Source organism: Micropterus salmoides, unplaced genomic scaffold, assembly GCF_014851395.1.
Source record: "Micropterus salmoides isolate LMB-PRFRI ecotype aquatic unplaced genomic scaffold, ASM1485139v1 Ms_hic_scaffold_20, whole genome shotgun sequence".
NCBI lineage: Eukaryota > Metazoa > Chordata > Actinopteri > Centrarchiformes > Centrarchidae > Micropterus > Micropterus salmoides.
The window spans coordinates 19,467,975-19,586,396 of record NW_024041151.1 but is presented as its reverse complement, the minus strand read 5'-3'; the positions used below and the strand labels follow the sequence as shown (position 1 = coordinate 19,586,396).

At 40.4% G+C, this 118,422-nt stretch overlaps 4 protein-coding genes across 12 annotated transcripts; 1 reads left to right on the top strand and 3 right to left on the bottom strand.

Annotated features, from left to right (window-relative positions):
* Positions 1–11,501: 11,501 nt before the first annotated feature.
* LOC119914570 (RIMS-binding protein 2-like) lies at positions 11,502–77,662 on the bottom strand. 8 transcript variants are annotated; one of them, XM_038733945.1, is made up of 25 exons: positions 77,546–77,661; positions 77,165–77,250; positions 76,626–76,655; positions 74,951–75,094; positions 66,084–66,230; positions 40,836–40,925; positions 39,262–39,384; positions 35,130–35,234; positions 33,869–33,913; positions 29,560–29,761; positions 27,960–28,117; positions 27,658–27,737; positions 27,416–27,525; positions 24,782–25,600; positions 23,228–23,379; positions 18,582–19,352; positions 17,899–18,054; positions 17,456–17,602; positions 16,400–16,502; positions 15,822–15,950; positions 14,170–14,339; positions 13,503–13,671; positions 13,237–13,337; positions 13,003–13,074; positions 11,502–12,458 (listed from the first exon to the last, which is right to left on the bottom strand). In XM_038733945.1, exons 4-25 carry the CDS (start codon positions 75,086–75,088, stop codon positions 12,264–12,266), a joined length of 4,182 nt encoding a protein of 1,393 aa, XP_038589873.1. In that variant the 5' UTR covers positions 75,089–75,094; positions 76,626–76,655; positions 77,165–77,250; positions 77,546–77,661; the 3' UTR covers positions 11,502–12,263. The 8 variants fall into 8 exon arrangements, with proteins under 8 accessions (XP_038589873.1, XP_038589877.1, XP_038589875.1 ...); XM_038733949.1 differs by lacking the exon at positions 17,456–17,602 and having other exon boundaries at positions 77,546–77,662; XM_038733947.1 differs by lacking the exon at positions 33,869–33,913 and having other exon boundaries at positions 77,546–77,662.
* An 802-nt stretch (positions 77,663–78,464) lies between these two features.
* On the bottom strand, positions 78,465–84,901 carry noc4l (nucleolar complex associated 4 homolog). The gene is made up of 15 exons (XM_038734361.1): positions 84,732–84,901; positions 84,467–84,587; positions 84,069–84,175; positions 82,919–83,026; positions 82,556–82,705; positions 82,330–82,432; positions 82,163–82,197; positions 82,014–82,064; positions 81,752–81,863; positions 81,584–81,644; positions 81,306–81,416; positions 79,502–79,665; positions 79,276–79,358; positions 79,015–79,128; positions 78,465–78,859 (listed from the first exon to the last, which is right to left on the bottom strand). The coding sequence occupies exons 1-15, from the start codon at positions 84,882–84,884 to the stop codon at positions 78,740–78,742; spliced, it is 1,593 nt and encodes a 530-aa protein (XP_038590289.1). The 5' UTR covers positions 84,885–84,901; the 3' UTR covers positions 78,465–78,739.
* Positions 84,902–86,438: 1,537 nt separating this feature from the next.
* Positions 86,439–89,074, bottom strand: pus1 (pseudouridine synthase 1). 2 transcript variants are annotated; one of them, XM_038732992.1, is made up of 6 exons: positions 88,609–89,074; positions 88,261–88,487; positions 87,981–88,118; positions 87,605–87,707; positions 86,759–87,459; positions 86,439–86,648 (listed from the first exon to the last, which is right to left on the bottom strand). In XM_038732992.1, exons 2-6 carry the CDS (start codon positions 88,462–88,464, stop codon positions 86,616–86,618), a joined length of 1,179 nt encoding a protein of 392 aa, XP_038588920.1. In that variant the 5' UTR covers positions 88,465–88,487; positions 88,609–89,074; the 3' UTR covers positions 86,439–86,615. The 2 variants fall into 2 exon arrangements, with proteins under 2 accessions (XP_038588920.1, XP_038588919.1); XM_038732991.1 differs by having other exon boundaries at positions 88,711–89,074.
* A 4,134-nt stretch (positions 89,075–93,208) lies between these two features.
* atp2a2b (ATPase sarcoplasmic/endoplasmic reticulum Ca2+ transporting 2b) lies at positions 93,209–117,959 on the top strand. Its single transcript, XM_038732990.1, has 23 exons — positions 93,209–93,843; positions 94,118–94,135; positions 94,248–94,330; positions 96,495–96,599; positions 99,226–99,364; positions 107,739–107,819; positions 108,610–108,695; positions 109,001–109,156; positions 109,279–109,420; positions 109,679–109,845; positions 112,490–112,578; positions 112,799–112,901; positions 113,047–113,178; positions 113,317–113,436; positions 113,723–113,941; positions 114,065–114,188; positions 114,348–114,559; positions 114,775–114,995; positions 115,104–115,306; positions 115,473–115,558; positions 115,660–115,793; positions 116,021–116,138; positions 116,285–117,959. The coding sequence occupies exons 1-23, from the start codon at positions 93,726–93,728 to the stop codon at positions 116,555–116,557; spliced, it is 3,129 nt and encodes a 1,042-aa protein (XP_038588918.1). The 5' UTR covers positions 93,209–93,725; the 3' UTR covers positions 116,558–117,959.
* The last annotated feature ends 463 nt before the right edge of the window (positions 117,960–118,422 follow it).

The window sequence follows — 118,422 nt, the reverse complement described above, 5'->3', positions numbered from 1 at the left end:
TCAGGGCACATTTAATTTCTTAATACTCTGGGTAATTATATTTTTTTCTCTTTTTATGGGCATCACTTCGTCTGCCTTGACCTAACATCCCATACGCTCATTATAATGAGGTACGCTGAGCATCAGTGTGAGTTGAAAGCCTGAACTGAAATTGCATGGTATCTTGCATGATGTGCCCTACCACCAGGGAGACTATGATATGAGCAGGTTTATGGTTAAGAGCAAGCCGTGGGGGGGGTTATGCAGTTTAAGCACTGTGGCATCCATCCACTAAGACATCAGACTAAGTGCTGACATCAGATTTACGTTAAAGAACACCTAGTGGGTTTAATGAGCTTGGTCAGACAAGCCTTCACTTCTCCACTCTCCATCCCCTTAAATACCTGTTCTCGGAAACAAATGTGCTTCGCAGGCAGAATATGTCTTCCAACTGAACCCACTGTGCTCAGTGCCTCACTGCCTGTTTTATTACAAGGTGGCATCAGAGCCAAGGTGACAGAATTTTGCATGTAGGCATCATTGGAGAGTAAACATTTCCCTCCCCATAGCATAGTCTTAATAAAATAAATAAGTCCATTAGGGAGACATTTAGGAATCTCTAAATGCCAATAAAAGTTTGAGGAACTAATGAAGTCTATATTATGTCGGGAGAGGAGCTTGGTTTTACTGTACACATAGTGTTTACAGTGCAGGGCTAGCAAATGCATTGCATTTTGAAGCCAATGAGCTTTAATTTGAGCAGTTCGTCTGTGTTTTTGGCTGGATGTGGTTATTAAAGCAGACAGTGGCAGAGGCGACCAACTATTGAGTCTGGGAAAGTCTCCAGATCTCAGTTGTCGTTCCAGACATGCAACCTGGTGCTGGTGCTATTAGAGATGACAGAGAGGTGGTCTGATGCACCATGTGTGACTATACTGGATATAAAGCCACTGCCTGGTGGCTCAAAGTTTTTTGGAGGTCATTTGATGTGGAGCAACATAGGTCAAGACCTAAATCCCTGTGGATTTGTTAATTTCAGGAAGCGGTTGAAACATATGATTAGCAGGAGAAATTACCTTAGTGACAACTGATCAAGGCCTAAGCTTTGTCAGGAATTCAGGGAATAGACCATTGACTCTTGTTAGCTACACTAGCTACATGACTCCAGGGATGGCAATGTCAGCCTGTCGGCCTGATATCTCAACAACTATTGGATGGATTGCGCTGAAATCTGGCGCAGATGTTCATGTTCCCCTCAGGATGAATTGTAATCACTATGGTAATCCCTTTACTATTCATGTAGCGCCATCATCAGGTCAAAATTTCAATTTGTCTAATGTTTTGGTTTATGACCAAATACCAGAAGAGCTAATGCCATTCCTATCCTCTGCTTTGTGTTTAGTACTACTAATTAGCATATTTCAGCATGCCAACAAACTAAACTAAGATGGTGAACATCTTAAAACCAGCTAAACATCAGCATGTTAGCATTTTAATTGTGAGCATGTTAGCATGCTCACGTTAGCAATTAGCTCAAAGCACCACTGTGCCTAAGTACAACCTCACAGAGCCGCTAGCATGGCTGTAGACTCTCAGTCTTGCTGGATCTGCTGCTGCACTAAGCCAATCTGTTACAAATTGAAAATTGATCTGAAATACAATAAAATTTAATGTCTGTTTAGAAGTAGTGTGCCAAACCGCCACTCTTGCTTCCCCAAAACTATCACCCTATTTATTTACATGTGTTCACTCTGTTACTGACTAGCTCAGTAATGGATATTTGACAGTAATAGTAGTTGACAGTAATAATCCTTTCACTTTCATCAACCTTCAAATAATCATTAACTCAGCTCAGTTGCACCCTTTTGATGCTGCATCCGATTGGCCGGGGGAGGGCGCAGCACAATTCAAATAAAAAAAGAAAAAGCAGTCAAAGGATACCAAAGACAATTGGAGCCATAAGCATTTATAAAGCCCTCAGAATGGAAATCATTGCAAACAGCCTCTGTATTCTCTACTCTGATCTCCAGGGTGTGCTGGAGTCCAGTCTCTGAGCGTGAAACGGCTGTTACACCTGTGTAATAACACTTAGCCATCCAGCCTGCCAGGGGGCAGCCAGCCAGCCAGTCTTAACACTCATGGTGCTAGAGCTCTGAAGGCTCTTGAGTCAAGTTCTGCCCTGTGGATATCTCCTACTCCAAGCAGTCTCAGCGAAAGATGAATCACCAAGATAAAGCCTGTGCCCTCGCTTGTTCCCTTTTGCTGACGTCAGCCATTCTTCTGCCCATGGCAAATGAATGCTCTTCTCAGAGCACGGCTGCCATAAACATCACTTTTCCACCCCTGCGGGATGCCTCGAATGAGTTACCAACCAGGTGGTATGTCCTACCAGTGACAGCCTGCCCTCAGAGCGCTGTGATGGACAGGTGAGAGGCTTGCCTCAAATCTCCTGCTGGGAAACACATTAATGTTAAAGTGGATGGATGGACTCATAGGTGAGCTATTCACTGCGATTTTGCTTTTTTGTTTATATCACCTGAGGTGAAAAAAGCTATTATGTAAAACTTACTTTACACAGCTCCAGGTCATATCACAGTATCAGGTCATGTTATATAGCTAATGTTTCCATAAACATTTGTATAGGTACAACTATTATGAATATGTCTTGTAATATTCATTTTAAGCATGTAAAGAAATCATTTCTATTTTATGTATGCAAGACTGGATTAACAAAGCAAAGCAGGCAGCTGCCCTGAGGCCCCAGAGCCTCAGGGAGCTGCAGGATCATTGTGTGGCAATTAGTTTGTGGTAATTTGATTGACTGCAAATTAATTTGGTAATCATTTATGTCTAACAGAGATAAAAATGTACTTTATTGTATTTATTAAGTCCAAATTTTATTGTTTTACTTGTTGATTTTATTTATTTAATGATTTTGTTTTTATCTCATTGAGCAGCCTAAGCTATTTTTATTTACCGGAGTTCCCTGTGGTAATTAAGTCACTGCTCATCGCCCTTAATGTACCTGCCGAGTTTCTGTAGACCAGAGCGCTGCTTTGCATTGAGGAGGGTAAATTGTGTGGTGAAATGGATCTATTTTTTTTATATGATCTAAATTGTAACCTTTAATGCATATTGTTTACTGTTAATATTATCATGTTAATTGTGAATTGTAAAAGCTCTCAGTTAGTGATTTTCTAACATAGTGTCCATGTATATACTGTAATATCAGAACTATGCAGCATTGTTGTGTTGCTTGAGACATTGAGGTAAAAGTGCTCACAGTGCTGCTTTGCACAGATAATGGTCCAGATGTGCAGTGACCAACCTGGAGATGATATATGTGTACTGTGTGTTTTGCTGTCTTCCTGCAGAGAGTGGAATAAATGGTGGGAAATGATTCTTTCCCATCTGTGCCCAACTAACATCTGTGTTACATTATGCAACACTAAAGCAGTGAATCTTAAAATTTTGGTAATTAAATTAATTTGTGTTCAGTCATGTTACCACACAATTAACCTGGGAACAGGATGGTAAGTCAGCATGGCAGCACTGATTGGTATGTGGTATCTGGGAAAGATACAGTGTAATGAAGGTCATGCCATGGGTGCTGTGTACATTAAGGTTAATGGTAAGAGAATACATAAACAATACACACAGAGTGAAAGAAAAGCAGGGGAAATAGGAGCCTAAAGGTAATTTTTGCCTCAGGGCCCTCAAGCTGATTAATTGGTCCCTCACTGCATGCATAGAAGGATATAAAGTGTAACATATATTATGAAAGCATTATATGCAGATCAACCTATAGTACACAGCCCATAATAAACCTCTTTGCCACAAATCTACATGAACTTAGTAAAGTTTTAAAAACTGTTCAAGCCCAGAGACTTCAAAAGAAACCTCCAACTTACCACATGACAAAAGGGCTCTCGGTATATTAACGTCAAATTAAAGTATTTTACCTGGAACATCCCTGCTGTGATTTTAGGGCAAGAGGGTCAAATGGACGTTGAGTGTTTAACTGGCACGCTGAGGTTTTGTGAAATATTCAGAAAGGCCAGCAGAAGATGGATGACTCCTTATGCCCCCCTCCCTTCTGGTGGCGTGTGGCAGGCAGGACGAAAGCGAGTGATAGAGAGGTTACAACTGGCAAGAATTTTAAACATCCACTGGCCCTCGGGAAGTCCAGAGACTTACAGCTCAATATAGATCTGCTGGATTGCGAGGGAAAATAAGGGCAAGAGTGAGAAGAAGAGAAGGCGAGAGGAGGGGGTGAATGGGGGGGGGGGGGGGGGGGGGGGGAGTATAGGGCAAATATATTAGAAGCAACAAAACAAAGATTAAGTGATTTACAAATTCAATCTGCTTTCTTTCTAACCTCCCTGAAAAGAGAATTGGTGTTCCAGCATAGCCCCACTCACACACTGCAGTATTTTCAGTCTTTGAGGTTCTTGAATCAACATTAAAATTAATTATATAGTAGGCTAAAAACAAATATGCAAGTGGAAAAGGGTAGAAAAGGGGAAGAGGAGAACTGGGAGTAGTCGTCTGAGGGGCTTTTTCTCGAGTTCAGCTCTATGGATGAAATGTGTGTTTGTGTACTTACGGTAACTGTGTTGACATCAGCAAAATGTTTAATCAGACAACTGAATACTTTGATGAGTCACCTTATGTATATAACTGCAGTGTTCACGATCACAGGCTTTCACCAACCCAACTGAAAAGCACTGCTGCCCTCCTGAGGATTGTGGTGTAACAGCAATAGGTCTGGCAATTGCGTGCGCGCACACACACACACACACACACACACACACAAACACACACACCAATATGTGACTGATATTTTGAGAAAATAATTGTAGATAATAAAATGAAATAAATGGTAACATATGATTTGATCATTGTTTGCTTTAACATTTTTTATTTTAAAAATAATGGTGAAATGGAGACATAGTACAGTAGGAAAGGGGAGAGAAGCGGTGCCACAAAAAAATATACAAACTTTACTTCTCTTTTATGTACTTGCGTGTAGTGAGAGAAATTGCAATAACAGTAAGGCAATTCTATTTAAGCAGTTAATAAAGGTATCATCCAGGCATTTTTGTTGGATCTCAGACTGTGAGACTCTTTGACTCACTCATTGCAGCTCACCAACATTTCAGGATCCTTCTAGTCAGAAAGAGTTGCAAGTCATGGATGAGAGTCAACATCTGTTATACTTCAGATCTCATTTACAAGCACTTCGGTTATTTCTCGTTGTCATTGCGTTAAGGCCATGTCTGTCCAACGCCTTGTTAATTGGAAAAGTGATTTTTACAGACAGCCAGTCTTGTCATTTATAAACTGCCAACTAGGCTTGTGTTAAATCGGCAGTGTCACCACCCCTTCAGTCACCGATGTGATGACAGGCAAGATATGATTTGTTGTGATGTTCCTGGGCTGAATGACCACTAGACTGCTGGCAGAAAGAATATTACATTTGGATAAACATGTAATTCAGTTGGTAGTATAAGAAACTTTGCATAAATCAGTGTATTAAATTATATAATTTGTCATGTCCTGGTGAAAACTGTCACTGTCATCCTGTTATTGTCTTTGGTTAATGAGCGTGAGGTGTCAGAGAATTTTGTAAAGCTGATTTAGGGATTTTCTCTCCAAACAACCACTTGTTGCAGCTGATTACAGCCTGGGGTCATGATTAAATCAGACAAACATGGGATGGGCCATTAAGCAAACAATGACATAGCAAGCAGTTGTTTACCTTACCCAGCATTACAGAGTGCACAGCATGCTGTAATTGCCGGATCCGCAGAGAAACCTCTGGAATACATTTGACAGCATCCATTAGGATACAGTCTGTATTGACAAGACTTTTACTTACAGCAAGATTAACTTACTGTATAGTAGTACTTTTTATATATTACTTTGCAGATGGCTGTGAGTAGCTTTGTTTGGTGTTGCCATGAAGACAAGTCTTGGTGATGGTGTTTCATAAAAATACAATCCCAGTTTATATCACTACAATGTGATCATCAGAAGATGTATCTACTTGTTGAATTTCAGCCTCATACATCACTCTTATGTCAGCTGCTACACATCTAACCTACACACATTTCAGTGCATTTTTTAAAATATCATGTCTCATTAATTTGTGTGACACTGTGATAATAAAATTCCAGGTATAAGTAAGGTCCATCAGGCCAGGATATGAAAATGTGATCGGAAATTTCGTACAGCCAGACTTCAAACCATTTTTCATGAATGAATTATATGCCTGAAATGTTATCATGATAATAATATACTGTCTTGATCCATTTGAGGAATCTTAATCTCTTCAGAGAGGATAAGATACCAAAGAGATACCAAACTAAGAACACTGATTCATTAACTTATGTGTATGTCATAGGGTCAGAGTCACAAAAGGTTGAATATTTCTGCTGTACTAAGTACAAAAGGTCCAAATATGATTTGCTCCCTTCCGTGAAAACAATTAACTTACACAAATGAATTTAAACAATGATTTTCTAAAAAATATCAAATTTAATTTGGTTATAAAAGTTGTATTTTTTCACATGCACACCCACACAAAATGAATCACCATAAATACTGTCCACTGATTTCTCTTTTGTCTTTTTTTCTCCTTTTTTTTAAACTTTGATTCACAAAGCAAGCACATACGGTGGACTGATACATCTGATTTCAAAGGACACTATGGAGAATGCTCGCAGTCTTTTACAGAGAGAGGAAGTCTCGGTGCACTAACAAAAAGGCTGCCGTAAAATCAAGTATAGAAACATTTATAAATTATCTACAAATGGATCAAAGTACAAAAGAGCTACAGCGTTTAGAGACATTACACCCATTCACAAGTGAATGATTTGGTATTGGGACACCATATTACAGTATTTCAACTTTGTGACAGAATGAATAAGAAACTATACATGACAGCTTTGGAACAAAAATAATCAGATGTGAACCTATAACCAGCCCAAACTTTTCTTACATTCCATTTTGGCAAACCCTCTCTCTTGTCATTGCATTTAATCAATAATATTAATAATGAGGAGAGAAACCCTGTTTTACACAATAAAACTTTCATCTGGCTCATCTTTCAAGTGCAACGTGACATAACAGACAACTAGAGATAAATAGGATAGAATGGATATTAAAAACTAAACAGAGAGAGAATAGAAATTTTTAAATAATTAAAGCTATGAGACATACTATCCCTCCGGTTAGTAAATGAGTTCTTGTGCACTTTAAGTCACCTCCACAGCACACAAAGTGTCGGTACAGTAATGCAGCCCCTTCCTCACAGTAATTCGAGTTAATATTTGCTCTCAAGAATGAAATTCTAACTCATTATTCGTATAATCCTGTATAATTAACATACACAATGACTGTCTCCTGAAAGCCAAAAATGTAAGCAGCACAGGGGTCTGAGATAAATACATTTGAATTGTGTGCTGTGACTATATGTGATCAGTCAGATGGGAGGTTAGAGGTCAAAAACATAAGAGAAAACAAGCAATTTTGATTGGGTATTTGGGGGGGTGGGTGCATTTTTTGCATTTCCTTTTAGAATTTGATTAGCTCTCCAAGCTACAGGTTTTCCAATTTACCTGAATGTTAAAACCACCAAAAACCTTTCCAAGGATTGACTAGGATGCGTGAATGTTGCTGAATGCTGAATGCATGCTGCATGTAACAATACTTTTTAATGGAGTAAATTTAATGGATTAAATTGAAATTGAATATTGTGGGGGGGGGAAGACATTCAAACAAGTAAAAACGAATTACATTTTGAAAAATTCAGAGTGAAATGCTGACTTTCAATTTCACTGATCACATATCACGTATCAGATTCAGTTGTATTTTCTCACAAGATGCAACCTAATCTGTCATTTGCAGCTTTCACAATGACAATGAATGCAAAACTGATTTAATAGACAATTAAATTAATTAGTCAATGTGGCAGTAGTTCCTACTGATCTGATTATAATTTCTGTTACAAATCTTTTAGAGGCATTATGTATATAGATGTATTCGTCGTTGAAGACTTGATTAAATATATTAAACATTCAGTGAGTCAACAAACTAAATTGACCAACAAACGAATATTGGCATTACTGATTCTCCAGACTCAAGCTTTCAGTGTGTCTGCTTATTTCATAAATTGTTCAATTATCCAAGATCATAGGAATACAGTTAAACATGTTCTGTGCCAGATTTCCTTATAAATGTATACCATTTGTGTGACATGTTAACTTTTTATGATATAGTCCTTATAAGTAAGTACAAGTCATGTAGAGCGTAAATGTAACCAGATCCAAAACGTTTAAGTTAAATAGGTCAGTATTTAAGGTGGCCTTCTATATCAACATGAGACAACAAAACAGTGCACAGGCAATGGAGGTAGCAGCACATCACTAGATCACAGGACCAATAACTACATGGCCTCTCATTCAGAAAAAAAACAAAAACATAAGAGAACAAGAAACATGAAAGGTGCAAAACATGAATGCATCACATACTGCTTTACATACATACACACACACTCTCTCTCTCTCTCTCTCTCACACACACACACACAGGCACACTAAACATGTCTTTACCAATCATCAGACAGAACACACAGCTTTGTGCAATAGGCAGACAGACAGAAAAGGTTCGTCTTGAACTAGGCGTTTCATGACAGTTTGACAGCGAGGGCAACAAACATTTCTGCTCTTATTTAATTTTTTTTTTAAAAGACAAAGCACCCGACATAAAACAAAAAGAACTGGTGTAAATCAACCTTGTGATCAAACGAGGAATGTCACGCTCATATCATTTTCATAAAGGCCACTGAGACAGCTATGCTCGCCCGGTGTTTCTGACGTTAATGCCCTGTTGCCAGTCTACTATTCTCACTGAAAACTCTTTGCTGAATCACAGGTATAAGTGGAAATATTTCTTTTCTTGCAAAATATGCTACCACATCTCTATGATATTGCACTGAATAAAGCCTTTTGAGTTAGCAGCCAGCATTACTTCACAGAATGCCTCGATAACAGTGTAGTTTATTTAGGTTTTTCTTGGAGGAGTATGGTCTGTATTTCCTTGTAGAGACATCAATATGCCACAAAAATGGATGGGGTCTTTTTGTTGAGAAAAAAAGGCTGTTAGAAATGTAGACGTCAACAGATGCTTTGTTTTCACAGCTACCCTGCTTGAAATAAATATATAGTTCCTTTGATTAATGATAAAAAAAGAGAAAAATACATGTCATGAAAATCCTAGTTATTTTGTTTTGTTTTTTTAAGTCATCTGTTGATTTAAAATACATCACAGTTATGTTTTTGTTTCTGCAGGTGACCTCTGTCTTGGTTTTGGCACTGCACTGTACATAATTTAGCTGACTTGTATTCATCACCAAACATGAATTATTGTATCACTGGTTATATTCAAATAGGCTCACGCAGTCCAGGAGATAAAGCTCACATCCTCTCTGTCATGTGTTGTTGGATCAGAGTTGATATGGGTGCAATATACAGGAGCCAGCATGTGTATGTACATGTATTTATTTCACTGGGGAGAGTCTCTTCAGCAGCTTCTTCCCCTTGGAAAGTAGTCCTTTCTTCTTCTTGTTGGCCAGATCTTGGGAGTCCCGGGGGTCCCGTGGGAGGCGAGGGCCCCTTGTAGGACTGAGGGGTCTCATGGTGCCCGGGAGGAGGGGCCGAACAATCGGGGATGGTGCTCGGACAGGTGTGGCGTCGTTGTCAACCGTGTCTGTGTTTTCTGTGGTAACCTGAGGAGAGAAGCGGTGGGGAGGTGTGGAGGCATGGGGCGGCGTATTACAAATGAAGCAACACTTCCGCACTGCAGACTAGGCCTCTGTCTGTCTGTCTGTCTGTGTTCTGCATTAAACTCCACTAGCTGCTTTTAATGCAGAAGCCAGTGTGATGAAAGTTTTCAAACCGCACTGCTTGTTTTGTGCCAAAAAAAGAGTACAAGAGTTCTCATGTATCTAAACTCTTTACATAATAACCTGCCTTTTATCTAAATCTCAGTGGGCTGAGGTGCATTCACTGACACATAAATGAACAAATTACATTCAAATTTGATAATTAGTAGGAAATTATTTATAATTTATTTATTTATTTCAATTACATTTATGGAAGGTTAGCTAGGAAATACTTTTTCTTTTTGCTAAATGGCAAATGGCAGTCTAGCACAATGTGTGTTTTGATGCAGATCTGGATTCAGATGCAGATTTTAAAAAAGCTGAATATTTTCCACAAAGTAAGAAGAAGAAATAGCATTATGCAGCCATGGCAACAATTTACATTTTCTCTATTAATAATGTATGTTCTTTTTTCTTTCAGTTTCTAGGTATTTATGTTTTTATTATCTACCTCAGAGTGTCCTTATATCATTTGTTTTGTTATCTGTGATTTGGCCGCTGTAACCACTGCTATAAATGTGTTAACAATGCAAATTAAAGTGCAAAGTTTAAACTGAGATCTGCTTTTGGTGTGAACCATAACAATCCAGGGCTTAGAGTATTCAAAATTACTAACTACCTAATAATATTCACACTGAATAGAACTTAAATATTCTCTTAATACTGTATTCAAATGGCCAAATCTATCACCTGCGCTCCTGTTAATCCCTATTACAAAGACAGTACATTTTTGGTATGTTTTCACACACACTCACACACATTGCACATGTGTAGAAGAAACACTTAGGAGAAAGCCATCAAATGTTGAGCACGACATCAGCACACCACACAGCCGGAGAGGTCCACCATCAGTTAGGCCATGAGGGAACATACAGTACAGTCATATACAGTACAACACCCAGGGACACAACTGTAGATACCAGGCTTCTCATCTAATGCAGCAGCTGGATACACAGTTCTGCATTTGTCCACTTTCAGTAAGATTATAGTTTGTATTTTGATATAATGAAATGTCCAATTTCCAGTGTCTAGATTTCTCAGACTCCAAATCGGTCCAAAATGTTTATTGTGTGTTTTATGATGTATCATGATCGCCAATGGGTGAAAAAAATAATGCTATTCAGTATTGTGAGGCAAATACTATAAAAATTTTTACAATTTGAAATAATTATTGTGTACATTTGAAACTGTACCTAATATTTTGGTAACACTCAAACCAAATTTTCCTGATCTGATATGTCACCGTGAACAAAAGCATTACAAAAACACTTGGCAAGTGCTTCCATAATGCAAAGTGTCATTTAGAAGCCTTTGCTGTGACCACAAGCTGTGTGCATTAGAGCCGCAAGTTTGGTATCTCAAGTTGCCAACTTACTGTACAAGGCAGACAGAGCCATTTATGGTGTGAAATGAACAATCTTCTTCTGTTTGTTTGTTTTGTTTTGCCAAGCGGGTGAGGAAAAACAAAAAAGAAATCAGATGTGGCAGCACTGTCGCTAAAACCCACACAACTATGAAAACAACAACAACAACAACAACAACGTCAACAACACCACCAACACACATGAACACAGAGTGCAAAAAAAGAATTGTTTTAATATCCAATTTTTTTCTTTTATTGTTCCATTGTAACAACACAATATGGATGTATCAGTGCTGCGATTAGTTTTGTCTCTCGAGCTCAGAGCAAACATGGCATATCCACTGTCAACAGGGCTGAAAAATAGATTTGATGTGTGTGCAATATACATAAAGGAACAACGCCTCTTTAAGGAAATACAGCAGTCAGGCCAAGAAAGTTATTATAAAATGTATCAAGTTTGAAAAAGGCATGCTTTTCTCTCTTTTTCATCTTTATAGTTTTCTTCTCAAATAATTTATTTCAGTGTCATTGGGTAGCAATTGTTATGTGTTAATAAAGCACTTTCTTCTTATTATCATTATACACAATAACCACAATTTGATTTTGTGTTTCAGTGCAAAGAGGTACCAAATTATCTTGTGTAAGGAATGAGTTCAGCCTTTTTCAAGTCCTCCTTAACCAGTGCTACATGCATAAATCACGCGCAGAGCTCCCACAGTCTATCCTCTCTCTGTCCGTGTCAGGCTTTGCTTCTTCCTTTCTCTGAGACTCAGGAAGGTGTTAACACTGGACTTTTGTCCCCTTTTCCAAAGGGTGAGAAGGAGGGAGGAGGGAGGTTGGGGGTTGTTAGTTTGTAAAGAGTCACCACTGTCACCACATGGACAAACACACACAATGAACAGCACACAGACGGCAAGTGGAGGAAGCGAGAGACGGAAATCAAGAGAGAGGACGGAGGATGGATGAACACAGGGCCTAGCGCTGAGAGCGGCGATGATGATGTACCCGTTTGCCCTCTGAGATGGAGGCGGCAGAGTTGGCAGGGGGCCGGGTTGCAGACTCTTCCTGGGGGTAGTGGGACGGAATATCGGTCAGATACACCTCCACATCATCAGGCACTTCTTCCAGGAAGTTAGAGGGAACCAGGCCACGGTGGCCGTTGATCTCACCCTGTGGATGGAAATGAGGAGAGGAAAGATTTCTGTCAGAGCCACAAGTGGCTGAAAATGATGTACTGTATTTGACAGTGTATGCAACATGTCATGCATATGCACTGTTTAGGCTCTAATTTCTGATGATCCCCTCAGGGCTATAACGGATCATTTAATTTATCTCTTTGTTCTCCAAAATCAGAGTTTAGACAGCAAAATTTACTGCCACTCCCTAGACCTTTTTGTCTGTTTCAAAATTATTAATTTGCAGACTCACCATCTTCTGATTTGTTAAATTAAAGTTTGTTTGACACCATGGCCCTGCCTGTAATCAATCAATGTGCAAACATCTGGACACATTGCTGTTAATCCCCAGGAAAGGCCTGTAAAGGATTAGTTTCACATTTTGGGAAATATGCTTATTGACTCAGTTGCTGAGAGTTTAATGAGAGGATTGATATCACTCTCATGTAAGTGTGTGAAATATGAAGCAAACAGCAGCAGGTTAGCTTAGCTTTACATAAAGGCTGGCTAGCCTGGCTCTGCCAAAAGGAAACACTCACATAATAGAATCCGTCTTCATCAATATCTCCAAAGACAGCCATAATGTCACCAGCACAGAAGGTCAGCTCAGCCTATTAAGAGATAAAGACACAGAAAGGGATATACAAGGAAGTCCACTATGACTTAATCTGTTGTGCCCTTATTTGTTTATGTGGTTATCCTCTGATACAGCTCTTCCTTGAATCTCTAAGTATGTGTGTGCTCAGCAAGGGCTCCTCAGCAGTCAGGGATACCTCCACATCAACATTAGGGGAGCTCTCTCTGGGGTCATAGTCGTACAGAGCCACCATCCTCCTCGAGGCCTGATCTCGACGGAGACCTCTTCTGTTCTGCTCTGGAAGCAATAATAGATGGCATTTTAACAGAAAGTATTTCATCTTGTGTTTTTATCCACTTTTTCAAACTTTTCAACCCCACTGACTCTAAAGGACTTCCATAACTGTGTGTTCAGCCCACACATCTTTACTTGTGCATGAGAGAGAGTATGCTTGCATAGTACCTATTCTGTCCACAGGGGTGCTGAGCGGCAGGAAGCCCTGCTTGATGAGCTGGTCCAATGTCTCCTCGTCCTCCGCTCGTATTTCTGACACCATATTACAGGGTATCAGCCCCATCCTGCCCCTCACTTCTCCTCTGTAAAACCCATCTGTATCTTTATCGCCATACACCTGTTAAGACAAGAGACTGATGTTTAGAGCTTCTGCTTTAAAACATGTGCTATACCTCATTTACAGTGAACGGAGGTCCCTTCAGAAAAATTTCTGAAGATGACTGCAGGACTATCGTGCCAGTGAGTTACATGTTTTTCAGATATGCTGTAGATTAAGTAGCTAGATGTTCAGTGGCATATGCAATTTTATTTTCCTCTTCCTATTTTAAAGGTAAATTCCAAAACAATTTATGCAAAGTTATATCATTGTTTATGACTAAAGTGAATATCACACAGCCCTGCTTCAATCTGAGAGGGCTGTATGAGAATTGTTAGTATAGAATGAATACATACTTTCTGTAGTTACTGCAACTAATGGTCTGTTGATGGAATGCAGCAACTAGTACCTTATAGTTTGGAATTGGATTTACCTTACAGACAAAATAAATGCACAGAGGAAGACAGAATAATCAGGAATGCAGTACATCAGTTTCTGATCTTAATTGTAAACTCCCACCCTAATGATCTGCCCCTCTTTGAAGGGCAGCTCCTCATCAGCTGCATCTGGGTTGGGGGACATGGACAGAGGATCATAGTCAAAGAGGGCCACAAAGATGCGGAAGGACTCCTCTGGCTCTGACTCATCATAGTACGTGGGAGAGCGGCGATCCCGATCCCTGTAGCCATCTTGAACACAGTGAAGGCAAAAAAAAAAAAAGTACATCATCCTGTGTTACTAAATAGAAACAACAAATGAATGTGATGCAACACACTTTGGAGGAGACTTCTGTTTCTTTGCAGAAATGTTTCAAATTTGCAAACGTCAGTTTTATTTTTGACTTGAAGAGAAAATCTTGAAATGCATTTGGTGACAAAACTTGCTGCAAAAAACATTTACAACTACTATGATAAGCAAGTTCATATATTCACAAAGTGATGCACCTTCGCCATGCATCAATCACAGGAAATCAGTGAGGGGATTGTTTTATGCAAGTCTTATTGATTTGATCAGGAAGTTTTGCGTGACAGATTTGATTTTCTTGTTTAGTCATATTTGTACCTGTCAGCACACAGGAAGAAATCTGTGGTCAGTCAACTATTTAAACCATTTACTGTAGCACACACACTCATGCACCCACAGACACACACTTGCGCACATATTTTTACATTTTGTTTTGTTTTTACATTTGAATATACAGTGAGACAAATGGGGAGCAAGACAAACCATTGTGCAAAATACAGCTTGTGATTCGTGGATGTGACACAACACCAGAAAGACACAAGACTCTGACATGCACGCTATGAAAAGTAAATTAAAAAAATGCACCTAAAGATAAAGATACACCTCCAACTCTATTTTCACTTCATATAAAAACAAAAGTGAAAGGTATAAAGCAAAAATCTAAAACTTCCCACAAATTGCCAACCCTTGTAGCAGCAAGAGGTCCAAAGCAGAGATGGCAGAGTTGTTGTGGAAGCCTGTCATTTATTTCAATCTGGCATTGCAATATTTGGAAAATGCACCAGCTAGCAAAGTGTGATACTGCTGGGCCAAAGCTTTATTTTGGTGCTTGAAAATACAAGCATGATGTGAAATGCATTGCTCCCAGGTGAGCATATGCCGACCTACAGAGGGTTTACTGTATCGACGTGGTACCAGGAAGGGAAAAAAAGGAACAACTGCATTTCCAACAGCTGATATTTCAAACTCCAATATAGAAAGAAACTCAAACGTCTAAAGAAAACAACAAAGCAGTGAATGTGTAGTCATTCTTTAATGTCTACCACTAATATTTCTTCAAAATCTCATGCATGACTGCTCTCATTATGTGTAGTAGTGTGGTTGCACCACGAAGGGAACGGGGTTAGCAGGCATCTGGAGTTCAGTGCAGTGAGTGAGGCATTCTCTGTGCAGTCAATCAATCATTTATCATCTGCAACTGTGGAAACGTTCATCCTGGACCCCAGGTATGGCTTGCCAGAGGGTCCACCATTTCAGTGCAGTGCGGTCATGCTGTTCAACTGTAAGCATAATAATAGCTATTATTATTTCAGACAGAAAAACAGGCACTTGCAAGTGTCCACAGCTACGTCGTGCCATTTGCCAGTTGCTGGTGGCAATGTTGTTGCCATGCTGTGGTGGTAAAAAACAGGACTGCAGGCACATACCATGGGGAGACCTGGTGCCGCCCATGTGCCTGCGGGATGACCACGTCCTGTGCCGAGCTACTCTGCCATAGTAAACATCCTCGTTGATTGGGGAGAGGTTTCCCTCACTGTTATTCTCAGAGGTTACCTCTACAGGAAACACCAGTTAGAGGGTGATGGGGTTACAATGCAAAGCTCAACATTCCCCTCCCAAAAAGTCAACTAAAGATGTGTGGTGCCACCTAAAGCTTCTTATTGCTTAGACAAAAGGTAATCCCAAATACACACAGGAAAGGAACTATGATAAAACCGTCATGCTTGTCAGATTCTTTATCAGAGTAGACTAACGCATCAATGGGTAGTGCATCTGTGCGCAGCAGTTTAAGAAAACTGTCAGCTTGTTGCATCATAATAATCTATACAAGATCAAACTTGTGTTCCAAGTAGTGAAGAGCATGAGCATGATTCATAGACACAGAGGTGATCTGGAGACACAGAGAAGCTCATGAAGGTTCTACCAGGGCAACAAACACTACTGTTCCACATAAAAACATCAAAATTATCCCTTCCATTCTCTCTAGCCCCCTGCCTATACTGACCAATGGAGGGGACCATTAGAGGTCGTCTCTGAGGCTGGGAGCCGCCATGATGAATTCTTCTCCCGGTCTCACGGTCATGACGGCCTCCAGCCGGAGTGTTCGTCTGAAACGCACATAAACACAGAAGACATTCACAAACATTAAACATTCTTGCTCACAGACACGCGGACATAGTCACAAACAATATGTGAAACAAAGCACATCGACATACTCGTACAAATTGTATGTAAACAAAATCATGCAGCACTCACAGGCAGGCACACTGAAACACAAACGCATAGACACACACTCAAACACACACAAGCCCACGGGAAATTTTAACATTCCAAATTAAGTAAATACTGATAATACACTACTGAATTCAAATGTTTTTAAAAAGAAATGTGTTGTCTCCCTTCACGCCACTAAACTGTTCAAACCAAGCCTCCACCTGTGCGTCTCTCCAAGTTGCTCAACACATTCAAACCCGGTTTCTTTCTCTGTTTCTCTCCATGGTGCCGAAACATTAAAGGTGCTTTCAGACAGCAGGGGGGTGCCGCTGTGGCTGCAGCCTGGCGACATCAATGTTCTGTATTTTGAATCTGCAACGTGGCTCCAGGCTTTCTTCGATCCTACTGATAGCCTGTACCATACGCGTATCCTGCTGCTATCCACCTAGCATAATCTCAACCCATCTAAATAGAGAGGATTGCATCTTAAAATGGTTAGCAATATGATATAATAACTTATATCACAAACACTTATTCACACTGGATTGTGAAGATGTTGCTCCAGTACCGTTTCGCTTCACTGATATGTTGAAATGCTGCCTGAAAGCTTCAAAGCCCAGTCTTTCTCTCTCTGTTTCTCTCCATGGTGCTGAAACCCAGTTTATTTTCTCTTTATTTTTCTATAAATTTGAACTAAACTCAGCACACACACACTAACAACACATATCAAATGCAAGTCAAGGCAGCAGTCTCAATTGAAGTATCTGTGCCTGTGCAGTTCACAAAATAATAATAAATTTGGGTGGTTATGACTCTTGGGTTTTAGAATAAGTGCAAAGAACTGCACCTTGGGTGTGTTGTGCGAGTTGCGTCGGCGTCCCTCTTCCAGCTGCATCTCAGAGTACAGCTCCTCCTCATCCTCTTCCATGATGTCAGACAGGTCAGAGCCCCGGCTGCTTTCGCTGTGATAATCTTCATTGTGACTATAGTGAGGCTTTTGGCAGTCACACACACAAACACAAACACACAGACGCAATTGTTTAAGTCCACATACATACATACACACACGTACATGCACACACCAAACACACATGGATGGGCGAACACACGCACATGAACACAGCACAGAGACACGGGCAAAGGAGTGTATGCATGCAACCACTCAGACATGCGTGCGCGCACACACGCGTCCAAACATACACACACGTAAGAGGCTTTGTATTTAAAAACACATTGGGGCTGGTGTTCAAAAGAAGGGAAAAGATCCATGACTCTTCACGTTGTTCTTACCGGCCTCCCCAGCTCAGAGCCTCTGAGGAACTCATCAACGGAGGGTCCTCTCCGTCGGCCGTGCACAAAGCCTTCTTCATCTTCCTCTTCCTCATCAGAGTGATGCTGGGGAAATGAATGACCCTGCTCTCCGTATCTGCCCTGCCTCCTGTCCCCCTGAAAACATGCATGATAAGTGAGGATTGTGAGGAACAGGGGGAGGACAGCGGCATTTCATTATTGTATTGTATTTGATGAGAACTTGATCTTTATAGTTTTTATTAATTCAACAAAGCATTCTGCTCTGTCCTTGTCATCTAAGGAAGGGTTAAAATCAAGGGCAACTGGACTTGGTTGAAGATACACTGCGACACCACTTCTCCCCCACTCAGGTGAAGATGCCAACAATGGTCATTCAGACTTGGCCTCGACCAAAAGGACTGTCGTTACAACAGCCAGGAACACTAACGAACCAGCAGTATTGATCATCTTGACAACAACCCCACAGAGATTAAATAGCTGAGTTTCTCTACCATATCTGAAGAAGTCTCTCGGATGAGGGACAAAATGCCTTAAAGTCCAGTTTCGCTTGATTTTAACCTCCCTTGGATAACTATGACCTGGATAACTGAGAACCTTCACAGACATACTAAAAGTCATAAGAATCTAAATATCGTTTTTTACATTTTACATTTTCATCAGACCTTGCCACTTTCTGCTGCCACCCTCTGCGCTGCTTCTCGGGCGATAGCTTTGGCCACAGTGTCCGGGATAAGCGTGCCCCGTGGCTGCGGAAGAATCCTCTGGGGGGATGGGGAGCGCGGATTGGGAGGGGGCGGGGCCTCAAGGGTGTGGCCTTGCGTTGGCACAGGAGGCTGGGAAGAGGGAGAGCGTGTGGGGTCCCAGCCAGGCTGGCCAGGTGGAATAGCTCCCCCGTGGTGGGTCGCGTGCTCTTTGGCATCCAGGTCTCTGGCACATACTGGTCTCTGAGGTATAGGGTGGTGTTGGGGATGGGGTAGCAGAGGCAGTTGGTGCTGGGGCCTGGGACCTTGGTGGGGCGGGTGAGGCTGAAGATGTAGGGGCTGGGGTTGAGGATGTGGGGGTCGAAGCATGGGTTGCGTGGGTCCACCTGGATGGGGAAGTCTGGGATGGGGTTGAGGGTGTGGAGGATGTGGTTGTCCAAGTGCCTGGGGTGGAGGAGGAAGTTGGGGTGTGGCATGAGGCAGGTGAGGGGATTGGAGGTGGGGTTGAGGATGAGGGTGTGGAGGGGGGCCTGCGTGGGGGTGCATTGGTGGTGGCAGGGGAAGCGCAGGTAGAGGCACGAGCAGGTTGTTTGGAATGACGGCGACTTGGGAGTCCTGGGATTCTCCCTGTACTGACAGCGTCCTTACGATGACTTCCCTGGCCTCCAGGCACTGAATCCTTGTCAGCTCAACAGTAACGTAGTCTGCCATTGGGTACAACACCTCAGCAATCTGGATTTACAAAGACAAAATAAAGTGTTAACATCAACAGAAGCTTCATAATCATTTTTAACACCTGGAAACATCAGTATCATAATCAATACATCAGAGGTGAAAACATGATCACACCCCTTTAGGATGCATCCAATTTTAATGAAATGTCTAGAGACCTAATACTCTTTCCTCTTGTGCCACCCTCAGGACAATGTTTCAGCCCCACTACTTGTAAGACTCCAACACTAACATGTTCTTGAAAATGGTTAGTAGTAGTAGTAGTTGTCTTTGTTCTCAGTAACCAACACACATTTTTCATTGTTGTGCCAGTTTGTGAAGGATATATTAAGGCAAATGTTGGTTGTTTGTCTATGTGTGGCTCTGTGATGGATTGGCAACCTGTCCAGGGTGTACCCCGCCTTTCGCCTGATGTCAGCTGGGATAGGCTCCAGCCCCCCGCGACCCTGCATGCAGGATAAGCGGTTGACGATGGATGGATGGATGGATGGATGGATGGATATTAAGGCAGAAAACATTGTGCTATCAAACTTTCAGAATAGTGTGTTGATTTACTTTGGCAGTCACCAGAGGGAGTGAGAGACCTCTCTAAGACATTCACAGGACCCAGATTGAGAGTCTTGCACTGAACATGAATCACAAGTAGGTGGCACTGCTGCGTGCACTGAGGGCACTGATGACATAATGCTAACTCAACAACAGAGGCTATTACAGTCCCATCTGTGATGTATGTTATCATGTTTCAGCTGGATTCGATATGATTAAACAACTCACACAGTGTTTTACATACGTTATTTGTGTACTACATGTACACATGTGCAAACATGGAACCCATATGCTTGTGAATTATCAAAAAATTTTTCCCAAGGTAACATAATACTGTACAAAGTCAATTTAAAGTCTAATCATAACTGATGCCTTCAACCCAAGATACCTTTTCGCAGAGTGAGCTAGTGAGTGCACCCTTCACATTTGTGTAAATATTTGATTATATCTTTTCATGTGACAACACTGAAGAAATGACATTTCACTACAATGTAAAGTAGTGAGTGTACAGCTTGTATAACAGTGTAAATTTGCTGTCCCCTCAAATAACACATCACACAGTCATTAATGTCTAAAACGCAGTGTGAAAATGTCCAAATTGGGCCCAAAGTGTCAATATTTTGTATGGCTTTTGTATGTATGTACCATTATTTTCCAGCACTGCCTAAACTCTCTTGGGCATGGAATTCACCAGAGCTTCACAGTTTGCCACTGGAGTCCTCTTCCACTCATCATGGTGCTGATGGATTCTGTAGACCTAATGCTCCTCCACCTTCCGTTTGAGGATGCCCCACAGATGCTCAATAGGGTTTAGGCCTGGAGACACGATTGGCCAGTCCACCACCACCCTCAGCTTCTTTAGCAAGGCAGTGGTTGTCTTGGAGGTGTGTTTGGGGTCTTATCATGTTGGAATACTGCCCTGCGGCCCAGTCTCCAAAAGGGAGGAGCTCATGCTCTGCTATGTCTCAGTCCATATTGGCATTCATGGTTCCCCAGTGCCAGCAGCACTCATGCAGCCCCAGACCATGACACTTCCACCACCATGCTTGACTGTAGACACACTTGTCTTTGTACACCTCACCTAGTTTATCTTGGTCTCATCAGACCACAGGACATGGTTCCAGTAATCCATGTCTTTAGCTTGCTTGTCTTTAGCAAACTGTTCGCGGCCGTTCTTGTGCATCATATTTAGAAGAGGCTTCCTTCTGGGATGACAGCCATGCAGACCAATTTGATGCAGTGTGCGGCGTATGGTCTGAGCACTGACAGGGTGACCCCCACCCCTTCAACCTCTGCAGCAATGCTGGCAGCACTCACTATTTGCCAAAGACAACCTCTGGATATGACGCTGAGCACGTGCACTCAACTTCTTTGGTCAACCATGGTGGGGACTGTTTTGAGAGGAACCTGTCCTGTTGAACCGCTGTATGGTCTTGGCCACCGTGCTGCAGCTCAGTTTCAGGGTCTTGGCAATCTTCTTATAGCCTAGGCCATCTTTATGCAGAGCAGCCATTCTTTTTTTCAGATCCTCAGAGAGTTCAGAGGCTATTACAGTCCCATCTGTGATGTATGTTATCATGTTTCAGCTGGATTCGATATGATTAAACAACTCACACAGTGTTTTACATACGTTATTTGTGTACTACATGTACACATGTGCAAACATGGAACCCATATGCTTGTGAATTATCAAAAAATTTTTCCCAAGGTAACATAATACTGTACAAAGTCAATTTAAAGTCTAATCATAACTGATGCCTTCAACCCAAGATACCTTTTCGCAGAGTGAGCTAGTGAGTGCACCCTTCACATTTGTGTAAATATTTGATTATATCTTTTCATGTGACAACACTGAAGAAATGACATTTCACTACAATGTAAAGTAGTGAGTGTACAGCTTGTATAACAGTGTAAATTTGCTGTCCCCTCAAAATAACACATCACACAGTCATTAATGTCTAAAACGCAGTGTGAAAATGTCCAAATTGGGCCCAAAGTGTCAATATTTTGTATGGCTTTTGTATGTATGTACCATTATTTTCCAGCACTGCCTAAACTCTCTTGGGCATGGAATTCACCAGAGCTTCACAGTTTGCCACTGGAGTCCTCTTCCACTCATCATGGTGCTGATGGATTCTGTAGACCTAATGCTCCTCCACCTTCCGTTTGAGGATGCCCCACAGATGCTCAATAGGGTTTAGGCCTGGAGACACGATTGGCCAGTCCACCACCACCCTCAGCTTCTTTAGCAAGGCAGTGGTTGTCTTGGAGGTGTGTTTGGGGTCTTATCATGTTGGAATACTGCCCTGCGGCCCAGTCTCCAAAAGGGAGGAGCTCATGCTCTGCTATGTCTCAGTCCATATTGGCATTCATGGTTCCCCAGTGCCAGCAGCACTCATGCAGCCCCAGACCATGACACTTCCACCACCATGCTTGACTGTAGACACACTTGTCTTTGTACACCTCACCTAGTTTATCTTGGTCTCATCAGACCACAGGACATGGTTCCAGTAATCCATGTCTTTAGCTTGCTTGTCTTTAGCAAACTGTTCGCGGCCGTTCTTGTGCATCATATTTAGAAGAGGCTTCCTTCTGGGATGACAGCCATGCAGACCAATTTGATGCAGTGTGCGGCGTATGGTCTGAGCACTGACAGGGTGACCCCCACCCCTTCAACCTCTGCAGCAATGCTGGCAGCACTCACTATTTGCCAAAGACAACCTCTGGATATGACGCTGAGCACGTGCACTCAACTTCTTTGGTCAACCATGGTGGGGACTGTTTTGAGAGGAACCTGTCCTGTTGAACCGCTGTATGGTCTTGGCCACCGTGCTGCAGCTCAGTTTCAGGGTCTTGGCAATCTTCTTATAGCCTAGGCCATCTTTATGCAGAGCAGCCATTCTTTTTTTCAGATCCTCAGAGAGTTCTGTGGCATGAGGTGCCATGTTGAACTTCCAGTGACCAGTATGAGGGAGTGTGAGAGCGATAACACCAAATTTAACACACCTACTCCCCATTCACACCTGACACGCTAGGGAAAATGGCTAATTGGGCTCAATTTGGACATTTTCACTTATGGGCGTACTCACTTTTGTTGCCGGTGGTTTAGACATTAATGGCTGTGTGATGTGTTATTTTGAGGGGGCAGCAAATTTACACTGTTATACAACCTTACACTCACTACTTTACATTGTAGCAAAGTGTAACAAATTTCTTCAGTGTTGTCACATGAAAAGATATAATCAAATATTTACAAAAATGTGAGGGGTGTACTCACTTTTGTGAGATGCTGTAGTGTTGGTCAGTAATATTAACTCTTGCTAACTCACCCTCTGTCCTTTAGTGCAGACTGCGTAGCCAACAACGTTTGCCCCATTAGATGTGCCCGTGGGAGAGAGGACAGGGGGCTTCCAGCGGACCTGTAGGATTCCTGGAGCCTGCCCACAGTGCACCTGTACATCTTGGGGAGGCTGGGGAGGGCCTGGAGGGTAAAAGAACAAGTAAAAGGAAAACATTTTTTTTTAAATGTATATATTAATTAATATTTTGAACTATTTTAAAATCACTAATATATAAACAAGAGGAAAGGGTGGGAAGCATTCCTCAAATGCACAAAATGGCACACACACAACCATGCACGGAAATGCTAACATACAAGGGAGGGGGTGAAGTGGTGGGAGGATTCAGGAAACAACTCGGTTAATTCATAATTTGCCCTGCATATCTAAATTTGGGAAAGAATTACATAACACCTTATTTAGACTTTGTAGAGATATACAGTTCATGGGGATATTTGTGACATTGCTAGTGGGGGACATTAAGAAGTAGTTTTGTGCTGTGTTTATAAAATGGAATTTAATAAGTTAATAAGCTGCTACACTAACATTGTCTAATATAAGATACTTCAAATAAACTGAGTTGAAAAATTTAATCCTCTTAATGTAGCAGTATTTTTTCAAAATATTTTCAGAACTATATGTTCAGATTGCACTCCTCTGGTCTGGTACTACCATACCCCTGTACTACTATTTATGAAAGAAGAAAAAAAATGAAGGAACATAAAACATAAAACAATGTGCGCTTCTGTGCCTCTTGGGAGAAGCACAGTTGTCTCTGCATGCAGGACACAATCCAGAGAGTCTGACCACAGCCCATTCTTTGTCTTCCGCTCTCCTTGATCAATAGATAAAACATGCACAACCGCATTCAAACAGAAGCAAATGCACACTCATACAAAATGGTGATTTCAGTGGAGTGGCACTGCTTTATATAGCACTGGTTACTAAAGGCTAGACTATAGGCTGAGGAAATGACTCATCAGAATAATTAAGGATCATATCTTGTGATGCGTGGCTGTTCTCTAATTAGTGATGTGCTCAGTGCAGTAAGCAAACTTGGGCAAAATTGCATTTGAATTTGGTTTTAAAAACTGTGTGTTTAAATTTCAAACTATATGTGAATGACAACATTGTTTGTTGATAGAAAATGTTTTTTAATCTCTGAACCATAAAAAATGCCATTTTGCCCAGATCCCTTAATTGATTGCTTATCTTGAACAATATACCATACTCTGTCTCAGTTTCATGACTATAACCCTCTTCCAAATGTATCATAGTACTAATGTCATCTCTGCCCATTGGTTTTGAACAGAAGTAAATCATTTAGCGCCAAGATACAGAATATGAGAAACCCAGCCCAGGACTGATGTTTCATTCTGACCTGTTCTGCAATATGGTGTTGGACCTAGACAAAATACAATACACAACAGTGGCATGGTAAGGCATTGTACTGTACTCTTCTACAGCACAGTACAGTAACCTAAAAATTGATATAGCATTATTATTGATACAGTATCTCTATGTATAGAAATGAGCTCTGCTGACCTGCAGCCTGAGTGCAGAACTCCACACCAGCGTCTTTCCGCTCTCTCTGCTCCAGCGGCAGTTGCCATGGCACCTGGTGCGGCTGTGCCACCACCGTCACTTTGTACACTGTCAGGGGCTTCAAGTTGAGGAACCGTAGTCTATACCTTCCTGGCTTTACCACTGCATGCTCTACCCCGTCCAAGAACACGGTGTGGCCATAGTTACTGTTGCTAGGCAACCAGGAGAGTTCAGCAGTGTCACGCTGGATGTCATCCACCCGCAGACCACACGGTGCCACCACCACGTTGGCTCCCACCAGCACGGTGCAGCGCAGCTCATCTGACAGGCCCCGGTCCGTGACACTCTGGACCGACACACGATGAACGCAGCCGTCCAGGTCCAGCTTCTCCAGCAAACACTTCGTCCGCCCACCGTACACTATGCTGGCACGAAGCTCCCCGTCTACTAACACATTATAGCCAGAGATGCTCCCCCAGCCCAAAGGCACTAGTGGAGGCTCCCAGGCCACAATGACACTCCGTGCCAGCTGCTTGATCAAAGAGATCTTTCTGGGATAAGGCACAACATCTTCAGCCAGGTCCTCAAGGTCCAGAGGCCCCCCTGTCCCATTGCTACAGGGAACCAAGGCGTTAGCTGATCCCAGGAGGCCATCCTGGGAGGCACCTCCATCCACTGCCATCAAGGCCAGGGGTGCATGGTCCAGTGTGCCCAGGTCTTCCCCTCCATCCCCACACTGAATTGCTAGTTTTTCCTTATCCTGGACAAATTCCACAAAGTTGGAAGGAACAAGTCCTCGTTGGCCATCCAGCAGCTCCCCTGTGACACAGAAAGAAGTAGAAATGCAGGTGTAGAAGATAATAAATTTGTGTATCCTTCTTCGTATTTATGTTGACGAACAAAAAGCCTAATGCCAACTACCTAAAAATACTACCCTTAAGCAACTGTCTCTACAGGAAATCACAACAGTCCCTTTGTGATGCCTCCTGCAAATGTTAAAATTAGGCTTCACTAATGGCTCCTTCCAAGACAACAAAAGGAAAGCTGTAACTTGAATACACATAATCATCAGTAAGAGCTATTTTCCTTGTGGGGTGGGAATGAGTCAGTGAGTGAGAGAGGGGAGATATGTAAACGTATGTTCTATTCCCTATGATGCAAGATGAACCACAGGTTCTCTGATGCTGTCTTTTAAACTCTCTCCATTAAACACAGAACTGGGAAAACACCCCTTTTCAACATTTCAAAGAACTTGAACTTTAGATCACTGCTTTTGAACTTTTCGAGGAACACCCCTGAGTATGCAGATGCTGCGGTCAATGCAGAAAAAAACCCAATATAGAGTTGCACAATGTGTTTTTTTTTCCCAAAGGGAAGAAGTTTGTCCCGTCCTTCAATCCCTTTTTCCACAGGGGCCTTGGAGACCATAAGACCATATGTGTATTTCTGCGTATTTGTGTGTGGGTGAGTGTGCGTGTTGTTTGTGTGTGCTGATGATTAAGCTGAGCCCTGCTGGATTAGTCATCAAGCTAAAAGGGACCAAGGTCCCATCTTGACAACAGCTTGGTCTGAGGCCCAAGTCTCCCTCCTGCATGGTAAATACAAGGCTCCTCCACGATGTCATGCAATCTCACCGCCCACAGCTAATGAATCACTGCAGCTGAGTACTACTGTGTCTGTAGCAGGCTGTCTGCAGGATTGCTAGCTAGGGGGATTAGGATTGCCTCTGATGGAGAAGGCTTCATAATTCTGAAGAGATTAGACAGCGAGTCACTCCAATCACCAGTAAGAAAAAAGTGTACAGGATTTCTTCTTATGCTTACATGCAGGTGTAGCCAAAATAATGTAATCCCCTAGTGGACAAAACTTTAAAGTAACTAATACTGATACAAAGGTGGGCAACTTTAATATTTGAGCTTTCAAACCGACATTTGACAATCTGAAGATCGATCAATCAAAAACTAACATCAAATGACCGCAAAATGATCTGATATCTCAAAGGGAACATTCTTGAAAACCATGGCCAAATACAGACACACTTCACTGACAAAGAATAGGTGAGTTCACAAGGTGAAAATAACCAGCAGGGATATGACAGACATACTGCAACTTTCATGCAACCCAACAAAAGCCACCTTTGTAGCAGTGTTTACAATGAAGATTGAGTCTGTCTCACACATACAGTACAAAGTCACCAAAATTTACTGAAAAGTGACTTGGAAGGGAACAATATATGTCATGGACAGCTTGTAATAAATGTCATTGTGCATATACAACAATTTACATATACCCAATATACAATACTGTCCTATAATAGTCAATGCTTTAAAAAACACGGTCATTTTAGACTGTTGAAGGGATTTAAATGGCACATAGAATACTGTACATAGAGCAAAGCCACTGGGGCATGATTGTGCGCTGACAAACACTTCTTGGCATTTTGTCTCATTGTGAGATAATTAATACGCAATGATGCACACGCTTGTTGTGCTTGTCAAGCATTCTCTGCTACAGCAGCAGACAGGCACTCAGGCAAAATCATAGACCTAGAAAAGCAAAAACGGACACCTACTGCTGTACTGTAATATTTGATGTTTTGACTGCAATATTGAAATAGCGTCTTTTACTTCTCACCTTCATAGAAGCCATCATCGTCCATGTTTCCATAGACGTACAGATACTTTCCAGCCACAAGGGGTAGTTCTGCTTCAGGATGCTCGTTCGGTCCATCATAAGGGTTGTAACTGAAAGGAGAAATGTTCACTTTTTTAGTTTTCCTTTTTCATTCATTTGTAAATCAAGGTGCTCTTAGTTGGTAAACTTAAAAAGATTATGTCCAATAAAATCAACAGATTACTGTCGCTGGTGTTATTCACCTGTAACGGGCAGTGCAAAGGCGGACCTGGCCTGTGTAGCGAGGCTTGGACCTGGGTGATGGGCTGACCTCATCCTCCATCTACATAACCAGAGATAAATGTCATTCACGTTTACATGTACTATTCATAATTAAGATTCAACCCAAGAGTAAGCAAAGTACACCATTAAGTTTGAATATATAACTATATAGGTCAACCTAACCAGGGTAATGTGGAGAACGGAGAAAACTTAAGGCTGTCTTAAAGACATGATAAGTTATCCATGCATTAATGTGATTGAATTTAGTGATGTGGAGACCCACCTCTAACAGGGTCAGCTTTCGAGGGCTGCTGGGGCGGTCCGTTTTCACGGGGCTGAATTTGACAGACAGCAGTTCTGGTCTTTCTCTGTCTCCAGTCTGTGGTATGCAGGGCAAGAACTGGGAGATCAGAAGCGGCGTGTTTGCCGCGCTCTCATCGCCTGGGAGACATTGATTTCCATAGCAAATAAAGAGCAACTGTCATTCTTCTGCACCCATTTGCTGCTCATTGCACAGCTATTGATCTCCTGTTGAAGCGAGTGTACAGCAAACACTCTTCATGGCAAAGGCTATTCCACCCCCATCAACACCTCACATCTGCAATGCATTCGTCCTTAAATACCACTCAGGTCCTCTGGGGAAAAAACACACTTGAAAGAAAATGCAGGAAATACAAAACAGAAAACTGCAGTCTAAGAGTGCGAACAACTGAATTCCTTAAGGAAATTAAAGTAAGTCAACAACATGGATCCACTGTATCAGTGGGTTCTTGTGGTTCGTGAGTGAGTAATATTATGCATTAGCACAAAAGCATCAGTGAGTCTGTTTCAAGTGAAGAGAAAGATAAAACAGGATTGCCAGCGCTTCAAAGACCTCTGGTCTGTGCCAGACTGTATAAATCTACATCGCTGTATCTGCTGGCTCTGCAGGTTGCACTATGTGTGAATACTAATGTTTTAAACAACAGTCATGTCATACATCAGGCCTGTGATCAATTAGGGTAGATATTGATCACGAATAAGCAGTATTGCCATTAACGATGTCCAGCTCTGGTCAGGAGTGAGCTGGTCCAGCTATAATGTGAGTTGTCTGGGGATTATCTCACTCTGGCTCTGGTTTCATTCTGATCATAAGCCTTTTGATCACATGTAATTTGGTGGATGCTTTTATCTGGACTGTCTAGAGCGTTAAGATTGGGTGGACCCCACTGGCAGTGGGACGTTTAACACCCTTAGCCTTAGTAACATTATCTCACTATACTGATTTTGCATTGCACTCCTATAATAGCCTCTGTGCGTCTATAGTCAGACGCACAGATGCACAGTTTAAAAAAAATGAAAGGTCAAGATTAATGCAGCAGAACCAGAGATATCACCTTTTTTATTTTTCCACAAGTTCTTTTTTCTTGCGTACACCTGGTAATATAAGTATTAACCAAAATGCAACTCAACAGTTTGGTCAGATATTTGGGAGTGCAATGTTAGTAGTGCCTAATGTAGCCTCAAGCTGCTAGCTTCAAGAAGAGATAAGTAGCGGCTACAGTCCTGATGTTCAAATCAGATTTTCTGCAGCTCCCTCTGGAGCTACAACTTTTTTTTACATATACAATAGTTCTCCCCAAGACCTGTGAACAGATGATGTGATGTGATGTGCAATCTATTGAGTCCCCTCTAAAGCACACAGTGCCACACTCAGCATTGAGTAAAGATATAAAATCATCAATCATAGATATAAACCATCAGAAACACCGATACTGCTAATAATAACAATAATCATGATCATACATTGTAAAATATAAATAAAAAATTAAAATATATATAAAATATAACCACATATTTTTTTCAACTACTCAAAACTGTTTGAGCTGAGACCACTGACCCACCTGCCTCAGGATGGGCTTCAAATCCAATGGTGACTTGTGAGAGTTCCTTCTCTGTTGAGACGGGGATCTGGGATAAGGATGTGGGATTAATTTTAAGGTCCACAGTATCTGATTGCAAATGGAAATTCAGCAGCTCTTTGGACCGCTGGTGGTAGTGTTCACTCTGTGACCTGCATTTCTGCTCCAGGTCACAAACCTTGACCTTTGACAGAAAACAAAGAGAACAGAAGTGAAGAGTGAAACATGAGAGGAAATATAGTGTAACACACAAAGCATGGAGTGTGCTTTATCACAAGTAATGTTCAGATAAGAATTCCCTGAAGAATAGCGAATAATGTATCTATTAATGCTGATGAAATAAAGAACCAATTAGTAAAGAGCCCTTTTTGAGCCTATGGCAGCATGTTATAGTGAAATCACTTCAGTCTAATCAAAGCATATGGAGGTATAGTCAACTGCACTGCTGCAGCTGCTGATACATAACACTGCTAAACTCTGATAAAAGCCTGAGTGCTGCAAAAGAGGATTAGAAAACTTGCAGTATAGACATTAAGATGTCATATCATAGATATCATTTCAGAGGAAGTCAAGGAAGATGGATGCGGTGCACAGTGAGTATAGTAGTACTCAATCTCATTCAGTACAATATGGGTTCTTTCCACTAAAGCCTTTGAAAGCTTTAGTGATTCACACATGCAACTGAAAGGAGAAGCTAATCAGGGAGGAAAATAAATACCTGAAACATTCTGTCCTTATTGTTCTGTTCAGACAAAAAGGAGGGAAACAGAAAAAAGTAAAGAAAGAAGAAAAATGTAAAGAAAAAACATACTGAAGAACAAAACACTAAATGCCATTATAACTGATACAAAGAAGGGAAAGAAGAATGTAAAACAATCATATATTTATCAGTGCAGATAAATATGCAAAAGCAACACAAACTGAAAGTAAAAGGATGTAAAAAAGAAAGACATATGTTTGTCAAACTAAAACAACACAAAATGATTGAGGAGTGTGGTTTCACAGGAAACAGAATGCAGAGGATTTTTTGTTTGAACCTGTTTTAAAGTGTGTGTTTGCCCATTAGTGTAGAGCAGGGGTTGGCATATAAGTCTGATTTGATCCGCATTCATAAACCTTTTCCCTAAGGAAATTCAGGGGAATCCAATCACACGTTTACTGACGGCTTTTTCAGAGGTGTGTCAAGCAGGCCAGATCTCTTTTGAATGTCATTCAGAACTTTTCAAAGTAAAAGCTCTCAATAAACTCAACATGAGGCATTGCTGCAAAAAAACATTCGTGTTTAAGAGACAATACAATAATTCAGTGAATTTGCAAGAAGAGAAGTAATTCCTTGACAGTGGAGTTTCCATTTCTCCGACTAAACTCTTGACGTTTGTCTGAGCCAAACTCAGACTGCTTGCTCAGTAAAATCGTATTAAAGTGCTTCAGATGGATAATAACATGACCTCACTTGAACTACACTCAAAGGAGTCTGCACCCTCTTTCGTGACAAAAGGATTTAGAGTGAAATGAGAAAATAATTTTGAGTAGATGAGCCAGTGACAAGCATCTTAAAGACTGTGATGAAACACAGCAGGTCAGTGATTTGATCATAGTGAAATTTATTCAAGGTCAGCCTGGATGCAGGATTAATGGGCCATGCGAGTCTGCAAGTATTGTGATAAAAAAGTTTGGAGTAATTTTTTACACAACAACAGAATAGAAAACCTACAGGAAGGGAAAGGGAGAGGAAAGAACACATCTGCAAACACAGAAGCTGAGCTTGTGTTTGTTTTAAACTCTCATGGATGAGACACAAACTGATGCGGAGTATTAAATAATCTACACGGTATTACAACAATGACTTCTGGGCAGGAAAAGGCCAGCGTACTGTACAATTATTTATGCCACACCACCTGTATCAGGGCAGAAGGCACTGGCAGGCACTTGATGATGTTCCTACAATATACATCTCATAAATACATTCAGAAAAAAAGAAGTTTCTTTTGGAACTTGCATTAAAAGAGGATCTAGAAACATGACAGAAGCCAGGTGTTGAAGGTTTAAGTCTCTGAGTTTTTCCAACAGGTTCTGGACACAGTCAGGTTAAGGAGTGCCTCGTGTTGCTTAACAGAAAAACACCTACACACACTTTGTCCACCCACCCAGGGGTTTGTGTTTGTTTCCAGTGTGAAACAAAAAGTCAACATTGATTGTTTTTAGTTATGGTATGTAAGTTACGTGACTTAACTTACGTAAGTTAAGTAACCTCGTTATTTTAACCCAAACCATGATCTAAACATAAACAAGTAGTTTAGTAAACAAGTAGTTAGTAATTACGCCGTTTTACAACGTTAACCAAGTGCCGTTAACTATGTTAACTACTAGTTTTGTTGACTTGACATGACAGAAGGCCAGTAAGGGTGGTGTCTTCTCTTTTAAAACTAACAATACAAGAGCAAAACACAGAAGCTGAGCTGTGTATTTATTTGCTCGCACGTAAATCCCTCCACCTTCTGATGGGAACATAGGTGGAGACAGGAGCCCGGAGAAAATTGGAATCCATAGCAGTGCTTTCCTGGTAATGGGAGGCAGGCGCAGCCAGACCGGATCCTGCTTAGCTAGCTGGCTAAGAGCGAGAACGCCGGCCATTTCATCTGGTGGAGCGAAGTCTTGGGCCGGGGGAACAAGCAGATGACAGTGGGCGGAAGCCCTCTGGATGATGGCAAGGAGCTCTCTCACGAGACTGCAAGGGAAGTGGCGGCGGACAGCTGGATGGAGACATCTCCGGAGAGAGTCCCCTCAAGGCTGGAGTCACCCCCATGGAGGCCAGCGTCCACTGAAGGTTGGGGGAGAGACCCGTGGATGGAGAGAGTGGAGTCATCCGACTCCTGCTCATCCGGCAACGGCATGCCCATGGCTTCAAAAATGTGGGGGAGATTCAGAAAGAGTGGACTGCTGCTGGAGTCAGTGCTTCAAGAACCACCACGCACAGACGTATGCAAGACATGGGTTTCAGCTGTCGCATTCCTTGTGTCAAGCCACTCTTGAACAAGTCTGTCTGAATCTAGCTTCTAAAGAGTAACATGGATGACAAAGCGATCGACTACGTGGTCAGTTATAACATCACCAGACTATCGCGAAATAAATGTTTGCTTTAGGAGTGAAACTAAATGCTCGTCTTGTGTAGACATTCTCAATTGAGTGCAATGAATAATACTAAGTTCAATAACACATAACGTAAGCCTATAAAGTATAAGTGCTAGCTTCTTCTACACAAACCTCGTTAATAAATCAATACTAAAACGAAAGATTAAACAATCCACATGGTATATTTTTGATTCACTTTGATGAAGTCGAAGGTCCGCCTTCACCGCTGAATGCACGCGCGCTCCTGCGGCAGGGGGAAACACTTTCTGTCGGGGATAACTACCTTGGCACGACACCTGTCTTGATCTGCCTCTGAGATGGGAACTTTGAAGTAACAGAGCCTGAACATGTCTGAGTGAAAAGCCACAGCCTGCATGCTGGTGTTCCTGCAGTTATTGCAGTATTTCTGTATGAAAATGGTTTTGTTTCAGATTATGCTCACTCGTGAGTTCAAGCGAGCACGCGTACGAGCACACGCCTGGTAGCAATCTTAAAACCGCACCGATAGTGGCCGCTGGAAACTCCATAATACCCCTTTAAGCAAGTTGTTAGTGCTAATGTTTTAGCTGTAAGCTGTAAGGTAAGCTAGTTCATGGCTACAAGATTTTGGGTTAGTTATAACTGATAATAAGTTGGGTTGTATTGTAATAATATTCAATGTATTGTAATAATATTCCAATATAGTTTGATTTCGCCCCCGGGTAGGTTACAACTAACCGACACTATGGGGTGAATTGTAATGTTTTTCTCCTTGTTTTTGAGACTAAACATGCATTTTCTGTCTGTGTTGCAGAAATGACAGTTACACCATTTAATAGCAGCCACATGTAAGTAGTTTTTATCACATTTTGAACACACTGGCCTCAAAGGAAAGGAAGTAAATCTGTTTGACTAATAAATTATATTTTGTGTGTGTTAGCGGACATTTGATATTTTCTTCTAAAAGTGGTAATTTAAACATTTAACTTTTAACTACATAAAAATTTTGTGTTTTATAAGGTTGACATTGTAGGACCCCTTATTCCACAAATGGCTAATACTATATGAAACATCCTGGATGCTTTCTTTGTTATATTTCATCTGCTTAAAAACGGATTTAAACTATATTTAAGAAAGTAACACTGATGTAAAAGATCTGTGTTTGTTCATGTTACTATACCTCTAACAGACGTACTGCTTCCTCATGCTCTTGGTCAGCTTGAACCTGAGTTTGCAGAGAGCACACAGAAACACACAATGACAGCTGACACTGTAATCACAGTCCACGAGGTAGAATAGACAGCACACAGTTGACATATAACACCCTGACAGTAGCTCTCTGGTTGATCACAGCACTGGTACTTGAAGAGATGCCTTCTCCTGATGGCATTGCGCTGATAAACAGTAACAGATATTATTTTGGGGTATATTAGTATTTAAGTGGTGGCTTGGTAGCAGAAGTAAAGTTTTCAACATTCAAAAACTCTTTGTAACTATACAAATTACTTATGACTCTCCCTGACTCTCCCTGTTAATGACTGATTGTTTCTGTTTGAACAAACAGCAATGCAAATACCGGACAATAAGCAGATACATACAAACAACCGACAGGAAAAACCTCACAGTCGCTATTCAGCTCTTTTATGATCAAATCAAAGCCTGAGTGGTCGAATCCAGTAGGTATTTTAGGAATACTTACACATCAGTCATTAGAATAAGAAGTTCCTGAATGGGCTGTTTGTTTTCATCATTTGTATATTGTGTAAACAATTAGCAGTAAATTATGCTGCAGCAAAGAAACCGAAATTGAAATGTTTAAAAACTATATATTTGTTAATTTAACAATTAAAAATGTAGGTAATTGAGTGTGTGTAAGACACAAGCATTGATTTGAGCAACAAATTTGGGACAGACAAAGGTAAGACAGATCATTTAACATCTGACATTTGAAAAGCCTCAGAAGTATCAAAAGCACTTCTAATTTAAATCCATGTGTTGTGATATTGGAATTTTCATATGTGAAGCTATTTGAAGAATATATCCCAATCTTAAAAAGGTACCTGACAGAATGCAACATCTAGAAAAAAAGTCATGTCTGCACACTGAAAGATGTTCACAAGGTGTATAAATTTATCAACAACTAGAAAGGCAGCATTTTTAGCAGAGGGCTCTTCATCACACTATCAAACAATATGAAAGGTGCTGCAAGCTGAAACTGCATTTCTACTAAAATCTTCAGATTTTTGGACCTTTGTATTTTCTGATACTGTAGCAGCAATTCAGTGACAGTGATTCAGCACAAACTGGCTAATGACACATCAATTGCTGAACAAGAAGCTTCAGTTTTTCACTGCTACAATGACCCAGGAGGGTTATGTCAAAAGTATACAAATTAAGAAATACTAATTTTCTATTTTATGCCTTTATCTATGTGGCCATACCTTTTGCAGTAGATTGATCTCCTTCTGTTTGGTGTGAAGGGCCACCAAGGCTTGCTCATGCTCTATCTGCAGCTGACGCTTCAGCTCTACAGCCTCATGCATATGCTGGGGAGAAACACAGAGAGGGAGAGAACATGGTTACCTTGAAGGATTCAAGTTACTTAGGAATAATACAACAATCTTTCTCTCTTGATGGTGACAGATTAAATATAGCTAGACCTTGAAAGCCTGCACAATTATAAAAATATTGCTGTTGCTATCCCAGCACTGAAAGGATAGTGTTTTCTGCAGTGGGCTGGCTAGCACCAGGGCAAGGAGCCTTTGAGGAAACTGAACCTAATCCACCTGACTGGCAATCAGCTGCAGGCAACTGTGCATTCTGAAAAACAAATACACACATTTTGTATTTGGGGGGGAAATGCTGGTTATTTGTTTTCTTGCAGAGGAGATGAGAAGATCTAAGTCTCATGTCTATACACTAAGTATGAAACTACTGCAAGCAGCATGCTAACCTAGCTTGGCATAACAATTGGAAAAAGGGGGAAACAGCGAGTTTGGAAGGTAAAAAAAATTCTGCCTAACAGCACCTCTCATGCTCACTAGTCATCACATTATATCTTTTTTAATCCGTGGAAAAAAGTCAACAGGTCAACATGTGGATTTACAGGTGGTTAGTTTGTTTATATTTCCTTATATTCCCTAAGGAGCATAAGCCATTGACAAAAGCCTTCCACCCTCACTGGTCTTATGCCTTTCAAACCAGTTGCTGCCATGACAGCCCCTGAGCCTTATTTGCTTGTTCTGTTCTTCTTCTCCAGTTGGTTCTAGGAATTTTTCTTCTGTTTAGACTCTCAGCAGGCGTCAAAGGCAGTGGTTGATGAATATCTGTAGTTTGTTATATGTTGGTGGTAATTTTCCATGTTTCGGGCAGAATGGACGTGACGTCTGAATTAAAAATTTTCAGTTTGATTTTAAGTGCTACGTTTTTTGTTTTCCAGATATTATTCATCATGTTGAATGCTGTTCTGGCCTTTCCATCTCCCTTGGTTCCTCTGTCCACAGCAATTATGCTCCCAAGCTATATAAAGCTGTCTGCCAATTCTAGTTGGTTATGATCTATGATTATTGGTACATTGTTCTTGTTATTGATTCTTATGACTTTTGTTTTTGATGTGTTGCTCTTGAGCGCAGTGTAGCAGCAGTTTTTTCTAGTTTTGTTTTTCCTGCATCTGTTGGTGATGTGTAGCACAGGGTGATGTGCCTGACTATTTCTTGGTTCTCGGGAGCAGTGACTTTCTAGAGTTTGTTGTTAACATTTAAGATTAAACAAACAATCAATAACCTGTTAAGTAGTTACCTTCGGACAGAGCCAGTAAAGATGTTGCCTGCGTTTCCTATCTGTCGTCTGCAAGCTGTAGCCCCACATTTAAAGTACAGACATCAAAGCAAATTAACCTATTTCCCAAAATGTCAAACTATTCCTTAAAGTCAAATTTTGAATTCTCAAGCACTCAATTGTTGAGTTCAATGTGTAAGTAAAGTAAGCACAGCATTCTTTTCATATAATTTGTATTGTATCTATCAGATGCAACCCACTGTATACTCCGAACTGACTCAGACAAAGCTGTCACACATGGTCACCCACCGTGATCCCAAATCTACCCTTTCTTAAATTAGCCGAGTCACGACTATATAGAATCTATCCACTGAGTTACGACCAGCTGCCACATCTTGCAGAAACAGAGTTAAGGCCATAAGATGGTACTGCAGGCTTAAGAAGAAAAGACAGCTTAGAAAGCCCTGACATTCATCATTTTCTCCCTGTGTTCTCTCTCCCTTGAAAAAAAGAAAAGCCTCTTTACCTCCCGGAGTGGCTTCGAGGTGTCCTGAGCAGGCAGCCACTGCTTTGCATAATCAGGGAGAAGCTCTAAGCTGCAGAGGACTGGGCTGGCTGGGAGGCTGTCACTGGAGCCTTAGTGAAAACAAATTTTTCTATATTTTCATACTTCATTTTTTCCTTGGAGATTGAGGGAAGGCTTCATGAACTCACACATTTTCAGCAAACACCCTGTGATGTCATGCCAACAACCTGCCTTACACAAGCATTAGATTACTGCCAACCTTTCTTCACAATGTGACGAACAAGGTCGTGTGTTTGGTACACAACCCTGTAAAGACAGATCTTTCAGGCAGGTGATGTTTACTGCCTAGCATAACTGTAGACTTGTATCAGACTTAAAAACTTAAAAGGAACTACACCCATTTTACACAAACTTTTATTAACATCCATAAGTCGTGGAGAGTACTACTGCATATGTGTAAAAAGTTGTATAAAGCCTTATGTGGCTCCAGATGGATCTGTGCAAAATTTGTCACTTGAGTCAACATCAGTTGGGGTTGAACACAAAAAGTTTGAAAATGAAAAAATTCCATTGGTGTGGGGTTAGGAAGTAGAGAGCTTACCAGACCACTGCACTCTCTGCTTGAGGCTAGCGGCTCAAGGCTACATTAGCCGGTACTAGCACTGTTTAGTTAGATTGATTGTCCTTTTCTGTGATCATTTTAAGAGGCCACTTAATCTAAGAGCCATTATACTTACGTCTTGCATATTGCCCTTCTTGTGTGATAGAAAGGCCAGAATAAGACGTGGTCCTGCTGACTCATGTCTATCCCCCACATAAATGTGACAATAAACCTTTTTTGTTCCAAGATTATATAACTTTAAAACTGAGATTGACAGTGTTGTATCTCATTAGTGTTGACTTTTAAACACTTCTAAAATCAAGTACGTCTTTTTTTTGTTTTTTCATGTTGTGTTTCCTCCATCTCTTCTTTCTCCACCCACAACACCCTGTGTAATTTTCTCTAAAATAGTCTCTTTGTTTTCATGATCAATACACAATGAGAAAGTGACAAACCTTTCTTTGCTGTATTAGGGAGTGGGTCAGTTTTTCTCAGATGGGTACATTTCTCTCTCAAATATCCTGACAAACAGACAATCGATAGCAGATGCAGGGAGGCGAGGATTTGTAATGAGAGTGCCTCTCACTGTGCAGTGAGACTGTGTCTGATTACTATTGGCAGACCATAACACGATGAAAAAAGAGCCTCTACATGAAACCAATGACACCTCACCTCATGAGTTGCGTCACTTTCATTCTGAAGTTTTCTTAGAAAACAAACACATGGGAGATGGGAATATCTCCAAAAGAGGCAGCAAAAATCGGGCCTGAATCTCCAAATCTGACGAATGGTGTGATTCAAACAGAACCAGTGTAGTGAACGAGCCAAGGGATGAATGAGTGAATATGGGGATGCTGGAGAAATGTAGTAGCAAGAACGGAGGATAAAGAGTTTGGACTTGAATCTTAGAGACAAAAACATGTTAGGTTCTCCAGTCAGTGCCTTTTGACCAGACACTGATAAACATCTGGAGTTGGTCCCCGGGCACTGCACAGCGGCTGCCCACAACTCCCTTGAGGGATGGGTTAAATGCAGAGAATGAATTTCGCAACATCTTTTTCTTATTGTTATTGCTCAATGGTCTTCTCCACAAAAGCACATGAGAGACAAGGAATAAACTATTCCAGCTGTGTAGTCTCAATCGCTGAACTACATTCTGATTTATTTTTATAATCAAATCCATAACTTCAGATAATACAGTCTCCCTATCTGTTGGTAGATAAAGGAAATTTGTTCTTTGGGTGGATATATATAAAATGGTGAATTGAAATCCTTTGACGTGAAATCTTTTGATGAAGTAGTCCAAAAGTTTAGTTTCTTTCAGGTAAAACTGAAGCACTTCTCCCTCAATACTCAAAATTGCTTTCTGAAATTATTAAGTTATCTATGGCCACATGGTCTTGTTTACTCCACACTCTTCAATCAATTCAAAATTGTAATTTAGTGAGTAAGCAGGGCCAGGATTTGCCAAAACGTTGTTAGTTATCAAATTATTATAGTGTGTACAATTGGACAAAATTAAAACTTCATCAAACTTGGAATTATAATATGAATCATGGAGGGAGGAGACATCAGAAATGTTCCTAACCTTCCCTCAACATCAAAGGAAAACTAAAGAGATTTCTGTATTTAAGGGTACATAGGATGACAGCAAAGAGGACAGTCTCACCTTTAGAACCTGTTCCAGGTTCTCCACTTTGCCTTGGAGTTGGTTCCTCTGCTGCTGGGCCACGTCTCTCTCCTGGCTCACTACAGCAAAGGTCTGTCTCAGCTGGTCATAGTCTGATTGCACCTACATGAACAGTACAGAGTCCAGATGCAAGGGACGGAAGGGGGAAGGACAAGAAAAAGATCTAATTGGAGATTAAGAGGATTATCAACAACATGGATGTAAAACGCCATGAAAACGACAGCAGAGACACAGGCAAGCAGAAAAACACAACAAAGAGAGAGAACACACTTTAATTTCTTCTGTTTTACTTGGAGAGTTTCAAGATGTATCCATTATTCTGTTTTTTTAAAGAGGAAAACAAGCATGCAATTTTAATGAGGTTTGTTCTCGCAGTAGACCTACCTACTTTTTACATTTATGAATAGAGGCTGGGCTTTTTTTTGGCTGGAGGGTTGATTGGGAGTTCACAGTCTGAAGAGAAATTAATCAGCACATTTCCATTTAGCCTTGATGAGACAGAGCTGCTGACTTGAGCGTTTTGCCTCTCATTTCTTCATCAGTGAGAGGCCTGTAGCTAAGCTGGTTCCTCTTAAGGTGGCCTCACAGGATCGAGCCATACACCAATCATCTTATTAATTAACATAACAGATGAGTGCACGATAGATAAGCTCGCTTATGCAAAGAGCACAAAACTAGACTTCTGCAAAGGGAATGAGTTAATTCATCTTGTGGAATTCATGTTTGGAGCTGGAGTCAGAGGCTTTAATACCATTTGAGCTTATATCATGTGGGACACGCAGTTTTCAAGCGGACTATAATAACAATAGCAATACATTTTATTTAAAGAGCACTTATCTAGATACTCAAAGATCTTTCCCCCTTCATTCTCTCTCTATGCACACTCCACTACATGTTGCCTGTGTCTTTGCTACGATTGCCCTTACAAGCCAGTCCCACTTGTTCATGCCGTATATCTGGCGGGACTGGACACACTTTTGCCCCACTTCCTTTTCAACTCTGTGCCCACCTTGTCGGTGCACAGATGGCATCTTTTTGTGTGGCGCAGTGGAGCAAAAGCTCCGAGCTGAGTCTCTGGACATGTGTCAAAACTTCCCCCTCTGTGAAAGTCACTATTTGTGCCACTATTACAGACTGTCTCTGTCTGAGTCTCTGTGCGTATTTATGCATGTATGTGTGAAGTGGGAGTGCCTGTAAAGACACAAGTGTAGGAAAGGAAATGTAGCAATGATGTGTGTATAAGATGGTAGAAATGACATTAATACCACATATAAAATTGTGTGCGTGAAGGCGCAATATAAAGAACACGAAGAGCCAACACGTGATAACAAATGTGATGATGATAACAAGGTTGCAGATGTATTGATCTGTGCAGATTGCAACACATGACTTATGTTACAGCCAATTACAGGACATTCTGCAAGTGACATGTAGCACCTATATCACCAGTAGTTTTTTTCCCCATTGATCATGGCCTGGTTGCCCATTGATCATCATTGTGCTTGTGTTTCCTTGCAATGCACACTTATACACCGCATATGTGACTGCCATACCTGGTCATACTTGGATGCCTTTAGGTGGTGGTTGATTAGCTCAAGGTTCAGACGATTTTTCTCCTGCAAGGCAGCATGGAGCTTTGCTTTCTGAAGAATAAAAAACAGGAAAGAAAAGAGAGTTTAGTGTGTTTTTACATCATGATACATTATCTTCTTCATTGCAAAGACTTTGAGGCCTGACTGCATCATGTATGCAAGCCGCACAGCATAACTCCATCTTAAAACTATTATATAAGCGACAGATGAAAGATCCCTCCCTCCGTCTGTATGCATCGGTGTGTGTTGGGCTTAGCTTTTCTCTAAGATGCTGTCTGGAGGACAAAACCCACAGCTGCATACTGTCACCCTCCATTTGGAATGTGCTGTTAGAAATGGACGGGGAGAGCTGAAAAAGAGGGGGGCAAGGGTAGAAAGGGGCAAGGAGCAAGAGGGACTGAGGGTTAGAGGAATGAAGCTGGAATGGACATATGGTGGGAAAGAGGAATAGAAAGTGGTAAGGGAGAAATATTTGGGAAAAACAAAAACAAAACAGGAGATGAAAGGATGCAATAAGGGAGTCAAAGGCTGAATGTGTCAGTCAAATGCTAAATAAGTAAATTACTGCATTATGTCAGTCAAACCAATTGAGCTCAAGATTAAGTAGCACGCCACATAAAAACGATTGAAAAGAGGTGTGCAGTTCCAGCCTGCACTCTCCACTACCTAGATTCACATTCAGAAGTTGTCGTGCCGCTGGTGCTGCAGGTACTCAAGCATTACATAATTACGCCAGACTCAAACTAGGGCAGTGCTCTCCTCCTATCACAGCTCTGAGCATTCAAGAGTGATTTCACTGCGACTGGTCATATCCTGGCACGTAATACCACTTCATGCTAGTGCACTGAGCCCATACTGTTGATTGTCAATATTGGCATCCTGACTATAATAAGTAATATAATAAGTAATGTGGATAAGTAATTTAGAATAACAGAATCTTCTCTATCCAGCTTTGTCTTTAAACAAAAAGCAACAGCAGTCCATCACAGCTTTTGTTTTACATGGTACGTCCAGCAGGATTAAATGCTCCAGTAGGGGGTTTGTTTCAACATGTCATTGATCTAAAAATATTACACCCACATTGGATTTATAGCATCCCAAAGAGGACTTAATTTAATTACTTTGTACATATTTATACATTTTAATCTAAACTGGTGAAAATATAGATTCCTGAGTGATTCTAGCTCCATAAAGGACATCTGTCTTGAGTTGTTTTTATTCTAAATGGATGGGCGTCACCATGTAAAAGGTGTGATACACCATATATTCATGCAATATGCTCTTTTGAGCCTGATTGCTATGATATACTCAAGTAAAAGAGGAGTTCAAGCCTTGTATGCCAGCTTCTGCACAAGAAAAGATTGTGCCGCTCAGAGGTTTATGATCAAATTTATCAGAACAAATTGAGGAACTCAATAAACCCCAGCCAAGAGGAGAAGAGGAAAAAACAGACAAAGCGAGGGGCCTGCCAGGTTCATCCATCTCTTTGTGTGCAGGCAGAGAGGCTGTCGGAACAAGACACAATCAAACCACGACACAGATAGAGAACAGACAAGGACAGGAAGACACAGAGACTGGTGACTGAGTTCACTTGCTGCTCTTATTGTGTAACACTGTCGCCACAGCACATCACTGCAGACTCCGGAGCAGTTGCTACTGTACTGAGCCACACCTAGCTACAGTAGCAGCCAGAAATGATCTTGTTCTTCTGCCTTTGACTGGTAATAATGGAGACGTGGGACGTCATTAGGTGCCAGCTGCAGTTGTCCTCTACGCTGACACCCCAGGGCATGGCCTTGTAGTTGACGCCATGTTGGAGGAGCGCTGGGGGTTGGAAGGGATGTAAAGATAACTGGAAAGCAGGATTGTGTTGAATCTTTAGGGAGGGAAGAATGACCTTTTAAGCGTTTCTTTTTATGGGCCTCGGGAATGATGTCTGTTTCTCCACTTCCTCCCACTTCTAGTGAATCACACATTCACAGCTCTGCTTAACACTCCATAACATCTTGTAAACACAGTGCTATACTGCAAAACCAAAGGGACACACACACAAACACACATTTCTGTGCCAAATAAAACCTTCAATATGCAAAAATAAACAGAGAAATCTGGTTTGAATATATAAAATATAATTAGGCTTTCTATTAAGGAAAAACAACTTCTCAGGGGATTAACAGCAGAACATATGTGCAGATCCATGTTTGAGAGAAAGTGTGGCGTCTATGTGTGAATCTGCGCACACACACACAAAGATTCACTGTCCCTTCCATCACCACCATGATTATCATTCTCTCCCCAAACCCACTAATTTAGCTGCTGGCCCTAAATCAACTCAGCTCACTGTGGCCAGCCTCTCACTGAGCTTCTAAGCATACAACAGGCAGAACATTTCTTCAACAAAAAACACTTTACACTTCAGTTTTTGTATGAATTAAACAAACAAGATATAACACGTTAACACAGTGAGTAGGCTGGTAGGCTGATTTTGTTACCTTTGGACAGGCTAGCTGTTTTGTTTCCAAAGGGCATATATATATATATATATATATATATAGGGAGTGGTATCAGTCTTCTCATCCAACTCTCAGAAAGAAAGCAAATAAGCTGATTTCCCAAAATGTTGAACTAAGGACGAATGCAGTGATGTACCATGTAGCTATAAGTAGAAAACTTAAGCAGCCTACATCATGCATGGGCTGAATCTTATCTTTGCAGTTTTACCTTTGGTGTCTCTAGAACCATGTGTTGTGGTAGATGTAATGTAGTGTAAACTTAAAGACAATGCCGGATTGCATTGTTTGTTTACTATGTGTGTCGTCCTGCCAAGTCTTTCAGTTTTGGGTTTAGCAGTCATCTTTACATTTGCAAAAATGTATTTTTAATTAACATTAGGTCTTTTTAAGCATCTTATAAAGATGAGAGAAAAAAGGGGTAAAGATTAGCACTTGGCCTTACTGTAACGGCTCATGTACCAAGTTGCCTTTGAGAGCAAACACCGGGCAAGTAAAGCAAAGCTCCTAATGAGATGCTGATGCCTCAACAAATCTTGATTGGAGTCTACGTTCTGTTGACAAAGCTGAACAGAGCTGTTCTCCAAACAATAGGCAACAACAGCACCTGCTCACGAGCACGACAAGGTTGTATGCAAAGTCTGCGCAGAAGCTTTTGTTTTTCATGAAGACAAGTCAAAATTGGAATGAATTATAACTTTAAAACAAAGCTTTCACAGCTTCTGTTTTTTTCATTTTTTTTTATAGCCGCTGGAGTGCTTGAAACGTTTTGGGTGGAGCACGACTGTAGTTACAACAATCTTTAGCATTTATTTCGAACCATAACATTATTGTGTTCAGGCCATGTTTACAGGAAGGAGCAGAGTCATACCATGAATAACACAATTATGGCATATTAGATTGAGGCAAGGCTTTTGGTTATTGTAATATTATGTGTCACTGCATCAGCAAGTTTGCGAAAAACTGCAGCGTTGTGTTTTCTGCCACATGAACTTATTTACTCCAATCCAAACCAGACCAGGAAATTACTCTGAGTTGGCCAACAAGATGTCGGTCCATAAAAAGTTTACTTTCGCAGGTATTTCCCACTGGGTCCTGATTAGCTGATTTTGAGGAGTTGATCAGAAAGTTATTGAAAATTATTTTGTTTCATGTCTGTTCTTGGATCTATTGACATTTATTCATACAGATCCAAACTGGGATAAATATGAATGAGAAGAATCTTGAAATAATTCCCTCTCTTCATTGCAAAGCACACCATAGCTTTAAATCAAATGTAAATTTATTTCTGCCCAGCATAGCTGTATTTAGCAGTAAAGGTTTCAAATCTTGAACATAATGTCTGTTACAGTGATGCAGTCTTCAAATGTATTGAAGGAATTGTTAATGCTTTTAATTGTGGGTGTGCCACTTTAGAATAAAACAGCCATTAAGGGGAAAAAATTGCAACATTCAAATCTTTCTTCACAAAATAAGACAGAAAGGATCTTGGATTTGCTTAATTTAAAATTACATGTTTTGGATCATACTGGTAATTTTAAATATTGCAATATAGTATTTGAGTAGGAATAAGCCAGTATCTACTACAGTTATAATGGAGAATAGATGAAGGATGAAGTCATGGGCGCAGAGATTTCTACGATGGCTACTGCTGACTCTAAATGGGATTCTTGCAGGTAGAGGATTGCTACTGTTCCCCCTCAACTCCCAGGATTTTCATTAATCAGACGTCATGGCAGAAACACTTTGTTCCACTTTGAACACAGTGGAAAAGACACTGAATGCTGTCTCCAGTGGACCAGTAAAGTAACACACAAACAGAGATGTACCATGTGTCCATTAAATTCAATAAGTGAAGATATGGCCTGTAGAATATATAGAAATAAACACATAATCAGTCCAGTAACATGCTGAAGCAGTTTTGCTGCATCATACAATATAATAGTTGTTTCCAACAACATCCCCATGTGAAAGTTAAACTGGAGTTCATGTCTAAAGTTTGGAGAAGAGGTCGTATTAGACAAATTTCCTTTCTATACAAATACAGTATTCTCACCTCATTCTCAACCCAAAGATAAAGCATAATCTCCTCTCTATGTTCCTTTGTAAGTACAGCACACATTGGTTGTTTAAACTGATCCTCAAACAAAAGATTTCACACCACTGTATCAGATTATTTCAATCTTATGGAAATTTGCTATCCACTCAACTTTGTGCTGAGTGGTTTAATAATAATGTGTGTGTGTGTGTGTGTGTGTGTGTGTGTGTGTGTGTGTGCCAACAACTGTATGTCGACCTGTGTCATAGATTGTTTTATGTGGTTGGAGAATGGTCAAATGGAATCAGAGCCATGACTGTTGTCCCACCAATAACAGCTGCTGCAACATCAGATGTCTGATCTGCACAGTCTAATGTCTGGAGCAGTAAGGACCATGGACCGCTCTTCTACTGGGGCCCTCTCAACTACTGTGGATCAGGACTAATGCTGTGAAGACTGAATTAAGGACTATAGAATCTGCCTTCACAGTCTATGAATGACCTTTAAAAAACAGCACTGGTGATTTTGCATGTCATCTATATACATATTAAGTAATAAGTAATAAGTATACTTACATACATAATTTAGGAGTATGAATCATAGATGTAAAAACATTTTTGTTTCTTTTCCAAATGGATTAGTTTTTTCACACAAATCTTTTAGTGTGAAAAAAAGCTGTAAAAACTTTACTTTACAGCACTGCCAACCATTTTCTAAAGCATACCATAAGATGTTCGATAAGTGATCTCCTAGCTTCTATGCATGAAAATTAAAAGGTACCCTGTGGAGATTTTGACCACTAGTAGCGCTATGGAGCAATCTTTTGACGAGTGAATCCCCATTTTGTTTGTATGCACAAGGATGCACAAGTAATTTGGCGACATGGTACACAGCCATGCCACCACTTTCACACTATTTTGCTGGAAATAATCACAAAATCAGCTATACAAATGTCTTATGAGGAAAGAATGCATAGTCCTCAAGGATTCATATGACGCATTTTAGTGAAAACAGGGCATCTAAACTTGCAGAGACTTTGCAGAGGGTTGTTGTTTGTGTTCTGTTACATTATCACGTGGTAATGCAATTTTGAGCAAAACTCATGTCAGCTGACTCAAGGAACATTTTCAAAATAATTGTAGTACCATGTAGCTGTAGTATCACATTGCACAGGTATATGTTCGCAGTGATGGATCACCCACCTCAAGCATATTTTAAGACTTTACCACGCTGAAATAAAAGGAAAAAAGTGACTGACTCAAGTGGAAAATGGTAGACAGTATAAAGTATAAAAAAAAATGTTAATGGACTAACATATAAAACCACCACTACGATAACCAGTTAAAAATACAGTGTATCGAAAACAGGACACACTTTCAAGGTTGAAGTTACCTTTACGGCAGTTGTACACTGGCACTGTACATCCCCACTTAAGTAATTGGTTATGATAATGAGGGGCATTTTGGAGATTTATTATGTAGCATTAGCAAGGTCTTGACTGCAGCATAAAAGATGATATTTAACACAGAGATTGTCCTCTGAAGGGCTTAGTAGGTTTATGTCTATTCACAAGACAATTTTCTACTAATCTTCAGCCAAACATCAGCTTTTGGTAGACTTTTGCAACGCTCAAGAGCATTTTGAGATAAATCGGGTTATACTGCTGTTTATACTGTGCATTACCTCTGGTTTACAACATGTGCATGACACCTGAACAACTACTTTGCATGCACAAACAGTAGTTTCCTTTAACCTTTAAGTCATGTGTGCCATTTTATTAGGAAAATCCATCTTTCACATTTGGACACAACCTTTTGCATTACTCACCCTTCTCAGGGTGACTGTAACCATAATGTCATCGATAGATAATTCATCAACATACTATCAAATATTCCCCTTTGACATTCCTCTAACCTGTCACTAATGTGTCTCTACAGGTGACTCATTCATAAAACATAAATGTGTGGCTAATCTACTTTTCATGGTAGCATGTGTGTGTTTGTGTGTGTGTTTGTGTGTGTGTGTGTGGGGGGGGGGGGGGGGGGGGGGGGGGGGTGCACACATGGGTTCATGTATATGTGTGTGAGTAAACACACATTTGTCACAGCCACAAGACCTACAAGGCCTTTTCAAACAAGTTTAAACTGTAGACGCAGATGGCAGTGGGTGATGCCGTTCTAGTGAAGAATGGGTTGGAGTATGTGTGTGTCTGTGCATGTATGAATGAGTTGCATAACTAGCATCTCCAGGCATACATTTGCCTTAAGCTGTTGAGCATCCACTGCATTCCAGACCTCTCATCTGAATCCTAAGGATTCAAAATCCCTAAAAATCCTTCATGTGGCAGGAATTAATACGCATGTAAACACACAGACAATCTCTCTCTATCAAGTTAGAAGTGTAAGTTCTGACGATGTGTAATACCCTAATAATTTGAGGGAACTCCCTGTTGTTAGTGGATATGTAAATAAAGGTTTTGAAAGAAGTCTGAATATGAAATGTGACTCACTCCTGCAGATTTAATAATGTGGATCAACTGGAGCTTGAATGGAAACCCAGCCTACATAGTCACAGATGTTTAATATTAACAATGTGTAATGCCCAAAAGACTCTACATCAGGTCAATGTGGCAGTGAAGATTTTATGCATATACAGAATCTTCTTACAGGGAAGGAATCACTGCACAGAAGAGTCTTTTGTGCTGAGTGAAAGCACATACTCAAGAAGTGTTCATAGACTCAAATCTGTGCACATGTAAAGAGTCTTTGCTCACCTCTTCTCTTGAGCAGAAATCAAACAGTGTTTTGTTTAAACACCCTTGTTTCTCTACATCCTGTCTTGAGTGTTTTAGTGTGTGTTGCAGTGTGTGCGTGCATGCAAACTTGCACACTGCCTGCCTCATACAGAGCAGGAGACAATCCAGAGTTTTTATGGAGAAGAGAAGACAGAGGAGAGGCAGGGAGAGGCCGGCGCTACCGTCAGGAGAGATTAACTTCTCCTCCACGTAACACATCTCTTCATTCACCTCACTCTCCGACCTCCTCTGTCGCTTCTCCTGTTACTCATCTGAGTTCTGCTTAGTTTCTGCATTGTTTGTGCTTGTGTATGTGTTCTATACATATCTACAGTGTTTGCATTTGAGTCTTCACAGAAGGTCAGGGACGCATGTGACCATACAGTAACAATGCAGAGCAGATTTGATGTCAAACAACTCAACAGTTTTAGGCCCACATCTGAGGCAAGTTACCAAGTAGCTTTGGTTTTCATTTTCTCAAGCAGGCCTGTTTCAAAATTTGTAACATGCAAGCTGCAATTTGCAATATGAGCTAATTTGCTCTCCCATTCATTTAGACACTTTTTACTAATCAAAACACACAGTGACCAATGTATGAGCACGTGAGAGCCCTGTAGGACTCAAAAATGTGTCTGCAATTTGCATGCGACAACCATCCATCCATTTGTGAACCGTGATGCAGCCACCATTTGCGATCAGCATATAAGCAGTGCTCGCAAATCACTTTTGTGAAATGTGCCCCTGTATTACAGTGTGCTTTAGTTTTATGCCTTTATTAGATGTCAATAGCGGAGAGATGACAGGAAATGAGGGAGAGAGAGAGATGCAACTAAGTTCTGCTGTATCTGTTTCCTTTCATTGTACAATGTACACCTTTGAACTGTTTTCTGCCACTTCACACACCAAACAGGAAACTGATTAATCCTAACAAAAAAAAAATCATCAGATTGAACAATAATAAATAAATAAAAAGAAAAGGAACTCATGTGTCTCCTTTGTGCCACTCTAATGTTTTGAAAATGTAGCAAAATGGTGAGTGCCATAGCACACTTTTATTCATGTAAGGCACATTTTTCAAAGTGCATTTGAGGGAAACATGTTTTTAGCAGTAGCATTACTCTAGTTCACCAATGTATTCTGTTTCTTTCCAAGTCATATCCTGATTAGTTGGTTTGTAGAAGTGTGTCATAGCAGCTGTTACATCGTTGGATTTTGATCTTAAATTTTGACGCAGCTGGTCATATTGGTGGACTAACTGTGCATTCAGACCAAAAGCGAAGCAAGGGTTTAGAGCGACGTAACTTTTGGATAAATAAACACCCGTAGTTGGACTGGATAGTGGCTTTGACAACTATGCCATTTACCCGCGAGAAGAGCTCAGAGTTAACTGCTTTTATAAAATTTTATTAAAAATTTTAACTTTAACTTTTGGGATTAAAATGTTAATTTATCTTCACTCTCAGCAAGCTGCCTTGTGTTTCTGGTTACACTGTTGTTGTTAGCGCTCTGTGAAACTACTACTTCATATTTTGTATAAAACCGGACAAAACTGGACAAAAGAAAAGAAAGCTAGGAAGTAAACTACCTGGTGAGTTCAGAAAATATGTGTCTGTTACTTGATTCCAACCAATTATTTTACTTTACTGTAAACAACTTAGCATAGCATAGCCCTGACTGATCCGAACTCCATTCAGAATTTATTATAATTATTTTGAAAGTCCGTTGCTCACTGGCTCTGAATGCACATAGAGTCAAACCATGGGTTACAGGAGGGGTGGGATGTTGATCAGCAGTGGAGGGAGGCTTCGGCAGACTACGCTGGATGAAGTGTGTGGGAGAAGTAGATAAACAAAAGCAAGACAAGCGATCAAATGCAATAGCGAAGTGGATAGCTAAACACTGCATGCTGATTAGTATTGGAGAAGATGTCGGTATAAGGAACGTTGTCAAAATCACAACGTAGTCACTTAGCCCCACGGGGTCGCTTCCTGTCGCTCCGGTGATCAGACAGGAGACAAGCGGTCCACAAGTAAACAGCTGTCGCTCTATGGATAGTAACCATGGCAAAGGCTCCTGTGACTTAAACAGCCTATTTAACTTAAGTTAAAATTATACATAACTTTACCCGATAGGTCTTCATCTAGTTTTGTGGGGATGCTCTGCCATGCGAATTCCCTCCTGTTGATGTCCTGATAACTATTTAGTAAACAGCGATAGATTTTGGAAACTCACAAATAGCGAGGATCCTACTCTTTTCCAATGATTTGTGCTGCACGTCGCGTACAGAAAGTTCAAGACAATTCAAATCCCTGGATATAGTTGCTTTTAACTACGTGTTGCGTACGCAAGATGGCTGCCATGCGAATCCTGCATTCCTTTGGAGCGTAGGTCGTGCACATCCCCAGGAATTGGATGAAATTCAGCACATGAACGTGGGGCCAGTATGTCGATCTGACCAGCAGGTCAGCAGCAATCTACTGTTCCACACACCAGCCCAGGTGGTGGCGGTATGCAATTGATTTGCCAACCACCATTAAATGCAAATGAAGAAGAGGGGCAGCAACAGACTTAAAAAAAGGAGATTTATGGCGGGATGTTTACAATAAAACTCCTGGAACTAGTCCGCAATTACCGAGATCGTTATGATCACAACCTGCTCAAGTGTCACTGTGTTTCAGTTGTTTACGATGTGCAGATTCTGAAGTTGTCAAGGAAGATAATCTGGTGTCAGCGAGGGATGATCCGGTCCTGGTCTGCCCCCTAGTGGATTTAGATTTAATCCTCCAGGTACACGCAAAGTACGCAGGCAAGTATGTCACAACAAAGTTTGTTCTTCTTTTGTGACTTTGTAACTTCTGTCTGGGAGAGACCAAACTCTCACTATGTAAAGGGACCTTTAATGTTGAGAGCAGTATCCTACAGTTAACAAAAGAATTGACATTTGAGGCACACTTGGATGCCAGATGTGAACTGCAATGTATCCCGACTGGATCTAATCTAATCCAAAAGTGGTCTGAACAGAGCCAGGGAGAAAGGGAGAGCGCATGTGAACATATTAACTTTGACTATTTACTTTATGTGATATGTAGCAGTGCTCCAGGTGTACTGTATAAGGAGGGGCCTCCAGGGAAAACACTGGCTTCTCTTGAGAATACGCATACCCCAGAGGGAATATTAGGCCATGGGAGTGTGCATATTGAAGTGTGTATGTATGTGCTGTATGTACATACTGTGGGAGCAGGCAGCGAGAGTGAAATAGGACTCCCATGACGTGGGCAGCAAAGCTTCCAGTCACATTGATGACATAACACGTTTGATGTGAACAGGACCTATTGTTCCCTCAGGCCACACAGAGAATATCAGAGGGCTGGAAAATAAGTTCTGAGGAAGATCAGTGTAATGCTAATGAGCAGCCCAAGAGCTGGTTAGGGATTACATGTGCTTCGATGGTCCTTCATGCTCACATAATGCTTGGATGGAACCGTAATGCTCAGAATACACAAGTGCACACGCACACACACATACACATGTATGTACAAGCCTGCATATAAATGCTCAAACACAAACAGAACCATAAAACTCTCTCACACACAAATGACACCCAGGCCAGAGATGCACACACACACTTCCCCACACACACCTTTCTATATGTGCACACACAATACCCACAAATACACGCTCACATGACCCCAATCTGCAGCAAAACATACTGCAAAAGTGCTAAATAATTTACATCTGACCCCATTGCACAGTTGCTAAAATGTACAGTACACTAGAAATACACTGACAGAGCTTTAGCGGAGGTTTCCTCACCACTGGTTTCTACGGGGGTTTACAATCTAAAACTATACATAAAAAAATCAGTCTGAAATAGCACAGCATAATATAGCATAATAGTATAATGAGTACAAATAGCATAATAAACTGTATATGTATATTCCATTGCAAAAAAGGACACATAAGGACAAAGGTACTTCTGCAATGGTATACAGTGCAAAATGTTCATTTTATACTCATCAGCAGATGCTTCACAATGCTGCAGACCATCGTCTAACAAAGACAAAGCTCTAGGAGAATGTTATGCTAGTGTTGGCCTCTTTTCTAGTTTAGAATTCATTATAATATTTTTAGCTTTTACCTATCTGGCACTAGACATTAAAGTCCCCGAGTACATTTGACGTAAAGTTTCTCAGGTCACCTAACCAGTGGAGGTTCCCAGAGCGCTTTTTTTTAAAATGACGATCGAGCATTTGATAAACTTTGAAATTATTTCCACTCGTGAAATTACAGTAGATCATGAATCTAAGTTATATTCTTCATACCGGATGTATTGCACTTTTGTTGATGTTATTTCTGTTCGATTAAATCTGTTTTGTTGCATTTCTTTCTTGTTAATATCCTGCAGGTTTGATATTTTGCACACTTTTATTGTCAAGCACTTTATAGCATTTGGTTTGAAAAGTACTATAGAAATAAATCATTGTTTGCTTATTGTTTGCATACTGACGTCTACATTAGCAGTGCACAAGCTACCAAATGGTTCCTCTTGCGAGCAGAGCAACACTACAGCTGCAATGCAATATGTACAAAAAGAACTGGGACTGCTAACACGACTACAGTGCCTTGCGAAAGTATTCGGCCCCCTTGAACTTTTCGACCTTTTGCCACATTTCAGGCTTCAAACATAAAGATATAAAACTGTAATTTTTTTGTGAAGAATCAACAACAAGTGGGACACAATTATCAAGTGGAACGAAATTTATTGGATATTTCAAACTTTTTTAACAAATAAAAAACTGAAAAATTGGGCGTGCAAAATTATTCAGCCCCTTTACTTTCAGTGCAGCAAACTCTCTCCAGAAGTTCAGTGAGGATCTCTGAATGATCCAATGTTGACCTAAATGACTAATGATGATAAATAGAATCCACCTGTGTGAAATCAAGTCTCCGTATAAATGCACCTGCTCTGCGATAGTCTCAGAGGTCCGTTTAAAGCGCAGAGAGCATCATGAAGAACAAGGAACACACCAGGCAGGTCCGAGATACTGTTGTGGAGAAGTTTAAAGCCGGATTTGGATACAAAAAGATTTCCCAAGCTTTAAACATCCCAAGGAGCACTGTGCAAGCGATAATATTGAAATGGAAGGAGTATCAGACCACTGCAAATCTACGAAGACCCGGCCGTCCCTCTAAACTTTCAGCTCATACAAGGAGAAGACTGATCAGAGATGCAGCCAAGAGGCCCATGATCACTCTGGATGAACTGCAGAGATCTACAGCTGAGGTGGGAGACTCAACAATCAGTCGTATACTGCACAAATCTGGCCTTTATGGAAGAGTGGCAAGAAGAAAGCCATTTCTTTAAGATATCCATAAAAAGTCTTGTTTAAAGTTTGCCATAAGCCACCTGGGAGACACACCAAACATGTAGAAGAAGGTGCTCTGGTCAGATGAAACCAAAATCGAACTTTTTGGCAACAATGCAAAACGTTATGTTTGGCGTAAAGGCAACACAGCTCATCACCCTGAACACACCATCCCCACTGTCAAACATGGTGGTGGCAGCATCATGGTTTGGGCCTGCTTTTCTTCAGCAGGGACAGGGAAGATGGTTAAAATTGATGGGAAGATGGATGGAGCCAAATACAGGACCATTCTGGAAGAAAACCTGATGGAGTCTGCAAAAGACCTGAGACTGGGACGGAGATTTGTCTTCCAACAAGACAATGATCCAAAACATAAAGCAAAATCTACACTGGAATGGTTCACAAATATACATATCCAGGTGTTAGAATGGCCAAGTCAAAGTCCAGACCTGAATCCAAGCGAGAATCTGTGGAAAGAACTGAAAACTGCTGTTCACAAACGCTCTCTATCCAACCTCACTGAGCTCGAGCTGTTTTGCGAGGAGGAATGGGCAAAAATTTCAGTCTCTCGATGTGCAAAACTGATAGAGACGTACCCCAAGCGACTTACAGCTGTAATCGCAGCAAAAGGTGGCGCTACAAAGTATTAACTTAAGGGGGCTGAATAATTTTGCACGCCCAATTTTTCAGTTTTTTATTTGTTAAAGTTTGAAATATCCAATAAATTTCGTTCCACTTCATGATTGTGTCCCACTTGTTGTTGGTTCTTCACAAAAAATTACAGTTTTATATCTTTATGTTTGAAGCCTGAAATGTGGCAAAAGGTCAAAGTTCAAGGGGGCCGAATACTTTCGCATGGCACTGTACATCGCTAACCTTTGAACAAAAAACGCTAAGCACCAGTTTAATCTCTCATAGACGTCTGTCTTGTCAAGCACCCAGATGTCTGGAGAATGTCCTATCAAAAAAATTTGGATAATAAGACCTTGGAATTTAAAAATACTAACGTACGCAGAAGAAACAGTCCATCTGGTTCACATCATCTGGGTTCAAAAAAAGGTCAAGATCAATTTGTATCTACTATTCGGTAACCTGTTTGTGTGCTTGCATTTCTGTTCAGGATTCAATTATATTCATATGGAGAAATCCATAATGGCTTCTGTAACACTACACAGATGATGCATGTGACTGAGTTTTAGGTCTCAAGTGAGCAGGATTCAGTGGCACAGAGCAATAGGTGACAGTTACAAGAGCACAGGTGTCATGTCATGTCATCTGTATCCAAACAGGCTGTTCTGTCTGACACTGTATACGCATCTCTCCCTCCATCCTCTCTCCCTCCGTCCCCCCCATCTAGTTGCCCTTGGCATTCGGTCCACCAAACACTTTTCTCGTATGTTTAATCATTCAACCCCTTCCAGACCATTGGGGCACGAAAGAAAGAGAAGAGAGAAGAATGGACGGGGCTGAGTGAAGGAAAATGCAGAGAAAGACAGAGGCACAAGACAGGTGCAATTTAGGTAAGAGAAGGTGATTAAGAAGTTATTTAGAGGAACAGAAACTGAGAGAAAATGTGATCAGAAGGAAAGGAGAGAAAGGGGAAACAGAGGGAAAATGCAACCTAAAAAAAATTACAGGCAACAGTGGGAGACAATTAGTGCTGTGGAATTAACAGGCCTTTTATCAGCATGATCCTTCGCTAAAGGGCTCACCTAGCCTGGCAGTGTCATGGTGGAATTATGTTCTGCTACACTATCCTGCATGTATGCCAAAACTATAAACATCGTATTACTTGGTTGAGGGTCAAAGAGGATTTTGGGAATGTCATCCAGAGGATTCTGTGTGCTTGTCCTCAGCTGATACTTATTAAAGTTGTAAGTGTGGATGGCAACTGAAGAAGAAATACATGCAGTGAAGCAGGACAGTCCGGAAAGATATCTAAAACTACATTTGTTTTAAATACATTAAATAAAATCACATAAGAGGTGAATCGGTACTTAAATACCCTTCTGCGCCCATTAATTCATGAGATAATGAGAATAATTTGGAAAGGAACAAGTACATCATCTGCATGACAAGAGAAATTAAGTGTAACTCATATCCTTTTTTATTGAACTGTATTTAGATTTAGATTTCATTAGACATCCATTTACTGCTAAAATTGCCTCTCTTCCTCCTCTTACTTTGCTTCTTTGCCCCACCCTCCTCTTTTTGCTTTTTCCCTCTGCAGTGCTCTGTGTGTTTCCTTTAATATAACTTCTGTGTATCTTGAAAAGCTGCCAGGAAATGTGCGGAGGAAATGTTCCTTCATTGTTTCCCTCTTTGCTTCCCCCGCTGGCTAAATGGCATCAACACTTATGGCGTGTATGCTAGCAATCAATACGGCACTCACTCATAGTCAGGCATGTGTTCGCATTCAGAGCTACCCAGGTTGCTTGTTCACAAACACACACACACACACACACAGGCGCAACGCAACAGAGGTGGGGGTGAGGGGAGGGGACGATGGGGTTGCTATAGAAACTGTTCTCTTTCAGGTATGGAGTGTCAGGATGATAAAAAAGTAACGATGAAGTATCACACCCAACATATCTGATGCCCTTTGAATTGTCTGAATGTAAGCCTGCGTACAAATACTGCAAACAAAAGCTGTTTAATTTATTTACTATTTACTACCTGCAGGATGAATGAACATTTAGTATATGAAACAAGCACAGTGAGTGTGCCCATTAGGCAACAAAATAGTGTACAAATCCCAAAAACATAATACCCCCATATACAATACACAGCATAGAATTGGCTCTATGTGATGTGAATGAGTAATAGAGCTTAAGAGTATAGTAAGCACGCATGGGAAGCTCTGTTAATAATACAGTGGAAATGTGGGGGAGTGTGTATAAAAGCATGTAATCCAGAGTAAATGTGTAAATGACTGATGTCTGTGTGCATGTAATGTACACAAACTGATGCCAATGTACAACTCAGTCTACACATGTTAGTACATGTTCTAGTACTGTTCAGGGATTATTGCAGTGCCTGTATGTCCTGAGGAACATTTTGATTAGTCAAGAAGGCTGTCTTTTTGGCTACCACAGTCACTGATAACTCAGGAGAGGAGCAAGGAAATCAGCCATGAGACTGAAAACACAAGTTTCATTCCCCCTATCTTCTTTCCTCCCTCTCTCTTTCTTACCCTCTGGCATCCAACTGAACGTCAGCTGGCACAGCCCTCCAGTCTGCCGCATGGAGATGAAGAAGTGGAAGAAGAAATGGGAGAATGGTGCAAGAGGAGCGCCATTAAGGGCATATATCACATTTTCCCCATCAATTCTACTACCTGATTTTTATTTCTTCATGTGGTACAAAGTAAAGAGAGAGACAAAAGAGGGTAGACAGAGAGAGACTAAGAAAATTCCACCGTTCATACAAAGCAAAATGAGACTTAAGCAGTTGGTTTCTTCTCTGTTTCTGTTCTCTCTATTTTTTCGTTAGTCTGTCACCCACACACACACCGCCATATATCCAATGGTGTAGGCATATGAACCATGTATATTCTAACCCACACACACACACACTTGAATAGTAGCATGTATAGTAACCATAGAGTGATAGTAACACACCCCCATCCATCAGAGAAATGAAAGCAATTGCTGAGTGGCTGGCAGTGTGGGGATAGCTTTGATTTCTCTCTTGTTTCAACAACTGACCTATAAATAAAGTTGATAAAACCAACTTCCCTTCTACTCATCAAGGTGAGTCATTAAGAGGACTCTGTGAATTTCACACATGCTCTGTGCACAAAACGTAAGTTTTCTTACCATGAAAGGATTACAGTGAGACATCACAAGAAAGTTCTTCTTAAGTTTTCTTTTGTTGCAAGTATTTCAACTTATTTGTGACCAAAACTTCAGAATAACCTTGCCCAGTTGTTTAAGTTGTTTAACCGTAGGCAAACGTTTTACTTGCTAATACCTTATCCAAATCTTTGTCACCAAAATTAATGTTCACTGATACCAGTATTCAACTCAAGTGTTTAAAGCTTTGCAGCTCGAAACACCTTGCCAACACACAAGTGTTGCCTCCCATGAAAAGACCTGTACACATAGGAAGTGGTATGTTTCACATTTACAGAAGCAGCAACAGTATGTTTTTGGAACAAATATAAAGACACGGCAATTATTATGAACAGAATCAAATTAGATTTGAATAATTCCTAAAGTCCCTCACTGATATAAATTGGGTATGACAAAATATTAGAAACAGCTCTTAGCGTATCGCAATACAATTCAGCACCTTGGGCACTCCAGATGAAAATTAGCCTTATGGCTAAATCTGGCATATTTACATTGATGCCGCGCTGAAATGTTCATTAAAGTGCAGTGTCCCTGTCAAATAAAAACATTTTTTTAAAAACTTCCATGTTTTAACACAATTTCATCAAAAACTGAACGTGAAGGTAGGAAGGAAGGTCGGTTGTATTAGTTTGAGCTACTGTAGCTGTGCCTAATAAAGTGTGAGTGTATAGTGTATACACCTTGTCAATTACACACACATATAGCAAGAGACTTCACCTCGTGGGGATAAATAACTGGTGGAGAGCAAGCGTCATCAGCCATGAGTGGGTTAATATTCATCACCAACACCTGGCAACCCCTCAGCAGGCAGGAACCAGGAAAGGCTCAGGTTACCGAAGCCGATAACACACACACACACACAAACAATCAATTTGTTTGACAAAGCACCACACATCTTTCTCTCTCCCAGTGTGTTTAAGTGATCGTGTGTCTACATATCATAATGCTTGCATGTGCATATATACTATGGAAAGATTATATTCATGATTTGACAGCAGTCAGAAGACTGTGCCCTTCTAAATCCATGCACACACACACTTCCATGCACATAACCTTTCTAAGTCATAAACACACCATTCGACCCATACACCGTAACCCCACCCACCACCCCACACCGCTCACACCGCTCACACCGCTCACACCCACACATCTCCAAACAGGTGGCTCTGCTACAGTCAAGAAACAGAGAAGGTGGATGTTGCTTTTTTCTCATTAAGAGTCCCAGAAGAGACTAAATACAAATCCTCCGCTTCTTTCCACCTCTCTGTAGACGTCTGTCTCCTCCTGCAGCATATGCATAGACAGGTTTTCCCCAGCTGCTTGGCTATGCTAACCCTGTGCACTATATATAGGACTGAACAGAGCTAAATCAAACCCAAACACACTCGGGCCAATGATGCAGAGACAGAGATATACAGCAGCAGTAAAGAGGAAGCAGAGTGGTGATAAAGGATAAGTATTTACCGTGTGTGTTGGCTTAGCACAAGAGCATCTTGACTGAGGTGTCGCTTACTCCTTCCTCCTTGCTCTGATCTCCTCCCTTCTTCCCTGCTCTCTCTGGGTGGGGAATTGTCAAACGGCTGCAGCAGCAGCAGCATCAGTAGCAGCTCCGGGGCCTGCGTGTCTCTCTCTCCCTCTCTCTTCCTGTCTTTCCTCCGCCCCCTCTCCACACACTCTCTCTATCCTATTCTCCCTCTCCTCTCACTCTCTCCCCACCCCCAAAGACCCTCCTCCTTAACACCCTTCCTCCATCATTTTCTCCTTTTCTCTTCCGCGCTCTCCCTCTGCTCAATTTCCCCCTTTCTCTCTTGCACCGTACGCGTGTGCAGCAAGCTGCGGAAATCCACTCTGTTGAATTAATCAGCCAGCTCCACTGCTACAACCATCAGCTACATCAGAAGCTCCTGTTAGGAGAAGAGGCATCATTGGCAATAGGAAGCAGACATATTGGAGTCTGGGATACGAATAAGGATGGTTTATTGGAAAGCTGCCCTGTACAACCACTGTCTGGACCTTCCTGCCTGTCTGCCAAATTGACTGAAATGACAGCAGCATGCACGATCCAGGTTGCTGCCTGATAGACCCTCCTTCCTCTCCTCTCCTCTGCTCTGCAATTCATGTCTTAAGCTATGACACTAATTGAACAGGGTCTTGATTGATGCCACTTTCCCTTTTTTTTACTAATATACACACATCCAATGATGTTGATAGTATTAATAAGTAGGTAGTTTTAGCTGGTAAATGTTGTATTAATCACTGTGAAAAGGCCTGCCAAAGCCACATTTGTATAATGTATATCATGTTTGTGTGTTGCTGTTTATTTTTACAGTGTATTTGGGTTCTCACAACTCCTTTGAAGTGGCCCTTTCATTTACTTTAAAATGATGAAATAAGCTATATGTCTGCAGTTGGAGTATGATGTTGTTTGCTTGCAAATTTAATACACTTTATAATTTATGGATGGTGAGCTGTGGAGTGACATGTAAATTAAATCTATTCTATTCCATGTTGGCACATATAAACATTTTAGCATTGCAGTAGTCAATATCAAATGTGATGAGTAAACAATTTTGTTCTATTATGGAAAACTTTTGCAGCAGAGGTGACAAATTAAGATACTTCTATTTTACTCCAGCTGAATATAATTAAAGTGCTCTGTAAACAAGTGATTTCAGCATAGAACAAAGAAGAGGCAATGGTTGGTGTTGTTCAGAACACGTTGTAATTAATTGTAGGATGCAGAAAATGTACAATTCCAATTTTGCTCCGACAATAGATTACAAACATACAGTTGGATAGCAGAACAGTAAAGGTTGGGTTAGGGGTGTAGCGAAAGCAGCAGCAGTTTACCCATATGTTTGTGAAAATTTGCACACAAATAGTTTTGTGTGCCATGTAAAAACACAACAAGACTGTAGCCATGCTAGCAGCTCTATGAGACAATACTTATACTTAATACACAACGTTGCTTTGAGCTAAATGCTAACACCAACATGCTAACACCAACATGCTAACAATGACAATACTAATATGCTGATATTTAGCAGTAAATGTTTACCATCTTCACCATTTTAGTCTAGCATTATAGCATGCTTCATTTGCTAATTAGCACTAAATACAAAGTACAGCTGCGGCTGATGGGAACGGCATTAGTTTATCAGGTATTTGGTCATATGAGTATAAGTAGTATTGGATACATTGAAATTTTGCCCCAAGGGAATCATGAATGTCTGTACCCAATTTCATGGTAAACTGAGATATTTCATTCAAAGCTAGAAATGTGAACCTCATGGTGGCACTGGATGAAAAGTCAGTAGGATTCATCTTCTGGGGACCATGAATGGCTGTACAAAATTGAATGGTAATCCATCTGATTGTTGGGAGTTATTTCAGTCTGGAACAAACTGGTCGGCCAACTAACAGATCGACATTGCCATCTGTAAAGCCATGAAATAACTAATACAAATCTATTGTAACCAGATCCAAAGTGGACGCAGTCTTCTTCAACATTACAAACATTTTACAACCACCTATCAAGAGAATATGGGGTTTTATAGCATCATTTCTGTAATTTATTATTATAGAACCCATGCTTTTATTAAAGAGCTTATATGTAAACTTGTTTATTCTGTTTATTCTTCTGAATTCTCTATGCATGAAATGTGAATCCCCATGTGACCAACAATTCCATTTTCTGTCTGTTCCAACTCTAATCCTCACAGTTTCACAGCTTTTATCCTTCAACTACAACACAGAACACACTTGCTATCACACTGCCTACACTGCTTTGTCACAATGAGTAATTATATCATATTGATATCAGTTTATGTGGGGGCTCATGCGTTTCCATGTGTGAGTGTGGGTATAACACAGTTAGCCCCTAAAACAATTTAATCCAGTTAAAGGGATTTTCAATTAATCCAGGAGGGCCCTACATTTTGACAGTGCTATATTTTTAGCACAATTCCCTTCTGATGCAACAGAATTTATTTCCCCCTCCACTTTTAAGGCTAATACGATTCAGTGCTCCCTCCAAATAGACTGCAATTTTTTTTAGGACACTATGGTCGGTGTATGCTCTGAAATTAAGACAATGCTGGACTTTTATGTAACTATCTGTCTCTGTATCTCTCATATGAGCACAATTCTGCCATTATTCACATTTTTTTAATGCTATTTCTATAGCCGGCTCCAATGAAGCAGCCGTTGCCTAGGAAGCAGCCCTGTGAGCTACATCATTAATAGTGGTGATGTTGATTACAAGCAATGATTAACCTACGAAGATATACACTGTAATTTACTTAATAAGGTTATGATGAGTAGTTCTTTGTTTAGAACTGAAACTTAAGTGTATAGTGGTAGATGTGAGAATACTCTCCATGAAACACAATTTGTATTGGGAAAACAGGGCTTTCAGGATAAATGACGTAGCACTAGATCAGACTGTAGCAACTTCTGATTGTGATTGCATGTTTGAATGTTTCCTAAATAAATCAATCAGATCACAAGGAAAACTTAAATGACACTGGTGTGATCACATATGTTCCACCCACTACCAGGAAGAAAATATAACTCATTTCAAAATTTGTGTCTGAAAAGAACTCTCAAAAAATTTGATTACAGGCTGCCATGGCCGTCCCTGATATCCATCAAATCTGCTTAAATTACTGCAGGCTTGAAGCTGCACAGTCCAGACCAGTGGCCTCAGGCAACCTGCCTGGGTGTGGGCACTAAGGAGGTTAGGACAGGAAGTCAGAAGGGGGAGAAAAGCATGATGGAAGAGGACAAGAGAGGACAAATGTATAGGCCGAGTGGAGAGACACATTTACAATTTGTGGTCTAATAATTGCAAGGACATTGAGTTGTGCCTTCTTCATTATGTTATATTTCTCTAGACACTGTGAACAAAGCAGGTGAAAATCTTTAGCTGGGCAACAGACCAGCACATTAAAGATAATGATTTGGTGCATTATGCCTTTATTTGACAGTGACAGCTGAACAGAGACAGGAAAGGCGCAGGAGAGAGCAGGGATGATATGTAGCAAAGGGCCTGGGTTGGCTGTGTTGATAGAACTGTTACACAGAAATGTAAAAGTAACTTATTTTGAGAAGATCCTATGTGGTTTTCACAATCTGATTCACTAGAATGTTCTCATGAATATCTATAATGGATAAAATGTCCAAATATTTTGGAGGAAGATTAGCTTGTTTCCCTCAAGATCATAATTTGTACATTTTAAAATGTTTTCATTGTTCAAATCAGAGAGTACTGTACTTTCTTCTAAAGTACAAGCAGACAAGCTACCTAGGCTACCAAAAATTAGCCTACTGACATCTTTGGCTCTGTCTCTCTCTTGATCACGTAACCCTCACCCTGCAGGTCGTAGCAGCCTGTCGAGTCTTCCCTCATGGGAATAGAGATACATACAGGTTGGATAAGAAATCTACAAAGCATGACCTATTTGTTTCACAGCTTTGTTATACACAGTGAAGTGATGCAGCAAGAAAAAAATGAATATGTTTTCCTCTTTTCTGACCATTTCTTAGGGTAATGCTTACTATGCTTTGTTTTAGCTCTCAGTAGGTTTACTTAAGTAACAAGCCAAGCAACTGAATGGGAAATGGACTGGGGGAAAGAGGATAATGTAGTTATATAGAGACAACTTGAGCCATTGGAAAGAACACTATCTGAGATGAACTCAATTAGGAAAAGAATAGAAACTTCAGCCTAAACACAGCCAGTCTAATATCAGCTCTTCAAACATCTTTGTGAGTCTAAACAATGTACATTTTCTGAATATCCTGTGAGTGTTGTTAGTATTATTCCAGCTGATTTGTGTTACATTACACAGGACTACTTTTAACTCTGGCTTGTCTGTGCATCTTTGATTAGACGTTAAAATCGAAATTACTGGGTCAGCTGAGACAACACGGTTATTAGGGATTATTGATCAGACATTGTTCCTCTTCTCACTGGGAAAGCCCATATCATCACAAGGACTATCATCTGAGTGGGCCTGCTGCTAGCGGTACACGATCGTTGCCATAGTGTTGGTGTCCAGGGAGACAGCTGTGGCCTTTTAGCAGCACCCACACAGCATACAGAAGGTCATTCCTCACCTAAGGTACCTTTCTCCGACTGCCCATCACAGATTGTTTCCAGGCAACCAGGATGAAGCTTTTTGTTTTGTTTTTCCTAGGAAGCAGTCCACCTTCTCAGTATTTTTCTTGCCATTTAGGTAGTAAAATAACAAATATATTTAAAGAACAGATGGAGCTACAAGAATCTAGCTGAAGTGCCCCATGAAATTAATTCTCAACAATACAACAAGGATTAAATGCAACAGCGCTAAGTGGTGAATTTGGGGCATTTAGCTACACCCTTATCTAACCAAACAACAGGGAATAAAGTGAAAAAGCAGGCCACAGCTCCCATTATCTGGGTGTGGTCACTCTTTCCCCAAAGATGCCGATCCATAGAGCTGCCCTTAGTCTAGCCCTTCAACTTGCCTCTCAACTCAACACTATTGCTCTGTAGCAAAATGAGAACGCAAACTGTTTCACCAAAATAAGGTGGTAATTCAAGGGAGAGTCGGCATCTAAAAAAACACATTGGATTTGAATGAAATACTCAACTGTACCGTCTGTTCTAGGATGAGCATATCCAGCAGATGCGGCACAACAGCATTCATTTGGTGTCAAATTGATCCTGTTTCGTAGCACATCGAGTTAAGGGGAGCAGCAAAGTGATATTTGTGTGTGATATGTGATCAATGGTTAAACAAAAATATTAATTATAGTCGCTCTCAAAATACTGTGTGATTTTGTAAAGCTCTTTCTTTTCTTGTTTATTTTAATATATAAATATGTGATTTGTTTTACAATGACAACTGATTCATTATGCAGTAATAGCACAGAACAGAGTTAACATTCAAGAGCCTTGAAAGCCATGAAAGGGGTTTTGTTGGTGAAGCCATCCATTTAAACGATAACTAACTTACTGGCTAATCAGCCATCTGGTGTGTATGCGTGTGTGTTTTGTACCAGCATATCTCTTAATCTTATATCTTCAATCTAATGAGTGTTGTCTACTACAAGGAATCATTTGACCATCAGTCTCATAAAAAAATAAATAGAAAGAAAATTAATTTAGCATTAAAGTCAAAAGTGATACTCTGCCATCTTTTCTATTCTTTCAATATCCTCAGCAAGTGTAAGCCCATAGTATGTCTGCATGAGCAAATATGCAAGAGTGAACCTGTTCTCATGACTGAGCTTCTTTTAGTCTAACTGATCCATAGCTGAGTCTGTTTTTGCATGAATGACCATGATGCAGTCTGTGGCCATGTAGCTGTCAGCAGTGACAGAAAAAGACTGCCAGGCACGCAGCTGGACTACCTCCAACAGTATCTAACCGTACATTTAAAAAACACACATTAACACACGCACATAATTACATAACATTACTGAGTTAAGTTGCTGACTACTGCATGTTAGCAATGATGACAGATAACAGGGCAGGGTTTGTACCAAGGTTTTGGCTGTGAAGACAGACAAAAAATCTCCCACCGGGCAGGATGTCATAAATTCTACTATACAAAAATAAAAAACAGTGTTATGATGTCCAGATAAAAGAGGGGTGAATGGTACAAAGTTAACATTGTGTTGTGTTAAAAGTGATTCCTCAGTTCATATAGTAAAATGAGAGAGCCCAGTGGTTCCTGGGAAACTTAAAAAAATTATGGTTCTTGTCGGTGGGAGAAGGAGTGATGGCAGAGAGTATGGTTAATTCTTCATTTACATCTGGTTTTCAAATGTGGAGGCAACAAATGGGAGACTGCAGCAAATAATTTTGGTATCGGTACAAATCAAATATGAACTAATGTATGTTTCAATACCACACCAATGAGGAGAAGGTGACAATGATCTCAATCACCAAATGAGTGACAAACAATCTACACTGACCTGAAACATTGTCAATAAAAAAATATTTGTCAATGCAGACTGTAGCATGTGGATTATGCTACACTAAATTCAAGCCATTGAGGCTCGTAACACAAGCAGCCATTATGCTCTGTCAGTTCCCCTCTGACAGTCTGTCCACACTCCTGCAAATGGGCGTGTTGCCAAGACAACAGCTCACACACCTTGCCATCCGAGACCACCTGGGGGAAACCTCCAAAAGACAAATTCACTAAATACACAAATGCATGCATGAACGTACAGTGTAAACAGAAATATACATGGCAATGCACACAGACACACACTCCCATGCGCAATACACTCAAAACCACCTCCTTATCTGTTTTACACCACATTACACATGCGCTCATGTCTGCATAACCAAGACCAAACACAGGGAGTATATGTGCACATGCGTGACACCCCACTATGCACAGCTGTGTCCTGAATAAAGGCTGCAACAGGGACTAGAGTATACTACACTCACTGACACTCTCTTCATACACAAAGAAACACAATAATAACATCTTAAAAGTTTCAGTAAATATGTATATTTTGCTCATTTGCAGGCAAAAGAAAAGCTGTTATCTCAAATAATAAGTGTGTGAACAGTGCAAAGTGGTTGAGAAAGACAAAGATTATGTGCGTGTCTGTGTGAAAAAAAAAGAAGGAGTTGAAAGTTTACCAGTTTTCTGTAGTGCTGTTTCTCTTGGCGTAGTGTAGCTACTTCAAGCTTCAGAGCTCGGTTTCTTTCCTCCAGCAATCGAAGTAAGTGGCTTACATTGCAGACTGAGAGTCCAGTACCTTGCTGGGATGAAACTTCATATCTTGACTGCAAAGAATAAATAAAGAAAAATAAACAATATTAGACATTTCTGTTATTTTTACAATCATTATTAGTGGTAGTAGTTGTCATACTACATGTAAAATCTAACAAGACTAACAAAATTAAATATACAGTAACAAGGCAAAGAATCTACCGCCATGCTAACAGCAATGTGAGGCTGTACTTGGCACAGTGGAGCTTGTTAGCATGCTAACATTTGCCAGTTAGCATTAGTACAGTGTACAAAGTACAGCTAAATGTTATTAGTTGTGTAAGTATTTGTGTAAATAAATGTGTGTACCAAATTTCACGGCAATTGTGACCCTCATGGAATAAATTATAGGATCACTGAAGTCATTAGGATACAATATGCGGGAACCATGAATGTCTGGGCAATCTGTCAAGTGGATGTAGTGATATTTCACTGGACAAATGAAACATTTGACCCATTGGTGGCACTACAGAAAAAGTCAGAGGATCACCAAAATTAGGATTCATCATCTGGGCACCATGGTTAATGGTACCAAATGAATTACCAATAGATGTAGTTATGACCGAATGACCAATAGACAGACCGATTAGGTGGTATGAAGTAAATACGTATGGAGGAAACCGATTAATATAACTTGTGAAAAAAAGGACATAGAGCTGCTGTCAATCTTGCTTACAGTGACGTACTCAGGCTTTAGTTTCATCCCATGGGGTCAGTCAGAGAAAAAGGATTACCAAGCCTGAAAATGAAGCTGCTACTGCAACAGGTTTTGAGCTTCAGCAGGATTTGCCAGTCAATGTTTTTCTCCTTAGAAATGTTCTTGATGGGATTGAACTCTCCATGGAAATACACTGCATATCTGTAATAGCCAGGCTGGAAGCTCCTCATGAGGTCTGTGAATAGTTTCTTGTATTGCTCAGTTAGTTTTCCTTCATGCCAGACATCGATGTGATGGCACTTTTTTGAGTTCACAGTTTTCTTGTTTTGGAATAGAACTGCTCTGCTGTCAATCTTGCACTTTTCAAAATTTCCAATCACTTGTGGTCCACCAGGGTGGTTGTAGATGATAGAGAAATGGAGCAGCTGTTTGGCTGAGGTAAGCAGACGTGGATATAAACTCTGCCTGTGACTCCTGAACTTAAACACCCTCCAAGGATGTGAGGATGCCCTTTGTTCTGTTTTGTGGCAGAGGAAATAACTCTTCCCTATAAGTTAATCAGAAAATGGATTTTGTGCTCTCCTTCAGTCTATCCATTTTGAGTAATACAAATGTATGAAATGGGAACATTTTGTAGAGCAACAATCTGAAATCCCAAATGGGGTGTAGTCTTCCCATTTGCGTCCTGAAAAAGCACACTTAGCCAGCCCAGCAACTCCAATATTACTTCAGCTATAAAAGGAAAACATTACCACCCTATTCAAAAGAAACCTGTGCTACATTAACCTGAAGCCTGTTCACCTGTCTCTTTTCGCCCCTTCTATCTCTGCTCTTTCTCCAAAATCGAAATTACCTTTTTCCATGTAGAGGAAAATTAAGGAAGAGGTGAAACTGTCAGCCCATTGTTTTCTTCTAGTACTTTTCCCTTGAAGTAACCCAACCAACAGATGGTTCTAATATCAGTTTATATTATTCTAATATATCAATTAGCATGTTACTAGAGCATTTGTTTTCTTGTCAGGCACACAAAAGAACACACACACACTTACACAACAACCAGATCCCCTGACTGCAAGCCAGATTATCATCCTCCACAAAACAAATACTAAAACAAAGTTGCAGGCAATATGTCCGTTTACACCGACAGCCAAAGACACCAAAGCCAGTATGATGGACCTGCCAAGCAGACAGAATGACAGCCAGATCCACCTGCTACTACAGCAGACCTGCCAAGCAGACAAGCCTACAGATAGACCCACCAGTGTAATATGGTGGACTTTCCAAGAACAGACAGAGAGATAGATAGACCTGCCAACCAGTACTGTGGGTTTTCCAAACAGACAGACAGACTAACACACATTCAGTCAGCCTTTTTAGAGTGAGATGTTAGAAAATATGGACAGCCGTGTGAGAACTGATTTATGAGTCATTTAGACTAGAAACCCACTGGTGCACAGTTTTAATGTGCACTCACAACATCAATAACAGGCAATTAACCTGTGGTTAGAACAGAGAAGGTAAAATATCAGATGACAACTTCTGAACATTTCACATTTTTCAAATCTTTCAGACACTTTTAATTCCATACAAAATAAGAAAATGATAAAAATAAAAAACTAAGCTGGTTGGACAACGCTTATCAATGCCAGGTTGAGACATCTAATTGAGACATGATAAGTTCAGTCCCCGAATCAGTCAGCCATGTTGACAACAGAGGCTGTGACTGCAGGGCCCAATTGCGCAGTCCATCGTTGTGCTGAGGGAGCTGCCAAAGTTGCTCTGACAGGAGCTGCGTCAGAGTTGGTAATCATGATGCACTTATTCACTGTGGTGCCAGAAGAAATACTGACAACATCTCACCCTAAATGTGAGCCAGGAGGGGAGGAATTAAAAAGGGACACAGTGAAAGGTGCAGGGAGGCATTCTGGGCCATGCATCTACTCCCAAAGGCGTGTAGTCTCACACACATTAGGAATATCAGCCTTTTAATTCAGTGTGGATTAGCAAATGGTCCAGTGCATCACATCACAAGTATTGGGATGTCAGTTTGCATTCAGTCATTGTGGGATGTAAAACAATTTGTTTTCCATCAGCTTTGGTCAGAAGGTCCGCATCATCACACCACTGTGGAGGATACTGTATGAATAAGCAGATAGTGAATGTGTGGTAGGGTGGTAGGTTGAGAGTGGAACCAAGTATTCATTAGTTGATTAAAAAAATATGCACACTAGGCAGTCTCAGAAAGAATGAGAGAGAGAAGACCGCGCAGCAGTCACCTTGAGACTCTTATCATCAAACACACAATTTTTTCCCCTGTGTATGCTTTTAACATTAGGTTTTTCTCTCCCTTTAGGTATTGATCACAGTCAGACTAGCACACATAAACAAAAAATTATTTCCAAGTGCCTGTATACATCTGTTAAAATATCTTTTTAAGTTGCTCTTTACTGTGCACTTTATTAAAAATTGCTTGTTTCCTCTTTATTTATTTTTATTTTATTGTCTGGGACAACATTTAGGAGGTATCAACCAGGCTCTTATAGAAACTGACTTCCATATCCTACTAGTGTTTGCAAATTAAGCCATACGAAAAATGTCTGAGGGAACTTCCACACAACAGCATATGCTCAAGCTGTCCTACTTAGCGATTTGGGCATACAACGATAATGGAAGTTTAACCACGTGCTGCTCAATTAACCTATTGACAGAAATAGCCAGGCAAATACTGGTGAAGGTGATGTTATCCCAGGCTCATTTAATGATCTATTCAGTGTCTTTACCTTAGCTCACTTTGCTAGGTTGATATTGTGATTTGTGTTACAATGTAAGATGTATGTTTTAACCACTTCAGATGCTATTAAATGCTTATATCATTTTGTTCTACTTCCAAAGAGAGAAATTACTTTTTGTGTTTACCAACCACGATAAAATGGTCAAAGGTAGCAGCAAAAGGTAGTTCGTGTGTAGCTTAAAGGCATGTCAACAAAGCAGAAAGGTCAAAAGGGGTCCTTAACTACTATGATGGCTTTCACAAAGCCATCTGAGACTCACGTGCATCTACTTCAGAAGAAGGAACACAGGGCAGCACACTGTACAAGCTGGGATGTGAGGTTCATGGACGCATTTCTGGTGAAATACTATAAAGACACTTTTCCACGCCAAATTATTTATTTCTATGAAACAAACATCATCTGTGGAAACATATTTCCTAATAACAGGGGGGGACAAAATATACAGGGAACTTCATTTCTGTATATTGTCTGACCTGCACAACACTGTTGACAACACCAGTGATGGGTACACTGTGAATGGATTATCCATTTAAAACTGAGGAACAACTGGGGGCTCGGGTAACTGTTTATTAATCAAAGCAGATAATGTGAGTGGCTATTAGGATGTCACAGCATATAATTATGTAATAGGGCCTTTTGCTAGTTTATGCTGTGCACACAGTTAGGCCCTCCTCCACTTTTGCAGTAATTAATAGCTATCGATTTTAATTCATCATGATGCCAAGAAATGCCATGTGTGCATTCATTCCATGGTTCGCTTTATAAAACCATTATTTTCTAGGATTTTTATGGCATGTCTGCTTTGTTGGCTGACTTATGATGGAGGTACACAGTAGAAAGGATTAGGAAAGCAGCATGTGGTGGTTGGATTTGAACCAAGGGCATTGTGGTTAAGTGGCATGTGCTCAGCCAACCAAACCACCAGGGCACGCGATAATCTTGCTTTGAATGGGAGTGATTTAAATACGTAGTCATATCGCCATCTGGTGTGTGAGTGAATTTCTTACATTAGGTCTGCCTGATGCAGTCAGCCGTGATTGTACAGCTATTGACCTACTATTAAACAGATTTTCCAAATACAGAAAATCAGTCTTTTCAAGCCTATCGCAACTCGTGTGTCCAACTCAAGTGTTGTTATGAATGTGTTTGACTTGGAGTAGGATTCAGACAGACTGCTATAAAACTAGGGCTCAGGAGAGAAATATTTAAAATATCTGATAATCTTGGCAGCAACAGCAACATTCATTTGTGCATTATTAGTGTGTTTTGAGATTAAGAAAATCAAAAGTATCAAACAATCTAAATAAAGAAAAAAGGGGGACTGGGACAGCAGTGTGTACAGACATGGATGTTTTTGCTGATACAGATAATGTCAATGTCCCTACCTTAAAGGCAGTAACCCCTTTGTCCCAAAAGGACTCTCTTCCCTTCCGTCACATCACAAGCTGGCAGTGAAGGTGGAAGCGACACGTCCGTGTGTGCGCACGTGTGCCGGTGTGTGCAGTTAGCAATAAGCGTTTCCAATCTCCAGCTTTAATAGCTACCCCAGTCTCTACGCCACTGTAACAGGCTGGTTGTCTCACCCTATCAGTGAAAGCAAAAGCAGCTACAGTGGCTTGGCACTCAAACACACACACACACACACACACACACACACTCCCTCTGTCCCACCCCTGAATCTGTAAACGCTTCCTCTTGCGCTCTCTGCTCCTTCCTACGGTCGTGTTTTAAACCCCACCCCCAACCCACCCCTTTCACTCTGTGTCTCGCTCGTCTGTATCATACGCAGACGTGTGCACGCCCTGCTCAACTGACCAAAAACGTCACTCATGCTAACAAATACAAAACAGACATGCGTGGCAGCTTTCATCTAAATGGACTGTGTCGTAGTGATGTATAAATCATTACATCCCAGATGAGCATTTGTTTCCTCTGAACACATTTCCCGAGCAGAGCAGATCACGGTCCAGCATCCCCATCTCCTCTGTGTACCGTACCTTCTAACAGGCAGAAGATAATGATTTTGCTGACAGAAGCAATGATCCCTGCATCACTCCATCCCACATATAGTAATTCCATGGTATTACTACTCCTCTAGCATCAAATCAAATCTGTCATGTTCCTGGACAGACCGTGGACACAACCATTGCTCTCAACCACACCTTTGCTCTCTTCACCTCTTCTAAATCCCTGATCAGGGGACTCAAAATTAAATCAGTGTGGTGGTTTTCATTGAGGTCACATCACCAGCAGGCACTCGACATATTCTGTCAATAGCTGTGCTCTTTTTAACACTGGGACGGAGGCACAGGACAGAGGAGAGGACAGAAAGAAAGAGACACTGAGTGTGCGTGAGTGAGAAGAGAAAGCAGAACGTACACTCTGTTCCACTCTGTTGCCTAGCAACACTCACTCACTGCCTGTTTCCATCCTTGCTGTAGATGCATTACTCTGTGCATTGGATTTCAGGAATGACACAAAGCCCTGTGAGACCACGGTTCAGGACCAGATGGAAACTGGCTTGGTCAGAAATATACAATGACCCCTTCAAATATGCAAATAGCTGAAGGCATTGTGTCCTTTAACAAGCTGCTACCTTTGGGACACGTCATCGCCTGCCCTCTTTCTCTACCTGGTGGATATTTAACCCTGAAATGTGTTTTCACAAGTATGCTGTTCTCTTCTGGACAAGTTTGTAAAAGTAATGGCAGAAAACTCCAAACATTTGAGATGGGGTTATTGAGTTGACCTGTCATCAATCACCTGGTGACAAATGATGACACACTGTTTTCCAAGAGGCTAACAAATAAGATTTTGTAATAGAAACACAAATTGGGGCTGTGTTGTTAAATATGTGTATATTACAAAATAGAAAATTAGCCAACAGCATTTGATATTTGATTCAAGCCCTGAGTGTTCTCTTTGACCCATGGTAGTGCTTCTGTTTTTGTGTTTTCATCCCCATAAAGAGTCATAAAAGTCAAGGATATAAAGCTTATTACAATATGTCATTGCCTTTTATAAAAGAGGAGTGTTGGACACCGAATCTGAATCAGGCAATGGCATGCCAGTTGCTATCAGAGCTCCCAAAATCATAACAGCAGACAGGTGTGCATTTTCTTAGGGTCGAGATCTCTTGTTAAGGTAAGAGATTATTGAAAACAACGGATTTGTGGTCAAAAACACAAAACTCTCTACCTTACAAATGTTAAGACTCGAGGAGCTGGAAAGAGATTAAACAACATTCAGAAACAACTGTGCTAGAGCGCAAAAATGAATGTCGAGATCACATCATAATTTTGTTGCACATACAGTGGGTACGGAAAGTATTCAGACCCCTTTAAATTTTTCACTCTTTGTTTCATTGCAGCCATTTTCCAAAAATCAAAAAAGTTCATTTTATTTCTCAGTAATGTACACTCAGCACCCCATCTTGACAGAAAAAAAACAGAAATGTAGAAATTTTTGCAAATTTATTAAAAAAGAAAAACTGAAATATCACATGGTCATAAGTATTCAGACCCTTTGCTCAGTATTTAGTAGAAGCACCCTTTTGATCTAATACAGCCATGAGTCGTTTTGGGAAAGATGCAACAAGTTTTTCACATCTGGATTTGGGTATCCTCTGCCATTCCTCCTTGCAGATCCTCTCCAGTTCTGTCAGGTTGGATGGTGAACGTTGGTGGACAGCCATTTTCAGGTCTCTCCAGAGATGCTCAATTGGGTTTAAGTCAGGGCTCTGGCTGGGCCATTCAAGAACAGCCACGGAGTTGTTGTGAAGCCACTCCTTCGTTATTTTAGCGGTGTGCTTAGGGTCATTGTCTTGTTGGAAGGTAAACCTTCGGCCCAGTCTGAGGTCCAGAGCACTCTGGAAAAGGTTTTCGTCCAGGATATCCCTGTACTTGGCCGCATTCATCTTTCCCTCGATTGCAACCAGTTGTCCTGTCCCTGCAGCTGAAAAACACCCCCACAGCATGATGCTGCCACCACCATGCTTCACTGTTGAGACTGTATTGGACAGGTGATGAGCAGTGCCTGGTTTTCTCCACACATACCGCTTAGAATTAAGGCCAAAAAGTTCTATCTTGGTCTCATCAGACCAGAGGATCTTATTTATCACCATCTTGGAGTCCTTCAGGTGTTTTTTATCAAACTCCATGCGGGCTTTCATGTGTCTTGCACTGAGGAGAGGCTTCCGTCGGGCCACTCTGCCATAAAGCCCCGACTGGTGGATTGCTGCAGTGATGGTTGACTTACTACAACTTTCTCCCATCTCCCGACTGCATCTCTGGAGCTCAGCCACAGTGACCTTTGGGTTCTTCTTTACCTCTCTCACCAAGGCTCTTCTCCCCCGATAGCTCAGTTTGGCAGGACGGCCAGCTCTAGGAATTGTTCTGGTCGTCTCAAACGTCTTCCATTTGAGGATTATGGAGGCCACTGTGCTCTTAGGAACCTTAAGTGCAGCAGAAATTTTTTTGTAACCTTGGCCAGATCTGTGCCTTGCCACAATTCTGTCTCTGAGCTCTTCAGGCAGTTCCTTTGACCTCATGATTCTCATTTGCTCTGACATGCACTGTGAGCTGTAAGGTCTTATATAGACAGGTGTGTGGCTTTCCTAATCAAGTCCAATCAGTATAATCAAACACACCTGGACTCAAATGAAGGTGTAGAACCATCTCAAGGATGATCAGAAGAAATAGACAGCACCTGAGTTAAATATGAGTGTCACGGCAAAGGGTCTGAATACTTATGACCATGTGATATTTCAGTTTTTATTTTTTAATAAATTTGCTAAAATTTCTACATTTCTGTTTTTTTCTGTCAAGATGGGGTGCTGAGTGTACATTACTGAGAAATAAAATGAACTTTTTTGATTTTTGGAAAATGGCTGCTATGAAACAAAGAGTGAAAAATTTAAAGGGGTCTGAATACTTTCCGTACCCACTGTAGTCATGGTTGGGACAAATCTGTTTGGAAAGTTTTATTAATTTAAAATTATTATTATTAAAAAAGGCATCCATCACAATAAATAGCAATTATTTCTATGTTGTGAAGAATGTATTGGAGAAGGTGGCTGACAAACAGCAACTCCATCATCATGACTCTAAAAACAACGTTCTAAGTATAGTCCATAAATGTGGTGCTTTATCCTCAGATTTCCTCCCCTCAAAGGGACTAACAAGAGAGGAAATCAGGTTGGTAACAGGATAATTATAGCACTAGTTTTATCGTAGCTGTAGTAGTAGTAATAGTAACAGGCCTACAGTATGTGGTACCACAGTACCTTGCCCTTGGTGTGCAGGTGGTGATGGTGTATGTTTCTGGCAGCGATCATGGCCAGCTGTCTCTGGATCCACTGTAACTCCATTTGAGACTGTCTCAACAGCTCCTCCACATGAGCACTGGATGTGTGATCCCGCATTATCACCTGCAAAACCCACACAACCAGAGATTACACACTCTGAAGCCACACTGCAAACCTCACCCTTCTCACGCCTCCATATAAGCATATGATTACTGAACCACACACACACACACAAATACACACACACAAAACTAAAACATAAAACTGAATGTGTGATTATTAAATGTGCTGTAAGCATATGTTCATACAAAGTACCTTGGAATTTTGACAGGTAACCAGATGCATTTGCTCAAGTGCTGTACTTGAGAATGCTGAGGTACCATGAGTGTTTCTAGTTAAGATGTATACTTTAGTTTCACTAAATTTCAATTTTGAAAAACTACTGTATTTCTTCATGTACATTCTAGAATAAAATGCTTTTGAAAACTGAATTACATTGTTCTGTTTTTGTTACTCAAGTCCAGATTCTAGCCAGTATAGCTGGACAATTAACCTGAAGTTTACATAAATAGCTTTCCAAGTATTTCTTACTTTACATTTAGCACATCTACACTGCTTCATTTTACCATGCATATTTCAATATTTCAATGTAATCGTCCTTTTTTTCTGACTATCTTGTGCATTTTTATTTTGGTAGGCTGCCACCCAAAACAATATATAGTACATCCACCAGCAAAAAAAAAACCCTTGCAACTCTATGTGATCTACTCCATCATTTAGTAGATCACATAGATGTGTATGATGTTTTATTTTACATTACCACCACACATTTCCCCCATACTAAACTGACCTAAAACAGATCCATTGTAATGTAGCAAACTGCACAAAACTTAAAAGCATATAGAAGAATACATGGCATACTGCATGTACATAGCACTAACAAATCTAACAAAGAGTTTCTTGGCACTTACTGTACAATTCCTTCATCGTCTTTCAATAACATCTCATAACTTGCTTGTTACTGCATGAGTACATAGTGGTACATAATCAATCCCTTACAGCAAACATTTCGAATTTAACACTGCTGCCCTGTGCATCAGTTCGTCTACATGTATTTGTAGGTGCTGACTGGTATGATTGATATATACATGTGTGTGCCCATGTGCATGTGTATGAGTGTGTTCGGTGAGAGAGGGAGAGCTCCACTCACTTACATAAGAGCGGATTACTGTATCACAGCAACACAATGACGGGGTGAGCATGGAAAAAAACATTAGCTTTTATCAGTCAGCGCTAAATCCCCATCTATGTCGTCCTGTTTTGTACCTTTACGCAAACACAAAGACACAGGAATACTGTATTCACAGTTACTACTATACAGTGACAAATAGAGGGTTAAGAAGGTTAATGCTGCTTGTATGTCAGGAGATTTGACTTATCCGACTCTACTGCTGCATCATAATAAATACTCAAACAGCTGATTTCACTCATCTGCTTTCAATAATTAATGGACAAACAAGTAATACCAGTGATTTGTTTTCATACTTTTCTCAGAGGTAATAGAGAGAAAAAAACTGTAGAATTAGCTCCCTCTTCCCCTGTCTCTCTTAGAGACTCAGCCAAATGCTCAAACAGATTCTTCGCACTGACTCACCTTGGACAGCTTCTATTTCCTTGCAGGGGACTGGAGGAGGAGGACAGACACAACAAATACAACAACACACAAAGCTCAGGAGTCATGTAGATTTATGCAGAAATGTCCCATCCTGCCAAGACAGCTATGAATCTGCAGTGCCAAGTATCTCTAACAGATTTACCAAAGAGAGCTGTGCCTACGTCATTATCCAGGCCCAAATTGGGGTTGCTGAGCTAGTCCCAAAAATATCAAAAATAAATTTCAAAATATTTTTTTTTACAAAAGTTGCTGCAAATGGTTTGGATGTCTTGCTCCAACCTCTGTTCAAATATTTTAATGCATGCACTTTGTCTGCAGTGGAAGAGTTTCAGCAACCAGAATAACTTTGTCAAACTGCAGTTTGAATAATCTTAAAATAAAAAGGATATGTTGCACCTGAAAAACAGCATAACTTAAATGTTCATAAAATTCCTTAACATGCATAGGCTCCAGTGCAATATTTTTCAGTTAAATACTGTATATATTGGCATGAATAACTTTGCAATATTATTACCCACCCAAGTAATGCTGTTCTGTTTCTCTCGTCCTCTTCTCTGTGATCTTCTGGTTTGCTGGCTTCTCACCTTCCCGGCTTTGGAAGAGTCTGGGGAAAAAAAATTATATGAACACTCTAAAACGTAAAAGCAAACACTGCAGGGATGCTGTATATCTGCATTGCATGGCTTCAGAAGTCTTTCAGTCCTTTACAGCGTGTCCTTCTCTAAGTATGTTTCAGCAGCCTGATATGACTTGCTCTTTTCAAACAGAAGTCAGTTATGATTCAGAATTTTCTCTCACGGCATTCTTGTACCCAAGGCTGCATGCTGTGTGACCATATGGCACACTTAACAAGAGGATGAAATAGAGATGGAAAAGAACATTTAAGGCCAACCTCTCACCTGTTATCACAATATGGGGTGGAGAAATGGCCTCATCGTGGTGCAACTGTAAGCAATGTTCCAATCTTGTAATGTTAGCATGACCCCGAAGCTAACGTCTATAGTTTGATTTGAGTCAAAACTTAAGAGCCCCTCCCCACACATTCTTGGTCCATATCCACGCAGGTGTTTTCACTTTGCCTGATAAACTCCTGTCATTACTTAGTGGGAGTGTTCACACTGTAACGTTACTTGAACTCTCCAGAATCTCCTGTAGATGTAGTGGCACCTGTTAGGGCAGAGCAACTTATCCTTTTTATTAGCATGGAGTTTGCTGAGGTCATAGGATGCAATGAACCCATACACTGTATATAAAAATCAATCTGTAGAAACTTGTGAAAGCATCTTTCTGGTAGTGCAGGGCTGCATTACACATTTTGCAGCGACTTCAGGACAGAACTGCAACAACACACCGACAGACATACACCGCCCTAACATACTAGTGGCGCCTTACAAAGGTGCTAGGCTAGCATGTAAGCGAAAGATTGCCTATTTGCACATTAAACTTAAAAATGATGGAGCCATGTTTATGGCCACCTGATAACACAGACATCCAATACGGATTCTGTTTACTGTCATCATCGACTGCTTAGAAAATAAAATGTTGCTTATACTGGGTTTGGCATAGCATTTTAGCTGAAAACGGCTGCTGTGGCAGTGAGACTGAAAATCAACAAAGTGCCATAAAATTCTCTAAAACAGGCTGAGCACCACAGAGCTGCAAAGTTTGATAGTAAGTTTCTGTCATTCACAGACCATTATGGTTATACAGCATTCAAACTTGGGAGTATAGCCTTCAGCCTCAAACTAATATAAAAAAAATCTTATTCATTTGTAACGGTTAAAAATGTGGCTGATAGAAACAGACTTATTCACAATGTGCTTTTGAAAAAGGTTTTATTGATGTACAATAGTCACACATCAAAGACATCATGGAGAAAAAACATAATAATACAGCTCCAGATAAAATGCATTCTTGTTGTTGCTGCTGCTGCTGTAGCTGGTCTCAAAGAGGCTTTTATATTATTTTTCCAGTAGAGAAATAGTCCACACATAACGTTCAGGCCAAACTGCTATAAACATTCACCTTGACGGATGAACTGGTCCCAGAAACTTATACCACATTGTGAACAAAATTCCTTGTTTTTATTTGTTTTAATTCAGACAGAAGTGCTGACTTAACACTTCTCCCCCTCCTTTTAGTAACTGTGTTGCAGTTTCAAACTCCAGTGGGATGCTCTTTATCTGAGACTGCTTCAGGTCTCTCTCCATCAGCTGGGGATAAGAACATGGAACACAGTATTTGCATTATTAGAGTTAGTGTCTATTTAGTCTCTATGCACTAATAAGACAACACTGTTTAATTGTTATCCAAATGATTAAACACTACAGAAACTGATGAAGAAACCAGTAAAGTCTGGAAGTGTCACCTCATATGTTGTAATCTCCAGCAACTCGCTGATGTCATCCTCTTGTTCTGACAGAGGTGTGTTGATCAGCATAGCAGCTTTGGCCACATCTGGATGGTAATGCTTCTGCAGTGTCTGCAGGAAAGGATTAGGAAAGAATTTAAAATGAACTTGACTTCATCTCTTTTCTAATCAACATGACAAAAGCCTTGGTTCCTCAGTTGTAGTCAGTGCCATGGGTGACTAATTTGTGAATCCAAAACCATCACATCATGTACACACCTTAATCTCCCACAAGCTGCTCTCTAAGGCACGGCACTGAGCAGGATCCTCTTCATCCAATAGATAAGGATCTTCCAAAGGCTCTGTCATCATGAATAGAAACACACATCTACATAAAGATAGTACATCACAGTAAAATTCTTACAAAATGTCTCGATATATTAAGCGATGAAATTACGAACGTTTAGAAATTCTAGCCATAAACAGAAGAGTGACTGACACTCACCATCTTCTGTACTGGGCTTGTGAATAAGGACTCTGCAGGATGGGTGGCGACGGATCAGGTTGTAGATGAAGGGCAGCACTATGAGGAGGGCTGTGGGCGGTGCTGTGAGAGCCAAACGAGCCAGGCGTTTGGCAAACGCAGCCACTAGGTAGACTGGCAAATGACTGGAGGGAAGCACAAACACGTATACGGCATATATGTTACTAACATGTATATGCTTTTTGAGTTTTTATGGTCATTACCTTGAATAGTGGGAAGCAAATCATTAGGTTATTTAACAATTTAATGATCCCAGATATAGACAGTTTGAATCACAGAAACACATTTTCCCCGAGAAACTATTGCTGCAGTATCACTTGACCTCCATTTAGATCAGTTAGGCTGGTCAGTGGCCAGCAATCAAAAGGTGTTGTTACACTGGGACATTTAGCTGTCTATTTGTAACTCAGGTCCCCGTTTCAGAAAACAGGTTCAACAAACTCTGAGTGTAAACCTGAACTCTGGATTGACGAACTCTGAGCTGTCAAACTCAGAGTTTCCGGTTTCAGAACAGGTGTTTAAAATTAGTTCAGTCAACTCTGAGTATGTTGAACCTGCTGGAAGCGTGTGCATGGGGATGAAAAAAAGCCATCATCAATGGAGCTTTGATACTACGATTCCCCATGGCAACGGGTAAATAAAGACAGAGCCTCCATTTTAATCGGGTGGAGCAAGAAATATGAATGTGTGCCAACGCGGACCATGATTGGCTCTAAAACGCGAGTGAAGGAAGGATCGATACGTTAACAATATTACATTTTATACAGCGTTGGTCATTCATTATTTACCAGACTGGAATTTCCTTAATGAATGATAAAGTGCTGGGATTCTCCTACAGCCTGTTATTCATTTTAAATAGCTACAGGCCTGTTTATTCAGCTGTAACCTGACGGGACTAAATGCCGGTGGCAATAACTGAAGATGAAAATGTTAATCGAACAGATTAGACATAGTTTAGGCTACTCATGGACCTGTGATTGTAAAGTGACAGTCCGACTCAGTAGGCCTATGCCTATTAATGTTTTTTTTGCAGTGTGTCTAAATGTGTCTAGGATCAAACTGACTGTGAAGTTTTAGACATCTATGTTACATAAATAAAATCTTGCTTATTTCGTATTTTATGAAATGCTGTCAAAACACATTCAGACTATCAGCAGATAATGAAAAACTCACTTTTAAACTACATTTATTTCTTTCAGCTGCACCACAGTCATCCTCACTCAGAAATATTCACATCATATCTAGTTGATAACTACGAGAAGAATGTTCAATCTGTGCGACCACATTATGAAAGGTTACTATACTATACTACTATAACCTATTTAACCGTGATTTCAATGTTTCTAAAAACGCAATTGCGTTCATATATGTGCTTTGATATCAACAGTCTGAATGAGGAAATGTCAGTCAGCCGCTTCAGGCTCCGCAGGAGGGGAGGAGTCAGAAAGAAACTCAGCGTTAGTTGAAGTAAACCTCCTCTCGTGCAGGTTAGATTCACAGCGTAAGTTGCCGGGGTTACGGACCTAGAGTTTATCTGATCTCGCTCTCTGAAACCGAAAACCCAGAATTTCCCTCATCTCGGGTTCAACTTACTCAGAGTTTTCACTAAACCCGCTTTCTGAAACAGGGCCCAGGTACTGCAGGTCAACTACAAACAGTATTAACTACAACTGTACACCTATCTAGTACTCCAAGAGGACAGATACAGACAACTTTTACTGGATAAACTGAGGGTTCACATTTAGTGAAGCCCAAATGATCTTACCTGGAACTAAGGAATAGGTTAGCTAGGTGGAAAAAGCGTGCTCTGTACTTCACGTGGAAAACCGAAGGCTCCAGCAGATTATACAACTTCTTGTAGAAATCAGGGTAATCTCTGCAAAAACACACAGACAACATACATATTTATGCAATTAAAATATATTTTTCAGTCAATGTTGTCCTTTATAGATCACTTTGTGTTCACATTTCTTCTACATATTACTGTAATTAATGTGAAAATTAAAAGTGGGCAAATTAACTTCTTTTTCATATAATACTCACAAGTTATGTTGATGTATGAGGACAAAAAGGCCATTGAGGGCCAGCAGGCTGATAGCGCCACCTGTTCAGCAAAACCATAACAAAATTCTGCACCATGATCACCAGCATCACCCATAAAGAAACAATACATCCCAGAGACCAGATGTGAAATTAGCACTGTAAACTTACCAACTTCATAGGCAGCAGTCAAGAAGTCAATCATCAGCGTGGGTTTACTCATGTGGGGCAAAATGGAGTCATGGAGGATCACCAAGATCTTTTTATACATGTTGCTTGGTAACTACAACAAAGGGATAAGAAATGAATGAGACAATGCGTAGCCTTGGCAGCACAGTGTCATGGTCGTGTACAGAGAAAACATTCTGACTATAGAAAATGGTTTAATGTAAAAAGTAAAATAAAACAATAAACAACAAGATTTTTAAATTACCTTATGCTTGAGAAAGCCCAGCCACATCCTCTCAAAGACACGCTTGTGTTCCTGTAGTGAGGTACAACATTTAAAATCGTATTCAGAAAGCAAGTTATGTTAGGTTGCAAGCAGAAATGTGAATTTCTAATTCAAAATATTTCACATACGTTCAGTTTAGCGGCTTTCCAATCCTCATGCTTGGCTGGAGAAAAATACATCATTTTAATGACAGAAAATAGCCGTTTCTCCCCACACAGAAACAGTTCAGCATCATTGCACAGAAGAAACTAAGACTACAGCATTATATCATTGTCAAAAAAAACACAGGTCTCACCTTCTTGTTTGACCATAAAGTTGGTGAGCTCAGACTCCTGGCTTGGCACACTGATGTTGGACATGAGGGTGAACACATTGCTCTGATATACAGGCACTACTGCCTGAGAGGAACACAAGAGAAAAACAAGTAATTTTTACTTTTAAAAAAAAATGTATCTAAATTGTGACAATGAAACAAGCACAGCTACAGCAGATGAAATAAGCACTACACAGATTTCTCTTACCCCTTTGTTTTTGTCCATGACTTTGCCCACATTCTCACGGATAGAGCTTATGACATAATAGCGCACATCCTCCATTTCAAGGAACTCCTGGAATCTGGAGATCAGCAGGGAGTTGTCTGAAGTTTTGGACAGCAGTCTGTCCACCACTGCCTGACCATGAAACAATAACAGAAATATCAGAAGACGCCTGTGCCACTAATGACAAAAAGGTTAATGTTTTTGGAAGACATCAAAAAAACAGCCTTATTTCTTGTCTTGGCTAATGACACGGGTAAACTACTGAAGTCACACAAAAGAACAGATTATGGATATTATTTTATTAATTATACCACTGATAGCCAGACTGCATGACAAAAATCCTACCTGGATAAGTTCTCTTGGGAAGCTGTAGTGTTCACTCCAGTCCAAATCCTCAAGGGGATGCTGTCCTTCTTCTGCAGCAAACTTCATCAGGCAGCATAGAGCACTCTCCTGTATTCAGACAGTAATATATAATAATAAAAAAGCACAACGGTTAACTTTTCAGAAAGATAGCAACTATATGTTGATTGGTGGACCTGAGCGAGTATGCCATGACACTACACATCTACACAATAAAAGCAAATAATCCACCACATACACATACATACTTGCAGCAATAATAAACCAGCTTACAGACAAGAGTTCATTTAACAAGGCCAAAGACAACAAAGTGTTATTATCAAAGAGCGTGTTGCCTCCAGGATAATAACAGTGTACCTAATCATGCTTGCCATTCATTTGTGCAAAAAAAGTGAAAAATGCCCATGCCAAGTACTTCCTGCACATGTCACCTCACCATATACCCACTTTGATATACTGTAAACTTCAATTACTAGCCCGGGCTTTTACTTGATCGATCACTGAACACACCCCACCTCCGTTTGGAGCAGGCATTTATTTGGGGCAGGCCTTTTCCACAAAGCTCTTGCTCAGCAAAGATGGGATATAGGCTCCTATTATATTGTTTAATTTAACTAGTATGAATATTACTTGTTAAAAAAATTGTTTTTTGTTTACCATAGTAGTTAGCGACTCAGTAAAATGAATTGAATGATTCAATTGTGGAGAGTCTTACGATACACACATAGTAAGATCAGCTAGATTTTGTCCATATTCACAAAACTTTAAACATTTATATTTGTATGTGTGATCTAAACAGCTCAAGCGAGCAACGTGGTGGGCTTTAAGAGGCGTTACACATCCAGAGAAGTGAAAACCAGACCAAGACCTGTGTTTATCTGTCAAAACGTGTAGCCACACCAGGCCAGTAAAAGGCAGACAGGCATCTAATTGGGATATGGCTTTCAACTGATGTTTTGCTTCACTGCATGTCTGGATATGTCCATCTGTGTGACCGTTCTAAACTTGTAACTAAAGAAATTAACAAAAAAACATGACTTCATTGTACCTGTTCAAACTAATTTTTTCATTAAGAGCAGCATGTTATTTTGTCGTGTGAGTGAGTGAGTGAGAGAGATTTCAGTCAACTTACCTTGACTCCGTGTAGTTCGTGGTCGAGGTGCTCGAGCAGCATCTCCACACAGCTGTTGTAACGGTGGCGCATGAAGACGCGGTACTTCTCCTCAGCGCTACACCCACCTGGACCACAACAGATACAGAAAACGATGACCTGATTTGCAACCCTAGATCCTTTGTAACCCTGTCAATGTGTGATGTAACGTTACAGCTAAGTCCTCTATGAATGTTATTTAATCATGATGGAAATGTAAAAGATTTCAGAAAGTTGTACCTTCATTAGCATTTTTCATTTGTTACATCATACTTATGAGCTGTAACGTTAGGTACAGCAGTAGCGTTACTGGTGTTAAATCTTTTAACATCCACCTCATAGCTTGGGTTAATAATAATAACGTCAACGTTAATACTCACCACTCAACGCCTCCTCTTCTCCGGGCAGTTTTCCGATAAACAGCTCTTTCCTCTCCAACAGCGTGCAGAACAATTTGCTGCACGCACTAACAGCATTAACAACATCCTTCTCTTTTTCAGACTGCAAAACGGACAGGGAGAGTACTGCTTTAGTAACCCATAGAAGCTGACAAACTACTCGGTGACAATGAAGTTAGCTAGCCAGCATGGATTTAGTCGGGGTGCTCAAAGAAATGTGTTTAACGTTGTAGTTGCTTATATTTACCTGAAGGAACTCCAGGATGTCAAAAACGTCGTTGGCATGTTTTCGACTCTCAAGTATACTCTCGACTTTGCTATTTAGGTCAATTTTACCTGTTTTTTTACTTTGTTCTGGTGTTTTTGCCGAACTCACGTTGCGTTTTTTGGCCGGCGCCATGATTACTGAGTGGTGCTCCGTTCACGTGACGCGAACAATACGGAACGGAACAAAAATAGAAGGCGCACATCCTACAAATGTTATTTTGAATTCCAACTCGTAATTTAGAGTAGACTGTATTAATATTGCTGGATATGGATGTAAATAACATATATACTTTTCATTTGTTTTGTCTTTCATTGCAGTGGAAGTGCGGCAATCATAGTTGTGTGGTGGGAGTTCTACTAAATCCAAAGGTCTATGAATGCAACAAAAGTCCAAAACATTTTGTTGTTACGCCTCCTAGTGACTGGAGGTGAACTTTTAGCTAAGTTTTACCTTTTACTGTATAGTTTCCACCCAGAACCTCCGAGCTGAGTTCTGTCAACACATTACTTTCTAATCAAAAAATGAATTTAAATTAATCGATAACTCTATGATATAATAAAATACATTATATCTAATGCAAAGCCAATCTTCACTCATCATTTTCTTTTTTTCCCCTCATTCCTGTGCCGTGCAATTATAATTATACAATATACATTTTTATTATTTGCTCTACACTATACTGCTGAATATATTTTCGTCCTGTGAAATCATTTATTTATTTCCACAACATGCAACTACATCCAAAAGCGACCTGTGAAATGTTCATACCAATCGCCTACAGTATGTATGGTGGGTGGTGATGGCGCATACATAAAATGCTTGCCTTTGGTGTGGGAGACCTGTTCGATTCCCACTGTGAGACATCCACCATTGTGTCCCTGAGCAAGACACTTAACCCCTAGTTGCTCCAGAGGCGTGTGACTGCAATTGTAAGTCGCTTTGGATAAAAGCGTCAGCTAAACAAGTAAGTGTAAGTATGTATAAACTTTATTTTTCTATTATATATAGCATTTTACCCCATTCTCTTTATGTAATTTAATGTATTGTATCTGCAGCTGCTGCAATCCAATCTTTTTCTTTCCAATTTTAAAAGTCTGTTATCTGTAGCCCTGACATAAAAGCTATAGTGTCCTGTTTTAATACTGAATCAGCACGATCCAAGGTTTGTAGGGATGATTTTACTAAAATCAACATAATTTTCAACAGAAGGCATAAACAGGCGATACAAATCTGAAGACATAATAGCGTAGGAACATTTTGCTCTTTCATGTACATCTCAAACAAAAAATACTAACCTGAGTGTTACGGCTGAATTTTGAAATGCATTCTAGCAGGGGAGCTGGACAGTGGATTTTGTCCCCATTCTGTTAAAGTGGAGTTATGGTAAGGACTTCACTCACTTCACAGCCATTACAGACAGGAGGAATGATTACAGCAACCAATCACTCTTTCAATGTACATATGGGTAGGTGAGTACTGTACTAAGATACATGTATAAGAAAAAAAAATCCACACCTGTCCTTAAGGCTCAGTTTACAAGACAAAAAGCTTAACAGCTTACAGGTAACTACCAGCACTAATCTGGTTGAGACACGGGTTGGCAGAGGTCATCCACATTTGTTAAAGGGTGAAATTAACATTAGGACACAATTAGGGTACAATAAAAAAATAACACAGAGGCTTTTATTATTGTTGTTGTTTGTTTAATAACATTTGTATAAGAGAAGCAGAATCAAATCCCACAAAAACAAGAAAATCTTGGAAGTTATTCTAAAAAAAAAAAAAAAAAAAAAACTAATTCCCTATTAAAGAGACAAGATGTTCTGGTAAGAAAATGTCTCTTATTTCAGCAGGCAGGGTGACCTAATCGGAGTCATTTCTTACATCTGCATTGTCCTGTGGGAAAAGGAGGGTGACAATGAATAAGAATACGTCAAAATGGATATTTAATGTCAAATGTCAGGGGTTTCGATGCATGCTGTTTCACCATTATGACTTCCAGATACCTGTTTCTGGTCCTTATCGTCTCGGGTGTCAGCTGCTGTGGCTTCGAAGTCATGGATAGGAAGCGTAGACATCCAGCTGACCATGGAGCCCTCCTGACACTCTGTCTCGACAATGGTGGGGTAGATGTGAGCCTCTTTAAAAGCCTTGATCGCCTCCTCCTCCTGGTCCCATTCTAGCCGCTCATGTAGCCCGTCCCCTCCGAATCGTTTGTTGTAGCGATCAAAGTGAACCCTTTCCAGCACCAGCCCCAGTCCTGGAGCTTTGGGCACGTCCACCTTCTCCTGTCCCCAGCTCCGCTCCATCACTTCCTCCTTCGCATAGCCCTTTACCACCGCAATCACCAGGCCGATCATCTTGCGGATTTGGTGCAACATAAAGCTCTGGCCTCGCACGGTGATCACTGCAAATTCAGTATTGCTGCAGATAAAAGGCTCTCCACAAGACATCTCTGTGATGTAGCGGCGGGCACTGGGGTCATTTGGAGCCTTCTGAGAGGTGAAGTTGTGGAAGTTATGTGTGCCTTTGTAGAGCGCAAACAGATGGTTTACCTTCTGAAGTGTCTCTGGTGAAAGGCGAAAGGCTGCTATATTCCCGGTATCATAGTCTTTTGGAGATAAGGCCACTGTCGGAAGCATATAGGAGTATGTACGAGCATCACAGTTGTTTTTGGAATTGAAACCCTGGGTTACCCGTTTCAGACCTGTCGGAGCAGAAGGCTGTGATCAATAAAACTGGATCATAAGAAGGAGTTAGTGCTTCTATCCTTTATCATCGCAACATCCTGGACTTGCTGTTCAAAATGTAATACAGCAAATGCTAAACAATATCAAGGACAAATGTCTCACCGAGCACTCTGATCTGCGGTGGCAGATGCTCATTGATTTTTTCAATTATGTCTTCAATCAACCGCAGCTTTAGAGACACCACTTGACCAGCTGCAGACACACCCTAAACAAATTCAAATAGACAAAGACCAACACAGTTTGTCATAATGACATAAAAGTAATTTTGATATATGCTAACTTATTATGCAGCTTATGATGGTTTGTTAAAATACGATAACAACATCCATTACTTTACCCTTGTTTACACATGAAATTGAAAACATACAAACCGTTAGCCGGCAGAATAGAGTGGATATTTGATTCTTCTTCAAAACTTCCTTGTTGGCTTAGGGCTGAGAGATAAATTCCTGTTGTGCTGACTGCACACAGCCCATACCTTATCTGTTCTGGCACATCTTTGGAAAGACATCTTCTTCATGTCTTCACCATGGTTTTCGGGAATGCAGCCAGATTTAATGAGCGCAGTGACCAGGTCATCTTCAATGGTCCTAAACTGAGCGGTTCCGGGATTTCTCTGAAACACAAAACATTTCAATTTAGCAAGACGTTAAAATATATATATATATATATATATATATTTTTTTTTTTTTTTTTTTTAAATCAATGAAAATAAAGTGCTTAGAGCTGAAAAAGGGAAACCAGCTACAGTAGCCTACCTGCATGCCATAGTATCCTTTTCCAGAGTATGCCAAAAGGAGGACCACTTTCTTTTTGGGATACTTCTTTTCATCTTCAGTGGCTTCCCCCTCTGTTTTTATTCTTTTTGTAACCTGCACCCCCTCAGCAGAGTCTTCATTTTCCTCATTGGCTCTTTTCAGCAGCTTGACTGTCTGCTCATCTCTGGATCCTTCACTCATCATGCAACAGAACTTAGAAAGGCCACCTGTGGAGATAATACGAATACTGCGTGATGATGCCCTAATATGCTCCCACCTCTGTGTTACACGGACATTTAGTAGTGCGTTATGTTATGTCCTTTAAACTTAGATATGAACATGACTTACTACTTAAATACAGTTTTCACACATTTAAAATAAGGTCTTGCGAACAGAACAGGAACAGACTCGTTCACACACAGTCACACAGTCTTTATCAGGGTGGCTTACGGTTTCTCCCTGACGTCAGTCTGTGGTTAAATAAGGCACTCAACAGTGGTCGGATTTTAGACATGTCACGCTAAGCCATCATGAGAAAATCCTGTAGCTAAAAGATGCAAAACCAGCTGAACTAACGTTAACGTTATGGAAGCTAACGCGGAGCAGAACAGGGGTTTCTGATTAAACGTTAACTAACTTAAAACGAATCCGTTGACGAAATCAACAATCTCCTAAAAGCGTAGGCCAGCCTTTAAACACAAAATCTGAATGACTATCTTCACGAATATTTATAAATAAAGTACAAACTGCAGCTATATCTAACAGTCCTGTAGTAGATGCAGCAACACACACACATGGCCAATGTCAACTTTGACCCCTCAAATAAATATCGCGAGACTCTTCTTGTTCCCTTTTCCGCATACGTCATAGGTGGAAATTAATTAAATTTACCCTCTCCGTGGAGAAAATGCAAAAATGTAATGACCCTCTTTGATTTCAGTGTTGCCACTGTATATTTTATTTTAAACCTTATGCTTTACGTGGGAATTTTACATGTTGTCCAAACCTTTCAACTTTTTTATTTGATCGTTTATCAAATTTAAGCAAATGATTATTCTTAATCTATTTTGCACGTGTTTAAAGACTGGCCTTCGCGGCCACTATTGTAATCTTTCAACCAACAAATTAATTCAGGATCTCAGCATACAAGCCAACTCTCAGTTTAGCATGTAACATTCAGTGGAACACGATTTTACAGTCAATTTAGACACCCACATGTAGTAATACTTTTGTCCACTTGAGGGCAGCAAAATCACACAAATGGAGAAGTCATCCAGTTTGTTTGGAATATATGTTTTTACAAACGGCACCAAGGTGTATTTTAGGTTGTGGTTTTTAATCTTATCTGGCTCTCATAGACAATCCGTTATTTTTACTCTGAGAAAACTGTAGACAGAATGAGATTTTTGCTCAGGTAGACTTCAAAGGCTATCAGTGAAAGATCAGGGCAAAACATCAACTGAGCTTTCATTGCTCTGTATAATTTTCTGACATTTACTACAGTTTATCATGCAATATGCTAATGTTCATCACCTTGTATAGACTGGTTATGCTTGTGTCTAGAAGTTTACAAAGACTTCCCGCACCTTCACTCAATTCACCATTTTCCAGACTTCACCTGAACTCTTCATTCAATTTAAGCAAACAGACAGGATGATAAATATGTTTATTTTTGTATAAACCAAAGACCTGATGCACAGCATTAACCTTTCTCCTTAATATTTAGTCCATATAAAGCAGTCATTTCTTTATTGATTCACAGTTGCCACTCAGCGTAATGTGGTGACTCATGTAACTGTTGAGCATGCCGGTTAGCGCTTAAGTCAAATTATAGTGGCAAAGAGGTTCAGCACTTCTGAAGCAGAGAGGTATTTATGAATTTCTCAAGGACACCACTACCAATGAGGGACACGGGTTGCCAAGAGGCCAAACCTTTAAACTTCTCATCCTGGGATGGCCTTAGAATGCATACTTGCACTTTTTTTCATAGCACCTTATAAGGTGTTCAACTAGTTTTCTGCTGAAAACCCAATGCCAAACATAGACATGCTATGGGAAAAGGGCCCCCAGTTGTCACAATCCCACATCACACCCGACATGTGCACGTTTTTCCAACAAATGCTGATCTTACTAAACACTTGTGACTGTAAATATGAAAGAGTGATTCTTCAAGACTGGTTTTGCTGGGTGAAACAGCTCAGAGTACCACCATCACCACATGTAAACCGATTGCATTCTTAGCAATTAATTGGATTTAAATAAAATAAATTCTTTAGGTCAGCAGGATAGTATCCTCAAACACTTGTTTTACCCACACACCGGCCTTTCTGTGTGAAATTGTGCATTTTCTCACTGTTTGTCCCCTGGGCATCCATACCCCACATGCACTGGCTCTATTGTAAATGTATGCTGTCCCACAATATGACCTAAAATGACCCCAAGTTCAAATGACAAAGAAGCCTCGAAAGTGGTGGATTCTCCCGTTTCCAAAGAGAGTGTGACCTGGCCTCCCAGTGAGCCACTACACAAGCTGTCAAAACAGACCTAACCCTTTCTTCAAAGCTCACACTCACCTGCACTCCCACATAGTGTGAGCTGGCCACAGTCAAAGAATAACTGCATTTAGGCTTGACAGCACCACATGATTTATTTAACTGTTAAATTTAACCATATAGTGATACTCCAACCAAATATGATAGAGACTGCCTCAGTGAGATGCATTAGTGAAAACTTCCATCCTTCTGTTTTTTGAGACATGTTCCCTTTTTAGAATTTTGTGTGAAATGAGAATGACTGTTAAATGTTTTATTCAGCTTAAGATTATGAATTAACACTTTGATCTTGTCTTTGCACACAATAGTTTAATTTTGAAAGTTCATCATGCTGCAGTGAAAACATAAGCGACCCTGACCTTGCCTCTATCTTGGTTGATTACTAGATTATATTTGTAAATTTCAGGTTTGGAAAACAAATCATAATGATGTTCTGCATTTGTATTTGTTGTCATTATCTTTTTTTAATAACAGGATCATTTATTTCCACATTTAGCCTGTTTCTTGTTAATGAAACACAACAACTGACATTACTGTAGTCACATAAAACCAATTAGGAATTGTCCTTTAACTCATAAATATTCATTTTATAGCAAGTTTATTGTACATATATACATATTACATTTTACCATTAAATGGCAATGCAGTGGTGCCATTAAAAATGGCACCACTTCTTCCCAGGAAGAAGGTCGTGGGTTCAAACCCCAGTTTCCCCATCCTTTCTGTGTGGAGTTTGCATGTTCTCCTTGTATCCACGTGGGTTCTCCCCAGGTGCTCCAGCTTTCTCCCACCATCCAAAGACATGCAGGCTAGGTTAATTGGTGTCTCTGGTAATGCTCATAAACAAATGCTTGGAAAAAGATAAAATCTTATTTGGTATATATTTAAACTAATGTTAGAACAATCTCTGACAGCCTGGCTCTTATCTCAAGCTGTTGTGTGTCTGAACAGTTGCAAATGAAGGCTATTCCAACTGTCCCCAAATGCACAGATTAAGTCTTTCCTTGTCATTGAGCAGGTGTCTGATTGCGGCAGCTCACAGCAATCACAGTGTCTGAATATAACTTTCAGATAGACAGCAGATACTGTAGGCTGCAAAAGACAGAAACTATCTCACACAGGAGCTATCTCATTTTCTTAAGGATTTATATTTTAACTGCATAAGGATAACATATTTCTGTCTGCTTTCTGTAGTCTTAGACATGTTACTGCCCAATTTGACTGTGTGGCATCATTTCAAAGACACCTTTCAGGACTTTTACGGATAAATTCTTCCTATGATAAAAAGGCCAAAGAGCAAATGATAAGGCCTGTGTTATATCACGGACACTGTTGTTCTTTAGACTGAGAGTGGGATTATTCTCTTACAACTCCAATAACACTGACAGATATAAGATAAAATAACCATAACTAACTAATAATATATCTATTATCCATAACCAAGTAGCATTCCTTGGGAGGAAAGTAGGAATTCATTAACATCTAATCTTGTGTCCACATTTACCTGCAACTTTCACTCAAAATAGAACAGAAGATAAAAGAATGTTTTACAGTAGTGAACAAAGTATAAATCAATTAGTGGAACGGTGAAGAAATAAGAAACATGCTTCTATGAAAAGGATATTTTAGAAGAGATGAGAACTGCAAACTAGTCATTACTTGTGATGACTTGTGGAGAAATGTAATAATGTAAGATTAGTCTGTTACTGAGCACATAAACTAGATATGGTATTGATTTTATTACTGTAACAAAAATGGAATTTGACCATTTTGCTTTGTTGAAATCATTTCTTATAGTGCTCAAAAGAACATTAAGTACATTTACTGTACATTTACATTTACAAGCAGGCCTAACAGTTTCATCTCTACATTATTAGCAAGTGTCAGTGTAGCAAAGTTCTCTAAATCAGTCCAAAATGGCTTGGACAAATACAGTGAAAAAATACAAGCTTTCCTTTATAAGTAAAAACCACAACAGCAGTCAACATACATAGCCTACATTTCAAATCTTTAAAGTGCATTCTTCACAGGATGATATACAGAGCTGGCTACCAGAAGCGGAGAGACTCTGCTTCCAGTGCAACAGAGACCAGGTAGAGATTGAGCTACACTTTCCCACCTCATGTCCTAAATATAAAACCTTACGAGATAAACACTTCCCAAACATTTTGCATATATATCCTGAATTCAAATTTAATTTAAATCAGACACACAGAAACTCCCCTACTTACTGGGAGAAATGCCAGAATGCCAAATCATTGGAGATGTATCTCCTCATGCCACAAACTGAGAACAACCAGTGGAAAGTCGGTCGTAGGATTTCCGGTGTCTCCAACCAATGAGCTGATTCCACATGCGGACACTGAACACTGCATTCGACACACGCGAGAACTGCAGCGGACCAACGCGATTGGTGCCGACGAGGATACTGGTGATTCCGCAACACGCACGGAGAACGGGAGAGAAAAGAGCACTTAAGCACATGTTTAAATTATTTGTCTGAACGGAGTTGTTCAGGAATTCGCTGTTTTAAAAGAAGGGGGAGATACTGAAACGCGAAACTGAGACTACGGTGTTGATATGAGTAATTCGTTCGTGGTCTCACAGGAACGCTAGCGGAGCACAGCCGGCGAATTCAAGCGGAGTCAAAGGAGCCCAACAGTTAGCTAGCTGTAGCCTGTATTAGCTGGCGGTTAGCTCAGGAGACGCTAAGTTGTCCACTCTTCGCCAGATACCTGCCCGCTACGCTGTCTTGTACTATAGCCAATTAACCGGTACAGGTCGCCCCGCTCTAATATTTTAAAGTATTTTTTTTAAGTGCCGAGGTGACGTCAAACGGGGAGAGAGCCGTGACAGGTTTGAGGTTGGGACCAACAGGGCGAAACAAGCGGCGTCCTCAAGTGGCCGTTCACCATGGACAACGCACACACAAAGACGGTTGAAGAAGTTTACAGCTTTTTTAACGTGAATGAAAGCACGGGCCTGAGTTTAGAGCAAGTGAAGAAACAACGGGAACGATATGGACCAAACGGTAAGAAGCTGGTTAGTTTATCCTCTTTTTCGTGTGTATTAACTTATCGCTCCCGGTTTGTAACGGCTGCATGCCGAACATAAAGGAAGGTTGTTGACGTCACCATCTGTATGTTGAAATACTGGATCACTTCTGTGAAACATGCGCTGTGTATCTCTAATTTTACTTCACTAATGCTACCAGCAGTATTCTATTATTTTGTACAAGTGCTGACATTTAACTAACTGCTTGTCCATCTCTCTTTTGTCTGCGGTCTCAATGGGATGACCTGCAGAATTGCCAGCTGAGGAGGGTGAGTGGACCAATCCCTATAGTGCACGGAGTCACTTGCATATGTTATCATGTTTTCAGTGAAAGGGGAAAAATTAGCTTTCATTTTTTAAATTTTAACTTTTTTTTCCTAGGTAAATCTCTTTGGGAACTAGTGGTTGAACAGTTTGAAGATTTGCTTGTGAGGATCCTTTTGCTTGCTGCCTGCATATCCTTTGTAAGTATAACTCACATGTTTTGTTAACTATACATGTGGTTTGTTCAGTGTTCATTCAGCCAGTGTGGACCAGATAGAGCTGTCTTAGTAAAATAAATGAAATTTCTCACATTTGACTTGGACACTTGTGTACAGTCAAGTGTTATGCCTCCTTTACAATGTCATCAAGATTAGTGGTAGTTAAAGTCTTCAAGCAGGTTGTGACACTCGTAAAGATTGGGTATTTTAGCAGTGAGAGGGTAATTCAGGCTGTGATCTTAACTACAAGAGCATGCTTTGTTTTCTCTGAGAGAATATCCAGTGTTTAGGGAGAATTAATATAGTCTATAGTATAATATATAACATGGTGTTCTGTAAGTTGAACTATGTTCATCTCCACCACCATCTTTCTTAAACCCAATCAGTCACAAGTTTAGTGTTTTGTTTTTTTTCTTTGCTCAGCACAGCTCTGTCATTCTACGTAAGTAAGTGTATATAGTTCCTTTCTGATTGATTCAGTGCAGATCACAGCTTAGCAAGAATGCTGTTCAAGTGAAGATGAAGGACGCCCAGAATCTGTCTGGTGACACAACCCAGATGACCATTTTTTGTTTCCCGATTCTGTCTTAAGGTACATACAGGCATTTGCTCCTGAAGGAAGTCATAAGTTATTGCAGCCTTTTTGAGCCTGTTGTTTCAGGGAGATGTTGTCTGGTGTCAAAAAGAAACACTGATATTTGATGTTAGTCTGGGAACAGACAGTAATGTCACTTGATGATAATTTTGAATGTTGTTGAAATTAACAGTATGCTTTGAGTTGAACTGTTAAACAGTGGAAGTGAAAGGCACTTGAAAGGTCCCTGTGTCTCTGATGATATTGTCTTAGTGTGAACATGCCACTGCACTGTAGCGATGCCTAAAACACATTGATGTCCAGTAGGAATGTTCTTTAAACGAACAGACATAACTTGTGCTTGTGTTCTTGTTACCACTGAGTGGCAATTCCCAGTGTAGTTTAGTGACACAGTGTTATTATCCTGTGGCACTACTTCTACTAGGATTGGCTGTAGGCCTACTGGATGAGAATATTGTCCGTCACCAAGGCAAGGCGATGACAGCCAGCTATGGATACAAGGCTAATAAACCACCGCCTCTAGTACACAGCTCGCTCTCAATCACACAAGCACATGCAGACACATTTATTTCAGCATAAAATTTAGATTACAAAGTTGTATACAAACATTTATACAACTAATTTTCTGATGAACTGAAAGGTGCATCATTGTTTGAAAGACACTTAAAATTGAAACTTACATCTGATGCTTAAACAGATTGAAATAGATGATTGGGGGGATGTTGGCATTTTGTTTGACACACTTAAGTCCTTGCACAGATTCTAAAGGAGGAAAAAGTAGTTACTACACTCCCAGTCTCCCTGTCATGACTTTCTAACACACGTGGCCCAGTTTCTGCAGTACTGGCAGAAACTGGCTTTATATTTATAATGAATAATTAATTGTTGTTAGATTGTTAGATACTTATAGAGGTACTGCACACTTAAATGTGATTTTTGAACTAAATTATACATTACTATATTGTGATGAAACATTTACAAAACTCATTTACATTATATATGAGATGCATCATTCACAGGAGTTGATGCTGGCTTTTGCTAACCCTCTACTTAGTATTTTGATATATAGTATTTGACAGCAATGAACCACAGGACTGCATTCATACCCTTGATGATTATCCCATGATAAACAACAGGGCTACTGCAACATACTGACACCTCCCACAGATACACATACACAGGAGAACCTCTCAGCTTCTCTGAGCTGCTAGCTCAGGTACCACACAGAAACTTTTTTCAGGGCCACTAATGTGCTTCTAGTGAGGTTCAAAGCTCCAGCGGACTCTGTGTTTTGAGCACTGAATCTGACAGCACTCCACGTGGCTGGTTATTGTTGACAACTAGCTCCATATGGCTGCTATGCTGATGGGGGGGTTAGTCTGTCACACTTTCGCTCACTCTGGTCCGTGTCTCCTTACCTTCCGTGTAACACACTATGTGCCACTGCACCACTCCCCCTACAGTGGTTGTCCTGTGCAGTTAATCCTATAACGTCAATGGTCACAGTATCTGTAATTACTGTTCATTTCTTTTTCTCTGTTTTGTGTGTAGGTCCTGGCCTGGTTTGAAGAGGGAGAAGAAACCGTTACGGCCTTTGTGGAGCCTTTTGTTATCCTACTTATTCTCATAGCAAATGCCATTGTAGGAGTCTGGCAGGTAAACACATCACATTTACATTAACTACAAGTATAGAATATTAAAATGTATTATTAAAAGCAAGGGTTTATGTACTGTTATGACTAAATGGATATAAATGGGGTTTTTTTGCCAGTTTAAAATGATCACCTAACAGTGGATAGTTCAATGAGCTGCTGTTAGAAAGTAACTTTGGAGGTTTTGTCCAAATGTGCTAAATAAGTGTGATGGCAGGTGGTGTACCTTTAATGCTGGAAAGATGAGGAACAGTGGAATTTTGCTACCTGACTCTGCCCTGCCAGTTGTTCCTCATAGCAAACATATGTTATGATATTGGGTGAATAGTTGGGGCATAAAACTGAAGGTTCAAACAACAAATTGAACTGAAAAACGTGATCAAAAAAAAGAAAATATGCATCTCTGCAGCGTGCTTGGAATGTACAAGCATCGAGTCTTTCTGAAGAAGGAAACTAATGCCATGAAAGGAAACATGGAATGAAAAAGCTTATAATAAAATTTTTATTATGAAAGAACAAGAAAGTCAAGGATACAGCACACATTCTATTGGTCCTTAAGGGTAAACACGCACCAATCTGATACACTTCTTCTTGTGTAAGTCACTCCAGAAACCTGCTCCACTTCTTCGTTACTTGCTATATATTGGTCCTCATTCATTAACCCATCTTTTCAGGGAAACTCTAGCTCTTGCCCTTTGACTGTGCAGGGCAACAGTTAGTCTAAAGGAGTAAAATGAGAAAAAAAAGCAGTTTTAATTGCGCTTGTGAGGAGCTATTAATCTGCCTTTGTGTTTATATGTGCCTGCTGAGTCTTTGCTTTCCCCCAGGATTTACTGTGTCGGTTCCTTTTGAAAAGCAGTATTGATTTGTCAACATACACCTTAATTATAGACAGGAAGCAAAGGCAGCAATGGTCGTAGAAGGAGGCACTCGTCTGGACACAGAAAAATTAATTATCTTTTTTTTCCCACTGGCAGCCTTTCTAAAAGGAAAAACGGCATTCCTTGAAGTCAGAAATGATGGATAGGTAAACTGACACTCCTGTTAGATAACTTTTAAGAAAGACCTTGCATGTAAACAGATTTATAAATATCTGAAGGAGAAGTAGGGGAACCCCTGAATCATAGTGTGTGGTTAATATCTACAGAGTAGAGAACCCCCCCTGAAGCCAGTGGTGAAGATCAGTAGCTGTAGGTCTTGAAAACTCCTATTTCTCTTACTCTTGTCACAGATCCAAAGTGTGTTGCTTGTGCAAATGTAAATAACTCATTTGAAGAACAATACCCATTAAGGTCTTTTCAGATGGGGGATAGGGTTTGGCGATCTTTTCTATATTCATATCGTCTAATCATGGCTACTTAGCTAGGCTCCTTCATGCTTACTTGCTAACTTATTTGAATGTGGGTCTCTTGACATTGACAGTGTTGTTAAGAAAATAGATAGACTAACTTCTTAGTTTACTTGAATGCTTTAGTTTTTCTATAAACACAGAGCTCCGTTTCCATTTGTGAAAGAAAGAGAGAGCAAGTGGAGGTGCTGAGCGAATCTATGCGCTGCGGGCAGCTCCGCAATGAATTATGATTTTACACCTATCTAATAGTATATGTGGCGATCAGCGTTGATATTGAGGCGTGTCATGTCGCCACAAATAAATCAATGAATGGGGAAACAGATGGGGTGCAGATTCTAGAGACTTTTTTGTCATCTTAGTTCTGATAGTGAGTTAGTTAAAATCGCCGAGCCAATCGGAACGAGCCTAAGGGGGGAGCTACACTTTGCTCCACATGTGAACAGAAAGGCAGATAAGCGCTCCGCAAGTAAACGCTAGGCTCTCTGTGAGTAGTAACCATGGCAACAGATTCTGTGCGCTAGACTACTCAATCTCTGCCGGTACAACTGTATTTTCTTTATAGGTTATAGGAAAAAAATCTTTTTTAGAAATAATTGAAAGAGTCTATAACTTTATAACTACTAACTTTCAAATTAGTTCAGTTAGTATGTTTACAAGTGAGTTTTGTAACGCGCACCACAGTCAGTGTACTCGGATTGCTCCGTCTTGCCATGTCTTGTTAAGAGCTGCCTGCCAGCCAGCCAGGCTGGGCGCTGCCACTAAACTGTCCAATCTGGGAACAATCATTCAGACAAGGTAAAGTCAGCACTAACAGAAAAGTGCAAGTGAAGAATGATAAGGAAGGAACTGAGCAGGCAAGAAGGGAACATTTGGGGAAACTGAAGTAAGAATGTCATTGTAGTCACAGTGGCAGTCATTTTTTTTTTTATAGAAAAGCTATATGGTGTGTTGTTAAGAATATGAAAAGAAAAATGTGAAGTGTTTTGGTCAAATGGTACTTAATTTTGTTCAGCCTTTTACAACATGTCCCAGTGTTTACATAATTCTGCTTCACTTTCTACCCTAGACCACTGGTGTATGTGCACTTAGTTCATTTCTTATTAGTCGCTTTGGTTATGTAAAGATTTGACTCTCATCAGTCTATTTTGAATTACAGTGCTCTAGCTGCACCAGCATATCTGAGGAGTCATTTGACTTTCTGTCCAGTTACTGTGACATGTTTGGTGTTTGTGTGAAAATTACTCTATTCATTTTCCCGCCCCCTGTTTCTACTATTCAGGAGCGAAATGCAGAAAATGCCATTGAAGCACTTAAGGAGTATGAGCCAGAGATGGGGAAGGTGTACCGCCAGGATAGGAAGAGTGTCCAGAGAATCAAGGCCAGGGACATTGTTCCCGGGGACATCGTGGAGGTGGCGGGTAAGATTAAAAGTATTAAGCTTTGTTTATGCTCTACCCAGTGTCTCCAGCGTGCACAAAAGTGCTGTTGTCGCACCTTTAGCGTAGTGCATAGGCTGGCTGAACAGGTACGCCAGAACAAACACCTGTATCTTCATTGAGAGACCCCTGGGAAAGTCAAACGGCCTAAAATTCATGGAAAGCGAGAGCTACCACACTAGGAAATGAAGAGGCATTTAGTCAAAAGGTGTAGAAAAACATGAGCGATCGCTTCACCAAAAAAGGAAACCGCTGCTAACAAGCTGGCCGGACAGTCAGCTCACAGACCACTCTGGTCCCAGTATCACTCAGACCACTTTAGCCAACGCAGCAGACAACTCCAGCAACAACGGCAGAGGAAAACATAGCTGTAAGATTTTTGCACTGCTATTGTGTTGTTAATGTTGAAACGATTAAATATTTTAAATTAAGAGGCCGCTGGTATGTGTGTGTGTCACGGGTGTGTGTCGCAGTAAACCATACATCGCGGCAGTTGTGTGCGGTGTTTCTATGACGACCAGCTACATTGAGGGACAACAATCTGCAATGGAAAACAGAGGACAGCGGGACAAAAGCGAGTTTAGTAGGGTCGAGTTGAGCTGGTACCAGTGGTGTAAAAATTGATTGTGAATGTCCCGTATTAAATAGTATTTTAACATCCTACTGTTGGAATGCATTCATTGTGAATTGTCACTATAAATAATTGCACATACATTTGAATACTTCTATATTTGCACGATTCGTTAAATTATTTAATATTGATTAAATTTTTTATATTATTAAATTGTTGATTGCACACTCTTTATGATGCAAAATGTGTTTTAAATTGTAAAAAAAAAATAATCTGGCAAATAATTTACACAGATTTCACAGGGCCCTACACTCAAGGGATGCTTTCTAACACTTTGCACTTACTTGTAAATCATCAAGACAGAAAAAAGGAAGGTCAACAACAAAATGAAATGGAAAAGTCACTCATAATATACTCAATATAAAGGAAATTTGGACTTTTTATAGGTTACTGCCTTGAATCTCTGTATTTTTGCCATTTATTCTTGACCTTCGTAGGTTGCAAACGATGGGTAATTAACATGGTATTATGTAGTTTATAGCAATAAGAAATGTATTTAATTTGTTCATATTGGCCTCTTGTGAGACTCCACCGTGCTTTTCTAACAGAAGAGCATACATTTCTGTTGGCTGGTCTGTATTGGTCTTGTAAAGTTGATTGTGAAATTGTCACATGACCAGTTTTTCAGTTTCTGATTTGCCTAGTTTATGTCAGCAAAGATTGTTCTCTGAATAAGCATGGCTGAGGTTTCAAATGATTAAGCAAAAATGTTCCATTTGTTTGATCTGATAAAGTGCGGCCTATCTGCTTGGTACTGGTGCTTTATTTTTTTTTCTTTATCAAAAAAACAAATAGGTGATAAATTGCTGGATGAAATTTAACACAGATACTATTGGTGACTGTCAGAGATGTACGGATAACATTGGGCATCTATTCTGTAAACATCATGAACAGTGTTATGACGTACACTCTACAATTTTAAACACACAGTCACACACAGCTGATCCCTCATCCTGTAATCCACCCCCCCAGGCAATTTCAGAATAATGGTTGTACCGAGTAAGTAAAGCAGTTATGCAATCCAAGAGTAGAGGTCCAGTCTGTTCCTCAGTATCATCTTTTCTTGGCTAACCTCAGCTTGGAGATGGCCACATGTATTTGTGCTTTTTGCGCAACTGTTCCTCATTTCTCTTGTATTCTGTGTTTTCTTACTGATGAGTTTTTCCCAGTGGGCCTCTTTCTGTCTTTTATCTGTCTTGTTACCTTTCTTTGGTTGTCTTTCTTTCCTTCTCCCTGTGTTTCTGTTAATTATGTAACATCCCATTTCTTTACTGTTTGTGTATAATCTTGTCAGATGCTAAAAGAAAGGGCTGTGGATTGACTCAGTGTGGTTGCAGTGTCTTTCATTATTCGTTATATTACATTCTGTGGCACATGTTTGTACTGACATAACTAATCTAACTTGAGTGAGCTAAAATGATCATTAATTCTCATATCGACCTGTATTACAGTTTTTAGAGCGTACACGCAGAATTGATTTGTTTATATTGGCTAAAGGTATCCTGTATAATAGTGCACTCTTTTTATTTATTTATTTTTTAAACAAAGACTTGAGGCATCAGTTTGGTCAAAACTGTAAACAAACTTAGATAATTGCTAGATAGTTTATAGTGACTGTTGCTTTTAACTGCAACTGCAGTACATCTAGGGAAATGTCAGTTTTCTGAAACACGTTATATAAAATTAAATGAAACTGTAAGGAAAAACTTCCCAGATGTTCTCCTCTGTAATCTCAAACATGCACACGTTGCAAGATTTGAAAATAATGGCACATCACGCACTACAGGAAATTAAGATTCTTGTGCCAGAGGGAGCAATGCACCACCTCACGTGATCTCATGGGGAAGCAGATGTAAACAAAATGGAGACTGACGTGCTACAACTTGCTGTAGTAAAAAAACAAAAGCAGAAGGCACAGGTCTAGAGGAGAACATTTGTGGGGAGACTCAGTCATCATGGGTTGTCTGTTCTTCAGCGAGAGCTGGAGGTGAGATTGGAACAGTCAGTTTTAATATCTGTCAACAGTAGTATGCTAGCTAACGTAAGTGCTTGGCGACACCGTCAGCAGCTGCTGTTCAATTCCTGATACAGCTTCAGATGGTGCTCAGTTAATGTCTCAGCTGTACAATCTCATTGATTATGTGGCCACTAGCCTCCTTATCTTGATCCTACCTACCAGGAGTAGATCTCAGCACGGACTGCTGTACTTTCTTGAAACCACTTTTATGGTATAATCTGAGTAGAACCATTATTTATGTTGCTGCAACTGTTTCGGAGTCATATAGATCATTCAACCTGCCAACTTTAATGTTTTAGTGGGACAGTAGCTGAATCACACAAGCTGGTCTGCATGCTTTATATATATACAGTAACGTAATGAGGGTGGAATTGATTAACAGACTTAAGTTGCACAGTATGGATTTGTCACAAACTGAAATGAGCACTATCTACAAAAGCTACCACAGTTGCGTTTACTTTGCCAAAAAGCTGTGTGTTTGTGATAGCCGCGGCAGGGACACAAACTACTCGACCAGCGAATTGCTGCGTGAGGGTTGATGATTTGAGTGTAATGCCCGGCTGGAAGTGTCTTGTCAGGCCAGGCATGTGGTTTATATCCTTTGAGTACTTTTAGATTCTCGAGCTGTGATAATTTTGCCATCACAAGCTTGGATGCTCAGTCAGAGAAATTGTTAACTGGTTTGTGGAATTACCCCCTTATTCTCCCGGGAGCATCAGCTTCTCGTCTTACTGGCTAGCAAAGAATTTCTTCTGAAACAGGGTTTTCCTTCAGTGACTGCTTACTTGTCACAGTTCACTGTTTTGGCTATGTTTTGTAAACAGTTTGTTTTACCGCAGTATAAATAGGGTATCACACCTGCCCCCTTTTTGCATCATTGTCAAAGTTCTGTGCTTCCAGCTTAATCAGTAAGGATCTAGCTAGCACCAGTCACCTAGCTCAATCACTTCTTGGAGAAAATATTTTTAGACAAGATATCAATATGGTGGCCTTTGGTGAATTCTGATTCTGCTATATTTAAGCAAAAGTCCTCTCCTGTTGACTTTGAATTTAGCTGTAGCAAACCTATAGTTAGCCTAATTCACATATTAGGTGTATGTTACACCAGTAGCTAACAATGATGCTAGTAAAAATGTGTGGTAAGTAGGGGTGTGCGGTATCATACCATTTATAATATATTGGTATTATTTTTAATATGATAAAAACATCTCAGGATAATGGCAATATTGTTGATATGATGTCATATCGTTATACACAGCAACAACAAGCATGGCTAAAGTAACATTGCTGCCCGCTCCATGGTGGAGGCATTTGTTTCATAAAGGGGATCGACTTCAATAGTGTGGAAGTGGTCTGGATACAAAATATCCGATGTACAACAAACAACGGTAATATGTAAGAAGTGCAAGAATACACTAACAGTGCCTGAAATTATTATTTTCTGTCTGCCACTTTTGAAATAGATTTGCTCAATAAAGGAACATTCAGCTTGTTTAGGTATCCTTTAATGAAAATAATGTTGCCGTTCAATGTTCAGTATACTCACACAACATACATTACAGGACCCAATGTCTTTCAGTACATGACATCAGTCCACCAACAATCACGGACAACCAGGTATTTCAAAGGTGCCAACAGACGACAAGAAACATAAAGCACAAACTTGAACACTGTGTTGTCCAGTCAATATGTGCTCAATACAAAACTCACAGTTCACAGGGTGTGTGTGTGTGTGTGTGTGTGTTGTTTGACGCCTATCACTGCAATATGCTAACCTACGCTACATGTATCTTTCTGTTTTGTTTTTTCCCTGTCTGCAAAAGTGGCGGATGGCCTGAGGATTTTACGGTTACTGGCAACAATTTATCTGAATTTGGCGGGTGCTAATTTGAGATCCTGGTAACTACAAAAGTTTCAATACAAAAAACTTACTTCACCACCTCACGCAAAAAAATACACTTTTATTGATAGCATTGAGCCCATCACTAGGCAGCAGAAAACTTGACTGTTAATTGGAAAGAAATTCTGCATAATCCTGGAAATCCTTCAAATTTTACAGTTTTTTCACATCACCTGATTTTACAGGATGGTTTCACATTGCCTATTTGTTTTCAGTTATGCCTTTAGTTGCTGCAGTTGTTTCCCACATCACAATGACTCACTGTCCCTCAGTTAAGACATTCATACACTGTTTGTTCTCTAGAGTGTTTCTCATTAAAATGAGTGTAATGGTTTTATTTACTGCCAGCACTCTACTGAGGTAATAGTGACAGTTCTTTGCCTTTTTGGTCTCTTTTGTTTTTACCATGCAATTCCTTATTGGACAAGACGTTCTTTGCTTTCTTTGGTTTGTTGCCAAAGTGATGACCTTGACCCTTGTAGCAACATCATGTGCAATAAAATGTCCTTTCTTTCTCTGCCCCAATTATTTCTTGCTGGCTATATGTAACTCAGATGTGTTTTGTATGGGAGACTGGTCCATTATGTTCTTCCTAGCTTGTAGTTTTATCTTAACCATTAATGTCGTCCTGCCCTGGGTGGAAGGAGACAGCAAGACAGGATGTTACATTTAGAAACGTTAGAGATTCAATTTGATAAATAATTTTTTCTCCAGATGGCCACATGGCCAGATTACCTCTCTTGTGGTTAAGAGTGTAGGAGAGTCTGTCTATTGTCATCATCCAAGCTATTTGTTTCTGTCCGTCCTCTGCTGACTCTATTCCACTTGTCTAAGCTCTCTGCTTTTTTCCTTTTGCCTGCTCATTTAGAGCACACAGAAATGATATGGGATGCACAGTGTCATGTGTGTTTGTGTACGATAAGATATGGTCTTGTGATTTTTTTCCATTCATAAGAGAAATGGAAGAGTCCCCTGAGAGTAAGAGGACTTATGAAAGCTCCCAGAAGGCTGCAAGCTTGCGTGCTAGCACATCAGGGATCCCCCTGTCACTGGGAGAGAAAATATACAAAACCCCATAAGGCCTTTCAAGTTTCACTGGACCCCCCATGATGAATAGTTGGGTGCTGTGTAATCTGCACTATAATTCAAATCCGAAAGACTTGTTTCTGCAGTGTTTCCTAAGGTTCATCACAAGTGTCAATACTGGTGGTATCAGTCACATGGGTAGTGGTGTCAATCATGGTTAGTGTAAGAGGGGAAAGGTGGGGATACAGACCCTGGATAGGGTATAAAAATGACACTCATGGGGTTTTATCACTAAAGTGTATGCAGACTGACATTTGTCCCTCACTCTAGGGAACAGATAGCACAAATAAAATCCTTTTGTTCACATGGGAGAAAGAAAGGGCCCTGCCCCAGAGGCTGTCCGCTCTTTCCCAGAAAGATTGACGCTTAAAAAAGCACTTGTGATGTCAGATGAAAGGAAAGATAGCTGGTTCACTCTTTAAGTTGAAGCAGCTGCAAAGTGAGGTTCACTGCAGCAAAGTGTTGCATAATTGAAAAATAACTATTCATTGTGTGCCAAAATGACTTGTAGCAACATTAATAAACAGCAAGCATAATTTCAGAGGCATTGCTAATGGCAGGATGTTTATCTGTCTAGTATCTGATTGTTATTGCCACACACATAGCAATGCATTATTTCCTCATTGAAACGTAATGGGTTAATTATCCTCACAGGAAATAGGTTTGTCATGACAGTGAACACAGTATACTTGTGGAAATTAAGATTACAAACATAGGTCTTGGTTTGTTATTGAAAGGGTTCAATTTAAAAAGCCTTAATAATGAATAGGTCTTATAATGTCTCCTTCCTGCCAAACTACTCTCATTGCCTGTGAAAGTGGGCTATTCTACTTGATGTGACCTTATTCTGAGTATACAAAAATGGGTGGTGAATAGGGGGGGCGTTTCACTTATATTACGTCAAGCATAGAAGGTTTTGTAATTAGTGACTTTTTGTAGGAGCCTTCCCACAGGGCTTTGAGTCTTAAAATATTCCCAGCGACTGTAGTTTCTGGTCTCCTTTACGTCCTCCCTCGTGCTATACGTCGTTCATCTCCTTCACCATCTCCTGTCAGTTAAGAGGGATCTGGTCTGAAGGCACGCAGGTGGTGATGAAGTGGTTTTGACAGCCTCTAGTCAAGCGAAGGACCAAATTTGGTAGTGCAACTGGTACAGTCCAGGAGTGTTATCACTCACCATGAGCTCAGCATTACCACATGTTTTGCATTTACAGTAATAACATAGATTTTTGGATTATTGTATAGTGTAAGCAAAATGCAAAACACTGCAGTGATGTGTTTTGTTGGCTACTAAGTACTTGAGTAGAATTTCCTCACTTGATTGTCTGTGTTAGTGGCTTAAATATGTCACAAATTCATGAGAATTGTGGGAATGAATGAACAGTCTTCATACAAGGACACACCACACTGTTTCTATTTCAACTCTTATGACAACGAGCGGGTTCTCCTTGTTTAAAACAGACGTTTTTATCATTTTCCCCTCCCCCTCATCCAGCAGTACGTTTGCAACTGATCAAAATAGTTTTCCCATTTTTGGACGTGTGTTTTGCTGGACTCATCTAATCCCTCTTCCATTCTCTCCTCTCCTCCTTCCCCCTCTCTTCCTCTCTACTCAGAAGGGCACTGCAGAGGCCCAAGGGATGGTTTACACGTCTGTCACCACTGTCCACAGAGGGATCTCTTAAAGGCCTCTGGGTCATTGCTTTATATTTTGTCTTTACTTGCACCCTTTCAAGCTGTGTGATGTCTTTCTGTAAGCTGAAAGTAATATATTTAACTTTTTTGCAACATTGGCATTGTGCTTGGGTGCTATGGGGTCTCTCACTGTAATAGGAAAGTATTATACAGGGAACATAAGTTACAAGACTTTACTTTACGTCTCCTTTTTAAAGACATTTTCTGAGGTTAGATATTTTGATTCTTCATCACGGTTCATTACATGTTTATAATTCCAGTCCCATCCATAGATGTGCTTTGTAATCGTGAACTCAAATATCACTTGAAAGCAGATGTGCATCTGAATGCAGAACAAGGTTGAATTTTAACATACTTTTTTTTTGTTTGTTTCAATCAGACCACAAAGTTTCATTATCAGCTGCAGTTTTTATCTTCCCAGACTGCACATGAAATCCTACAAGGGAATCAAACAGTTTGATGCCCTTCTAAGCAAAGCTAATAAGTGTCAGTGGCTTTAATGGTACTTATCTGCCTGCAGAGGAAACTAGGAATTTAGTGTATACTTATATTTTTACATTTGTTATACTGGGGATTGCTAAAACCATGTGTTAGTGGAAAGAAAGAGCAGCAATCTATTTGCGTCTTGTGTAGGAGATGAGTGGAACATTAATAATTTTTCGCCTCAGCCAACAAATAACTTGAGTGTGATTATTTTCTTACTCCCAAGGAGCATGGGCTGGGATTACATGTCATTTGACGTTATTTCTAAGACTTGTCTGTGTGTGGTAATTTTTGCTTGTTTATTGTATTTATCTTAAAATTTATTCTCTTTTTTTTCATGATTAAACACTGTAAATTTAGTGTCGTCTTTTTATATGTATGACATTTACATGGCTTGATACAGTATTTCATCAAATCTGAACACCACTCATCTGCCTTTATTGCTTTTAATTTTTCAGTATTCATCCATGGTGCCATTTACAGATGCTTTAAAATTGTGAACAGTTACTTAAGTGTCTCCTGTGCTTTGTTGTTTTTGTTCACAGTTGGTGATAAAGTGCCTGCCGACATCAGGCTTACATCCATCAAGTCAACCACGCTAAGGGTAGACCAATCAATTCTTACAGGTAAAATCATTTCTAAATTGTTGAGCACCTTGTTGTCACCTGTTTGTGTCTTTGTTTCCTCACCAATTGCACTGGTTTATACATGTTCTGGTTCGTGTGTAGGTAACACATTTGTAGAACATTTCTTGCCCTGTCTCTGCAACCTACTTACCTCTTTTGATCAGCACTGACAGAGCAAGAATAAGCGATTTCCTCCTCCTTTTTGACGCACATGCCCTCATTACACCCTGTTGTTATGGCTGCTCAGTCAATACCAAAACAGAAAGAAGTGTGATGTGGGGGGAAGAAAAAGTAAATGGATGAATCCGTGGATGGATAATTAGACAGCGATGTAGATGGAAAAGATTAGAAGGGGAGAAAATTGAAGGATGTGTAATGCACGGAAGAAGAGGGTTATGTGAATTAAGTCCTTAAGGCTCTTGTCTTGCTTTGCTGCCTTAATTGGTAGCAAATTCCATGGGATATTTTAGTGTTTCAGCTATTTTTCTCCTTGCTTCCCTTCCCCATTCATGGCCATACCGCTTGTCAGATGCTCCCTGCCTTACTCTATCAGAACAGTGCAGACCTTGTCCTGTTGATTACACACGGTGCAAGCACACATCAGATATGGGGTTTGAAAAGCAGAGGCAGTGCAGTTTGCAATTGTCAGGCCTGCTCAGTCAGCTGCAAAGCCTCTTCCACACATATCTGCCCAAAATGTCAAACAAGCGTCACAACTGAATTGTTGCTCTTCTGTGTAGAAACTCTCACTGCTTCCCTTTTTCATGTCCTTTGTTGCCTCTTCCTGCAGGAGAGTCTGTGTCTGTGATCAAGCACACTGACCCAGTGCCTGACCCACGTGCTGTCAACCAGGACAAGAAGAACATGCTCTTTTCTGTGAGTGACTCACAAGACCATTTTAGATTGATGGTAGTACATTAACAGCAACTGTCTGAACCGTCGGAGTTTACTCTTTCCATTCTGTTTGTCTACAAACTAAATTGTCACGTTTGTCTTCATGCCAGCTTGCACTGAAGTTAGAGTATTAACATTTGTTCCATGTTGACAATTGTTACAAGTGGAATCCTCTTTGTATCTTTCTGACACATGTCTCAGAATAGTTGTTAAACTAGTTTTACCCCTATGGCCAGAAGTTGTTTATATGTTTTGTTGTCTTACGTGTGCTTTTCACTACTCCACAGGGGACCAACATTGCTGCTGGTAAAGCTGTTGGTGTGGTGGTAGCCACAGGTGGCAACACAGAGATTGGCAAAATCCGAGACGAGATGGCATCAACAGAGCAGGAGCGCACACCACTGCAGCAGAAGCTGGATGAGTTCGGACAGCAACTATCCAAGGTAATTTGTTAAGCCTCCCTATCCTCTCATTTTTCCCTTTTTGTACTTGCATAGTTCAGTTATGGTTAATTGATTGCACTTAATATGATCTTTACATTTAAACTGATGTTGTATAATTCAAGGTTATTACTCTGATCTGCATTGCTGTGTGGATGATCAATATTGGACATTTCAATGATCCTGTCCATGGAGGCTCCTGGATTCGAGGAGCTGTCTACTACTTCAAGATTGCTGTGGCTCTGGCAGTTGCTGCTATCCCTGAGGGTAAGCTGGAGAGGTAGACACATGCAGCCATGTCCCTGACATGCTTGTTGCTCTGAGAGGTTCCAGTGCTGTGCCTTATGTTCTGTTTTTTAATACTTCATGATACACGGAAAAACATTACATGGTATTTTCATCACTTGAGGAAATAAATTAATATAAATGGCCGTCTCCATTTATTTCTGTAACCATTATCTCCTCACCTGTATGTCTTAATTCTCCTTTTTTCCCCTCTGTGGTTCTGTTGCCATTTCTCTCCAGGCCTGCCTGCTGTCATCACTACTTGCCTGGCTCTAGGAACACGCCGCATGGCCAAGAAGAATGCCATTGTCCGCAGTTTGCCCTCTGTGGAGACCCTTGGCTGTACATCTGTCATCTGCTCTGACAAGACTGGCACACTGACTACCAATCAGATGTCTGTGTGCAGGGTAAGAGAAGAGTGAACAGTGGCAGCGCAAAAGATTGATTGTGTATTGTTTTGTGAATGTCAAGTATCATCATATATCTGATATGAACACAGCACCATCTGGACAGAATAGAATTGCATTGATTGTAATTACTTTGCTTTAACAAGTCAGAATTTTGCCATTAGAATAAGATCTTAAGCACCAATTCACAGCTACAACAAATTATGGTAAGATACACAATTCCATGAAAAAGAGACAGAAAATAATAATATATAATGTTAAAGAACACCTGCTATTACATCTTGACCTGATTAATGTTCAAACAGGTTCTGTTCTAAGGTTTTGTATGCGTTCGATTTAACTGAATCAGAAATCCTGTAGTTACTCCACGATTTCCCATATTTACCTAACAGACTATTTGTTGCTTTTGAAAGCGGTCATCAAATGTTGTCTCATTAACCTTAACGGACATTGTTAGCTTATGTACATTTACACTGGTTTCATAGTAACCAGTGTAACTACTGGACTACCAGATCACTCTGACAGTTCTTTCATAATTAGCCCACGCTGGGGAACACTAGCTAAAACCCCTGCCAGCAAATGTGTGATATGATAAATGAGCACTCAGTGACAGGACATGCTCAATGGGGCTCACTCATAGATTGTACAAAAGAAGTGGACGTAGTCATCGTGACGTCACTCGTTGATTTGTGGACTTCCGTTTTGAAGCCTCAACTTTGGCCGATAGGGCGCCACCATATTGAGTTTTTGCAGAAGTAGGGTAATTTTGCCAATATTTCTAATGGAACCAGACTTCTTTTTGCAACCAGAAGAGTCGCCCCCTGCTGGCCGTTCAATAGAATGCAGGTTTATGGGGCTTCGCATTGGATTCACGTCTCAGACAGGAAGCTTCCCGCTTGTTCTCACTGAATGTGTTGATTGAAGGTTAATTGCGAATGGGCCAAGTGAGTGAAATTAGTGTTCTTTTTAAACCATAGAATAGGATTGCATCGGGGAAAATATTTAAGTAGCACACCATAGTATTTTAACAGAAGACACAGTGGGCCCTCTAGAGCTGAAGCTGCCAGTGATTAAACTGGAGTGATCCATCTTAAATGTTTTGTCTCCTAACATTTTCTAGACCCTGACCTAATTTTTAGGTACCATGTTACGCTGACGGCAATGTACATCCTGCCCAGGGAAACAGAATGGTTAGCGGTGAAGTCTGCAGGGCAAATGGAATTGGTCATTTCAAACTGGAAGAAAAAGTCCAATATATGAATTTTACAACCGTTGCCATACATGGAAAAAGCAAGGGCTGGTTACTTCGCTGACATCTGAGAACTTTTCAAGTGTAAATTTGTACTGAGCAATAAATCAACCCCTTATGCTGACAGTAGAGATTTATTGAGCACTAAGCACAGTAGACGCTGAATGGCTAATAACAGATATCGAAGGACTTGGTTATACAGAGCTGAAATACCATTCAAAAGTACGCATTGTGTATTTATTTTCTTACTTGGCTTCTCTACTTCTGCTTTATAACTTATTTGCTGTATTTACTGAGTATATTAGTCTTACAAAGTGGACATGATTTCTCCTTTAGTGTTGCTTCCTAGCTCATTTGTTCCCCCCTGCTTCATCCATCCATCTTTTTCAGTTCTATTCCTCAGCCCTTTATCTTGCAGGTCGTCTGTTTCCCTCGTCTTTTCTTCCCTCCTCATTCCACTCTCCTCCCCCTTCTTGTTCAGCAACATGCTGATCAGTATGCAGTTGTTAGTCACTTGCAGCAGAGCGAGCAGTAGAGTTGCATAACTGACCTTGTGTTGAAAGATCCCCCCCCCCCCCCCATCTCTTCTAGCCCTGCTCATCTTGAACGATTCCAAAGCCAAAATTATGTTTAGCAATTTTGAAAGGCCTAATTTTGGAAACCACATGATACTATTCCTGGCTGTTTGATAGTCACTGACAGAGATGCTTATGCTTGACACATCAGCAGCATCCAAACCACCCTGTCTGAATAGGATAGTAATAAAATTGAATTCCTTACTTGCTCTTGTGTTTACGGTCTGACCACCACTGACGTCACTGCTTTTTGTAATCTTGGTTGCTTAAATCAAAATATCTCTGTCTTGGAAAAATAAACAGTATCTTATATTTTGACATGGGGAAAAATTTATGAGATGCCAAGTTTTTTGAGGGCTCTATTGTACCTTCAATTGAAAAAAATATAATTGATTTTATGAGGATCCTCAATAAACCAGACACTGTATCCAGTCTGCTTACCAAAAGATATGGATACTCAAGGTCAAACTGTTTCCACCTCAGAGTGATTGACTTTTATAAAGTATATTCATATGTGACTGCACAAAGGAATTCTCATTTATTGAGCCTCCCCACCAGAGTGCTTAGTGTCTGCTTTGGCTCAGCATTTCATTATTATTATTATTATTGTTATTATCATCTTCTGTTCTATGTTTTGAACTCAGGTTTCTTTCCTGTGGATGGTAGTCTGCTGCCACCTGCTGGATGATGTGTCTATCAGAATCTTTTTTTTTTTGGCACTTAAAATGTGATACAAACACATTGTTGAAACTCTTGTCTGGGATTTTTTGCCTGAGTATTGAGTAATAATAGTTTGCATCTAAAATGTTTGTGTTTCTAGATGTTTATCATTGATCGGGCAGAGGGTGATCACTGTTCTGTAAAGGAATTCACCATTACTGGCTCCACATATGCCCCGGAGGGAGAAGTGTGAGTATTCAGTCTCATACTCAGCAAATGATGTTAATGTTATGTAACAAAATAAATCTGTTACACTACTTGGACGCGATCTTTCTGAGTTAAGGTGAAATCACTTTGATTTACACCATGTGGGTCTCAACATGTTACAAATACAAACCCCTATGTTTTTCATAAAATCAGCACAATTGGTGATTTGAAACTTTCTGTCTACATCTGGGTTTCTGTTTAGGTTCAATGACGGCAAACCAGTCAAATGTTCCCAGTATGACGCCTTGGTGGAGCTGGCTTCTATCTGTGCTCTGTGTAATGATTCCTCGTTGGACTATAATGAGGTTTGCATTTAATCTTTTTTGCAAGTTAATTGGCACATTATCCTTCACCCCCAATGTGACTCTGTTGACAATGCCTTGCATATTTGGTGATGTTTTCTGCTGATGTGTTTTATTTATTTTTTCACTTTTGTCTGTGCGTGTCCAGACCAAAGGTGTGTATGAGAAGGTAGGTGAGGCCACAGAGACGGCGCTCACATGCCTGGTGGAGAAGATGAACGTGTTTGATACAGATGTCAGAGGCCTGTCCAAGGTCGAGAGAGCCAACGCCTGTAATTCTGTATGTAACCCTGAGTTCTTCAAAGTTGTTTCCTTGCATGTTTTTGCAGTTTCCTGTACTTTAGTCAAATACAGTGAAACAAACTAAATGCAGAAACTGATACAAGACAATTGCATTTGTGCTTTGTCACATCTTTAGGTGATCAAGCAGCTGATGAAGAAAGAGTTCACCTTGGAGTTTTCCCGAGACAGAAAGTCCATGTCTGTGTACTGCACTGCCAATAAGGCCCGATCCTCTGTTGGCAAGATGTTTGTAAAGGTAAGAAATATACAAATTGAGAATGACTGTACGGTTTGAATTGTCCAGGGTTGACATAAAAAAACATTACTGGTGTCACTAGATTTTCTGGATGTCTATCCATGCTATTAAAATAAATGCCTTTTGTTAGCATGGTAGTACTATAATGAGCTTTTAGATTAAATTAAATTTAGGAAATTGGTTTCCTATAAATGTTACTAAATAAAAGGTTTAGAAAATATTTAACTTGGAGATTATTCCGTCCTTTTCTTTGCATCCACTTTCTCTTGTCTGTTTCTGCTCGTAGGGCGCACCTGAGGGAGTGATTGACAGGTGCACACACATCCGTGTAGGCAGTAACAAGGTGCCCTTGACCCCTGGCATCAAGGAAAAACTCATGTCTGTGATCAGGGAATATGGAACTGGCAAGGACACCCTGCGCTGTCTGGCTCTGGCCACCCGAGACAGCCACATGAGAAAAGATGACCTGGCTTTAGAGGACTCCACCCGCTTTATTGAATACGAGGTGAGAGCTGGGACGGATTGATTTGGTCGCTGGATTCTTCTGAAGCGTTTCTCACTTTCATTGTTGCAGCTGTAAGTAAGAATAAGCAAAATAATCTGAATGTTGCATATATTTATCATCCAGACTGATCTGACATTTGTTGGCTGTGTGGGCATGCTGGATCCTCCCAGGGCAGAGGTGGCAGCCTCTATTAGACTCTGCCGTCTTGCAGGCATCAGAGTAATTATGATCACTGGAGACAACAAGGGTATGTAGAGAAAGTCACATCTGCTTAGAGAGTAAATAAAGATTTGTTTTTATTTTTGCAATGTTGCAGTCTTATATGCGCACATCTAGCACTACATACGCAATGAGGATGCTCAAATATAGTTTTGCATACTAACTTGCATGCTCTTATGTGTCTTAGGGACGGCAGTGGCTATCTGCAGACGTATTGGTATTTTTGGAGAGGACGATGATGTTTCCAGCATGGCATACACTGGCCGAGAGTTTGATGATCTGTCGCCTGCTGCACAAAGAGAAGCTGTGGTCAAGGCCCGCTGCTTTGCCCGTGTTGAGCCTTCACATAAATCCAAGATTGTTGAGTTTTTGCAGTCCTATGATGAAATTACTGCTATGGTAAGAAAAAGGCCTAATAAAACTTTGTTGTCTACCATTTATTAGTTTTCTACTTTATTTAGCCGCGCACAATTCTTTTCAAATCTTGAAATTAAACCAGATAAGATTCAGTGATCCAAGTGAAATATTTCTCATACACTGTAAAATACTGAAATTCATTATAAAAAGTGGTTTCCCTTTATATTTTCCTTTCCTGTTTTTCATTACCCATTCAGACTGGTGATGGAGTAAACGACGCTCCTGCTCTGAAGAAGGCTGAAATTGGTATTGCCATGGGTTCAGGCACAGCTGTGGCCAAGACTGCCTCTGAGATGGTGCTGGCCGATGACAACTTTTCCACCATTGTAGCTGCAGTCGAGGAAGGCAGAGCCATTTACAACAACATGAAGCAGTTCATCAGATACCTCATCTCTTCAAATGTGGGCGAAGTTGTCTGGTAAGGATGGCTCACTCAGTCCCTCTGAAATACACACACTCCACACCTTAATGTCAAACAATTTATTTAACCCTTTATTTTTCATAATTATGCTTCGTTTGTGTGTAGTATCTTCCTGACTGCAGCTCTGGGGTTCCCTGAAGCCCTTATCCCTGTCCAGCTGCTCTGGGTCAACCTGGTGACCGATGGTTTGCCTGCCACTGCTTTGGGCTTCAACCCACCAGACTTGGACATCATGAGCAAGCCGCCACGCAACGCCCGGGAACCCCTCATCTCCGGGTGGCTCTTCTTCAGATACTTAGCCATTGGATGTAAGTCGTTGGTGCATGTGACACTCTCGATTAGCGTTTCCGTTCTTTGCCAAGTGAACTCAAATCAAAAATCTGCCACAGGAGCAGGATTTAGAGGTAATGTAGGTAGGCATCTGTGGCAATTATGTGCATGTGTGAGTGACATCTTTTTGATTTGCCTTACCAGGTTATGTGGGTGCTGCCACTGTCGGTGCTGCTGCCTGGTGGTTTGTTGCTGCGGAGGATGGTCCAAGGATCACCTTTTACCAGCTGGTATGAACAACTACTATCCTGCTAATTGACCGCACAGAAATTTCATTTATTCTGCTGTTAGCGTTAATCTGTATTTCTTTTCTCCCTCTACCACTCCATAGAGCCACTTCCTGCAGTGTAGTCCAGAGAATCCAGACTTCCAGGGTCTGGACTGTAAGGTGTTTGAGTCCCCTTACCCAATGACCATGGCCCTGTCTGTGCTGGTCACCATTGAAATGTGCAATGCCCTGAACAGGTTAGTTTGAGCAATGCATCTTCCCACGTGTGACTCAATAACTTAGCAAGGCCAACATGTCTTTTAGTAATTATTTCCCCAGATAATGCTCTGTGGGACCAATGTTTTCAGTTTAACAGAAACCCTTTGTTTTATCTGGGACAATAAATATCCATTACAGTATTTCTAGCTCTTAAGTTGTGAGTTTTTAACAAACATGTCCATTTGTCTTTGTTTGTGTTTCTCAGTGTGTCAGAGAACCAGTCTCTGCTGAGGATGCCTCCCTGGGATAACGTGTGGCTTCTGGGAGCCATCTGCCTTTCCATGTCTCTCCACTTCCTCATCCTCTATGTGGAGCCCCTTCCAGTGAGAGATTTTTTTTTTTTTTTTAGCGAGTCAGGCAGAATGTGATACTGTTAAATGAAAGTAGTTTTGTCATGGTACAAAACGGGAATGTGTTACCATGCCGACTGAACCGTGGTTTAACTTTTGTCATGTGTGCTTTTTTTCAGATCATCTTCCAGATCACACCTCTGAACCTGACACAATGGCTGATGGTGCTCAAGATCTCCCTGCCTGTCATTCTACTGGACGAGTTTCTCAAGTTTGCCGCCAGGAACTACCTGGAGCCCGGTAAAGAGCTGGAGAAGCCTGCCGGCTCCAAAGGCTGCATCCTGTCTGCATGCATGGAGGGCATCTCCTGGCCCTTTGTGGCCGTATCCCTCCCCTTGGTCCTCTGGATCTACAGCTCCGACACTAACATGGCCGACATGTTCTGGTCCTGACTGACTTGAGCACAACCTCGACTTTTCCATTTCCCTCCCCCCTCCTACCACCATCACTTCCCTTCCTCTCCCTCTTCCCTCTCTGCCTTCCTACATGTGCAAAGCTAGCGTGTGTGCGTGTTTGTAGAGTTAGTGTGTGTATTACCGTGTGTGTGTGAGAAGGACCAACTTTAACACATGAAATAACAAATAATATAAAATTGATAAGTCACTGGTTTGAGTCGGGATAGGATTTGAGAAATGGGTGAGACTTTGAATGCTTGTTAGTGTTAGAAGACCATCACTCCCATAGCCCTGTTGCTGGTTTGAAAGAAAATATACTGTTGCCATTTTTTTTTTTCTTCATGTCAATATTGCCTAGAAGGTTTATACTTTTAATAATTTTTGGGAATAGCATTTGTCACTACAGTAACAGCAGATTGTTTTGTTTAGCTTCCCTCCACATGAAAAGAAAGTTAAGATATCAGAAATCCATTGGTCTGTACAGAGAATGAATTTTATGCAACAGTTTGTTTTTGTTTTTTGGGCTTTATACATTTTTTGACCAGCGTGGCTTAGACATATACCGCCTTGATTTATTTTCTAATGTTTACCATTGTGTCTTCAGTATAAACTCAGAACTCTTTCAGAGAGGACAAGCTCTGTGGCAGACGAGGACGAGGAAAGGTTTGGGAGTGAACATTTGAATGCTCTGCTTAAAGAAAAGAGAAAAATATCTTGAAAAACAAAAGCCGCATGTCCTGTGACCAAGCATGAACTATATGTGGTTTCTCATTTCTAATTTAATTGTGTGTCCCCCAATGTTAGAGTATAAATTATCTTCATGGATGTATTTTTTTTTTTACTATAATGATTTGAAAATAAGCCAGTTTTTCTGCACTGGGCAGAGCACAGCTACCTCAATATGATAAAGTTTTTTTTCTCTCATCTCTAGACGCTTTCCCTAAACAGTCTTGCTAAAGCATAACATTTGAGGTGTGCGCTTTTTTGCTTGTGCAGAAAACGGAACAAATTTTTCCTTCCCTCTTAACATTTTTAAGGATATATTGTTTGTATTGATTTTTGACATTCATTAACTTTTTTGTGTTTTGCTTTAGAGACAGAACTGAGTGGGGATGATGTATGTTAATTACTATCTCCATGGCGTTTGATTCAAAGGACAGTAATATTAAAGTCTTCAGAAAAAAAATACTAATAAAATAATAGTACTCCAAATGAACTTGGATTGCAAATAAGAACCATAAATGTTGTTTTTTTACTCCAAGGAAAAATACACTCAAACCCTTTGAATCAAAGTGTTTTCTGTCTTTATTTAATACTAGGCCAATGGGTATCAACATTCATATCCAGTGTTTTTTGTATGTGCATATAATACTTGAATACAAATCATTTCAAACATGAATGCTTCAGTTTCCTTGGCACAACATGACGAGCAGGAGATTGTCACGCAGCAGAGAAACAGATCTTGTGTGTATTTGACTCTTAACGGGCTTTAATATTTAGAGGTCCTAGTTTGTGCTGGATTTACCATATGTGGTGGTTGTGTATACATGCTGGATGAGAGCCCATACAGTCACCTGCACTTATCTTAGGCCACTAAAACCCCATCTAAAGCATGTTTTGTTTTTTTTGGGGTAGAAGCCTGGGTTTGTTTGCACTCTGTGTTTGTGTTCCACTTAACAACTGTGTGCTTTTCTTCCTCAATGCCTTCCATTGGCTCCCCTGTCACTAGAGTGAGTATCCTTTTGCTTATTTCACACTCGACTAAATACAAGTTCACTACAGTAGAATCTAATAAAATGAGAGGACAGTAAATACGGTTTCTGAGAAACACTGCCTGAAACCAATTAAGCGTTGATGTTGAC

Bases quoted from the DNA above. Each gene is read 5' to 3' on its own strand.
- atp2a2b (XM_038732990.1), top strand. From the start codon at position 93,726: ATGGACAACGCACACACAAAGACGGTTGAAGAAGTTTACAGCTTTTTT. The intron at 107,820-108,609 runs GTAAAATCATTT...CTCTTCCTGCAG, and splicing joins AGACCAATCAATTCTTACAG to GAGAGTCTGTGTCTGTGATC. The intron at 113,437-113,722 runs GTAAGAAATATA...TTCTGCTCGTAG, and splicing joins TTGGCAAGATGTTTGTAAAG to GGCGCACCTGAGGGAGTGAT.
- noc4l (XM_038734361.1), bottom strand. From the start codon at position 84,884: ATGGCGCCGGCCAAAAAACGCAACGTGAGTTCGGCAAAAACACCAGAA. The intron at 79,666-81,305 runs GTAAGATCATTT...GCTTCCCTCCAG, and splicing joins AACCTATTCCTTAGTTCCAG to TCATTTGCCAGTCTACCTAG. The intron at 79,129-79,275 runs GTGTGTACATGA...CCTTTCCTGCAG, and splicing joins GCAGCTTGTGGGAGATTAAG to ACACTGCAGAAGCATTACCA.
- LOC119914570 (XM_038733946.1), bottom strand. From the start codon at position 75,088: ATGCGGGATCACACATCCAGTGCTCATGTGGAGGAGCTGTTGAGACAG. The intron at 16,503-17,455 runs GTGCAGTTCTTT...TGTGCGTTTCAG, and splicing joins ACTCGCACAACACACCCAAG to ACGAACACTCCGGCTGGAGG. The intron at 13,338-13,502 runs GTACTATGCAAG...TATTGCTTCCAG, and splicing joins CACCCCTGTGGACAGAATAG to AGCAGAACAGAAGAGGTCTC.
- pus1 (XM_038732991.1), bottom strand. From the start codon at position 88,774: ATGTCTAAAATCCGACCACTGTTGAGTGCCTTATTTAACCACAGACTG. The intron at 88,119-88,260 runs GTAGGCTACTGT...TTTGTGTTTCAG, and splicing joins AAGGATACTATGGCATGCAG to AGAAATCCCGGAACCGCTCA. The intron at 87,460-87,604 runs GTGAGACATTTG...CTGCTCCGACAG, and splicing joins ACCGCAGATCAGAGTGCTCG to GTCTGAAACGGGTAACCCAG.